Source organism: Bos indicus, chromosome 7 (assembly GCF_029378745.1).
Source record: "Bos indicus isolate NIAB-ARS_2022 breed Sahiwal x Tharparkar chromosome 7, NIAB-ARS_B.indTharparkar_mat_pri_1.0, whole genome shotgun sequence".
NCBI lineage: Eukaryota > Metazoa > Chordata > Mammalia > Artiodactyla > Bovidae > Bos > Bos indicus.
Window position 1 is genome coordinate 42305036 of NC_091766.1, and position 144179 is coordinate 42449214.

The 144179-nt window shown below is 44.1% G+C and overlaps 3 protein-coding genes and 2 non-coding genes across 19 annotated transcripts; 3 read left to right on the forward strand and 2 right to left on the reverse strand.

Annotated features, from left to right (window-relative positions):
* Positions 1 to 45306: 45306 nt before the first annotated feature.
* Positions 45307 to 59386, reverse strand: SH3BP5L (SH3 binding domain protein 5 like). 3 transcript variants are annotated; one of them, XM_070793399.1, is made up of 7 exons: positions 59367 to 59386; positions 58056 to 58664; positions 51658 to 51720; positions 51360 to 51488; positions 49690 to 49851; positions 47718 to 47891; positions 45307 to 47194 (listed from the first exon to the last, which is right to left on the reverse strand). In XM_070793399.1, exons 2-7 carry the CDS (start codon positions 58236 to 58238, stop codon positions 46748 to 46750), a joined length of 1158 nt encoding a protein of 385 aa, XP_070649500.1. In that variant the 5' UTR covers positions 58239 to 58664; positions 59367 to 59386; the 3' UTR covers positions 45307 to 46747. The 3 variants fall into 3 exon arrangements, with proteins under 3 accessions (XP_070649500.1, XP_070649498.1, XP_070649499.1); XM_070793397.1 differs by lacking the exon at positions 59367 to 59386 and adding an exon at positions 59107 to 59232; XM_070793398.1 differs by lacking the exon at positions 59367 to 59386 and adding an exon at positions 59117 to 59215.
* On the forward strand, positions 59299 to 77238 carry ZNF672 (zinc finger protein 672). Of its 5 annotated transcripts, none has more exons than XM_019964815.2 (4): positions 68313 to 68611; positions 72231 to 72281; positions 73097 to 73203; positions 74690 to 77238. In XM_019964815.2, the coding sequence occupies exon 4, from the start codon at positions 74917 to 74919 to the stop codon at positions 76312 to 76314; it is 1398 nt and encodes a 465-aa protein (XP_019820374.2). In that variant the 5' UTR covers positions 68313 to 68611; positions 72231 to 72281; positions 73097 to 73203; positions 74690 to 74916; the 3' UTR covers positions 76315 to 77238. The 5 variants fall into 5 exon arrangements, with proteins under 5 accessions (XP_070649496.1, XP_019820374.2, XP_019820375.2 ...); XM_019964816.2 differs by lacking the exon at positions 68313 to 68611 and adding an exon at positions 68632 to 69147 and having other exon boundaries at positions 72231 to 72388; XM_019964814.2 differs by lacking the exon at positions 68313 to 68611 and adding an exon at positions 68632 to 69147.
* A 494-nt stretch (positions 77239 to 77732) lies between these two features.
* ZNF692 (zinc finger protein 692) lies at positions 77733 to 86045 on the reverse strand. Of its 9 annotated transcripts, none has more exons than XM_070793387.1 (12): positions 85909 to 86045; positions 85046 to 85233; positions 84731 to 84762; positions 84188 to 84451; positions 83597 to 83645; positions 83374 to 83496; positions 82872 to 83093; positions 82707 to 82784; positions 82532 to 82610; positions 81001 to 81115; positions 78361 to 78460; positions 77733 to 78218 (listed from the first exon to the last, which is right to left on the reverse strand). In XM_070793387.1, exons 2-12 carry the CDS (start codon positions 85219 to 85221, stop codon positions 77921 to 77923), a joined length of 1536 nt encoding a protein of 511 aa, XP_070649488.1. In that variant the 5' UTR covers positions 85222 to 85233; positions 85909 to 86045; the 3' UTR covers positions 77733 to 77920. The 9 variants fall into 9 exon arrangements, with proteins under 9 accessions (XP_070649488.1, XP_019820367.2, XP_019820366.2 ...); XM_019964808.2 differs by lacking the exon at positions 85909 to 86045 and adding an exon at positions 85733 to 85794; XM_019964807.2 differs by lacking the exon at positions 85909 to 86045 and adding an exon at positions 85387 to 85654.
* Positions 86046 to 107315: 21270 nt separating this feature from the next.
* Positions 107316 to 107421, forward strand: TRNAL-CAA (transfer RNA leucine (anticodon CAA)). The gene is made up of 2 exons: positions 107316 to 107353; positions 107376 to 107421. It is a non-coding gene; the product is annotated as a tRNA-Leu (tRNA).
* Positions 107422 to 107701: 280 nt separating this feature from the next.
* TRNAE-CUC (transfer RNA glutamic acid (anticodon CUC)) lies at positions 107702 to 107773 on the forward strand. The gene has a single exon. It is a non-coding gene; the product is annotated as a tRNA-Glu (tRNA).
* Positions 107774 to 144179: the final 36406 nt, after the last annotated feature.

Below are 144179 nucleotides of genomic sequence, written 5' to 3' on the forward strand. Positions count from 1 at the left end.
TTGGTTCCTTCTGGAGGCTCTGAGAAAGAGTCTGCCCCTGCATGTCTTGACAGCTAGTGGCTGCAGCAGCCCTTGGTTTGTAAATGCCTCACTCCAATCTTTACCTTCATCTTCACATGGAGTTCTTCCTGTGTATGTCTCTCTCCTCTTCTTATAAGGATGCTGCTGCTGCTAAGTCACTCCAGTCGTGTCCAACTCTGTGCGACCCCATAGACAGCAGCCTACCAGGCTCCTCTGTCCCTGGGATTCTCCAGGCAAGAATACTGGAGTGGGTTGCCATTTCCTTCTCCAAAGCATGAAAGTGAAAAGTGAAAGTAAAGTCGCTCAGTCGTGCCCAACTCTTAGCGACCCCATGGACTACAGCCCACCAGGCTCCTCCATCCATGGGATTCTCCAGGCAAGAGCACTGGAGTGGGTTGCCATTGCCTTCTTCTATAAGGATGCTAGTCATATTTAATTGTGGTTCACCCCAATCCAGTATGACCTCATCTTAGCTAAACTAGTAATATCAGCAATGAGCCTGTTTCCAAATGAGAGCACATTCTGAGGTATCAAAGGTTAGAACATCAATATATCTTTCATGGAAGGCATAATTCAACCCTTAACAGGAGCATAAGTTCCGGGGTTTTCCACTCTGTGCTCTAGGACCCTTCCCCAGATTCCTCCAGTTCTGTCCTTTCTGGTGCCGATTCAGGAAGAAAGCACTGCTCCCCTGGGGACACATTCATTCCTGTATGAACGTGCTCTCTCTGGGAATATAACTTGGTTGAGCTATTATGAAAAACAGAATGGAGGCTCCTCAAAAAAATTAAAGAGATAACTACCATATGATCCAGCAATTCAACTTTGGAGTATATATCTGAAGGAAATGAAATCAGTATCTCAAAGAGATATGTGCACTCTCATGTTCACTGGAGCGTGATTCACAATAGCCAAGACACGAAAACAACCTAAGTGTCCATGGATGGATGAATGAATAAGGAAGATTAGGCATGCAACATAATATCAAAAAGCCAAATAACTTGATTTAAAAATGGGCAGAGGCTAGTGGTTGGGAAGGAGAAGGCGATGGCACCCCACTCCAGTACTCTTGCCTGGAAAATCCCATGGATAGAGGAGCCTGGTAGGCTTCAGTCCATGGGGTCACGAAGAGTCGGACATGACTGAGCGACTTTACTTTCACTTTTCACTTTCCTGCATTGGAGAAGGAAATAGCAACCCACTCCAGTGTTCTTGCCTGGAGAATCCCAGGGATGGCAGAGCCTGGTGGGCTGCCGTCTATAGGGTCACACAGAGTTGGACACGACTGAAGCAACTTAGCAGCAGCAGCAGCAGCAGCAGTGGTTGGGATTCTGGGTTTTTGCTGCTGTGACCCAGGTTCAATCCCTGGTCAGGGAACTGTGATCCCATAAGCCACATAGCACGGTCAAAGAAAAAATTTTTTAATTGGGCAGAGGAACTGAATAGACATTTCTGCAAAGAAAACCTACAGATGGCCAACATACACATGAAAAGATGATCAGTATCTCTCATTATCAGGTAAAGGCAAATTGAAACCACAATGAGATATAACTTCATACCTTCAGTGTCAGAATGACTACCATCAAAAAGAACAAATAACAAGTGTTGATGAGGGTCTGGAGAAAGGGGAATCCTCTTCTCAACACTGTAGCATTGGTAGGAATGTAAATTAGTAAGCCACTGTGAAAATAGTATGAAAGTTCTTTTAAAAATTAAAAATAAAACTACCATATAATCCAGCAATCCCACTTCTGTGTATTTACTCAAAAAAAAAAATGAAGACACTAATTTTAAAAGCTACATACACCAAAATGTTTGTAGTAGCATTATTTATAATAGCCAAGATATGAAACAACTTGAATCTCCATCAACATATGGATGGATAAAAAAGATGTGGTGCATAGATATACAGTGGAATACTACTTATTGATGAAAAGAATGAAATCTTGCCATTTGTAACAACATGGTTGGACCTACAAGGTATACTAAGTTAAATGAGTAAGACTGAGAAAGCAAATACTATATGATCACACTTAAAATGAAACAAACAAAACAGAAACAGGAAGAGAGAGAAAACTGGTGGTTACCAGAGGGGAATTGGGTAGAGATTAGGCAAAATAGGTGAAGGGGATTGAGAGATAAAAGATTCCAGTTATAAAATAAATAAGTGATTGATATGTGAAGTACAACATAAGGAGCATATTTGATAATACTGTAATAATTTTGTATGGTGAGAGATGGTTATTGGACTAGTGGTGGTGATCATTTCATACCATATTTGATTGCTGGATCACAATATTGTACAACTGAACTTATTATAACATTGTATATCAAGAGACACATATTTTATTGCAGTGTAGTTGATGTACAATGTTATGCTAGGTTCAGTTGTACAATAATGTGATCCAGCAATCAAATATGGTATGAAATGATCACCACCACTAGTCCAATAACCATCTCTCACCATACAAAGTTATTACAGTATTATCAAATATGCTCCTTATGTTGTACTTCACATATCAATCACTTATTTATTTTATAACTGGAATCTTTTATCTCTCAATCCCCTTCACCTATTTTGCCTAATCTCTACCCAATTCCCCTCTGGTAACAACCAGTTCTCTCTATCTGGCCGAGAAGAGCTGACCCACATCCAAGGAGTGGCAGCTGCACGGGCATAGGAGGGCCGAGAGGAGCCACTCCAAGTCCAAGGTCAGGAGGGACAACATCGTCCCAGGTAAGGAGCAGCGGTTGTGCCTTGCTGGAGCAGCCATAAAGAGATAACCCACGTCCAAGGTAAGAGAAACCCAAGTAAGACGGTAGGCGCTGAGACAGGTCATCAGAGGGCAGACGGACTGAAACCATAATCACAAACAACTAGCCAATCTGATCACACAGGCCACAGCCTTGTCTAATTCCGTGAAACAAAGCCATTCTGTGTGGGGCCACGCAAGACGGATGGGTTATGGTGGAGAGGTCTGACAGAATGTGGTCCACTGGAGAAGGGAATGGCAAACCACTTCAGTATTCTTGCCTTGAGAACCCCATGAACAGTATGAAAAGGCAAAATGACAGGATACTGAAAGAGGAACTCCCCAGGTTGGTAGGTGCCCAATATGGTACAGGAGATCAGTGAAGAAGGGATGGAGCCAAAGCAAGAACAATACCCAGTTGTGGACGGGAGTGGTGATAGAAGAAAGGTCTGATGCTGTAAAGAGCAATATTGCATAGGAACCTGGAATGTTAGGTCCATGAATCAAGGCAAATTGGAAGTGCTCAAACAGGAGATGGCAAGAGTGAATGTCAACATTCTAGGAATCAGTGAACTAAGATGGGCTGGAATGGGTGAATTTAACTCAAATGACCATTATATCTACTACTGTGGGCAGGAATCCCTTAGAAGAAATGGAGTAGCCATCATAGTCAACAAAAGAGTCCGAAATGCAGTACTTGGATGCAATCTCAAAAATGACAGAATGATCTCTGTTCGTTTCCAAGGCAAACCATTCAATATCATGGTGATTCAAGCCTATGCCCCAACCAGTAACATTGAAGAAGCTAAACAGTTCTATGAAGACCTACAAGACCTTCTACAACTAACACCCAAAAAAAGATGTCCTTTTCATTATAGGGGACTGGAATGCAAAAGTAGGAAGTCAAGAAACACCTGGAGTAACAGGCAAATTTGGCCTTGGAGTACAGAAGAAGCAGGGAAAACGCTAATAGAGTTTTGCCAAGAGAACGCACTGGTCATAGCAAACACCCGCTTCCAACAACATAAGAGAAGACTACACATGGACATCACCAGATGGACAATACTGAAATCAGATTGATTATATCCTTTGCAGCCAAAGATGGAGAAGCTCTATACAGTCAGCAAAAACAAGACCAGGAGCTGACTGTGGCTCAGATCATGAACTCCTTATTGCCAAATTCAGACTTAAATTGAAGAAAGTAGGGAAAACCACTAGACCATTCAGGTATGACCTAAATCAAATCCCTTATGATTATACAGTGGAAGTGAGAAATAGATTTAAGGGACTAGATCTGATAGACAGAGTATCTGATGAACTATGGACGGAGGTTCGTGACATTGTACAGGAGACAGGGATCAAGACCATCCCCATGGAAAAGAAATGCAAAAAAGCAAAATGGCTGTCTGAGGAAGCCTTATAAATAGCTGTGAAAAGAAGAGAAGCAAAAGCAAAAGGAGGAAAGGAAAGATATTCCCATTTGAATGCAGAGTTCCAAAGACTAGCAAGGAGATATAAGAAAGCCTTCCTCAGCGATCAATGGAAAGAAATAGAGGAAAACAACAAAATGGGAAAGACTAGAGATCTCTTCAAGAAAATTAGAGATACCAAGGGAACATTTCATGCAAAGATGGGCTCGATAAAGGACAGAAATGGTATGGACCTAACAGAAGCAGAAGATATTAAGAAGAGGTGGCATGAATACACAGAAGAACTGTACAAAAAAGATCTTCATGACCAAGATAATCACGATGGTGTGATCACTCACCTAGAGCCAGACATCCTGGAATGTGAAGTCAAGTGGGCCTTAGAAAGCATCACTATGAACAAAGCTAGTGGAGGTGATGGAATTCCAGCTGAGCTATTTCAAATCCTCAAAGACGATGCTGTGAAAGTACTGCACTCAATATGCCAGCAAGTTTGGAAAACTCAGCAGTGGCCCCAGGACTGAAAAAGGTCAGTTTTCATTCCAATCCCAAAGAAAGGCAATGCCAAAGAATGCTCAAACTACTGCACAATTGCACTCATCTTACATGCTAGTAAAGTGATGCTCAAAATTCTCCAAGCCAGGCTTCAGCAACGTGAACTGTGAACTTCCAGATGTTCAAGCTGGTTTTAGAAAAGGCAGAGGAACCAGAGATAAAATCGCCAACATCTGCTGGATCATGGAAAAAGCAAGAGAGTTCCAGAAAAACTTTATTGACTATGCCAAAGCCTTTGACTGTGTGGATCACAGTAAACTGTGGAAAATTCTGGAAGAGATGGGAATACCAGACCACCTGACCTGCCTCTTGAGAAACCTATATGCAGGTCAGGAAGCAACAGTTAGAACTGGACATGGAACAACAGATTGGTTCCAAATAGGAAAAGGAGTACATCAAGGCTGTATATTGTCACCCTGCTTATTTAACTTACATGCAGAGTACATCATGAGAAACGCTGGGCTGGAAGAAGCACAAACTGGAATCAAGATTGCCAGGAGAAATATCAATAACCTCAGATATGCAGATGACACCACCCTTATGGCAGAAAGTGAAGAGGAACTAAAAAGCCTCTTGATGAAAGTGAAAGAGGAGAGGGAAAAAGTTGGCTTAGAGCTCAACATTCAGAAAATTAAGATCATGGCATCCAGTCCCATCACTTCATGGCAAATAGATGGGGAAACAGTGGAAACAGTGTCAGACTTTATTTTGGGGGGCTCCAAAATGACTGCAGATGGTGATTGCAGCCATGAAATTAAAAGACGCTTACTCTTTGGAAGGAAAGTTGTGACCAACCTAGATAGCATATTCAAAAGCAGAGACATTACTTTGCCAACAAAGGTCCATCTAGTCAAGGCTATGGTTTTTCCAGTGGTCATGTATGGATGTGAGAGTTGGAGTGTGAAGAAAGCTGAGCACCAAAGTACTGATGCTTTTGAACTGTGGTGCTGGAGAAGACTCTTGAGAGTCCCTTGGACTGCAAGGAGATCCAATCAGTCCATCCTAAACGAGACCAGTCCTGGGTGTTCATTGGAAGGACTGATGCTGAGGCTGAAACTCCAATACTTTGGCCACCTCATGCAAAGAGTTGACTCATTGGAAAAGACCCTGATGCTGGGAGGGATTGGGGGCAGGAGGAGAAGGGGACAACAGAGGATGAGACGGCTGGATGGCATCACTGACTCGATGCACATGAGTTTGGGTGAACTCCAGGAGTTGGTGATGAACAGGGAGGCCTGGTGTGCTGCGATTCATGGGGTCACAAAGAGTCGGACATGACTGAGCGACTGAACTGACTGTACTGATATATAATTATATATATTATCATATAATATATTATATGTTATAATATAACATATATTTTCATATAATATATATGATATGTTGATATATATTTATATAACATATTATATAACATATATATGTTATATATATATTATAATATATAATTATATGTGTATATATATATATATATAATTCTACTCAGCCATTAAAAGAAGGAAATCCTGGCATTTGTGTTGACATGAATAGACATTGAGGGCATTGTGTAACTTTATTTGGTGTCGAGGACCACACACTTTTGAGGAGAAGGAGCTTACCCCTCCACCTTCTGACCTTGGACACAGTCTTTATCTGACACACCATAAAGCCCGGACACATCCCTGTCACAAAAGCTGTTTATATGTAGAGCTGAACAGGATGTAAAAGTCTCTGATGAGAGTGTTCCTGACTCAGGGTCTGTGCACTGTAAGGGGAGTATTCTCAACTGGTACTGACAGATGATCTAAGACTCAGACTGGATTCTCTGGACAGAAATGAATAAAGGAGGTTTGGTCCCTGCTCACCCTCTAAAGTGTCCAGAGTAGAAGAATATCTGAGTTCAAAGAAACTACATGCTCCATTCCTGATCACTCAAGGATCCTTATCTCCAGATACGTCTCCCCACTGGGAGATGGGGAACCCAGGTCCCTCTCTGCCCTGGTAGCAGCCAGTAAAATGGGCCACAGCCAGAGAAGTATCCCTGGGACCTGTAACCCTTTCCACAACTCCACCCGGCCAACAGTGGGAGAGGTTCAGGATGGAGAATGAGGGGGCTCAGCCAACTGAGGCCTCTCCTGCAGTCCAAGGTTAGGCTCCTCACTGGAGCCTCTTACACTTGACCATCCTCTATGGCCAACACAGAACAGATGTCTGGGATGACAAGCGTGGATTGGGTGACAGGGTAAGGTAGGATTGCCATGAGTTGGTATGGCTGGATGAGTCATTGTGAATACGTGAGTGGGAAGAAGGAAGACGGGAGGGAGGGAGGAGGATGTGTTGCACGTGTGTCTGAGTCACCTTCTGTATCTGGGTCCGGTAAGTATTTGGAAGACTCTCCCTACACCACCCTTTCCCACATATGTAAACACAAACAGGAAATAGTGGTTTAATTCTGAACTCACATGTAATCAGCATGCCCTGGGTCCAACAGGCTCTGGGTATTCCTGACACCAAATTAAAGTGGCATGTGGGTAAGAATTTCACTAATAACACAACAGTGTGAAAAAAAAAAAAAAAAGCCCTGCAGACCAGTCAACTACTGAAAATTTTAAATGCCTCTGCAAATGGTCCTAAGGGCATAGAGTCAATGCAGAAACAGTTATTCTAGAAAATATACTAAAATTCAGTAAAACCAGTTGAAACATTTTTGAATCAAAATCCATGTTCGTCCCCTCTCCCAGCTCAGTGAGATGGAAATTTTATTCATCTGTTACAGCCAAGAACACAGAGCTCCTTCTCACCCCTGCTTCAGTCAGAGGACTGTCCTCCTGGAGGAGGCAGAAGTCAGCATTTCTCATCCTCCCTTGGCCTATTTTTGGCTGAGCACTGAAGAATTGATGCTTTTGAATTGTGGTGCTGGAGAAGACTCCTAAGAATCCCTTGGACTGCAAGGAGATGGCATGAATCAATCCTAAAGGAAATCAACCCTGAATATTCATTGGAAGGACTGATGCTGAAGCTCCAATACTTTGGCCACCTAATGTGAAGAGCTGACTCACTGGAAAAGAACCTGATGCTGGGAAAGATTGAGGGCAGGAAGAGAAAGTGGTGACAGAGGATGAGATGGATGACATCACCAACTCAATGGACAATGAGTTTGAGCAAACTCCAGGAGATAGTGAAGGACAAGGAAGCCTGGAGTGCTGCAATCCATGGAGTTGCAAAGAACCAGACACGACTGAGCAACTGAACAACAACAAAGTTCTAGCAGAGTGTGGCCGAAAAGTAGATGCTTCTTCTTCACAACCAACACTCCTGTGATGGAGGCCTACCTTGAGGATACTCCAATACTGGGGCTCTGATCACTTCTTCCCCAACTTGTCGGGCAGGTTTCCATGGCAAGAGGGGTAAATTGAGAAGTTCTGAGACTGATGCCTACCACTTCACTGAATGCTCAGCTCCTAATGCAGGAGTGTCACTCAGAGAGAAGCTTGACATTGTCCCCATCCCACGCACCAGAGTCATGGCTCAAAGATTTTTCCCAGTGGGGAGAATCATATCAGAGAACAAAGAAAGAAGCAGACCACAGAACAGATATCTCCAAACGTCTCCCCAAAGAACTGATGAAGTGACTTTGTTTGCAACAGAGTGAGAAATGTTTAAACCTAAGTATGTTCCAAACAGTGAAGGTTGTGACGAAAGGCAACAGGAAAGCAACTGATGTATGTATTCATTGGAGATACAGGCTAAACTATAGATCCACTAGTTGACAGAGAGAACAGGAAAAGAGAAAACTGTGAAGAACCCTTCTGGAGTCAGAATAAATTTGAGACTTTGAGAACTGTTTCTTCAAAGGAGACAGAATTTGGTTTGAAGGAAGAGATATTTTGGGGGGGTTGGGTTTTTTAGGGGCATGAACCATCTCAAAGAATTTTAGTATTTCTAAGGGTTATTTCTAAGGACAATGATCTATAATGACTCACATTAAGAGTATCCTAAAGTATATAGGGACGTGCCTTAATTAAATAAACAAGAACTCTGTGTAACTTGAATATTATTTAACAGCTGAGTGGCCCTTGAGTGCTCTAAAACAGAGAAAAACCTCTTGTTCTCTTGAATAATCTAATTTCTAATATTTGCTTAGCAAATCTTTAAAGATTCTAAATTGTAATGAAACTAATAAATATACATGTTTAACATAAAAAAATAGTACAGAAAGTCTGATGAGAGAGAGAGTTTTTTAAAAAGATAGAGAGGGAGGGGTATAAGGACAGAGGGAGGAAGTGGTGGGGGAGACGGGAGGAAGAGGAAATGAGGGCCTCTAGAGATCTTTCCCACCTTTTAGGCTTGTCCTTGGAGGTAGCCACTTTTAACTGGTTCTGATTTCAATTCTTTCATGGTCACTTCTATATCTTTTGGCTAAGTTAAGTCACTATTTTTAATTAATTTTAGAATTGGTTATTTTTCTACTATAATAGATAAGAATGTAGGTCCTTTCACTGCTACTACCTCTGACATAGTTACACTGATATTTTAGCTGGGTTTTCAATTATATCTGACTGCAACAATAATCAACAAACAGCTTTCCACTAGCCATAGACAAATCCTCTAGCTCCTCTCTAAGCAAGTGAAGGTATCTAAATCTTGGCCCTTGTCTCTCCACCTCTACTCTCTGTTCTCTCACAAAAGGAGCCTGAATTTGGTTGGATCAATCCATGAGGCAATGTATTCCCAAGACATTATTCAAGATAATAGAGTAATCAGCCTGCAGAGTGTAATAGCTGGGCATAGTCATGAAAAAAGATAGTCACATAAAAACCACTATCATCCCAGGGAGACTATGGCCATGCATAAGGGGTATACTTTATGCTCCCTGAGGAGCATCCTTAGAGGCCTCCCCCTGTAGGGGTGGGGAAAAAAGAGGGGCAGCAGAAGTCATGAAAATAATCCAGCCAGTCACTACACAAGTAAGCAGGCAAATAAAAATAGCAAACCCCTGGGATCAGAGGGTGAGTGCTCAGAGTTGCTACTGTACATTATCTAAAATGTGCAATTTCAAAAAGAAATATGAGACTTGAAGAAACAGAAAAGTATGATCCATGCGTTGAAGAAAAAGCAGGTAACAAACTGCCTGTATATACGTCAGTCAGGGTTCTCCAGCAAAGCAAAACCAATAGATTCAGTTCAGTTCAGTTCAGTCGCTCAGTCATGTCTGACTCTTTGCAACCCCATGAACCGCAGCACGCTAGGCCTCCCTGTCCATCAACAACTCCCAGGGTCCACCCAAACCCATGTATATTGTGTCAGTGATGCCATCCAACCATCTCATCCTCTGTTGTCCCCTTCTCCTCCTGCCCTCAATCTTTCCCAGTATCCAGGTCTTTTCAAATGAGTCAGCTCTCCACATCAGGTGGCCAAAGTATTGGAGTTTCAGCTTCAACATCAGTCCCTCCAATGAACACCCAGGACTGATCTCCTTTAGGATGGACTTGTTGGATCTCCTTGCAGTCCAAGGGACTCTCAAGAGTCTTCTCCAACACCACAGTTCAAAAGCATCAACTCTTTGGCACTCAGCTTTCTTTACAGTCCAACTCTCACATCCATACATGACCACAGGAAAAACCATAGCCTTGACTAGATGGCCATTCATTGGCAGAGTAATGTCTCTGCTTTTTAATATGCTGTCTAGGTTGGTCATAACTTTCCTTCCAAGGAGTAAGTGTCTTTTAATTTCACGGCTGCAATCACCATCTGCAGTGATTTTGGAGCACCAAAAAATAAAGTCTGACTCTGTTTCCACTGTTTCCCCATCTATTTGCCATGAAATGATGGGACCGGATGCCATGATCTTAAGTTTTCTAAATGTCGAGCTCCAAGCCAACTTTTTCACTCTCCACTTTCAGTTTCATCAAGAGGCTTTTTAGTTCCTTTTCACTTTCTGCCATAAGGGTGGTGTCATCTGCATATCTGAGGTTATTGATATTTCTCCTGGAAATCTTGATTCCAGCTTTTGCTTCTTCCAGCCCAGCGTTTCTCATGAGGTACTCTGCATATAAGTTAAATAAGCAGGGTGACAATATACAGCCTTGACGTACTCCTTTTCCTATTTGGAACCAGCCTGTTGTTCCATGTCCAGTTCTAACTGTTGCTTCCTGACCTGCATACAGGTTTCTCAAGAGGCAGGTCAGGTGGTCTGGTATTCCCATCTCTTCCAGAATTTTCCACAGTTTATTGTGATCCACACAGTCAAAGGCTTTGGCATAGTCAATAAAGCAGAAATAGATGTTTTTCTGGAACTCTCTTGCTTTTTCGATGATGGATCAGATGTTGGCAATTTGATCTCTGGTTCCTCTGCCTTTTCTAAAACCAGCTTGAACATCTGGAAGTTCACAGTTCACATATTGTTGAAGCCTAGCTTGGAGAATTTTGAGCATTACTTTACTAGTGTGTGAGATGAGTGCAATTGTGCAGTAGTTTGAGCATTCTTTGGCATTGCCTTTCTTTGGGATTGGAATGAAAACTGACCTTTTCCAGTTCATCAGGCACTCTGTCTACCAGATCTAGTCCCTTAAATCTATTTCTCACTTCCACTGTATAATCATAAGGGATTTGATTTAGGTCATACCTGAATGGTCTAGTGGTTTTCCCCACTTTCTTCAATTTAAGTCTGAATTTGGCAATAAGGAGTCCATAATCTGAGCCACAGTCAGCTCCCAGTCTTGTTTTTGCTGACTGTATAGAGCTACTCCATCTTTGGCTGCAAAGAATATAATCAATCTGATTTTGGTGTTGACCATCTGGTGATGTCCATGTGTAGAGTCTTCTCTCGTGTTGTTGGAAGAGGGTGTTTGCTATGACAAGTGCATTTTCTTGGCAGAACTCTGTTAGCCTTTGCCCTGCTTCATTCTGTACTCCAAGGCCAAATTTGCCTGTTACTCCAGATGTTTCTTGACTTCCCACTTTTGCATTCCAGTCCCCTATAATGAAAAGGACATTTTTGGGGGGTGTTAGTTCTAGAAGGTCTTGTAGGTCTTCATAGAACTGTTCAACTTCAGCTTCTTCAGCGTTACTGGTCAGGGCATAGACTTGGATTACCGTGATATTGAATGGTTTGCCTTGGAAATGAACAGACATCATTCTGTCATTTTTGAGATTGCATCCAAGTACTGCATTTCGGACTCTTTTGTTGACTATGATGGCTACTTCATTTCTTCTAAGGGATTCCTGCCCACAGTAGTAGATATAATGGTCATCTGAGTTAAATTCACCCATTCCAGTCCATCTTAGTTCGCTGATTCCTAGAATGTCGATGTTCACTCTTGCCATCTCCTGTTTGACCACTTCCAATTTGCCTTGATTCATGGACCTAACATTCCAGGTTCCTATGCAATATTGCTCTTTACAGCATCAGACCTTGCTTCTATCACCAGTCCCATCCACAACTGGATATTGTTCTTGCTTTGGCTCCATCCCTTCATTCTTTCTGGAGTTATTTCTCCACTGATATCCTGTAGCACATTGGGTACCTTCCAACCTGGGGAGTTCCTCTTTCAGTATCCTATCTTATTGCCTTTTCACACTGTTCATGGGGTTCTCAAGGCAAGAATACTGAAGTGGTTTGCCATTCCCTTCTCCAGTGGACCACATTCTGTCAGACCTCTCCACCATGACCCATCCATCTTGGGTGGCCCCACATGGAATGGCTTTGTTTCATTGAGTTAGACAAGGCTGTGGCCCATGAGATCAGATTGGCTAGTTGTCTGTGATTGTGGTTTCAGTCCATCTGCCCTCTGATGCCCTCTCTTAGCGCCTACCGTCTTACTTGGGTTTCTCTTACCTTGGACATGGGGTATCTCTTACCTTGGACATGGGGTATCTCTTCACGGCTGCTCCAGCAAAGCACAGCCGCTGCTCCTTACCTTGGACGTGGGATAGCTCCTCTCGGCCACACTCATGCGCCATCACATTCGCAACCAATAGGTTGTATATATATAAAGATTTATTTTAAAGAATTGGCTCATGATTGTGGAGGTTTGACAAATCCAAAATCTTCAGAGAAGGCCACCAGCTGGAGGCCTAAGTTATAGTTGCAGTTCAGAATTCCCTCATCTTCTGAGAGGTTGTTTTTTCTTAAAAGGCCTTCAACTATGGGATGAGATTCATCCACTTCGTGGTAGGTAATCTGTTTTACTCAGTCTGAAACTGAGCAGACACTGTGGGACTCTCCCAGGTACAAAAGCCTTTCTGTGTTACCTGTTTCTTGTTTGTAGGGGAAAGGCTTCAGCTTCCTAGACCTTCTGTGAGTTACAGTGGACATCTGCTAATCAGGGAAGGGAGGGGATGCAGAAAGGAGGAGCAGTCAAGGAACAATAGTACAGCAATAAAACAGGGTCCTGGTTCCTCCTAAAGAGATATCGTAACAATATATCTTTGAATTCTTCTACAGGTGCTAAAGCCCCCACCCAGGTTGAAGATGATAACTTCATACTGAGCATAGGATTCCTGGAACACTAGCCCTCACTCCAAATTCCACCTGTAAAAACACTTCCCTGAAAATCATCAGGAAGTTTGGATTTTTTGAGCATGAGCCACCTTGTTCTTCTTGCTTGGTCCTGCCATAAACTTTTCTCTTCTCCAGGCTGCAATATTTCAGTTTGTTTGGCTGCACTGTGCATCAAGCCCACAAATGTGCATTAGACAACAAATTTACTGATTTAAATGGTAGTGTTAGTCACTCAGTCGTGTCCGACTCTTTGCACCCTCATGGACTGTAGTCTGCCAGGCTCCTCTGTCCATGACATTCTCCAGGCAGGAATACTGAAGTGGGTTGCCATTTCCTACTCCAGGGTTAAATGGTAATCTTACCCAAAAAAAATACCTTCACAAAAACACCTAGAATGTTTGACCAAATATCTAGGTGGTCCAGGCAAGGTGACACATAAAAATCAGACAGGGGCCTGATTCTTGAACAATAGCCTGGTAACAATAGGACAAGTGTTATTTCCCAGTGTTATTCAATAGATAATAATAAACTGCTTCAAAGATTGTAAAATATGAACTCTATAAGAAGTCTATGATAAGTCATAATGACCAATTTTATCATCCTGATTTAACATTATATATATTTATTTTATTTTTAAAATTAATTTTTATCAGAGTATAGTTGATTTACAATGTTGTTGCACTAGTTTATGCTGTATAACAAAGTGTATCAGTTACACACATATATATATTTGCTCTTTCTTACATTCTTTTCCCATGTAGATCATTACAGAGTATTGAGAAGAGGTATCTGTGCTCTACAGTAGGTCTTTATTATTTACGTATTTTATATAGAGTGGTGCATATTTGTCAATCCCAGTCTCCCAATTTATCCCTCCTCCAGCCTGACACATAAAATTAACCATCACATATCTCCCTATGGAAAGTGAAGTGAAAGCGAAAGTCACTCGGTCATGTCCAAATCTTTGCAACCCCATGGACTATACAGTCCATGAAATTCTCCAAGCCAGAATACTGGAGTGGGTAGCTGTTCCCTTCTCCAGGGGAATCTTACCAACCCAGGGATTGAACCCAGGTCTCCTGCATTGCAGGAGGATTCTTTACCAGCTGAGCCACCAAGGAAGCCCAAGAATACTGGAGTGGGTAGCTGTGGGAGAGAGCAAATTAGCCAAGATGGCTCAGGCTCTCTCACCCCACGTTTTGTAAGTAATAATCATGTAACAATTGAAGGCATTTATAGCACTGCACATGCACATCACAAGGTACGCACTTGGTAAGGAGTTACTTTGTGCTGTAGAGATATTTGAGCTCCACCTAGAAAGTGGCAGCATTACTGCTGTGTCACAGCTGTCTCTGTCGGGTCAGCTACAAGAGGAGGGAATACAGGTGTCTGCTGCTACAGCTGCTGCACCAGCCAAGAGAGAATAAACATGTCTGCAGTTCCTATGGTTCCTTGAGTCTTCTTCCAGCCTCTTGGCTCACGCCTTCCTACCCTGGGTTCAGTGAACAGTGTGAACAGCAAGACAATTGGTGTCACAAACAGGACCAGCAACACACTACCCCTTGACAACCTGGTACCCATACACATCTCCTTAAACCATACTACATCTCCAAATCAAGACAAACAAGGTCATACTTTGACCTAATACAACCATCTTACATACAACCAAAATCACCCTAACCCATTCTTCAGAAGAGGATGCAAAGTCCTTGGGCTATGTTTACTCTTCCCCTTGATATTCCATAATTTAAATACTATGATGTAATGTTAGCAATACTTAAATACTATTATATAAAGCCAATACATCCTATCTTATAAGAGGATAAGAAAGATAGGGAAGGAAACAAAGATATTTGTTTTATGTAAATATGTAGAGAGTCACACACACAAATTTATAACAAAATAAGGAAGAAATACTGATGACAATTACAGTCCTTGATTCTGTAACTGGTCAGTTAGTTACAGCTGGTATTTATAATTACCTTCTTCTATCACCCATTCAGTGTTCCCTTTGCCTTCATTGGGCACTTCAGCTGGTTGTAACTCTTTACCTGGTAGAGTGACCCAAACTTGCATTTCTGAATGGTCTGGACCATTAGTATTCCTGCCTGGTTTGACCTCTTGGATCTTCCACTGATACAAGGAAGAACTTAACCAAGGACATGTTAATACTAAGAGATGCCCCAAGGGATTCCAGACATATTCTTTGCTATAGACTGAATATGTTCCCCCGAAGTGCATAGGTTAAAACCCTAATGTTACCCAAAGACTGGGTTCATCTTTTGGCAGGTGTTATGCCAAATAACAGAACCAAGACAAAGCATGGGACAAGGAAGGATTTATGGTTACTTGAAGCTGGAGAAAGCATGGCAACCCACTCCAGTGTTCTTGCCTGGAGAATCCCATGGACAGAGAAGTTTGGCAGTCAACAGTCCATAGGATCACAAAGAGTCAGATATGAGTGAAGTGATTTAACATGCATGCACACAGCAAATAAGGAGAACACTAAGACTCTCGCAAAGCAGAATCTCCCCAAAGAGCATAATTGGGGAAGTTTTAAGCTAAGGATACGTGCATATTTATGAAGGTACTTAAGAGAGAATACAACATAGAATTGGGGCAAAGGTCAACTGAGTCCAAGCTTTAGTTGATTGAAGTCTAGAGAATCAATGTCATTATCCTATCCTTCACCTGGATGAGGGCCTTAGTTCCTGCAGAACTCAAAGATATATTATTATGTATACCCCTTAAAGAGGAACTAGGACTCTATCATTGCACTGTTGTTTGACTGCCTTTTCTGTGTCCCTGCATTCTTTTGTCCCCTTAAGATTGCTAATTACTGAGACCTGTTCACAGGCAAGCATTAGGCTTAAAACAAAATGGCTTAGGCCAAATTAGGTCCTCTTATGTCAAATTTGCTGGCATATTAGGTTCTCAATATGCCAGAAAATTTGGAAACCTCAGCAGTGGCCACAGGACTGGAAAAGGTCAATTTTCATTCCAATTCCAAAGAAGTGCAATGCCAAAGAATGTTCAAACTACCACACAATTGCACACATCTCACATGCTAGCAAAATAATGCTCAAAATTCTCCAAGTGAGGCTTCAACAGTATGTGAACCAAGAACTTCCAGATGTTCAAGCTGGATTTAGCAAAGGCAAAGTAGTCAGAGATCAAATTGCCAACATCCGTTGGATCATCGAAAAAGCAAGAGAATTCCAGAAGAACATTTACTTCTGCTTCATTGAACTATGCCAAAGCCTTTGACTGTGTGGATCACAACAAACTGCGGAAAATTCTGAAAGAGATGGGAATACCAAACCACCTTACCTGCCTCCTGAGAAATCTGTATGCAGATGAAGAAGCAACAGTTAGAAATGGAAATGGAACAATGGACTGGTTCCAAATTGGGAAAGGAGAACATCAAGGCTGTATATTGTCACCCTGCTTATTTAACTTATATGCAGAGTACATCATGAGAAATGCCAAGCTGGATGAAGCACAAGCTGGAATCAAGGTTGCAGGGAGAAATACCAATAATCTCAGATATGCAGATGACACCACCCTTATGGCAGAAAGCAAAGAGTAACTAAAGAGCCTCTTGAAGAAAGTGAAAGAGGAGAGTGAAAAAGTTGGCTTAAAACTCAATATTTAAAAAAATGAAGATCATGGCATATGGTCCCATCACTTCGTGTCAAACAGATGGGGAAACAATGGAAACAGTGACAGACTATTTTCTTGGGCTTCAAAATCACTGCAGATGGTGACTGCAGCCATGAAATCAAAAGATGCTTGCTCCTTGGAAGAAAATCTAAGACAAACCTAGACATCATGTTAAAAAGCAGAGACATTACTTTGCTGACAAAGGTCCATATAGTCAAAGTTATGGTTTTTCCAGTAGTCATGTATGGATGTGAGAGTTGGACTATAAAGAGCTGAGCCCTGAAGAATTGATGTTTTTGAACTGTGGTGTTGGAGAAGACTCTTGAGAGTCCCTTGGACTGCAAGGAGATCCAACAAGTCTATCCTAAAGGAGATCAGTCCTGAGTGTTCATTGGAAGGGCTGATGTTGAAGCTGAAACTCCAATACTTTGGCCACATGATGCGAAGAGCTGACTCATTTGAAAAGACCCTGATGCTGGGAAAGTGTGAAGGCAGGAGGAGAAGGGGACGACAGAGGATGAGATGGTTGGATGGCATCACCAATGCGATGGACATGAGTTTGAGTAAGCTTCAGGAGTTGGTGATGGACAGGGAGGCCTCACGTGCTGCAGTCCATAGGGTAGCAAAGAGTCGGACACGACTGATTGACTGAACTGAACTGAACTGAGGGAAGGAAATCAGTAACCTACATTCTCTCATAGCAATAAGAGGATAAAGCTTATGGCTGTTTCACCGGGTTCCCAGCCTCAGGGCACAGACTTGGATTGCTTTACATCATGGTATCTATTCCCCTCCTTGGTAGACAAACCAGCAATGAGTTAAGATTACAACCCCTTAATCATGGGCTTCCCTGATAGCTCAGTTGGTAAAGAATCTGCCTGCAAGGCAGGACCCAGTTCGATTCCTGGGTTAGGAAGATTCCCTGGAGAAGGGAAAGACTACCCACTCCAGTATTCTGGCCTGGAGAATTCCATGGACTGTATAGTCCATGGGGTCACAAAGAGTCGGACACAACTGAGCAACTTTCACTTAATCCTACCCAGCACTGGTCATGCTGGAGGCCTTGGGGACGCCCAACTCCAGCCTGGGGTCCCAGGAGGTCAACCTGCCTCAACCTGCCTAGGGATCTGGTCCTCGGAAGGTTGTCATGCCTCAACCTACTCAGGGAGCCGCCAGTCCAGGGGTCCTAGGAGGCCAACATGCCTCGACCTGCCCACGGATTCGATCTCCAGGAGGCTGTCATGTCTCAGCCTGCCTGGGAATCTCCATCCTGACCCAGGGACACCCGGCTCTTAGGTTGCAACAGTACTGGTAGGATAATCTTCAGAAAGACTCACCCCTAAGGAAGTCCACTCATGGAAACAGAAGGAAGCCTATTACTTGTGGGACCATGCCCAGTCTCAGTAATAACTCAGGAGTCCAACGAGAACCCCACTGACTTTCTGGAAAGTCTAAAAGAGGCCCTCCAAAAGTGTGATTTTGAAGGACAAATTCCTGTCCCAATGTGCATCAGACATCAGGATAAAGTTACAACAGTTACAGCAGCAGGATTCTGCTGCGTCTTTAGATGAGATGATCCAGACAGCCACTGATACATTTTATAACAGAGAACAGGAGAGGGAGGCCAAGGCCCAGGAAAGGTAGGAAAGGAAAGAGACAAGCCATGCCCAGATGCTGGCCACCCTTTAGGGAAGCACTATGGCAAACCCCGAGTCCTTGAAGGACAAGGCATGAAGCAAATGCCTAATCTGTAGACAGGTGGGACATTGGGCCAAAGAGTGTCCAAACCATGGCAAGTCTCCTAAAATGGCTTGCTACAAATGCCATCAATTGGGACATTTGGCTGCACTCTGCCCTCGGGACCAAGAGCCTCAAGGTCAAGTGCCAAGCCTTCCCTCATGATGGTTCAACAGGACTGAAGCAGCCCACTCCAGCCAGCCCGCCTCTCACAGATAACCATCACAGAGCTGGAGCCAAGGGTACAACTGGATGTGGCAGGTAGGTCCCAGAATTTCTTGGCTGACACAGGGGATACCTACTCTGTCCTGACCTCCTACTCCGGAGCCTTCTCCTCCCAAGCCTGTACAATTCAGGGTGCTACAGGAAAAACAATTACAAAAAGATTCACCCAAGCACTTCTTTGTTGCTGGAATGGACAAATATTTTCCCACAAGTTTCTGGTGGTCCCTGACTGTCCGACTCCCTTATTGGGAAGAGATCTCTCCCTGCCTTTGAAATCTTGCAGCTATTGACATACTGATAGAAGATGCTTTAAAACTCTCTTTTGGGGGCAAACTATTTTTAGTGAAATAACTCCTAAATGGGAGAGGCCATTTATGGATGTCTGATCAAAGAATCCTCAGGTATCAAGTAGTGCTGGTGGAAAATCCAGGTCTAACTATATCCCCTTATGAGGTTCTTAACCCTGCCACTCTCCTGCCTACCCCCGAGGGCTCTCTCCCCTTTCACTCTTGCCTAGAAACTTTGGACCACTGGACAAAATCCCAAGAGGGATTGTCAGAAGATCCTCTGACCAATCCTGAGGAAATCTGGTACACTGATGGAAACAGCTTTGTCTTTGATGGAAAAAGAAGAGCCAGATATGCAGTAGTCTCCAATTTTGAGACCACGAGGCTAAAAGTTTGCCACCAGGTACTTCAGTCCAATTAGTTGAGCTCATAGCTCTGATTTGATCTTCAGAGCTGGGAAAAGGAAAAAGAGTAGCCATTTACACTGACTCCAAGCATGCCTTTCTGATGCTACATGCACATGCTGCTATTTGGAAAGAAAGAGGCCACTTGACCACCCAAGGGTTCCCAATCAAATATGGTGATCAAATCCTTAGGCTCTTGGAGGCAGTCCATCCGCCCACTGAGGTTTCAGTCTCCCATTGTAAAGGACACCAAAAAGGGAACACAGAAGTGGCATGAGGGAACCAAGCAGCTGATCAGGCAGCTAAGAGAGCAGCCTTACAGAACATGCTGCAGTGCATGGGGTCACAAAGAGTCAGACATGACTGAGTGACTGAACAACATTGTGGCTGCATTTTTTATTTCAAATTCCAATTGTTCATTGTTAGTATACAAGAATGTAATTCTTTTGGGGGTTTCCCTGGTGGCTCAGATGGTAAAGAATCCACCTGCAATACAGGAGACCTGAGTTCGATCCCAGGGTCAGGAAGATCCCCTGGAGGAGGGCATGCAACCCACTCCCGTATTCTTGCCTGGAGAATCCCCATGGGCAGAAGAGCCTGCCAGGCTACAGTCCATGGGGTTGCAAAGAGTCAGACATGACTGAGTGACTAAGCACACACACAATTCTTTTTCATATGCTTTGTCTTCATTATGTTTTGATTATGGTAAAATATATAACATAACATAAAACTTACCAACTTAATCATTTTCAAGTGTTAAATACATTCTCATTATTGTGCAGCCAACCTCAAAAATTTTTTCATCTTGAGAAACAAGCTCTGTACACTTAAGCAATACCCTCTCAATTTACTTTCTTCCAAGTCCTTAGTAACAGCCATTCTATTTGCTGTTTTTATGATTTGACTGTCTAAGTACCGCATATAAGTGGAATCACAGAATATTTGTCTTGTTATGATTGATTTATTTCATTTAACATAATATCCTCTACATTAGTAGTTGACTTTTGTGTATTAACTTTAGTATCCTGTGATCTTGCGATATTTGCTTGGCTCCATGAATTGTTTTGTATCATTATATTTTTTTTGGTATGTCAATTCTTTGGAATTTTATTTATAGACAATTATATCTTCTGCAAGTAGTTTTATTTCTTTCTTTCTAATCCTTAACCTTTTATTTCTTTTTATTTTGTTATTGCACTAGCTAGGATTTCCAGTACAATTTTGAAAAGGCATGCTAAGAGAGGACACTCTTGCTTTCTTCCAAGTCTTAGAGTATTCAATTTTCACCATTGTGTATGTTATTAGCTGTAAGTTTTTTGTATATTCTTTGTCAAACAAAAAAGTTTTACTCTATTACTAATTTGCTGAGAATTTTTATCAAGAATGAGTGCTGGATTTTATCTGGTTTTCTGCATCAATTAATATGATCATATGATTTTTCCTTCTTTAGTACGTTAATGTGAATAATTACACTGATTGATTTTAAGATGTTGACTAAGACTTGCATATCTGGAATAAAGGGCTTCCTAGGTGGTACTAGTGGTAAAGAACCTGCCTGCCAATGCAGGAGATGCCTGAGACCAGGTTCAATCCCTGGGTCGGGAAGATCCCCTGCAGGAGGATCCTGCAGGAGGGCAGGGCAATCCTCTCCAGTATTCTTGCCTAGAGAATCCCGTGGACAAAGGAGCCTGGTGGGCTACAATCCATAGGGTTGTAAGAGTCAGACACTGAAGTGACATAGCATTCTCACATGCACCTGGAATAAATCTAATGTGGTTGTGGTGTATAATTTACATTGTTGGATTTGATTGGCTAATATTTTATTGAGGATTTTTTGAATTTATGTTCATGAGAAATATTGGTCAATTATTTTCCTTTCTTGTGGTGTCTTTATTTGGTTTTAATATTAGGATAAAGTTGGCCTCATAGAATATGTTTGGAAGTGTTCACAGTGCTGCTATTTTCTGGAAGTGTATATGGAGAATTGTTACATATTCTTTCTTAAATGTTTTTTAGAATTCACCAATGAAACCACCTGGGCCTGGTGCTTTCTTTTTTTTGAAGTTTAATAATCATTGTTCCACTTCTTCAATAGATACAGAACTATTAGTCTTATCAATCTCTCCTCTGTGAGATTTAGTAATTTGTATCTTTCAAGAAATTGGTTCTTTTCATTAAAATCATCTAATTTGTGAGCATGGAGTTGTTCATAGTATCTCTTTATTATCCTTCCAATGTCCATGGGATCATCAGTAATGTATGGCTCCTCCCTCCTCTTCTTGGTTAACCTGATTTATCAGTGTTACTGATCTTTTCCAACAACCAGGTTTGGTTTCATTGATTTTTTTCTACTGGTTTCCCATTTTAAAGTTTATAGTTTTTACACTAATGTTTATTATTCTTTTTGTTATGCTTGATTTAGGCTATTGCTTCTCTGTCCCAGTTTCTTAAGGGAAAATCTTGAGTTAATGATTTTTTCTAATATATACATTATATGCTGTAAATTTCCCTCCATGCACTACTTTCACTACATCTCACAAAACTTGACAAATTGTATCTTCATTTATTTCAAAATAATATTTTTGCTTTCCCTTTAGACTTCTGAATGTTGTACCCTGATTATTTAAGTGCTTTATGGAAATGATAAAAAAAAGTTGGCAGACCCCTACCTTATTACCATAGCTTTTTATTTTTTGATTTTTTTAAATTGGAGGATAGTTGTTTTACAACACTGTGTTGGTTTCTGCCATACATCAAGATGAATCAGCCACAGGTATACATATGTCCCCTCCCTCCTGGGCCCCCCACCCATCTCCCTCCCCATCTCACCCCTCTAGGTTGTCACAGAACACTGGGTTGATCTCCCTGTGTTATACACTGATACAGCCACTATGGAGAACAGTATGGAGATCCCCTAAAAGACTAAAAATAGAACTACAGTATGACCCAACAATCCCACTACTGGGCATATACCCTGAATAAACCATAATTGAAAGACAGCCATGTACCCCAATGTTTATTGCAGCACTTTTTAGCTAGGACATGGAAGCAACCTAGATGTCCATTGACAGATGAATGAATACAAAAACTGTGGTATATATATACAATGAAATATTACTCACCTATAAAAAAGAATGCATTTGAGTCAGTCTTAATGAGGTAGATGAACCTAGTGCATGACATAAAAGTTACCATCTTAATGATTTGTGTGCAGTACAGTTCTGTTAAGCATATCCACATTGCTGTGCAACCAATCACCAAAATTATTTCATACTGCAAAACTGAAACTCTGTACCTATTCAATAATAACTCCCTTTTTTGTCCTTTCTCCATCTCCTAGAAACTACCATTCTACTTTTTTTTTTTTTTAATCTGTCTACTCTAGGTAACTCATATAAGCAGAATCATACAGTACTTGTCTTTTTGTGACTGGCTTATTTTACTAACACAGTGTTCTGAAAGTTAATCTTTGTTGAAGCATGTGTCAGAATGTCCTTTTCAAGGTAGAATAATATTCCATTGTATGTATATACCACATTTCATCTGTTCATCTGTAAATGGACATTTGTGTTGGTTCTACCTCTTAGCTATTGTGAAGAGTGCTGTTTCGAAAATAGATGTGCAAATATCTCCAAGATTCTACTTTCAGTTATTCTGGTCATATATCCAGTAGTAGAGTTGCTATTAATCAGTTGCTAAGTCATGTCCAACTCTTTGCAACCCCATGGACTGCAGGACACCAGGATTCCCTGTCTTTCACTATCTCCAAGAGTTTGCTCAAACTCATGTCCATTGAATCAGTGATGCTATCCAATCATCTCATCTTCTGTCACCCCCTTCTCCTCCTGTCCTCCATCTTTCCCAGCATCAGGGTCTTTTCCAAGGAGTTGGCTCTTTGCATCAGGTGGTCAAAGTATTGGAGCTTCAGCTTCAGCATCAGTCCTTCCAATGAATACTCAGTGTTGATTTCCTTTAGAATTGACTGTTTTGATCTCCTTGTTGTTGAAGGGACTCAAGAGTCTTCTCCAGCACAATTCCAAAACATCAATTCTTTGATGCTCAGCCTTATGGTCCAACATCCATATATGACTACTAAGAAAGTCACAGTTTTGACTATATGAATGTCAGCAAAGTGATGTCTTTGTTTTTTTTTTAAGTTTGAAAAAAAAATTTTTATTATTATTTTTTTTTACTTTACAATATTGTATTGGTTTTTAGTACAGTGTCTATGTTTGTTATAGCTTTTCTTCCAAGGAGGAAGTGTATTTTAATTTCATGGAGTGGAGTTATGAGACAAGTAACTTTTATGACCCAGAAATGGTCTTTTTCACTGAATATTCCACCTAGGTTTGACATGCTATTGGATGGAGTATTTTAAAAGTACCAATCAGATCTAGCTACTTCATAGTGCTATTCAAGTCAAATATATCTTTATTAATTTCCTGCTTGGTTGATCTGTTACTTACTGAGAGCAGGTATTGGGATCTCAACCATAACAGTGAATTTGTCTATTTATTTTAATTCTATAAGTTTTTGTTTCACATATCTTTATACTACTTTGTAATATACATGTTTAAGACTGCTGTCTTCTTGAAGTACTGACTCCACTATCATTTTGTAGGAATCTTTTTTTATTCTTGAAAAATTTAATTATTCTTTGTCTAAAATGAATATAACTACCCCAGCTTTCATTTGATTAGTGTTAGCATCCTATATCTCTCCCTCTTTCATTACTTTTAACTTATCAGGGTCTTTATATTTAAAGGGGTTTCTTGTAAGGGCATAATTGGTTTTGGTTTTTTTTTAACCCAAAAGACAATTTTGTCTTTTAATTAGTATACTAAGATCAGGGCTTCCCAGGTGGCACAGTGGTAAAGAAATCACCTGCCAATGCAATAGACACAAGAGATACAGTTTTGACCCCTGGGTCAGAAAGATCCCCTGGAGAAGGAAATGCAATCCACTCCAGTATTTTTGCCTGGAAAATTCCATGGACAGAGATGCCTGGTGGGCTACAGTCCATGGGGTTGTAAAAGAATAGGACACAACTGAGCACACATACACACACACAAGAGCATTCACATTTAAAGTGATTACTGATAAAATTGAATTAATGTCAACCATGTTTATAACTGTTTTCTATTCATTGTCAGAGGCTTCTTTATCTGTCCTCTCTGGTGTAAATAGAGTATTCGAAATAATTATATTTCATCTCCTCTCTCTCATTTCTACTTCCTAAAAAAATTAACTATAGAACTTACAATACACATTTTTAAATAATTTAACTCTACCTTCAATAACACTATTCCACTTTATGCCTATTTCAGGAACATGGTGGAGAAGGAAATGGCAACCCACTCCAGTGTTCTTGCCTGGAGAATCCCAGGGACGGGGGAGCCTGGTGGGCTGCCGTCTATGGGGTCGCACAGAGTCGGACACGACTGAAGTGACTTAGCAGCAGCAGCAGCAGCAGGAACATGGATGACAGAGTTATCCACTTGCTAAATCATCTGATATACTGTTATTACTTTATTATTTTAATATTTATTTTATTTATTTATTTTTGGCTGTGTCGAGTCAGTTGCAGCACATGGGATCTTTGGTGCAGCACGCAGGCTTCTCTCTACCTGTGGTGCATGGGCTCCAGGCATGTGGGGTTTATAGCTGGCAGCACATGGGCTCTCTAGTTGAGGCACACAGGCTCAGTAGTTGCAGCATACACAAGCTTAGTTGCCTTATGGCATGTGGGATCTTAACTCCCCAAGGAAGGATCAAACCCATGTCCCTTGCATTGGAAAGCAGATTCTTAACCACTGAACCACCATGAAAGTCCCCTTATTTTATTATATTAAACAAATTAGCTTTTAGAAAAATTACTACAAAAGATTTCTTTTTTAAAATATTTACTTATTTACATATTTTGCTGTGCTGGGTCTTGGTTGCGGCACACCAGACCTTCTAGTGTGGCATGCAAACTCTTGGTTGTGGCAAGGGAGACTGACCAGGGATTGAACCCCAGACCCCTGTGCTGGGAGCAGAGTCCTAGCCACTGACCTGCCAAGGAAGTCCCAAGTTTCTTTTCATTTAATATATTTCTCCTGCAGTGTTCTTGTTTTCTTCATGTAGATCCAAGTGTCATTATCCTTCATTATGCTTTATCATTTTCCTTCTACCTCAAGAAAATGCTTTTAACATGTCTGTTAGTGAATCCTCTCAGTTTTCAGTTGTCTGAGAAAGTCTTCATCTGTCCTTCACTTTTTAAAAATAATTCTGTTGATATAGAATTCTAGTGTGTTTTTTTTTTCTTTCACCACTTTAAATATTTCACTTCACTCTTGTTTGCATGCTTTCTGATGAGAAGTCTGCTGTAATTCTTTACCTTGTTTCGCTATAGTCAAGGTAGGTTGGTATGGCTTTTGTTTTCTTTTTTCCTGACTTCTTTCAAGATTTTCTCCTCTTTGATTTCTGCAGTTTGAATATGATGCCTAAGTGTACTTAATTTTGGTATTTACTCTGCTTAATGTTCTCTAAGATCCTTGGCCTTATGACTTAAGGTCTGCCATTAACTTTGAAACATTTTTCATCATTACTACTTCAAATACTTATTTTGTTCTGGTCTATTTTTCTTCTCTTTCTTCTGGTATTCCAAATATGCATATATTAAATACTTTGAAATTGTCCCACAGTTCTTTGGTGTTGGGTATATTTTCCAATTCTTTTTCCCTGTTGCATTTCAATTTGGGAAGTTCCTAATGATCTTTCTTCAAGATCATATTTCCTCAACCCTGTCAAGACTACTGATGAGCCATCTTCATTTCTGCTTGATCATTTTCCCTTTTTATTCCTTCTGATATATTTTCTGTTTCATCTAGCCTTTCTTTTTTATCCTTTCTTAAGTTCCGCTCTTTTTTCTGAGTGATTCATCTGTTCCTGCATGATGTCTACCTTTTGCATGAGAACCCTTAACATGTTAATAACTGTTACTTTAAATTCTCTGATAATTTCAATGTATAGATCAGGTTTTGATGTTCACTTTACCCCTTTAGACTACATTTTTCTCTTTTTGCATGAATGTGTAATATTTTTGTAGAAATCTTAAAATGCTTTACCTAGGAATAGGAACTGAGGTAAATCTTTTAATATGAGAATTTATATTAACCTGACTAGAATTTGGGCTTTGGAGTTGGGTTTTGTTTAATGCATTCTAAATTTATAGGTACTAGAGACTTCAAATTCCACTAGTTTCCTTGATTTTGTAACCTTTGTTAGTTTGAGCTTCCCTAAGTATTCCTCCTCAGAGAGAGAGAGCCTTTGTCTTGTAGTTCTCTCAACTGTAATTCATGATTAGTACATTAGAGCCACATTGGTGTCGTTGCAAGGTGTGAGAAGGAGAAGCATTCTGTAATCTTCCAATCAAGTTTTAGTCTTTTAGTGAGCCTGTGGTCTTTACAAACATTTCTTTTAAATCTTCAAAACCCTCCCTCCTTAGGTGAGTTAGGAAAACTACACAGGGCTGGGGTGGGAAAAATGCCCTTTCCTCTGTTAGGGAAATTAAATAGTCTTGTTTAGGCTTCAGAGACAAAGCAGAGCAGGCCTCTGACCTTGCTTTTAACCTGCCTGGACACCACCCTGTGAATGGCTGCGAGTGACTGCCTGCTGTGAGGGCAAGCCTTGCAGTACCCTAGATAAGATGGGGGAGGAACTTTGAGATTGTTGAGCCCCTGGAGGGTGTCTGGCCAACCAAAGTCCAAGTTTAACAACATTCCAAGTTTTCCACAACAAAACAAACAATATTAACATGAAACCAGAGCTCCAATTTGCTCACAGAGTAATGTAGCTTGCTTGCATCCTGGGATGATAAACAGGAACCTTGAACTGCAATCTTTGAAGTCTCACTCATGGAGTGGAAACACTGCCTGGGACCTTTTCCCAACTGAGACTCCAGATGTACTGTGTCACTGGACTTTCCACCACCGCTTAAGTCCTGATGTTGGTCAAAACCCAATTTGGTGATGTGTCCTCTGCTGTTTCTATTTCTCTTTTCTTTTAATGCTAGTGCATTGAAAGTAAGATAAGTAATTTTTAATAAATATTGGTATTGTTTATTTGTATATAATGAGTGGCTTATTTTGTTAACAAATCCTTCGAACCTGAGACAAAAGTGAAAACTTTCTGCAAAACACCCCCTGGTGGAAGAAACTCTGGTAATGTCTTTTCCCTAGATAGTAGCCTGTTATGTAGAATTCCCTGGGCAAACCTCTTGGGATTTCTGGAGGTGACACCTGCAAGAGTAAGGGGTCACCTAAGATTGTGACCCCAGGAGTTTCTCAGTCTCATACTGATCCACACTCAAATTCCAGCAATTCGTCAAAATGACCGTATAAGTATTCCTACCAGGATATGGCTTCAGTGCCTTCTAGATTAACAGATCTTGGCTATGTTCTCTGTTTGCCTGTCTCTCCAGATTCCAGGTTGGAAATTTTCTCTGACGAGTCTAAGAAGAGACACTGATTTTCAGTTTGTCCAGCTTTTTCTTGATATATGGGTAAGAGTGTAAGGACTCCAAGTTCTGTACAAGTCTGAATTAACATTAAAAGTCTTCTAGGATAGAGATCTTAATAACAGTACATTACTATATGTTCAAGAAATTGGTTTTTTACTTATTTAATGACTCAATATGGTTTTAAGAATTTTATTAGTATATCAATTTGTTTTGCAATATTTTAGGCTTCTAAATCAAAATAGAATTACTAGAAGAACATACCTCTGATATGTATTTTCTTCAACACCACTAAGGAGTTAACTCAGTTCTGACACTATCGACCTGAAGATAGCATCAGATCCCACAGGTTAAGGGCTCAGTCCTACAAAACTGCCCTCACCTCCTCTTCAGACACCAATCCTAAGTCCAGGTTGTCACCCATGCTTTTGAACTACCAGCTGTAGATGGGTTTCCATGGTCCTCCTTGGGCTCAATTAGTTTGTTAGAGTAGCTCACAGAACTCAGATAAATACTTTATGTACTGGATCAGAAAAGGATGTAATTCAGGAAATGTCATATGGAAGAGATGCATGGGACAAGACATGTGGGAAGGGGTGCAGAGCTCCCATGCTCTCTGGAATCTTCATTCTCTCCCAAACTCCACATGTCCACCAACTTGGAAGTTCTCCAAACGTTGTTTGCTTTTTATGGAAGCTTCATTATGTAGGCATGGTTGGCCACTGATGGTTGAATTCAATCTCCAGACCCTTGAACTCAATCTCCAGACACTTTCTCACAGGTTTGGCGGGGGGGGGGGGGGGGGGGGGGGGGGGGGGGGGGGGGGGGGGTTGGTTCGGTGTGGACCAAAATTTCCAATTCTCTAATCACATGGTTGGTTACCCGGGCAAACAGTCTCCAGCCTTAGGTTACCTAGGGGCTTTCCAAGAGTCACCTCATCAATATAACAAAAGACACCTTTATAGTTCATATCATTTAGGAAATTCCAAGAGCTTTAGGAGCTCTGTGCTAGGAATAGGAGGAAGACCAATGTATAGGTAGATAGATAGATATCACAATATCACAAAAACCAAAATCAATGTCAACTGAAAAAAATGCACAACCTAAAAGCTGAGAATTATGATTTATTCAGTAGACTTACTGAAGACTTTAAGTTCAAGATATAGCCCCTCAGATAGCTCTGAGGAGCTGTTCCAAAGAGGTAAGAAAGGAGCCAGGATACATAGGAGTTTTTGCTGGGGGAAAAAAAAAATGTAGGTTGAAATCCAAAAATTACTGCTAATGGCAAAAATACAGACATCTCAAGTTAATGATTTTACTGCTTTTCTATGTATGGGAAGATGCAAGAGCCTGGGCTCATTGAAATTATTCCTTTGATATGCACCTTAACTACCTGGGGTCATTATCCTGTTTTTCTCCAGTTCCCTTCAGTGTGCATCTTTGGGGCAACTGTGCTAGCTGATGGCTTTGTGGCCACAACATCTTTTGTTTATTGTTGTTCAGTTGCTCAGTTGTGTCTGACTCTTCGTGACCCCATGGACTGCAGCATGCCAGCCTTCCCTGTCCTTCACTGTCTCCTGGAGTTTGCTCAAACTTACGTTTGAGTCAAGGATGTCCATTGAGTTAATGATGCCATCCAACCATCTCATCCTCTGTCACCCTCTTCTCCTCCTGCCCTCAACCTCGCCCTGAAAAGCATCAGGGTCTTTTCCAATGAGTTGGCTCTTCGCATGAGGTGGCCAAAGTATTGGAGCTTCAGCTTCAGCATCAGTCCTTCCAAAGAATATTCGGGACCGATTTCCTTTAGGATTCACTGGTTTGATCTCCTTACTGTCCAAGGGACTCTCTGAAATGGTATTCTTTGTCCACAAATATATTTCCCAGATCTGGGTCTTTTAAATAACATAAACCATGCAGTACAGTTAGGTGGAAGTACCTCGCTAGCAGCAGTTTTGTTGCACACATTGCAGTGGGGTTCTGGAGAGGATGTAGGACTCACTCCTCCAAGTGTGCACAGATGCTCAGGGACCCTGGCTCCAGATCTACTAAGTCAGAATCTCTGTTGTTGACAAAAAGTTAATCAATCTACAAAAGAATGTAGCAACAGCATCTCAAAAAGTTCCAAGAACTGTTCTGCCCAATAGAAGTCAAAGCACATTTATTTAAGTTTTTTGAGACAGGGCTGTACATCAAATGATGTATTACTGACAATTTACACAATTCAAATCCACAAGTATAAAGTAGTGGGCCATGTGACCCCTTACAAAATCGACAAGTTAGTCTTTTTAAAAAAATAATATTTAGGTGTTTTTTTTTTTTGCTCTACTGGGTCTTTGTTGCTGCATGGGCCTTTCTCTAGTTGCAGTTACTGCTAAGTCACTTCAGCTGTGTCCAACTCCATGCGACCCCATAGACGGCAGCCCACCAGGCTCCCCTGTCCCTGGGATTCTCCAGGCAAGAACACTGGAGTGGGTTGCCACCTCCTTCTCCAATGCATGAAAGTGAAAAGTGAAAGCGAAGTCGCTCAGTCATGTCCGACCCTCAGCGATCCCGTGGACCGCAGCCTTCCAGGTTCCTCCGTCCATGGGATTTTCCAGGCAAGAGTTGCAGCAAGCAGGGGCTACTCTCTAGTTGTGGTGCACCAACTTCTCATTGCAGTGGCTTTTCTTGTTGTGGAGCACAGGCTCTAGGATGTGAGGGCTTCAGGAGTTGTGACACATTGGGTCAGTAGTCGTGGCTCCCGGGCTCTAGAGCACAGGCTCAATAGTTGTGGCTCATGGGCTTAGTTGCTCCGTGGTGAGTAGAAGCTTCCCAGACAGAGGATCAAACCTGTGTCTCCTTCATTGGCAGGCAGATTCTCTAACACTGAGCCACCAAGGAAGCCTGGTAGTTTATCTTTTAAGTAGTTGTCTTGTTGATGCTAAGAGAATGGTTGCTGTTTAGGGTTGAGCAGGTATTTCTGTGGATGGGAGAGTTTGGTTGATGTATAAGTCAGATACACAATGCACAGTGACAGGAGCCATAAAATACAAATTTTATTTCACAGTGTGTTAATACTGTCCCCCACTTGATCCTTGGAAATGACAACCTCAGAGACATAGACCACACTAAAGCCACTTAACATCCCCAATGCAATGTTTGGACCCTGAAGACCACCCACTAATTTGGCCTAATTAGTGTTTCCCTAACTGCCTCATAAATGCCCCACTTAAAATAAATGCCTCTGCAGTTTTTTCTTAATAAATTGATCTCTGTCTTCTCCCACTTTCTCACTCAGTGCTTCCAGAACACCTTCTAGGTGGAAGATACTGCAGCAATCCTGAGGATCCAGTGATGGGTGACAAACGGCTTTGCCCAGAGGAGAGACAGACATGATAAGACATAATGTTTCAGGCATAGCATATGGCAGAAGGGATGGTGGGAGCACTTTGGAGGAGTTCAGTTGGAGAAGTCTGCAGAGAAGGAAAACAATTTGCCCTGCGTCTTGCAAGATAAATGAGTGGGACTACACCAGCCAGGTGAGTGGTGAAGGCCATTCCCAGGGGAGGAAACACCTTCTCTACTTGTCTCTGATGGTATCGTAAGACATACGGCTATATACGTGCTTTGTAAAACAGCAAATGCAGAAGGTTACTGACAAGCTAACCAGGGTGCCTCTGAATTTGCAAGAACCCTCTGAACCCTGCTTTGGGACTCACCACCATATCTGAGCTATTCTATTAACAATACTATCCTGAAGCTTTATGCCTAGGACTAGGCAGCCTTCCCTGGCTGAGGGATGCCAGTCAAGGGGATCTGTTTGCTTTTGTTTGTTTATTTTTTTAAATTGAAGTATGTTTTTGTTGTTCAGTTGCTAAGTCATGTCCAACTCTTTGGACTCCCATGGACTGGAGCACACCAGGCTTCCCTGTCCTTTACTATCTCCCAGAGTTTGTTCAGATTCATGTCCATTGAGTTCCTGATGCCATTCAACCATCTGATCCTCTGTTGCCCCTTTCTCCTCTCGCCCTCAGTCTTTCCCAGCATCAGGGTCTTTTCCAATGAGTCGACTCTCTGCATCAGGTGGCCAAAGTATTGGAACTTCAGCTTTAGCATCAGTTCTTCCAGCGAATATTCAGGGTTGATTTCTTTTAGAATTGACTGGTTTGCTCTCCAGGGGATACTCAAGAGTCTTCAACAGCACCACAATTCCAAAGCATCAATTCTTTGGTGTTCAATCTTCTTTATTGTCCAACTCTCAACACTACTTGCTCCCATGGCTTGGTCAGTGGGCTCAGAGGTGTTGGGAATGACACTTAGGGCTCACTGGTTCCCAGCATGGGCTCCTCCATGACAACCGAGGTTTCTGGAATGGCTGTAACAGGAGCTGAAAACTCTTTCTCAAGTGTGGAGACAATCATACCCTGACTCAGGAGCCCTCCTAGAGCACTCAGCATCAACCAATTTTTCTCTGGTTGTCACTGTGTCCATTCTGTAAGGCAGCTCCCAGGGACTCAGTCCCATCAGAAGCCCCAGCATCCATTTTCCTGTATTTTGATGACTGAAATCACCCAGTTAAATGTGAGCTGGGATTCAAGCTAGATGTGTCTGTCTTTGTGGCATCTATGGGGTCACATTTCCCAGAAGCTTCAGGAGAGACGGCGTCCCTGAAAGCCCACCAAAGTGAGGTGGAGGTATTTCAGCTTGTTTGGCCAGGATGGGGAGGAGGTGGGAGGGAGGAGCCAGCCAGATGTCACTTAGGCTGGCTTTGACATCTTTTGACATCTTTTACATCTTTTAACATCTTTTCACATCTCAGGTCAAATGAAGCCCAATTCCTTCTCAGCTTGATTTCACCTAGAACTGGAAAACAGATGGGTCCAAGCCGCCTGAAGGTCTGAGGGCCAGGCTGCAACCCTTCTGTTCTGAGGGCCTGGGGCTGGAGTCTGTGTGAAAGTGAAAGTGAAGTCACTCAGTCATGTCCAACTCTTTGCGACCCCATGGACTGTAGCCTACCACACTCCTGGGATTTTCCATGGGATTTTCCTGGATTTTCCAGGCAAGAGTACTGGAGTGAGTTGCCATTTCCTTCTCCAGGGGATCTTCCTGACCCAGGGATCAAACCCGGGTCTCCCACATTGTAGGCAGATGCTTTACCATCTGAGCCACCAGGGAAGTCCAGGGAACACCAAAGCTCTAGCATGGACGTTTTGACTTAGAAAAGAATTCAACTGTGGGGCTAAAGGGCTCATCCTTTTGGAGGGCAGCAGACCCAGGGAGACCCAGGGCAAATCCAGGAAGATAAGGCAGATGTCAACAGATACCTTGTAAACAGTGTAGCTACTTGCCAGAAGAGATAGCCAGGAAGATAAACAAGGGCCAAGGAAAGGTGCCTAATGGACTTAATGCTCATTCAACAGGGAAGACTCATCCTTTTTGCAATGTTGAGTGGTGGGGCTGTTTGGAAGAGATGCTGGGCTCTGTAGAAATGAATCCATTTACCACAAACCTGCCCCTTCCCCTCCTGTTACAGAAATGCCCTGCAGAGGGACGAGCATGGGCTCAGTTCACTGAGTCTTACAATAAGTATGTTGAGTGACTTGGGCATTTATTCATTCACTACCACACTAACAGGGGGACAAACAGTCCTGGTTTGCCCAGGACTGGGCTATTTCTGGGACGTGGGACTTCCAGTGCTTCCAGGACTGTCTTGGGCACACTAGGGTTAGCTTGTCCCCTACTTCCTGAGAACCCATGATGGACTGGGCCCTGGGCCCCCATGGAGCTCTGTTCTTTTTTTAATATTTTTAAAATGTATTTCATTTATAGTTGACTTACAATGTTGTGTTACGTTTCTGGCATACTGCAAAGTGATTCAGTAATACATGCATGTATAATAGTTTGTACCTGCTAATCCCAAATTCCTAAGCCATCCCTTCCCCTCCTCCCCTCCCCCTTGGAAATCACAAGTCTGTTTTGTATGTCTGTGAACCTGTTTCTGCTTCGTCAATAAGTTCATTTGTCCCATGATTCCACATGTAAATGATATCATATGGTATCTGTCTTTCTGACTGACTTCACTTAGTGTAATTAATCTCTAGGTTGCTGCAAGTGGCATTATTTAAAACATTTTTTATAGCTAAGTAGTATTCCATTATATATACATATATATACACACACACCACGTCTTCTTTATCCATTCATCTGTCAGTGGACACTTACGTTGTTTCCATGTCTTGGTTACTGTAAATACTACTACTGTGAACATAGTGGTGCACGTATCTTTTTGAATTATAGTTTTATCTGGGTATATGCCCAGGAGTGGGACTGATGAATGATATAACTCTATTTTTAGTTTTTTGAGGAATCGCCATACTGCATTCCATAGTGGCTGAACCCATTTATATTCCCACCAACAGTGTAGGAAGGTTCCTTTTTCTCCACACACTCTCCAGCATTTGTTACTTATAGACTTTTTAATAATGGCCATTCTGGCTAGTGTTAGGTGGTAACTCATAGTTTTGATTTGCCTTTTTTCTTTTTTTTTTTAAGAATTAGCAATGTTGAGCATCTTTTCATGTGCCTATTGGTCATCTGTATATCTTCTTTGGGATTCCCTGGTAACTCAGCTGGTAAAGAATCTGCCTGCAATGCAGGAGACCCCAGTTCAACTCCTGGGTTGGGAAGTTCCCCTGGAGAAGGGATATATACTTAGTTGTTCTATTTTTTGCTTGCATTTGTTGTTGTTGTTGTTGCTGCTGTTGAGTTGTGTGAGTTATTTGTATATTTTGGAAATTAAGCCCTTGTCAATCTCATCATTTGCAAATATTTTCTCCTAGTCCATAGGTTGACTTTTCCTTTTATTTATGACTTCCTTTCCTTTATTAGGTCCCATTTGTTTATTTTTTGCTTTTATTTCTATTGCCTTGGGAGACTGACCTAAGAAAACATTGCTACAATTTATGTCTAGAGAATGTTTTGCCTATGTTCTCTTCTAGTTTTATGGTGTTGTGTCTTTTATTTAATTCTTTAAGCCATTTTGTGTTACTTTTGGGTATGGTGTGATAGTATGCTCTAACTTCATTGATTTGCATCCCACTGTCCAGCTTTCCCAACACCACTTGCTAAAAAGACAGTCTTTTCTCCATTGTATATTCTTGCCTTCTTTGTCAAAGATTAATTATCCATAGATGTGTGGGGTTATTTATGGGCTCTCTGTCCTGTTTCATTGATCCATATGTCTGCTCTTATGTCAATACCACACTGTTGTTTTTAAATTTTTATTTATCTATTTATTATTTTTGGCTGTGCTGGATCTATATTGCTGCATGCAGGCCTTCTCTAGTTGCAGTGAGCAGGGGCTACTCTTCATTGCAGCACACAGGTCTCTCGTTGCAGTGGCTTCTCTTGTTGCAGAGCACAGGGTCTAGGTGTGCAGACATCAGTGGTTGTGGTGCATGGACTTAGTTGCTCCGAGCCATGTGGGATCTTCCCAGACTAGGAATCAAACCCATGTCCCCTGCATTGGCAGGTGGATTCTTAACCACTGAACCACAAGGGAAATCCCAATACCACATTGTTTTGATTACTGTAACTTTGTTGTATTATCTGAAGTCTGGGAGGGTTATGCCTCCTATTTTGTTCTTTTTCTTCAGGATTCTATTGGAAATTCTGGGTCTTTTATGGTTCCATATAAGTTTTAGGATTATTTGTTCTAGTTCTGTGAAAAATGTCATGGGTAATTTGACAAAGATCACATCAAATTTGTAGATTGCTTTGGGTCAGTTCAGTCACTCAGTCATATCTGACTCTTTTCAACCCCATGGACTGCAGCACACCAGGCCTCCCTGTCCATCACCAACTCCGGGAGCTTACTCAAACTCATGTCCATCACGTCAGTGATGCCATCCAACCATCTCATCCTCTGTCATCCCCTTCTCCTCCCACCTTCAATCTTTCCCAGCATCAGGCTCTTTTCCAATGAATCAGTTCTTTCCATCAAGTGGCCATAAAGCTTCAGCTTCAGCATCAGTCCTTCCAATGAATATTCAGGACTGATCTCCTTTAGGATTGACTGGTTGGATCTCCCTGCAGTCCAAGGGACTCTCAAGAGTCTTCTCCAACACCAGTTCAAAAGCATCAGTTCTTTGGGGCTCAACTTTCTTTATAGTTCAACTCTCACATCCATACATGACTACTGGAAAAACCACAGCTTTGACTAGATGGATCTTTGTTGCTTTGGGTAGTATGACCATTTTAAGAATATTAATTCTTCCAATCTTGGGGCCCCTTGCTGCCTGCTAGATGAGATGCTGAGTGATTCACGAATCGTTCAATAAAGCCAATTAGATCTTGGAAATTTACCCAGTTGAATTTTTGCTATTTAACACTGTCTATGGCCTAAAATTGGAGAAGGAAATGGCAACCCACTCCAATATTCTTGCCTGGAGAATCCCATGGACAGATGAACCTTGTGGGCTTCAGTTCATGGGGTCGCAAGAGTCGGACACAACTGAGTGACTTTGACTTGACTTGATGGCCTAAAATGGGCTTCCCAGTTGGTGCCAGTGGTAAAGAATTCACCTGCCAATGCAGGTAGACATGAGACACAGGTTTGATCCCTGGGTCGGGAAGATCCACTGGAGGAGGGCATGGCAACCCATTCCAGTATTCTTGCCTGGAGAATCCCATGAACAGAGGAGCCTGGCAGACTATGGCCCATATCACAAAGATTAGGATACAACTGAAGCAACTTAGCATGCACTCACACACATGGCCTAAAACACCCAGAACTCCCACTTCCAGGGCACATTGTAAGTTGTACTTCCCATGCCTTTAAAGTTAGGCCAAGTTACTCATTTTGGCAAATAAAAGGTAAGTGAAGTGCAAATCTTAGGGCCCCCATATGCATTTACCACATCCCCAATACCCGCCTATTCTCAGGCTCCAGTGAGCACCAGAATCATGTGGAGGGCTTGTTTAGCAGGTCCTGGTGCCACCCCCAGAATTTCTGATTCAGTACGTCTGGAATGCTGGGGCCTGAGAACATGCATTTCTAACAAGTTCCAGTTGATATTTATGCTACTGGTCTGACAAATCTACTTTAGGAACCAGGGTTCTAGAAGAATCCTCTTTGGGCCAGAGTCTCTGGGTGATATCTCCCTACTGAGGTATGTTTAAGATGAAGGACAGGTGAGAAGAGAATATTTTTTCTGTTCTCAGTGCACTGACATTTTCATGCACAAAATTCTTAAATCCCACAAGAACTCAAGAAAACAACACTGTTTTGATTAAAAAGTGGCTTGTTCAGCTTTGGCTGGGTTCCAGCATACAAATCCTCAGGCAATTAAATCCTCTTGGTGCAGAACTGCCAAGAGGTCCTTGGGCATGTCCTAAGGAACATCCCCCTTGGTCCTCTTCTGGTAATAGGATAGCTACTTCCAAGAAAGAATTCAAGAATTTCCTGGGATGGCAGCCTCTCTCCTCTACGTCTTCCATGGGCTCTGCCTATGTCTTGAATTCATCCTTGGATAGCAAGAAAACAGGCCCAAAATGTAGTCACTTATGCTAAGCCCCATGGACTCAATGTTTAATGTAATTATAGTTTCAGCCTCTCCCAGGAATGGAATTTTAAACCAGTCAACCAGGAATTATCTGGTCATTAGTGAAGTAATCTGCACGATGAACTTCCACAGCCCCCTAAGGAAGGTGATCTTGCTACAACCAGTCCATTTTTGCCAGTATGTCTTCCCTTTTCCCGCTCCCTCCTGCCTATAAATGTCTTTCATTTGTACAGCTCCTTGGAGCTCCTTTTCATCTACTAGGTAGAATACTACCTGATTCATGAATCATTGAATAAAGCCAGTAAGATCTGTTGCTTTTTCACAGCTCACAGGATCTGCTTTTCCATTACTGGATATCAAACACTGCTGGAGCCAATGGAGGGCAGGGCATGTCTGAGACAAGATTTATCAGTGATTTCCCTGACATCAGAGTCATAAATCTGGCTGCAGTAAATGTACAGAGCTCCAGGAATGGTCCCACCCCTATAAAACTTAAGCCAAGTCAAGATAAGGGAGGGCTATAAATCTGACTTGGCTCAATTAGTGTCCAGGCACCTCTGAGCACCATCTCTGCTACCAGCTCTGTCACCTGGGGGTGTTGCCCTCTTCTTATCTCTGAGGTCCCTCCCTCCAGCTGAGTGCACACATATATCTTTGTCTTGCTTCCTCTGTTCTATTCCACTTCTTTCACTTTCTCCAATTCTTGTGGTTTCTCTAGTTGCAGTGTTTCCTCTTACCTCTCTCCATGTATGTGTTCAGATCAGTTTGCTATCTTTCAGATTCTGCCTTTTTACCTGTCATAGTCTCTCTGCATGTATCTTTAAAATATGTGTGTGTGTGTATATATATATATAAACCAATTCAGAAAAAAAATAAATAGTATACTGAAGATGACAAGTTAACTAAATACCTGGCTGCAATTTTAACCTTGAGTTTGGTTTTTGTTGGTGCTGTGAATACACAGCCTTGCTCTCTAAGGGTGACCATCCTAAGGCCTCATGCCTTTCTTGACAGGTCCCTTCCAACTGGATAGCCACAGTCTATGCTAAGTGCAACCGTTTGAGAGAGAAGCACTAGCTTGTACTTAGAAGTTTGGGAAATCCTATCCAACATGAAAGCAGGGGTTTCGTAAGGATCAGCTGGAAGAAGGCCAAATGGGAGGAGAGCAGGAGTGCACACTCCCACCCAGGAGTTTGGTCTTCCCAGGTGGCGCTAGTGGAAAGAACCCACCTGCCAATGCAGGAGATGCTGAAGACAAGGGTTTGATCCCTGTGTCAGGAAGATCCCCTGGAGGAGGGCATGACAACCCACTCCAGTACTCTTGCCTAAAGAATCCCATGGACAGAGAAGCCTGGTGGGCTATGGTCCATAGCAATGAAAAGAGTCAAACACAACTGAAGCAACTCAGCATGCATATGCACACCCAGGGGTAAAGGGGCAGGTGGGCTTCTGGCTTCTCTCTCCAAGAGTGGGAGGCTAAAACCACAGCAGCAACACTGAGGTTAGAAGGAGGGAGAGGTGATGTTAGGTGAGGGCCTCTCATTTTCCCCCTAAATAGCAGCAAGTCCTAAAAGCCAGGAAGCCTTTCAGGCCAGGAGCTTCCACAATCACTCCTCCCACAGAATTCCTGCACCACCTCTGGAGAAGGCAAGAATGAAATTCCCTCCTGTTGGATATGGAGCAGACCCTGCCCTTCTAATGTTATCATGGAAATCATAAGGAGGGACAGGATGGCACAGAAAACATGTGAGATGAAGCAGCAGCTGAGGAAAGAAGAGTTTGCCTTGTCTTGCCAAACTCCACAGCTCTGACCTTTATTCCATCCTAGATCACAATGTTCCTCTGTCCTAAATGGGGGAAAAAACTCATTTTTAAACCCTCTCTTCTGAACTATATCAATGAATAAGCGGATTCATCCCTTTTGGGCTGCAACCACCACCTGCCTCACACGGGGAAGGAGAAGCCACTGCCCACCATTCCAAGTTCCTTGACCACAGTGGACAGTCATCACCTCAAACCCAAAACAGAAATGTCCGGCATCTTTCCACTAACTCTGGGTTAGGCCCTAATCAACCCTAGTCTTGCGTTCTCATGCTGACCCCAACACATTCACTGTATCACATTCTCCACCAAAATATCTCTGACAGGCCCAATCTCCTTCACTGGCCATATAATTTCATTGTTTTTGATAACCTCAGAGATTATCTACCCAGTTCAGACCCACTTCTTGCAGACTGGAACACCAAATCCCAGAGAAGCTAAGTTGCTCATGCAATGTGCACACAGCCCCTTCTGGCAAAGGCAAGTCAATGACCGCCCTCTGTGGACAGTGTGGTCAGTGCCTCTCAGTATTGGGTTACATCTTCCCCCCTTTCACACTCAAGTCTCCTTTTTTTGGGGGGGGGGGGGGGCGGCATGTGGCTTTCAGGATCTTAGTTCTCTAACTGGGAATGAAACCCGTGCCCCTTGCAGTGGAATCATGGAGTTCCAGCCACTGGACTGCAGGGAATTCCCTCAAGTATCCCACTTTAGACCATACATGACATAGAATCACTGTATTGAGTAACATATAATCACAATGTCTATTGTACTGTTACATACTGAGTAAGACGGAGTCAGGAAAGACCCCAGGGGTGACACTGGACCAGTCCTGCATTAAGTCATAAGAGTCTTGCAGAACTTGGGTGGTGGGATTAATTCAGACCTGGCTGGAAAGCTGGGAAATCAGAAAGGCCTTTGGTCAAAATTCCACATGAGCTGGGCCTCAAGCCACAGGCAGAAGTCTAATAAGTTAAGCAGGGTGGAAATGTATGCAGAGAATAGCAGGAGTATAAGCAAGCCTGTGGGGCAAACGTCTGGGGAAGAAGGCCATGAGCCAGGCCCTGAGAACACCAACATGGGGGTGACACAGGCCCTGGCTAGAAGAGCTCAGGCCAGATTCCAGAAGACTGAAGCATAGGGACAGGAGGACTGGAAGGTGGGGGCATGGGGGTGCGGTGGGTCTTCCTGCTACCACCTCCAGCCAAAGGCCAGAGGCTGTTTCAGAACTTGAGTATCCTCAGCTCGAATAACCTCCCAGAGCCTTCTTGACTGCATCCCTCTTTAATGACCTATTTTTTACTGCCCTGCACCACCTATTAGCTAAGTGCACCCCTGTCTTCCTTACCTGGATGTCTGACCCATGGTATATTTTCTGTGTTCCTAACAAGCCCTACCAGTGTTTGGCAATCTGAAAGATCCTGGTAAATATTTATTGTGCTAAGTTGCTTTACTCGTGTCTGACTCTTTGCAATCCTATGGACTGTAGCCCACCAGACTCTTCTGTCCATGGGATTCTCCAGGCAAGAATACTGGAGTGGGTTGCCATGCTCTTCTCCAGGGGATCTTCCCAACCCAGGAATTGAACTTCCGTTTCTTACATATCCTGCATTGGCAGGTGGGTTCTTTACCACCAATGCCACCTGGAAAGCCCAAATATTTCTTAATAAACCACATGTACTTTCGCCAACCAGTGAAATGGTCCCCTTGTTCCCTTAGTTCAGGCTATGGCACAGTGTGGGGGGAGAAGTCAATGGGATTTCCCAAGAGGGTAATATGGAAAGAGGGTAAGGGAGGGAAAGGGACAGGACACTAGAAAGGAAAATAAAAGAAGAGAGCTCTGAGCAGAAACACTAGTATTTCAATAGGCGCAGAACATGTGGTCTCAAACGACAGGCCCATAGCAGACTTGGCCCAGCTTTCACCCAGTTGCTGATTCCAAGACAAGCCAGAAGGCAAGAGGCCCATGTGGGGACAGCCAGGGTTCAACTCGTGGGTATGGACCCAAACCCACACCCCACTGCTCCCAGTCCCTGCTGCCCAGTGCCCAGGAGGCGAACGTCATAAAGCTGCAGGACTAAATATAGTAATGCTGACAGAGCTGGAGACCCAAGAGCTCACTTTGCTGGCTTCCTGGTGGTTGCTGCCCCCTACTGACAGAGAAGGACCATAACAGCCCAAGAAGCCCATCTCCCCTCCACATGCAAGGCAGAGTAAGGAAGACTACGAAAATTATATCCAAATAGGGAAATCCAAACTTCAGTGGGATCTTTATAAAGGGCCTCCTGGTTTAGCACAAGATGGGAAGAGGGTTCCTTTGAGAATTTCATTGCATTATGAAGCTTCAGAGAACTGCTAACATGGATCACTGACCTGGCATTGTGCTGAACACATTTGATTTTCTCATCATACAGGTCATAAAATTGAAGCATAAATTTGAAAACTACCCCCTGGAGATGTGGAGTTTTTAGGACTATAGATACAGATCCCTATCTCCTAACTGAAGTATTAACAAAGAATAGATCTTCCTAGACCTACAGTGGAGGGTACATCCTGACAAACCCATCGTAAGTAGAAAATATCCTAAGTCAAAAAAGCACTTAATATGCTTAGTGCATTGAACATCATAGCTTAGACTAAACTACCTTAAATGTGCTCAAAACACTAACATTAGCCTACAATTGGGCAAAAATATCTAACACAAGACTATTTTATAATAAAATAGTCCATGTAGTTTACAAGACTATTTTATAATAAGATAGTCCATGTAGTTTATTGAACACTGCTGTTGTTTAGCCACTAAGTCATGTCCAACTCTTTCCAACCCCATGGACTGCAGTCTGCCACTCTTCTATCCATGGACTACCCAGGCAAGGATACTGGAGTGGATTTCCTTATCCAGGGGATCTTCCCGACCTAGGGACTGGACCCACATCTCCTGCATTGCAGACGGATTCCTTACCGCTGAGCCACCAGGGAAGCCCCTACTGTGTACTGAAAGTGGAAAACAGAACGGCCGTATGAGTATAGAATGGCTCTGTGTGTATCCGTCATCTACCCTCACGATCATGCAGCTGACTGGGAACTACAGCTTGTGGTCGCTGCCCAGCATCACAAGAATATTGTAACTCACACCACTAACCCCAGGGAAAAAAGTCAACAAAATTCAAATTTTGAAGTGCAGTTTCTACTGAATGTGTATAGCTTTCTCATCATTGTAGTCAAAAAATCAAATGAAATTATTGTAGGTCAGGGACCACCTATAACCTGGTATAGATTTGGATCACGGCTGCTGCTGCTGCTGCTGCTAAGTTGCTTCAGTCATGTCTGACTCTGTGAGACCCCATAGATGGCAGCCCATGAGGCTCCGCCGTCCCTGGGATTCTCCAGGCAAGAACACTGGAGTGGATTGCCATTTCCTTCTCCAATGCATGAAAGTGAAAAATGAAAGTCAAGTCGCTCGGTCCTGTCTGACTCTTAGCGACCCCATGGACTGTAGCCCACCAGGCTCCTCCATCCATGGGATTTTCCAGGCAAGAGTACTGGAGTGAGGTGCCATTGCCTTCTCCGTTGGATCACGGCAGGGAGACACAAAAGCACATTTATTAGGTGCTGGGTGCCAGGGAGACTGAGGCCCCATTGCCCACTTGAGAAGGCCAGAACTCCAAAGTCATTATCACTATGACCATGATGTAACATGGTACAAAAATGGAGAAGACTCCAGATCCCCATAACTTCATCTCTTGCTTACTTTAATATTCTTTGACCATCCTGATAGTTCTCAGCTTTTTCTTTTCACAGTAAAACTTCCTAAGAGTTGACTACACCTACACCCTCCACTTTCTCACCTCTAGTTCCTTTTGGCACCTTCAAAGGCTGAAGAGTTTGGACTTGAGAGCAATGATCCCCCAACCTTTTTGGCACCAGGGGACCAGTTTCATGGAAGACAATTTTTCCACGGACTGTTGGAGAGGTGGATGGTTTGGGAATGATTCTCATAAGGAGTACGCAGCCTAGATCCCTCACAGGCACAGTTCACACTAGGGTTTGTGCTCCTATGAGAATCTAATGCCACCACTGATCTGACAGGAGGTGGAACTCAAGCAGTAATGTGAGTGATGGGGAGCAACTGTAACTACAGATGAAGCTTTGCTCATTCACCTTCTGCTCACTTCCTGCTGTGTGGCCTGGTTCCTAACAGACCACAGACGGGTACTGGTCCATGGCCCAGGGGTTGGGGACCCCCACTCTAGAGTCCAACTGCCTCCATTACCTTCTATAAGGCTAAGGGCAGACTGGGCACCTCTCCTATGCCTGTATTCTCATCTATGAAAAGGCAATAGTGGTGATGTCTACCCCTTAATGTGGTCGTGGTGCTAAATGGGTCAGTGCATATCCCTGGTACGTGGGATACACAGTGCACTCCACTACTGTTACCATAGGGCTGGGGGCACATTTGCCCTGCTCAACCGTTAGCGTTAACCTTCCTGTTCTCTTTCCACTATTGCCTCATCTGGTAGGTGATCTTGCACAAGAAAACTGGTAGGCAAGGCCAGCCCTTCTTTTGGGGGCTCCTTTGAATGAGGAGCCTTACAGGTCCCACACTGCCATAGACTGCACAGGGAAGCATGACCCTGGACCCACACAGGCCATATACTCAGAGCAGCTTTTCCAGTGATAAACAAGTGTTTGGCACCCAACTACCTTATCGAATTTATTTCTCAATTAAGTCAGGTCAGGAAAGGCAATCTTATCAAAGGGTACATGGAGGCCCCTAATGGCCCATCTACCATCTGAGAGCACCAGGGTCACTCCTCTGCCCTCCTGTCCCTTTAACTGCTGGCCTTCATCTTGCCACTTAAAGGTCAAGATACCCATTTCCCAGTCTCTCCCCTTCCTCCTCCCTGTTAGCATCTTCTCCATCCCTCAGTTGACTTGCTCCTCAGCTGGCTATGCAGGCTCACTTCTGGTAGGGCTCAGTTGAAAGCCTTCATTCACTCCACCTCCGCAGCTTTTGAAGTTCTTGTCTTTTCTCCAACCTGATTCCACTCGATATTTCACAGGCTGCCGGTCCAAATGTACTCAAACTCCTCCTGACCACAACAGGTCAAGCCCTGACTTGAGAGTCACCTTTTACCTATGTTAAATTTTAATTTCAGACAAATGACAATGTATATGTCCTAAACACTGCAGGGAGGCAAAAATACTGTTTTATCTGGAATTCAAGTTTAACTGGGCATCCTGTGCCACTACTGCTAAGTAGTTTCAGTCGTGTCCGACTCTGTGCGACCCCATAGACGGCAGCCCACCAGGCTCCCCCGTCCCTGGGATTCTCCAGGCAAGAACACTGGAGTGGGTTGCCATTTCCTTCTCCAATGCATGAAAGTGAAAAGTGAAAGTGAAGTCGCTCCGTCATGTCCGACTCTTAGCGACCCCATGGACTGCAGCCTACCAGGCTCCTCTGTCCGTGGGATGTTCCGGGCAATAGTACTGGAGTGGGGCATCCTGTATATTTGCTTAATGCCACAACCCTACTTGTCCCTCCCCTTTATGCTCATGTTCAGGATTGGCACCATCATCTCATCTACACCATCAGTGGCTGACACACCCACACCACCCTGCAGAGAGCCCTGTCTGGCTAGCAGATTGGTGGTTGTGGGGGTGGGGGAGAGTGTTGCCAGACACCACTGACCTGGTGTGCATTCACCCCAGCCCTGTGGCCATAAACCTTCCCTCCTCTCATGGCTGGAAGTTTGATCCACCTCATCCTTCACCTCCCAAGAGATCTTCCCTGACTACTCCATCAAAATGCACCTCGCTTCACCCTGCTCCTCCCTTCTCTTCATCTTCACCCCTTTCTCCTCTTCCCTCCCCTGAAAGGGACAATAAACATTACTGTTACATAAACTATTTTATTTAAATAAAATCAGGGGCAGATCCTTTCCCCCCATACACACAGGCACATGCATGCACGCACGCACGCACGCCCACGTCCTCCTCCATTTTCCCTCCACCCATGGCCACCTCAAACCTGGCAGTTCTCATCATGACCATCCTGTTTTAACCCTGGGACAGAGACACAACCTCTATTTGAAGGCCCTGCCCCACCCCACCCCTGCCCTCCTAGTTGATGGCAGCAGCACACAGGCCTAGGCACAAATTCTCCTGTCCAGAGTCCAGCTCTCAGCCCTCCTGGGGTGGGACAGGAGGATCGGTTCCCCAAGGCACCCAGATCCAGTGTAGCTTCTCTGCCTTTCCCCCACACAGCATGGGAGTGCCATCAGACACCTGAAACTGCTCCCTATGGAGGGTGGGTTCCCTCACTGCAGGCCAACCCTGCCCTGTATCAGCAGAGGCTCTCCAGCCAAACCTGAGCATACCCCAAGGGATTCTGGACTAGGTATGGTTTGGTTTCGGGAAGAGTGAGGGAGAGGAATTGAGCACCAAATTCCCTAACTCCACCCGATAGAAGAATGCCAAGATTTGGTTCAGCATCCTCTACCCAGAAAAAGTAAACAGACCTAACTCCACAGCAGAAATGGGAAGAGCTTCAGCCATCAGAACCTCACTATATCTCCACCCCCTAACACGGACCCACTAGCACCTTGGCAATGTTGGACACAGCCCAGCTGGGAAACACAATGCACACGGGAGCCTGTTTGGAGTTGGTAGTGTTGGTTGACAGTGGGATTGGCCTTCACCTTCCCTGACACCAGTATCCCTAAAGTCCTGCTTTGAGGCACAGGTGGCTTCGGTCATGAGGAGGGAGCACTAAAGGGATGGGTGGTGTCTTCCAGAGGCACACAGTCCCGCAGCACTTCTTACGTGTTACCCATGAGCAGGCTGGGACAGAGGATGGGCTGCTGGGCTGCTGGAGGGTTCCGCAACATCCCAGGAACCACCTGGGAGATGAGTAGGTGGGAGGGGGACCCATCCATTCACTCAAGCTGGGGGAACCAAGATGCTGGGACCCAGATCCAGTGCCCATCTTCTCTGATGGCTTCCCTGTGCTGCCCAGACAAATTTCCCTGAGGGGAAAAACCAGACAGAAGTCAGAAAGAGGGCAGCAGACAGACAGACTGTGAAGGACCAACACGGGGAAAGGAGATGTCAGAGCCAAAGACAAGCCTTCTGAAAGGGTAAGGCAAAGAGAGCTGCCACCTATGGGGGGCAGGGCAAGGTGAGAAAGCCAGGACATATACAACAGACTCAAGACACAGCCAACCTGACCTCTCTGAGGGAAGCAAGGACCCGAGGAGAGGGAGCTAGGAACCTGCAGGGCCCTCCTTGGGCCAGTGGTGGTATGAATGCATCAGCCACCCTGAGTACCGGGCTACAGGCTGATACTGCGCTGGTGGCGACCTCCACGACCCCCACTCCGGGGACCTAGCTCCTGGCCATCGAGACTGGTGTGGTCCGAGAGACCCCGCAGGTGCTCCACGGAATCACACTTCTGCAGGTCCGAAGCCACAGTGCGCAGGCTCAGCAGGCTCAGCGTGTCGGTGTCCGGGGCAGCGCCAGGCCCCAGGCTGACGCCTTCCTCCAGCCCTCCACCCTCCGCCCCCTCGATGATCCCGCTGTCCGCATCCTCGCCACCATCAGGCCCAGCCTCCGCCCCTACTGGAGAGGAGCGCCTCTGGCCCGGGGTATGAGCAGGCTGGCCCCGGCGCCGCGCATGAATCTGCTCGCTGATCTGCTCCAGGTTGCGCAGGGCGACTGAGTAACGGGTCTTGGCCTGGGCCACCTGCTGCTCCAGCTCTGTCACCTTGGCCTTGTGCTCCTGCAGAGGGAGGGTCAGAGTCAGGTGACCCTTTGGGCAACTGTCTGAGGCCCCTGGAGCTACCAAGTCCTCTCAGACCCACTGAGATGTTCCTTCTCCAATCTTGGCTCTGCTCATCCCCAACCACTAATCTGCAGTGCGGAACCAACGCTACCCAGCCCCTCTCCACTCTTCTTCCTGGGATCCTCCTTCCCCAGCAACCTGCCCTGGTCCTACCTGGCATTCCAGGGTCTTTCTCCCAGGTCTTCTTTCCCACCCACTGCTCCCGTTCCCTATCTGGCCAATTCCTCTCCCCTTTCTCTCTGGTTTCCCCCAATTCTCACTTCTCCCTTACGTCCCTTCTCTGTCAGCATCCATTCCCCACCCCCACCTCCCATTCCTGTGGAGTCATTCTGAGCATACCTGCCCCTCAACACCGGCCTGGTGGATAGCCCAGAGAAACAGACTAGTGTCCCCTCTACCGGCCCTCCCTTTCTATGCCTGCCCCCTCCCATCCTCCGCCCCTCCCCCCACACTCAGCTACCTCCAGGATCTGGCTGAACTGGGCCTTGAGCTCAAAGTAGGGCCGGCTCTTGCCAATGGCGCGGCGGAGGGTCTTCTGCAGGGCCTGAACCCGAGCCTCAGCCTGCTGGCACAGCCGTGTCACGCGCTGGTGCTCCCGCTCACCACGAAGCCGCTCTTCCTCTGCCTCGTTCACCTGGGCCAGGTGGGGCGGAGCACACACACCACTGAACACGGACCCACACTCCTGCCCCTATAGCCTGCCCAGTCTGTCACTCCAAATGGTAAACTGTCTACAGAGCCCGGAGAGGGCACTGAGCTCCCAAGGCACAAGAGAACTGTGGGTCCTCGCGCCTGCCTGTTGTTACCTGCACCACCCACCACCTCTCAACTGTGTTGCTGCCAGGAAGTGCTGAGGTCCTTAGCCCACTCACAAGCGTGCAGGAAATGTCCATCCATCTGTGACACATCTGCCACATCGTGGTCCTCAGAGCTCACCCTTGGGGGTTGGGGGGAGGGAGGAACCTCACTGGGAGAGCCACAGCTCTGCACTGGGTTCTCCAGGTTTCCATGTCCAAGCAGATAACAGGCAAGGGCTCCAGCCACCGCATCCACCAAGACCAAGGAGTCGACCTCACACACACACAGCTTCAGCAACCCCTCCCCCAGTGCTGTGTGAGTTCCAGAGAAGTGGAACTCCTGCTCTCATGTGACCCATAGGCCTGGACTAAGGAGCACACAAAAAAGCTTGAGAAATGACCACTCCCCAGGAGCTGACACTTACTCCTACAGAATAAATGAATGTGTCCCCTCAAACTTTTTTTTTTAGGTTTTTTTTTTCAATGTGGACCATATTTAAAGTCTTTATTGAATTTGTTACATTGTTTTATCTTTTGGTTTTTTTTGGCTACCAGCCATGTGGGATCTTAGGTCCCCCCACCAGGGATCAAACCCACACCTTCTGCACTAGAAGGTGAAGTCTTAACCATCAGAGAAGCCCACCCCCACCCCCCGCCCAGGCCCCACAAAAAAAATTCTTGTGTTGAAACCCTAACCTTAATGTGGGCCCTCTAAGAAGTGATTAGCTCAAGAGCGGAGAGCCCTCACGAATGAAATTATCTGCCTTATAAAACAGGCTTCAGAGAGCTCCCCAGGTCCTTCAGCCATGTAATAAAATAGTGAAGACAGCTGGCCATATGGGAAGCAAGAAGCAGGCCCTCAGCAAACACCAAATCCGCCTGTGCCTTGATCTTGAGATGTCCTAGCCTCCAGAATATAAACTTTTGACGTTTAAGCCACCCAGTCTGTTATTTTGTAGTAAAGCCAATGGACTAAAACACTTGTTCTTTACAAGGTGAAGGTGGGAGACTAGAGCTGATGCCAGGGATCCTCCCACTCCCCAACCCCCACAGAAGCAAAGCGAAAGTCTCTCAGTCACATCCGACTCCAGGCCAGAATACTGGAGTGAGTAGCCCTTCCCTTTTCCAGAGGATCTTCCCAACCCAGATATAGAACCCAGGTCTCCCACATTGCGGGTGGATTCTTTACCACCTGAGCCACAAGGGAATCCCCATAGGAAAGACTGGAAATAATACACAAATTATACTTTGAAAACCAAGGTACGCTGGCAGAGCTTAAAAGCAAGAAAGGAAGAACATTCAGAAAATAGAAACAAAGGGTCACAGCTAAACATAACAAAGGAGAGTTGAATCCAGAGCATTCAGGAATGAACTTGAGTCACTCCCACATCTGGAGGCAAAGATTCAAGAAGAGCCAAGAAGGACCTTCTAAGTCAAAAGGAAGTATATATGGGACACACAGGAGGCCAAACAGAGCAGAGAGCTAGGACCAGACTTTTCCTAAAACAGAATCAAAACTGAGGGAAGGCAGGAGCAGGAGAGAGACAGAAAGGAGTGAGGAAGGTGACAGGATTCAGGGAAAGCAAACGAAGTACCAGAACTGGCAGAAGGGACCAGCGGCACTTCCTGGCTCACCTTGCAGGTGGCGTGGTTGAGCATCTCCTGCCATGTGGGGTCCAGCCGGTTCTTGTCAGCCATGACGCCCTGCTCAGCCACAAACACCATCTCCCGGGCAGCGTTGTGCATGCTCACAGCCCGCTCATACCGCAGTGCTGCCTTCTGTGTCTCCTGCTGGGCCTGGGAGGGGGCGTGGGGAAGGACCATCAGGAGACTGAGCTGCAAAAGACCCCTGGCTGCCCATGGAGACCCTCCCTGGGCAAGGACAAGAGAAGGAAAAAGGCCCACTGTAATGCTGGCTTCACCTCCCAAACTGCACTGAGGATAAGTGCTGAGGAAGCAAAATTCTACAAAGAATATGTTCCAAGGGTAAGTAAGAGAAGAAATATATGTAGAAATAGAAGGAAACTGCCAGTGGAGGGCAAAGCATATAAAATCCAGCACTCTCCAAGGCTGCTGGTCTTTTGCCCTAAGAAGAACAAAGAAAAATCCACATCTTTTAGTTGGAAGGTGGTTAGTTGATGGTTGAGACCATCAGCTCCAGTCCAGCAGATAAGCTGAATGAAATAACCAGACAACTGCTTGGAGATATTCATCATAACCATAGTTACCAAACAAAATACTAGAAACAAACCTAAGTTTTCAGTTACAGGAAACTGGTTAAACAAATAGTACATCTAACATAAGAAAATCTTAAGTTCCTAAAAGCAATGGCATGGATGGGTAATTCTTGGCATGGAATCATGTCCTCAAAAAATAAAGAGATAAAAACAATACATGTGTGATCCCATTTTGGCAGGATATATTTTTTTTTTTAATTTTTTTAGAGATTATCTGTGCTGTATTAATTGCATTTTTATTTTCTATGTTTCATGGTGTTTTGATATCTTGGAGGCCTTGCTGGCCCTCCTAGGGCTGCCTAACTTCGAGAGACAGTGAACTACTCTGTGAGCATACTTTTTATATGCAAATCCACCAATCTGAAGCCCATCACCTCCTTTATCTAACTCTCTTAAGCTAGTATTTCCCCTGCTCTAAATCACTGAAAGGCTAGGTACCAGAAAACTAGAGACCTTCCCCATACTCCAGAGCCTGCCTCTGTTATTCAAACTGGCCAATCCTAAATTTGCTCAAAGCTGCTTACACTGTCTTACCCACTCCTTCCCGTGAAAACAATAATAAAGGCTCTACAATAAAAGCTCTGAGATAAGCTTTCCCCTCACATTTTCTGCCTCCTCACCCATTTAGGTGCTTCCCCATGTAGTCCTGAATAATCTGACAGGCTCTATTCTCTTAGGAACTAAGTAATAAACTTTTTTAAGGCAGTTGTCTCTGTGTCTGTCACCTTACCACATTGACTAAAACAACTTTCAGGTACAAAAATCACAAAACATGCATGTGGTTGGATCTGGGGAGATTCTGGTTCTCTTATCTTGTTTTATAGTTACAAGGTATACTTATAGCCTTCCAATAGTGACCCCATATTATTTATATAAAGAAAAATTTAAAAAGAAGGAAATGGGGTAAATGAGTGGAGAAGCAAGCAAAGAGAGCATGAACCAAAGGGGATACAAGAGGAAAAGATAACTAGAAGGTGCTCTGTCTCACACCCTGTACAGAGACAGGAGACTTCAGGGCCAGGCTCTGCATGCAGCCCCCACCCCAGAATGTGGGTCAGCTGGCCGCACCTCCTTAGCCAGCCGCCGAGCTTCATAGTAGGGCCGGGCCTTCTCGATGCAGCTCCCTAAGTGGGAGCCCTGCGTGTTAAGCTTCCTTGCTGACTCCTGCAGGATCCTCCGGTAGGTGGTCCTGGCCTCCTGGCAAAAGGACAGAGACACAGGCAGAGGGAGGCATGTGCGTGGGTCCTAACCCCTCTCGTTTTTCATACATGCCCCTTCCCCTGCCACTGTACTGAAAGAGGACAGAAAATGATGAAAGCACCTCTGGAACCAGCCCAAGAGTGTGAGGAAAAGGAGCATCACTCACATCCAGCTGCAGCTCCACTTGGTTGATTTCCTCACTGGCCTGGTTCAGATGCTCCAGCTCCTCCTGCCACAGAGAGAGGCAGAAAGTTAGAGCAGCAGAGGAAAGCAGCCTCAGATGAACCACACAGGGCAGTAACATGGGTACAGAGGGAAAGCCCAGCTAAGTAGGGAAGGGAAGAAATGGAACAGGTCATTGTCAAATGCCTTCTTGTCAGAGATCTAATAACATACTGCCTCTTGTAATCCTCACAATTCCACCTCTATATCATGCAATAAATCCCCATTTTAAGGACAAGAGAATTGAGGTTCAGTATGGAAAACTCCTACACACACAACACAGTGGCAACAAGTCTGCGGCCATCAGACTGCACCACCACCTCCTCCTCGTACTCCAGCCAGGAGTCTCCTCAGAGCTAATGGTCTCTGTCCCAGGCAAGGAGAAACCCCTGGGCCCTACTCACCCAGCACATTTTTACTACACACTTATACACTCAGCACCATGAAACCTAGAATTTAGAGCACAAAGCAGCAGCAGCTCACAGCCCAAGAGTAAGCAACAGGCCCTTGGTCATGTGAGGAGCCACAGGAAAGGAGGGCATGGTAAGGGCTGGGAATCAACAGGAGAGCAGGTGACCAGGGCAGGCAGGTTGTCAGGAGAAGCCAGAGAGGCTGGGGCACAGGGACAGGATACTCGGACTTCTCCCAATGGCAGGGACAACCCCTCAGAGCTTGATGCCCCCAGTGGTTTAGGAAGGCAGACTTGGGCAATGTAGGGAAAGCCTGGAGGGGCCAGAGAGACAAAAGTGGAGGCTGTCTGTAGTACTCCAGGTGGGAAAGGAGACGGCAGATCCCTGGGAAATCCGGGATGCAAAAATCATTAGGACATCGTGAACAATTAAGGTCACGGGAAGAATACATGGTTCAAGAGACCTCTAACTGCTTGGGCGGTGGTGACAGGACCCCAGGTCCCCACATAGTAGATCCTATGGCAAGGAGGGAGAGCCTCAGGAAGAAGTTCACCAGACACACTGGCCTGAACTCCTCACTGGCCCCAAGCGCTGGCAAAAGAAGCAAAAACCACCCATGCATTTCAGTGGCAGGGAGGGTGCTGGCCTTGAGTATCCTCCCCTCCCCTTGGTCAAGTTCCTGGGGCCCAGGGAGCCAATGACACTCCCGAGGAGGAGCAGTGCCTAGAGAGATACCTGGTGCTCAGCTACAGCTTCCTCCTCCAGGCCCTGGGCAGGCCAGCAGTGGCCAGCCTGCTGTCTGCCTGCTGCCCATGGCCATGCCCTACACTCCACCTGCACCTGGAAGTGAGGAACGCCGCCATCACTGCTCCTGCATACTTCATTTGGCCCTTTCAAAAGCCCATTGTGTGATCTCCCTTTAGTCCTTTTATTTCTGTACCTCACCTCAAGCTCTGAAAGATTTGAGTCAGCAAGTAAGAACGCAAGAAATCAAGTTATGTGCTCTAATTACAGTATAAGATAGAACACAAAGGAGGAAACATACAACGAAACCAAGAACAATGATATGAAAATACGCATACTCACAACAATGTAGACTCTGCCTCAGAGAGGACCACAAACTTGTTGTCTCTCAACTTTTCAGAACAGAGATATCTGACAGAAATATAGTATGAGCCTTATCCGGAATTTTTAGTTTTATAAAAGCCACATTTGTAAAAGAAAGAAAACCACCAAGATAAAATTTTAACAGTACATTTCATTTAATTCAATATATCTAAAATAATAACACAATTTCAACCTGTTATCAACATAAAATAATAACTACCAATATTGTAACTTTTTTTTTAAACCATGGCTTTGAAATCCACATGCATCTGACCTTAGAGCACACCTTACGTGGATAGTTGGATGTAGCTCCTGTACTGGTCTGGGTAGAGCTAGAAGTGCACAAGATCCACTGATTAGTCACACAACTCAGTGCTCATAAGGTAACAACTGGCCACTGTGGAAAAGAGGCCGCCGGCATGGCTCAGAGGACCCCAGAGGAAGCCTGGGGCAGTGCCAACACCACCCTACATGCACACAGCTTTGAGTTTCACAGTGCCTTCCTGACAGGGATGTCCCCTTCGGCTAATGAGATCACCACAAAGAAACTGTCAGAAAAGACAATTCCTGTCTGGGTGAGAGGAACCAGGCCCTCTTTGGGCTCTGCTTTCTGTGGCTGAACTTGGTCCACAGGGAGTTTCAGATAATCTAAGGGAGGAGGTGACCAGTCCTTTCAGCAGTTCCCACTGGAATATTCTCTATCTCAACCCATTCACATTTGATAGACAAGAAACAATGGGGCAGGGAATCAGAAATGGAGTTAGGACCCAGGACCTGACCTATGATCTGGCTTTCCTGCTACTATTGATTACATTCCTAGGACTAATGATGTCCTTAGATGGATGCCTCAAAGACAGGAGTACCACCACCTAAGAAAACCTACAGTCTTGGTAAGATAATAATAATTTGGGGGCAGAGGAGAAAGAGGTTAATAAAAGGCACCCTGTAATGTTCCTCTGAGAGAACCAAGGTCTAAGACAGGATGCCATTTGGTTCCACAGCCCAAAGCACTCCCAGACCCTGACAAGATCATCAGAGGAGTGAATGGCAAGTCATCGTCACTGAAAAGAAAACGGAAGACTTTGATTCTTGGTCTACAGAAGCAGGCATGTATGTCTTTCTATATCGAAACTTGTACCCACAAAGCACCTCCAGCAATTTAAAAAGGCTTCCTATTGACTCTGAGGTCTGCTCCTCAAAGTCACAAGGCTCTAACAGGACAAGAAGACTGGGGAGAGAGCAGGCTGGAGGGCAAAGGGTTAGGGGATGGGGGTAGCCAGGCTGAGGCAGACCCAGGGCAAAGCACAGCAGGAAGCCAACAAGCACCCAGGGCTCTGCTTTGGGTCACTGGCAACACATTCCATTTGGCCTGCTGCACCAGGGACTCCTGGCCCTGACTGAAATCGAATTCGAGGAGGATGAAGTCTGAGTCAGCATTCACCATCCATCAGTGAGCCTGCAGCCCGCAGGGAGGGTGACCTTCCCGGAGCACACCAGGCTGATGCCCAGGACGCCAGGCCACTCAATCAAAGGCAGTTAGGAGACAGATGCTCTTCCCCAACTTGTGCAAGCCATTAAAACACTCAAGCTCAAAATGAAGTATAATCTTATAAACTGTGTTGTACACCCGAAATTTACAAAATATCCTAAATCGAATATTGATATTTCTTGATTTAAAAAAAAAAAACCAAATCCACAGTCAGTCAGGAGGATTAGGGTGATGCAGGACCTAAAGACTTGGAAATAAAGTAAAAATGACCTCCAGAGCAAGCTAAACTAAACATTTCAGACAATCCAGAGATTGCAAAGTCACTCTGAGGAGGAAGAGGTGAATGAAAGCATCTACTTACCTGAGAAAAGAAATGTGTCCATCACAAAGAGGGCTGAGAAAGGTCATAGGAGAGAAGACCCAGGCCCATCCCAGTACTACCCTCCTCTATTCGTTCCTGCCACTGGGACCCTGCCTCTCAGAAAGCTAAGGCCCAGCCTGGATGCCTCAGAAAAACTGTGCTGAGGTCAAGGCACAGAGAGACATCCAGTGGACTTCCCTGGGATCAGCACACTTCAGGTAGGCCTACAGCTGGCAACCACCTGGTTTCCCTCCAACTTCCAGAGGATTCTAGACAACTTCCAGACAAGAAGGCACAAGCTGTCTGTTTGCCAAGAATCCCCATTCCCCACACCAGAAAGAGCCTAGCCCTAAGGGACCATTTCTGGGAATTCCAGAAAATACCTGAATAGGGTCTCCATCTTTGGGCTATCCTTGGATCCGTGGATTCGCCCAGGCCACCAGTCATAACTTCTCACCCCAGACAAGAGGGGAATATACACATCTGGCCAAAGCTCAGGAACGAGTGTTTCAAAACTTCCCTGGTAGGTACTGATGGACTTGTGGGTAGACAACCACTGAACGCACCAATCTATTTAAAGTGCTAAAATACAGGATCAGGATAACATGATCTTGCACACTGTCAACACTACAAAGAAACTCAAAAGACGCATACCCAATGTCTTTCTCATCTAGAAGAGCCCAAACCCAGATCTGAAGGCTACCAGCCTTCACTATGAAAGGCGCTCCTTACATCAAGCTGCCTCTCCCACACAGCAAGAAGATGCTGCATCTCTGCTGAGGCCAGAGCACTAGACCAGTCTCATCAGCGAGGGAGGCCTCTACAATAAGACCTTGCCTCCCTACATAACCTACAACATTCCGCAACGTGCCTCCTGGTTTAGCAACAGAGACTAGGGTCCTCCTGCCCCTCTTGCTTCATTAACACTGCAAGCTCACTCAAGGCAAAGTGAATCTTACTCTTGCTCAGTATTCTCTGATCCTCACAGAGTTCACCCAATACAACTGTCGATGATGATGGAAATGTTCTACATCTGCCCTGCCAGCAACACCTGAGGAACTGCAATTTTTTTTTTATTGATTCTTAACTGAATTTAAGTATCCACATGCAGCTAGGGGCTACTTTATTGGACAGTGCAGCATGAAAGTTGCCCTTTAACACCACCACCTTTGCCTGTGTAGGCAATGGAAAAATACACAGGAGCAGAAGCGACTGAGCAAAGAAACCACAACTTATTCTCCTCTGCAGTTGAGCAAGGAATGATGCAAAGGGGAATATGAAGAATATCAACAGGCCCTCCTCCCTGACAAACAGAGATCTCTTTCTCAAAGCAAGACCTACAAACTTTCATCAAAGATAGGCAAGAGAGTTTGTGAAAGAAAAGAATCACAGGACAGGGTCAGAGCAGAGCGGCAAAGAGCTGTGCAAATAAGCTAGACCAAGCTTTCATCTTACAAATGAAGAAAAGGAGGCTCAAAAAGGTTATGTAACTTACATGAAAATCACAAATCATAGGGCTAGAGGATGCTTGAATCTCAGCCCAAGGCTTTTTTCACTACGACTTGTTTCCTAGGTGGACAATAAATCTATATAGAACTAGCAGGAGAAATTGAGTTCTTTTCAATGCAATGCCCATGAAACAGAGCAGAAATAAATTACTGACTCATGCCAGTAAACAAATGGCTCACCACTGCTACACTATCAGCACAGACAGTTTCCCCACACATGTCCCAGGAAACTCCACCAAGAGAAAGAAGGAAGGATGCTAGGACTAGCTTTGAAACCTTCCTGACTCACTAAAGTAACCTAATAAAGGTCTGTTGACAGAGAAGCCCAGGAATGAGAGCGCTGGGAGGCTCTTGCTCACCTGCAGAGGTGTGAATCACTGCCACATCAGAATCTGGGGGATGCTACCATACCAAACAGCAGACTCAGGCCCCAAACATACAAGAGCACCCTGGCTCTCACCTGCCTAAACAGCTTCTCCAGGGAACTCTTCCCTGCCACTGTCCAGAAACACCACAATCCAGCCTCAGCCAGTCACGCATCTACCACGTGTGCTGCCTGTCCTCCTCCTCCTCCACTGCCTCCTTCACAAAGTTCTGCCCCTCTACCAACGAGTAAATGCCCCAAGGCAACAGATCAGCTCTTCCACTCATTTGATTGACCCAGCATCCTCAAAGCAAGAAATTTGTGTTATGAAGGATTGACCGTACCTGATATAACTCTCTGCATACATCAGATTTCCTTACAGGTCTAAGCCTGGTGCCACCTTTATAGGACATGAAAAGTCTCACCTTTCACAAATAAGAATGTCCCTGGGAGGCACTGATAAGAAAGCAGGAGAGGAAAAAAGATTCAAAATTGCCTCCAATCTCAAAGCCATCTTCTTTCACATCCCATTGACGCTGCATCTCTGAGTCAACAGCCCCTTGGCATATTTGGAAAAGAAACAACAGTTCTACTTTCTTCTGACCTAAAGTGTGCGTCCTACACCTGCTGCCCAATTTATCAGTAAAGCCAGAAGCAACACATCCCAGGCACTCAGGCCCAGCCTCTCTCTGTACTCCCACCGTACACAACTCTTTTAGCACTTGTGACAGTACACTGCAATGATTTGTTGACAATCCTTTCCTGCCCCAGTGCACTGGGAAAAGAGTAAGTCTAACTCCTCATTTATCTGACAGTTCTTCAGAAAAGCTAGAATCTAATTTCCCTATCCTCCCCCAACTCAGTCTTCTCACCTGTATTCTTTTTTTTTTTTTTAACTTTACAATATTGTATTGGTTTTGCCATATATCAAAATGAATCCGCCACAGGTATACATGTGTTCCCCATCCTGAACCCTCCTCCCTCCTCCCTCCCCATACCCTCCCTCTGGGTCGTCCCAGTGCACCAGCCCCAAGCATCCAGTATCGTGCATCGAACCTGGACTGGCGACTCGTTTCATATATGATATTATACATGTTTCTCACCTGTATTCTAGGATCCAGTTCTTCTTCTTCTCTTGGGGACAATTTGGCTTCACTGCTGTTGCTTCCACCTCCTCCAGGCTCCTCTGCAACTGGGCTCCGAGGGACTTCATCCTCTACAACCTCAGGCCGAAGCTCCCCCTGTGGGGTCTCCCGCCCCCCTGGAATCTGCCTGAGTTCAGCCATACTGGCAGGGAGAAGGCACAGCCCTAAGCATAAAAGAGGACTGACATGCTGGGACCAGGGCCCCAGCTTGGGGCTTCTTGGGCTCTGGGTGGCAAGAAGGGATTCTCTTCTCAGGGTGGAAAACGAGGGCACAGGAAGAACCTCAGACTCGGTTAGAGGCCGAGATTCAAGCGGCCAGCGGGGTCCCAAGAGCTATAGCTTTGTATATGCAAAAGTCCTTCCCTGACCGTCACAGGGAGTCCACCAGGAGAGACCCGGAGCAATAGCTCCGAGGCGGGGGGCAAAGGGGGCCTGGATCCTGGGCCGAGGCCTGCGAGGAGGAGCACCATTCGGGAGGGCGGAGGCAGGCGCCTCCAGGCTGTGGTGGCAACTGGAGAGAGAAGGCTGGGCCTGAGCAGAGGCTGCTGGCTAAGAGTCTCTGAGGAGCTGCAGGGGAAACAATGGCCAAGTACATGGTCAGAATTAGAACGTCGGCTACCAGCCTCTTTCCACCCCTCAGCCTCCAAAGGACTTTACTACCTTCCTCCCACACCTCCACATTCCGACCAACCCCCTCAACTTCTTTCCCGCGTCCCAGCATCTCTGGCCTAAGCCCCTCCCCCACCAGCGCCTTCCAGACTTCCCTCCGCATCCTAATCCTCTCCATCGTTTCCCCCAACCCTTCCCCAGCCCCGCGTCATTCCACCCCAGTCTGGCTTTGCAAATCACCTTTTAACCCCCAGCCCCACCCCACCTCCTCTTCTCTCTCCAATTCTGCGGACAACCCGAGCCTCGCATCTCCAACCCCCGCTCTTCCTAAATCACAAGGACCCTGGCCGCAAGCCTCCTACACGGCCAGGCGCAAAGCCCGCCCTCTGTTCGACTTTACCTCAGTTTACCTTCCCGTGCGCGGATCTCCGCTGCAAACAATCTTCCCCCGCCCTCCCCGCAACAAGCTGGTCCAACCAAATACAACGAGGCCGAAAGGAAGCGGAAATACATCATCCTGTAAAACACTGCCCTTCTTCCCTTTCGCCCCTCCCTCTCACGCTCTCCTGCTAACCAGGTCACGTCTGGATTCCTCAACGCTCATCTCCGCCTGGCCTTCGGTTTCCGTACAAAATGGTGTCTCACAGCTCTGACTCTCACCTTACATTGCTTCCAGCCCATCCTCTACCACTGATAAATGAAACTTAAATATGGGAGGGTTGTGCCGAGAAAAACTACGGAGGATAATGAAAGTCGAGAGACCCTGGTGAATAGGGAAAGGTTGGAAATAAAACGGAGAGTAGACAATTGCCTCAAAAAGAGTGCTGCCATCTTGCTTTACGGCGACGGGTTCTGGCTGCACCCAAAACCGTTTCCGGCCTCTCCCAGGAAGTCGGAAGTGGGCTTGTGGGCATCCGGCAGCTGTGGTACTTGTCTGTGGGAGTCCGGCTTCAGCGGACTGCGCTCCGGGGGAGAGGGGTTGTTTTTTCAGAAATGACTCCCCTTATTCAAGTGAAGTCAGTGGTTCCCTCTCTTGCCGGCGTCCTCCCCATGGCTCCGGCGCTGCACTTCGCCATCACCTCCCCGAGCCAGGCTCTGTCCCGCTGAACATCGTTGCAGTGGTATCGCCGATTAATCCGTGAGCACTGATTAGAAGTTTAGTTATCTGAATTCAGTGCTCTCGTGCACTCTGTTCGAAAGCCCACGAGGAAGAGGAGTTTGTTACATGGTTTTGTGTATCAATGAAAGGACCTGACCTAAAGTCACCACTTCCCAGTGTCACCAGGAGAGACCTGAAATGAAGGCTTCAGATTGGAAGGTTTACTTTTACTAAAGACTTAACTTCCTCTGAGGTGAAGAAATCAAATGGGCTGAATTTTCCTTCTCACTTGTGCACCCCTCCCTCCATCCCCTCACCCCATGAATAACCATGTTAAAAAAAATTTTTTTTAAGTAGACCCAAATATATTTTTAAGTAAAAGTTATTTTCTTCCCCCCAAATTGGAAATATTATTTTTTAAATTCCAGAATTGACTTTTCTCCAGTGAATCAGCGAGACCCTAAGTAGCAATTCTAAGTAGATAAATCTGATAGATAATAATGTCTCATATCATACTCCTTTTTGTTATTAAGGTGCCATACAAAAACCATGAAAATTACATATAGAAATCAGGAATTATTGTCTGCTAGTTTCTTTAATTTTGTAAAACTGGAGTTTCACTGTAATAATTCAGTTTTACCTACCATCTTATGTGTGTGCTATCCTGAATTTTCTGAACCTTTACTATTCAGCACTGCTATAATATCTATAATCTTTATATCTTGTTCCACAACTTCTTTTCCCTGTGTGTTCATTCCTTAGCAGTCATGAGTTTCAAGTTGTCATATATCTCTTGCGTTTGGTGGGAAAACACCTTGAACACACATAGTACCCAGACTGTCCCTAGATCACATCCTGAAGTTCAGTTGCCTCCCTGATGTCTCCACTGGCCTACCCTTGGGTTAACTCTCACTCACCGGGAGCAAAAGTGATATATCATCATGTATATGTGGTTGGTAAATCACCTCTGACTCTTTGCTACCCTATGGACTATAGCACACCAGGCTCCTCAGTCAGTGGAATTCTCCAGGCAAGAATACTGGAGTGGGTTGTCATGCCCTCCAGAGGATCTTCCCAACCCAGGTATGGAACCGGTGCTCGTCTCCTACTTTGGCAGGCAGGTTCTTTACCATTAGTGCCACCTGGGAAGCCCCTCATCATGTATGGATTGTAGTGTAATCCGCAGAAGTTTTTCTGCTAGGTTTGGATAATGTTTCAGGTGGGAAGAGGTTAGGGAGTGCTGTGCACTGGCTTGTTTTATTGAGGCTGGTATAAACATTATGAGTTTTTTTTTTTTGTTTTTTTTTTTTTACAGCAGCACTATCCAATAGACCTACCTGCAGTGATGGAAATGTTTATATCAGCTCTGTGCCATATGTAAGCCACTGAGCATTTGAAATGGACCTAGTATTATTAAGTAAGTGCATTTTTAAGTTTAATTTAGATAGCTGTGTGTAGCTATTGATTCCATTATTAGACAGCACAGTTTTAGACCATGCCTTTCCTATGTAATCTTTTCCAGACAGGTGAACCTCTGTCTATAACAAAACAAATGTCTCTCAGTCTCCACTCTCATTTGTCTCATCTCTATTTCCTCACCTCTTGTTTACTTCTGTAGTCTGACTTCTGCTCCTGCCACAGAAATATCAGGGATAAGCTCTGAGTATAACCAAGTGACTGATGTCTGACAATGGGTTGTTACTTCTCTCTCATCCTTCTTTAGCTTCTGAGTCACCCTTGTCCTGAGTTTCCTCTTTCTCTCTGACCTATTGGTTAATTCCTTTGAATAGTATGTTTACTGAGTGTCTGCTACATGCCAGGAGTTTGTTTGTATGTAGCTTATAGTCTGTGGTGTCATTTAATAAATTGGTGATATTCAACCTAATCAACTCAGAAATATGTTTTACCTTGCAACTTGGTATATATATATATATATATATATATATATGTAAATATATTCATAACAAAAGTTTCAAAAGAATTTCAATTTTCAAAAGAAGATTTTTGTTTGTGGTTGCAATAGGTCTTTGTTGCTGTGCATAGGCTTTCTCTAGTTTCAGCAAGAGGGGGCTACTTTTCCTTGAAGTATGCAGGCTTCTCATTTCAGTGGCTTCTCTTGTTGCGGCGCATGGGCTCTGGGTGCATGGGCTTCAGTAGTTGCGTCATGCAGGTTCATTAGTTGTGGCACAGGGGCCCAGTTGCCCCATAGCGTGTGGAATCTTGCTAGAGGTGAAGTGAAGTCACTCAGTCGTGTCTGACTCTTTGCAACCCCATGGACTGTAGTCCACCAGGCTCCCCCATCCATGGGATTCTCCAGGCAAGAATACTGGAGTGGGTTGCCATTTCCTTCTCCAGGGGATCTTCCTGACCCAGGGATCGAACCCAGGTCTCCCGCATTGCAGGCAGACGCTTTAACCTCTGAGCCACCAGGGGATTCAAATCCATGTGCCCTGCATTTGCAGGTGGACTTCAAACCACTGGACCACCCAGGAAAGCCCAGGAAAAGGTCTTTACTTAATATGCAAAGCGTATTAATATTTGTTTTACTGTTTTCTTTTTAAATGCTGGTGAAGACCTATTCTGTTAATTTCATGAGCCACTCACAGTTTGGAAATCCTGCCCTAAATGTCAGTTCTTCCCAGGCCCTGATACTAGCCTCTGACCTTCTTATGTAGCCTAATTTCTCTGAAAGCCCTCACCCAAGTACATGGCTCTCCTACCCATGACTACTGCTCCTTCCTTGCAACTCTGTCTCTACCTAGAATCCCCACAGATCAGATTCTGAGATCCAGCAGCTTCTCAAACCAATGGCCAGCCCATGGCTGCCTCTCACTCACTGCACACGAGTCTGATGCCATCCCCTTTTCCCAAATCCTGCTACTTCTCCTATATTTAGTTGGTTGGTGAATAATTTTAATCATCAACCTATTTACTCCAAACCTAGATTACATCCTAAATGAATCCCACTGTCTTCACTCAGCATCACATTAAGTATCTCAGTATCTGGAGAAGAGACACCTTCTCTCCATTTCATTGCCATTGCTTCAGCTTAGAACCTCCTCACCTCCCATATAGATAATATACTCAAGAATCTTCTAAATTAGCTCTATAGAGTAGAGCTTGGAGCAATGATAACTAATTTCTGTATCCACACTGTTCAGTATAGTAGCCACTAGCCAGGTGAGGGGTGCTTGAGAACTTAAAATGTGGCCAGTGCAACTGAGAAACTGAAATTTTAATTTAAATTTCGATAGCCATATGTGATTAATGACTACTACATTGGACAGCACAGTTTCAATGTTCTCCCCATTACAAGTGTACCCCCTTCCAGTCCCTGACACAAATAACTAACCCCTGTTGTCTAATGAATGAAATATAAAAATATGAAAGTCATATAAAGATGTCAGTAACACCACCAATTACTAGGTAGTATCACAAGTCATCTATTTCTCAATGAAGTAAAGTTTTCTCATAAATTACTTTTAATTTCTTCAAATACTGCTACCTTCATGTTTAAAAACTACCCTTTTTTAGTTTGTTTTTTTCACCAATAGAAACTACCTTCTATGTTGATTTTTTTCTTACTGTAAGTCAAATACTTAATAAATAACACCATCAATTGCTAATTGAATGTTTTAGTTGACTGATGTGTAGTGATAGAAAGCAGATCAGTAGTTGCCTAGGGGAGTGGTGGATTACAAAGTGGCACACAGAAACCTGTGGGTAGTGGATGTGTTCTCTATCTTGATTGTTGTGAGGATATAATTTGTGTGTCAGAAGTTTTCAAACCATACATTTCAATATCTGAAATTTTGTATGTCAATTATAAAGCAGTTTTATTTATTTTTTTTTAAATCTGGCTGAATACTTGCTGCTCTTAGAAATACATAGTGTAGAGGACCCGGAAGTGAGGGTGTGCGAGGCCTCTCTGGAAGTTGTCCCGGGTGTTCGCCGCCGGAGCTCCGGGTCGAGAGGACGGGGTCCCGCTGCCGGGAGAATCCTCCACTGCCGCCGGTGCCCGGAGCCCAGCCCTTTCCTATCCTAACCCAAAAAAAAAAAAAAGAAATACATAGTGTAGCGTCCACTAATACAGATAGATAAAAGGGAGAGCCTTAACTCAAATCCCAGAATTATTTCTACCCTTGTTAAATCTACTGGGTCTTCCAGAAGTAAATTATTTTCCCTGACTTGCTTATATCACTTGACAAAAAAAACATCAAACACTTATGCAATGTTTATTTTGTACCAGGCACCAAGTTCTGAGTAGTTTATGTCTATTCATTTGATCCTCATGACAACCAACTGAGGTATATTGTACCTCCATTTTTACAATTGAGGGACTAGAGGTTAAATAACTTGATTGAGTTTAGCAGAGAGTTGGAGAGAACAGATTGGAAAGCCAGGTTGGAACAGATAGGAAAGGGCATTAATGTCCTATCAGGAGAGTAAATTTTATGTAATGGTTAATACAAACCTTTGACAGTTTTTTATTAGGAGTATGACACAGCCAGAGATTATTTTAGGGAAATTCACCTGGCAGTTCACAGCTGTATTCCCCAGTGTTTAGAACACCACTTGGCATATGGTAGGCCCTCCATAAATATCTTGAATATTTATGGAACCATGTTGGGAGTTGTCCCATTTATTGATATAAATTTGTAGGGAAAGACAAACATTTGGATTCAATATTTTCAAACTGACAAATAATGCCCATAACTTCATTCTTGACCTTCTAACTTTCTCTCACTACATTCATTATTATGGTTCCAATTATCATTTCCATCTATAATGACTCCCATAAGAAACAAAAATATAGCTTCCTGTATTTCCCTTCATTGTTTGAGTTCTTCCCTCCATAGCTACACAAAAGAAAGTTATGTAATCCAACTCTCTTTCACATGACAGTGTGTCAAACCTGTGCACAGTCATCATGTACAGGTTTCTCTTTTCCAGGTTAAATAGTCTCAGCCCATTCAATCATGTATTGTATCTGTCACCATCTTAGTTACCCCTCTGGAACTGACCAGTGTCACTTAAACACATGACATCAATACTGACCAATGAGTCCAGAAATATCCTAATTAGTCCATTTCCTTGTCTTGAAAAGCTTTGGAATTATCCTCAGATGGTAAAGAATCTGTCTGCCTTGCAGGAGACCTGGGTTCAATCCCCGGGTGGGGAAGATCCCCTAGGGAAGAGCATGGCAACCCACTCCAGTTTCTTGCATGGAGAATCCCATGGACAGAGGAACCTGGGAGACCACAGCACGTGGACTCACACAGAGTCAGACACAAATGAAGTGACTTAGCATAGCACACAGTCATCCTCAACACAGTGCTACCTTAAAATGTATGGTACCTTACGTCAGGCACATTTTTCATTTCTGCATCTGCCGCCTCTGTTCCTTCTGGTTCAGGCTGTCATCACCCTAGGCCTGTGTCTGTTTTCCACTTCCTTGCATCCTGCTGCCAGACATGTACTCCCTAATCCATGCTGCTCTACATGTATCAGCAGACATTCATTGAGTATTTGTGATGAGCAGGCCCTGTGCTCATGCTTCAGGGCATTGTTTTCAGGGCAAAGCCTTTCTCTTAACGATGGGGAAGAAGGGCATTCCAGCATAGGCATCTCCAGGTATATGGAGATGGCATTTCACTAAACTTTTAAAAATGGGTGGAATTCAAAGTAGAGTTGAATAGCATTCCAAAACCACCAGAACCTAGGGGGAGATGCATGGAATAGATTCTTCTTCGTATCCTTCCAAAAGAACCAACCTTGCTGACACTTGATCTCAGACTTCTAGACTCCAGAACTGTGAGAAAATAAATTTCTGTTGCTTAATCCACTCGGTTTGTGGTACTTTGTTAGAACTACCCTAGAAAACTAATACAAGCCCCAAACTAGAAATAACCTAAATGTTAATCAACTTTATTTAGTGGAACAGGTAAATAAATATGGTATACTTACACAATGGAATACTATACAGCAACAAAAGTGAACTAACCACAACCACACTTAACAATATGAATAAACCTTACATGTAAAGTTAAGCAAAATGAATCAGATTCCAAAAGGGCACCTATAATATGATTCTATGTATCAATGAAAAGTGTAAGTGTTAGTTGCTCAGTTGTACAGGACTCTTTGTGACCCTATGGACTGTAGGCCACCAGACTTCTCTGTCCATGGAATTCTCCAGGAAAGAATACTGGAAGATTCCCTTCTCCAGGGGATCTTTCCCACCCAGGGAAAACCCCACCTGGGTCTCCTGCATTGCAGGCAGATTTTTACTGTCTGAGCCACCAGGGAAGTCCAAACTATAAATTAGCCAAAACTAATTTATGTTCTCAGAATTATGGTTACTCTTTACATGGGAGGAGAGACAAAAAATGAGCCAAAGGGTTTTGGGGGATTCTGGAAATATTCCATTTCTTTTTATTTTGAAATATTCCATTTCTTAATACGAATGCTGGTTGCATGGGTTTATTCAGTTGTTAACAAGCAATGGGAAGGGCTTGAAGGATCTAAGTGTACACAAACGACCGCACAGTTGCACTTTCTCACACACTAGCAAAGTAATTCTCAAAATTCTCCAAGCCAGGCTTCAACAGTATGTGAACCAAGAAATTCCAGATGTTCAAGCTGGATTTAGAAAAGGCAGAGAAACCAGAGATCAAATTGCCAACATTCACTGGATTGTAGAGAAAACAAGGACATTACAGAAAAACATCTGCTTTATTGACTACACCAAAGCCTTTGACTGTGTGGATCATTAACAAACTGTGCAAATTCTTCAAGAGATGGGAATACCAGACCACCTTACCTGCCTCCTGAGAAATCTGTGTGCAGGTCAAGAAGCAACAGTTAGAACCAGATATGGAACAATGGACTGGTTTCAAATTGGGAAAGGAATACGTCAAGCCTGTATATTGTCTCCCTGTCTTTTTAACTTACATGCAGAGTATATCATGTGAAATGCCAGGCTGGATGAAGCACAAGCTGGAATCAAGATCGCCAGGATCAATAACCACAGATACGCAGGTGACACCACCCTTATGGCAGAAAGCAAAGAACTAAAGAACCTCTTGATGAAACTGAAAGAGGAGAGTGAAAAAATTGGCTTAAAATTAAACATTCAAAAAACTAAGATCATGGCATCCAGTCCCATCACTTCATGGCAAATAGATGGGGAAACAATGGAAATGGTGACAGACTTTATTTTTGGGGGCTCCAAAATCACTGCAGATGGTGACTGCAGCCATGAAATTAAAAGACGCTTGCTCCTTGGAAGAAAAGCTTTGACAAACCTAGACAGCATATTAAAAAGTAGAGACGTTACTTTGCCGACAAAGGTCCATGTAGTCAAAGCTGTGGTTTTTCCAGTAGTCGTGTATGGATGTGAGAGTTGGAGTATAAAGAAAGCTGAGCACCGAAGAATTGATGCTTTTGAACTGGTGTTGGAGAAGACTCTTGAGTGTCCTTTGGACTGCAGGGAGATCAAACTAGTCAATCCTCAAGGAAATCAGTCCTGAATATTCATTGGAGAGACTGATGCTAAAGCTTCAATACTTTGGCCACCTGATACTAAGAACTGAATCGTTGGAAAAGACCCTGATGCTGGGAAAGATTGAAGGCAGGAGGAGAAGCAGACAAGAGAAGATAAGATGGTTGGATAGCATCACCGACGTGATTGACGTGAGTTTGAGCAAGCTCCAGGAGTTGGTGATGGACAGGGAAGCCTGGCGTGCTGCAGTCCATGAGGTCGCAAAGTGTTGGACACGACTAAGCGACTGAACTGAGCAGAGGAGAGGGGCAGAAGCTCTGGATGGGTGACAAGATATGTGGCACTAAGTGACCATGAAAGGAAGATTAGAACTGGTAAAGAATGATCCTGAGTGGCATCGTCCGGAGCCTGATAGGCAGCCCTGAGGGCAGAGGGTCACATTCCCAAATGCTTTTCTGGAAAACAACAATAACAGCACTTCTCAGTGGAACAAGACATTGAACAGAGAGCTCAGCCAGTATGCTTTTGTAGAGATAACTGGAAAGCCGTCTAGGAGTACCCCCCAATATTGGTAGTGCAATATTGGACGGGTCATCAATTCCTTGGCAGGGCTGTGGCAGGGATTAAGGTAACAGGTATCAAGTGTGGCCTCTTGGTAAGAAGTCATTAGCTAACTAACGGGACTTTCGGGCGGTGGCCCCCAAGGTCACTCCACCTCGGGGCACCCCTAGCCAGGCTGCGGCACCTGCGGGGATATCTTTCTGCGTCCACGCCTGCCCCTGTGAACCGCAGAAACACAAAAGTATACACCCGAACTCCGCCACTAGGCCCTGAGGCTGTGCACGGGGCTCAGAGCCCTTTCCTCTTGATTGGGCGGGAAGAGACCCCGGTGGGACGTAGGCAAAGAAGGAGGCAGGGATTGGTTGAGCCCAGGAAGAAGGTGGGGCCTTGACACGGAGGGAGGTGGACCGGGAGTCTCCTGGGGCTCCGTCTATTGGTCCCGCCCCCTTACTGGAATTCTGCCCCGTGCTGCTAAGGCCGAACCGTTAGTGGAGCCGTCTTACGTCTCGTAGTTTTCCCAGCAACCGGTGACGCACCGGCATGAGGCAGGCCACTGGCCAACCCGGGAGAGCGGGGCTGGAGCCTGATCCTCAATCCCGCGGCACCTCCCAGTTCCCCCCACTAGGCCGCCCCGCGCTCCTTCCCTCCTTTCCCCGCCCCAGTCCCGCAGTCCGGGAGGCGGGGGTCAGCGACCCAGCTGAGTGGGAGCCGCGCGGTGTCCGAGGAGCCAGTCGGCGACCGGTGAGGGGACCGAGGGGCGGGGGGGAGGGCTGGCGCGGGGCAGCGATCCCCAATTGTCGCCCGGCTTTTTCACTCAGCTTCGGGCGGCCAGCGTCTGCCGCCGTGAAGAACGCCTCCGTAGCAACTAGTGACGCAGAGGCCCAGCGGAGTAAGGGATTGGCCGGCCCGTGTCCGCTGCTGCCGCGCGGCCTGCTCCTCCCAGGCCTTCCCTCCATCTGTCCTCGCCAGTCTAACCGCTGTGACCTTCGTTGCTGGCGGCCACACGACGCAAATATCGCCAGGCTGAGTCCGAATAAAAGGGCAGCGGCAGCCTCCGGGTCCCGACCATATTAAACGCCCCCTACTCTACACTACGTTTTTGGTGCCCTGTCTTGCCCTTCGCGTGGGCTGGCTCCTAGGGCAAAGAGTTGAGGTGGGCCCAGGGATGGGAAATTTCGTCCAAGGAGAATCTGACCAGCAACTCATGAAGAAAACTAACTGAGGCGCCCGGGATTGGCTGCGCTGCGGAGAGGGGCCGGGGAAGGCGACCTGCTCAGGTGCGGCGTTCCTCATTCCTCGAATAGTTGTTTTCAGCTCCCGTTAAGTACTAGACACCAAGCCTTAAAATGAGTAATCAACGTCACTACTTACTCTAAGCCCACGGTGTTTGTCGAGGGTCTGCGAAAGCGCCACGCTTCTCTAATCCCATTAAGTAGGGTTCTTTGCGGGGTTGGGGAGCAGTCGGGGAGGGGAAGGACTTAAAGGTTTTGCAGAACGTTTAGGATGCTTACCAGGTAGGAGTCAAACCCCTTTTTCAGAGTTCCTCAAAACTGTCCTGGGAAGAGTAAATCCTAAAAACTCAGCAACTGCCGTTCTCAGACTTTACACCTACCTCTTTTCATAGGAGACGTTATAATAGTTTCCTCTACTGAGTTTTCTCAGGCAGGAGTGTTAGGCACACGACTTCCCTGTCCAAGGTCACACAGCCAGCCATGGAAGACCCAGAACTTGGATACTTGCCTCTCTAGTTCCCCTACAGAGGTTGCAGTTCCCACTTAGTAAACCAAGGCAGAGTATTTGCAGTGTATGCAGTGGATAGGGCTATGGAGGATAAGATGACTAGAGAGAGGCACTCTCCTCCAGGAACCTAATGCTTGAAAGAATAGCATTCCAGATTAATACATCATTTTTAAAAAGCATTAGGTGCCTTATGTGTGCCCAACTTCTTGCTAGGCCCAGGAAGAATGCGAACCACCTTATAGTCCTTCCCCTCATCCCGCTTCTGGGCTCCTCTGGCTCTTCTGAGCTGTAGTCTTGCCCGTGTGTCAAAGGAATATAGAGAATAAACTGTACTGCTGTGTTCTCTCCCTGTCAACATACATACCTTCTCCACACTTCCCAGATTTCACAGAAAAAATCTTTGTGGAAAAAAGTTGCAAATGAATCCGCTTGGATCATGATCAGGCTTGGGCAGTTGAGGGGAAGAGGGAACTGTCGTTTCTGTTTCCACCAGTTCTTTAAACATATCTGGATCTGAACGGACTGGATCTGAAGCTGGAAGAGACAAGGTCTTTTAAAATACTGGACCTTGTTTCTGTTAAGGGAAAGAGGGAAGTGAGGAGTGGCCACTTTGCTGCTCTGGATTTCATACCTCATCCTCACTTAGAAAAGAGACTGAAACCTTTCCGAGTGGACTGGGAATCAGTCTTTAATGTTACTTTTACTGACTATTCAGAGTAAAGCCAAGGAGGGGGCTGGAGGAGTGGAGGTGCTCAGTAGGATTTCTGCGGAGGGATTATTGGGGCTGAGTACTGAATGAAGAAGGGAAAGGGCTTTCAGGTAGAAAGACCTACAACTGGAAAAGACCCATATTAGGCTCCAGAGGGCAAGGGAAACTTTTCCATCCATCCAATTCCTCCCCCCTCCTCCTCCCAGCCGTGAAAAGTGTATCATTTGCCTCTTAATGGATGTAAAATTTCGTCTGCCTCTAGGGGTATCTCAGAGTCCTTGAGACTACACTTTCATTAAGCCTGGGGCAACAGAACAGACTTTAGAGCTGGGACTAGGGTGGAGTTTAAGTATATAGAGAGAGGCCAGCAGAAGAATCTTCTCTCCCAAATGCAGCTACCACTCTCCAAACCTCTTCTAAGGCCAACAGTTTCCTTTCTCATTACCAGGATTGCAAAGAATCGAATGCAAGGCACAAGTGAGCCCCAGTCCCATGGCAGCCTGTGAGGTCGCCTGGGACTTCCTGATCTGCTACCATCAACTGGCCGGGGCCAGAAGGGTTGGAGACTATCAGGGAGAATCAGACAAGCCTCCTGGCCTGCCATCCCTTCCCTGTCCCTGGACCCACTTGCCGCCCGAGTGGCTCTAGAAAAGCTCACACCGCAGGGGAACCTTAGGTCACACAGGGGTGCCCAGTAGTACCCACCTCAAAGGACTGGTAGGAGGAGGAAAGTGGTACATACACAGGAACATACGAGAGCCATTCCATATTGATGCTAGTAACAACTAGGAAAGTAGCAGTAACAACTAGGAGAGTAGCTTTGCACTAGTCACAACCCCAAGTCCCAAACAGATCTACATGGCACTATAGATATTCACTTTCCCAAAGAGCAGATGGACCCTCTGGAGCGTGTGACCAGAGCCCTTCATCTTAGGAGATGAGAAGAGTGGCCATCTTCTCTGGTTCTAAGGGTCCGGGAAGTTAGTGACCTTTCCATGCAGTCCCCTCCAGGGATTGTGAGGTGGGGTAGCCTCCCTTTGTATGTGTTCCAAGCCATTTGGCCACATTTGTAATCATCACTTGTCTTAAAAACAGGTGAAATAAATTATAAAATATATTTCATTATTTCACTTAACCCAATACATCTAAAATTTTATTTCAACATACAGTATTAAACATTATTCATGAGATATTTTGCATTCTTTTTCATACTAAGTCTTTGAAGTTAGGACCGTACTCGACCCTTATAGCACATCTCATTTGGAACCAACCATATTTCAAGTTTCAGTTGCCTCATGTCGCTTGTGGCACAGCTGAGGCAGCCCTCAAACCCACATCTGCATCCAACTCTGGTTGAAAGAGTCTTCACAATGCCCCAGAAATGTTGGCCTGGCAGAAAAGATAACCAGGGAGGAAAATCTTTATTCTGACTGAAGAGTACAACTCAGAAGAAAAAGAACTACACATCTCTCACAGAAGATTGTTAGTAAATGTACCAAATCCTGATTTAGTCCAACACTCATGTGAACCATTAGATATGACATGAAATGCTGGCAATATCTATTAAGAAACAAATACGTTTTGTGGTAAACGAAACTCAGAAATGTATTGTGATGTTAAGTTTTGCCATTAGCTTATCTTCTTAGTACTTGTCTTTTATTAGTTACATATAATAAATCTGTACGTATTAAATGCTTAAAAGCTACTAAAATTGAACAACTATGATTTTTTGTAAATTCACACATAATTATCCCCTTCCCTCTTTAAAGCCTCCCTCATACTTATTTTTTTCCCGAAAGTCAAAGAAATTTGGTGGTATAACACTTCAAAATTCAATCAGGAAAATGATGGTTAGGACAGTCTGGAAATTGTTCTGTTGGCAGGGTAATACTTTTTTTTTTTTTTTTCCAGATTTTCTTCCAGGCATAGACCCTTTCCTTCAAGGGCAAGCTCCAGTATGGGGTAAGGTGAACAGAAGTGAAACTTGAAGGATACACCCTGACACTCAAGCACCAAACCTGCACCCTAGACCGGGGTCTCTTATTCCATGTCTATAATGGGGGAAAATGGTATCTTTGTTTATGTCATTTATGTGTGTGTGTTTATGTTTGTGCATTTGTCTTACTTTCCTTGGACATGTACCCTTGAAAGTGGTAGCCTGGTAGAGGGTTCAATCCCAGAAATTTGGCCTGAGAGGTGCCAGGGTCTCCAGAGATACTCAGGTGAGGGGGAACACTCACTAGGACATAAGCCCTGCTTTCCTTGGCATTTGGGATCAACCACTGACCCTTGAGAGGTTTTATTCACATGAGAGCAAACATTCCTTTGATTTTGACCAGTTAGAATCAGCAACCCAAGCAAGTGTCTGGGCTGAAAACTCCTTCTGGAAGAACCAAGAGACTCCCTCTAAAGTTTGCTCTCAGGTCTGCAGAGGTCTCTTGCTCCTAATTACAGATTTTGTTTAAAACTCTTTGAATAAGATGACCAGGATTTAAAATATTCCAGTGCACCCCTCCCTGACCCCATCTCCAAAAACAAGTATGGGCTGGGGCAAGCTGGGGGGATGTCATAGATGAAACATAATTTAGAATGTAAATAAATGCTGAAGGTGAGTGAGTAATCTGTGATACTCTTCTTGTTAAGTTTTTTATACTTGAAAATATCTGTTTAAAAAATACTTCTCTTTCAGGAAATGTTCCCTTCTTCTTTCTTCCTGCATCTATCCTCTCTGCTCAGTTTAAAATCACATTGTTCCTCTTATTTTATCCCTCCTGCAGGGCTCAGCACACCCTGCTCCAGAGGCACAGAGAGAAAACATCCTACATCAGCCACTCCTGCCCAATAGTACGGAGGGGAGCAGAAGCTTCAGAGCCCACTCCTGCAGGTCTGTAGCTTTAAAGCCTTCTTTAAATTGAGTCCATTTGCATCCAGAAGATTAGAACCCCATCTGTGGGGTGTTTTAACCACAGCTCTGGAAATTTAGAGTTGCCATCTGCTGATAAGAAAATGACTGATGACTATTGTTTACTTCCTATCTCTGATCTGTTGGGTGACATGGCTGTAGTTGATAGTGACTACACCTGTCTCCCATGTCCCACTGAACTGAACTGGGGACAGAGCCGTGGGTCTTGAGGCAGTCAGTGGTGAGGCCAGCCAGGTTAGGAGAGCAGCCCCATTTGTGCTTTAGATAGAGGGCACAGGAAGTTCTGTGCACAAATGCTGATCCTGCTCATGGACAGCCAACTGGGCCAACTTGTCAGAAGGATTCAGGGATACCATTTGAGATAAAGAGAATAGCAGAGCAGATTTCATCCCCATAAAGGGGCTTCTTTGCTACTTCAGGTTCTCAGATCCTTGGAGCTGGGGTAATGAGGAAAGTCTCCAGAATGTTTGCAAACAACTTGGATGCCCTGACAATTAGAAAGGATTTTCCTTCTTCCTTCCTCGCCCTCCCTAGAAATTTGAAAGGCACTTCTTCAATAATGGGTTGCCCTTGTGGCTCAGCTGGTAAAGAATCTGCCTGCAATGTGAGAGACCTGGTTTGATCCCTGGGTTGGGAAGATCCCCTGGAGAAGGGAAAGGCTTCACACTCCAGTATTCTGGCCTGGAGAATTCCATGGACTACAGTCCATGGAGTCGCAAAGAGTCGTACATGACTGAGCGACTTTCACTTCACTTTCATTAATAATACCATCAACTTTTGATAATATTCTTTTACCCCTTTCCTGGGTCCTGAGTTGCTTCACTTTCTCAAAGTTAGGCCAGGGAACTTGAGACTGTGCCCTGGCGTGGAGTGACTGCTTATCAGGTGCTATCCAAAGCCAAGGAGCAAGACTTCAGTTTTCTCAAATACCTTCCTTTGCTCAGGTCCCAGCCATTCCTGAGCCTGTTGCCCTAGCTGCTGCTGCTTGAGGGGGTTATGCTTCACCACTTCCAGTCTAGGCCTGGCTCAGTTAACATTGGTTACTCAGGAAATCCTGAGTCTTTGGAAGAAGGCTTTGATTGGTTTAGGCCTAGGGGACTTCTCATTGCCCATCCCTCCTTGGTCATTTCCTAGTGCATCACCAGGCCAGGATCCCTGGTCCAAAGCTTTAAAACAAGCTGGACACTCTTCCTCTTCTGAGCACTGTACTGGAGGCAAACTTCCCTCTGAGTCCCTCCTGCCCTTCCTAGTGGCACAAGGACACACCCCTCCCTGGCCTATATTTCTCAGACTCCCGTGGTTTTGCCTCCTCTCTTGGAGAATGGAATTCAGGGATGACCTAACTGAGGGAGCTACAGAAAACAGGGAGCCTGTGCTTGACCCTCCATTCCCCAAGGTGTAGCTGTCATAGATGTTGCTGGAGCTCACAATTACCTTCTCTCTGCAGGGCTCATGATACATGGTAAACCTGGCTGCAGCCCACCTCTGAAACAGCCACAGCACCTGCCATGAGAGAAGGAACCCTGGAATCTACAAACCAATTTTCCAGGCCTCTCTCCCTTCCCTTTGCTACTGCTCCCTTTCTATGCCTTAAAAATAACTCAGATGGAGAAGGTGGACTCCAGAGTGTGAGTGGCACTCTGCACGCTGAGGGCTCCCGACTTGGCCCTCACCATGTCCGCTGCCTCAGAGGTGGCAGCGGGCAGACCTTATGGGTGCAGTGAGTGTGGCAAGAGCTTCCGCTACAGTTCAGTGCTGCTGCGGCATGAGCGCGTCCACAGTCGTGACAGCAGCTTCCGCTGCCTAGAGTGTGGCGAGCGATGCGCAGAGGCCTCTGACCTCCGTGCACATAGACGCGCTCACGCGGGCCAGACGCTCTACATCTGCAGTGAGTGTGGCCAGAGCTTCCGCCACAGCGGCCGCCTTGACCTGCACCAGAGCGTACACAGGCGGCGCATCCGCTCCTGCCGCTGCCGAGCTTGTGGCGGATGCTTTCCACACCTCCCGGCTCTGTTACTGCACCGGCGCCGCTGGCACCCTCCCGAGAGGCCCCACCGCTGTCCGCTGTGCCCTCGAGCCTTCCGCCAGAGCGCGCTGCGCTTCCACCTGGCACGGGCGCACCCATGGGGAACACCTACCGTGCCTGCTGACACCCTCCATCGCTGCACACAGTGCTCGCGGGCCTTCCGCAGCGTCGCTGGACTTCGGAGCCATTTGCGTGTTCATGCAGCCAGGAGCCCCAGTGACTCCACACTTCGGCAGCCAGGTGCTCCGGACACACACCAGTGTGGTGTGTGTGGCAAGAGCTTTGGCAAGAGTTCCACACTAACGCGACACCTGCAGACGCACTCGGGTGAGAAACCTTTCAAATGCCCGGAGTGCGGCAAGGGCTTCTTGGAGAGTGCCACACTGGTGCGCCATCAGCGCACACACACGGGCGAGAAGCCTTACGCCTGCAGCGACTGCGGGCGACGCTTCAGTGAGAGCTCCACGCTGCTGCGCCATCGACGCAGCCATCAGGGAGAGCGGCCACATGCCTGTGCCACATGTGGCAAGGGCTTTGGGCAGCGCTCTGACCTGGTGGTGCACCAGCGCATCCACACAGGTGAGAGGCCCTTCCCATGTACTGAGTGCGGCCGCTGCTTCAGCGACCGCTCAGACCTCACGAAGCACAGGCGCACACACACAGGTGAGAAACCCTACCGCTGTGAATTGTGCGGCAAGTGCTTCACATGCATCTCCAACCTCAATGTGCACCGGCGCAACCATGCTGGCCACAAGCCCCACAAGTGCCCTGAGTGTGGCAAGGCCTTCAGTGTGGGTTCCAAGCTGGCACTGCACCGCAAGACGCACCTGGGCGAGCGGCCAGCGGAATGTGCGGAGTGTGGCAAATGTTTTAGCCACAGCCGCTCCCTGTCACAGCACCAGCGAGCTCACAGGCGTGCTCGTGCCTCCACTGCTCCTGCTGCCGCTGCCACTCAGCCCAAGGCAGGCACTGCACTCATCGTTGCTGGGCAAGCAGGACAGGAAAAGCCAGGGCTTTTTTTGTCTCAGTTGAGAGAGACTTGTTGAGACTTCTCTGGGGTGGGCTAGACAAGCACTCATACAATGCCACAGGGACGGTGGGACAACTCGCAGACAGAGGTCTGTGGAAAGACAGCATGGCCTATCACCTTTCTCCATCTCTCTTGGTAGAACTAAACCTGGCTTCTCACCGCACCCCTACGTCTATGTCGCTTGTCAGCTCCTTGCCTGTCCTCAGCCCTTCCTTCTTCCCCTCTGAGGTGTAGGTTTAGGGAAAACCTCTCAGACCCCACGAGTAGAACAGCATCCAAGTATTGATGTTTCACATCCCTGCTGCTGTGCTCTCAGGTCTTGCCTGTCTTCCCATCATTGTTCTGTCTTCTCTTATTCCATCTCCTTTTTGCAGCCTGAGTCCCCTCTACCTTTTCTTTCTGGGTACTTTTGGTATCCTATCTCTTCAGGTAATGACTATAGATGTGGCTAGAGTCACATCCCACCAGTGGTCTTCTTGCCTCTTCCTTTCACTTGGCTGTTAGTCTCTTGCTGCTTTTTCCCTCAGCTTCTGAGAGATAGGAAATTTGCAGAGAAATAGTGGGAGACCTCACTTTTCTGAAAGATATCTCCACATCAGAAGCACTCAGAGAAGTGCTTCACAGCATGTAAAGGTGGGCATGAGCCCTCAGCATGGCTGCCCACCTGTCTCATGGGACAGACCTGTTGGTGTACAGATCAGGGTGCTTCTCAGGATAGTGTTCTCCAGGTAGGGGACAATAGCCTGGGACCTGAGTCAAGACCACATGGGTCCACAAAGCTAGGCACTGCCAAGTGGAGTGAGAATGCTATGTACAAATCACGCTTGGAACCATAGGAAAACAGCTCCACAGAGGCCACAGTGCAGGGCTGAAAATTCCCTGGAATTGGCCTTTTTTTTTTCTTGCAGGTGGTGAAATAAAGAATTGTTTGAGTTCTAGATGCCAAGAGCTCCCTTTGTTAAACCTGAGGCTGCTGTATTCACAGACACCAAGTCACCCAAGAAACAGGACCTTTCAAAAATCAAGGTCTCTGGTCCCTTCCCAGGCTACATCAGCAACCGTGGATGTATAGCCCCCTCATTTTTTTCACTGGAAGGCAAGACTCTTCAGGGGCCCCTATACATCTGGTTGTCTTGGTTAACAAAGAATAGAAATGTGGCCCCGAGTCACATACCTCTAATCCTTCTCCAGCCCATCCCTCTGGAATGACCTAGTGATCACACCCTGCCTTGCTTGAAGGCAAGAGTGTGTGTGACTCTCCACAGAAAAAAGGGAAGCCAAAGTGAATTGGAAAAGAAAGCTGGGTCCTCACAGTGAGGGCAAGTGGGGGACTGCACTTAGGGTACACTCAGGCACATTCCAGCAGAGCCTGTTTCTAAAAGAATCAAGATTTCTGTACCTCAGGTGCCAAAATACTCACTCTGCCCACACAGGTCTATGTAAAATACTGGGTTTATTCTGTCCTTTAGGAAGACTCAAGTAGCCTGGCTCCCCTAAAATCTGGTCTTGCCCCTGCCCTGCATTCCCCATCACCCTAGTTCCTGGACACCAGGCATCTTGCCCTTCTTGCTCCTTTCCAGTCCCTGGGACCTGGATCCCCAAATTCTGAGGAATGCTCACTGCTAAGGGAGCAGAATGGGAGCCTGAGGAGCCAGAGTGGACCTGGATCCTTCACTGGCCCCCAGGGATGCAGAGGCCAAGATGCTGGAACAGGACTCCACTGGACCGGATAGTTCTTGTGGGGCCAGGAGCAAGGCCGGGTGGCTTTTGCTGCGATGAGCTGCAACACTGTCGGGCTTCTCAAAGCGCTTGCCGCAGAACTCACAGGGGAATCGCAAGGCAGCCACCGTCTCTGCATGCTTGCGCCGGTGCCAATTCAGGGATGCCTTCTGGCGGCAGGTAAACCCGCAGATCTCACACCTAAACCAGGGGGAGAAGAGTGAGGGCAGGTGCCTCAGCCCATCTTGACCTCCCCAGGGGCTCCTCCTGGTCCCAGCTTCCCAGGTGTCCTTCCAGCACCTCCCCACTTCACCCCACACCAGGCTCCCTTCCCCACACTCACTGTAGGGGTTTCTCGCCAGTGTGGATGCGCCGGTGGATGACCAAGTTGCTGCTGGTGCGGAAAGACCGGGCGCAGAACTCACAAATGTAGTCTCGGGTGTCTGTGGGCACACAGGGGATAGCCAAGCATCCATCCCCAAACTGAGGCCCTCCTTGGCCCACCCCTTCCAGTCCTCCAAAGGAGTACTGTCCCTATTTAGTCTGCATGTCACTCCTCCCAGCCCCACAACAGTGCCCTGTGACCTGACAGACACCCTGTGGGTATCAAGAGCCAATCCCCTCTCCTTTCTCCCTGAACCTGACCGCCAGCCTGGTACATTTCTCCTACACTTCCTGCAGCAGCGGAGATAGCCATCCTTTTCAATGCATCCTGTAGTCTTCTGCCCAACCACTGCTCTGTATACCCTGCCATCAGACCACACACACATGTACCTACAGCCTTCATCCCCATCACTAACTTGCACTCCACACAACTCCTGCTCCAGGCTCTCTCCTCAGTCACTACAACTGGTGTCAATTTGTTCTCTACATGTCCAGCCCTCCACTCTCCTGGTTCCCAGACCCTCACTAACCTGGCCCCCCTACACTCCTCAGCCACCACTCCCAGGTTATGCACCATCACTGCCCCATGTAGAAATCACAATTTCAAGCATCCTAGTTCCAGTCACATCCTTTGTCCTGTTACAGTAATCCTACAACTCCAGGCTGCCAGTTCAGTGGCCCACTGTCTCCCTGCCTTCTCTGACCAGTCCATTTCCAAGGCATCTTCATGGCCTTCCTTCACTTTACCTGTCTCTCTCTTCCTTAGCTATATTTTCCTGGTTAAAACCCAACTCAGGATAAATACAACACTTGGTTGCTCCAGGCCTACACATACATGTGTGTTGAGCAGGGCAGACAACCTACAACTCCCCACTACCCCACCTTGGGCTCTACTTTCATACACAACTGCAAGCCTCGAGCCTCCCCACTGCCCTGCCACAGTACCTCTGCATCTCCTTAGTCAGTTCACTCCCACTTTCTAGAGTCCAGAAGGGCATTTTCCACATGACCTCCTCTTTCTACCAACCTCACTCAACAATGACCTCATTTTATAAGTCACCCAGAAGAAAAGAGCCAGGAAAGAAGGCCCACATCCTCCCCTCACCTAATCCACCAGGCAACTTGCTTTCTGTGCCCATATATGTGAATAGTCCCTGCTTCCCTGTGGCTGCCTTCCAACTGTGCCCAGACACACCCCCTCCTCACTGACTTGAGGTTGCCCAACCCTGGCATCAGCAAGCCTTTCCTCTCTGTGGGATCATCTCTGTACGATCCTGCCCTCCAGCTTATACCTACTCCTCTGCTTGCCTTCACAGCAAAACTCCAAAGAGTTGTCCGTACTTACTATCTTCACTTCCTCAGCTCCTCTCTGCTCCAGACCCACCCACTGCTGGCTGTTATCTCCCTTGTTACATGCCATTTTGTCATCTGGTCAAGGATAGCTTTCCACTACCCTGTCTGGTGGCCTGTCCACATCCTCATCTCACACAGTTCGGCAGCACTGGCATAGGTCACCCCTCCCTCCTCCCTAGAGCGCTTTCTCCACTTGGCTCCTCGGATACTGCTCTTCAGCTGCCTCCCTGGCCCCTCTGTAGCTGACCTTCCCACCTGCCCTGCTCAGACCTCTTCTCTACCTATGTTCAGTCTCTCCCTGTAGAAACACTCCACCCACAGCTCTAAACACCACCCAAGTGCTCATGATGAACAAGTTTTTCTTTTTTACCCAACATCTCTGAACTTCAGATTCATGTTTTCTGGGACACCTGATTAGCATGTCCCAAATAAAATGTCATGTCCCTTTCCTGAAACCTGCTTCTCTGTCATTTTCAGGGAATCACATCACCTTCTACCCAGTTGCTCAGGTTCAAATCTTTTTCCAAGTCTTCCCTGACTCTACAGTCCTACCCATGGACAATCTGTTCTACCCACAGTAGCCCTGGCTCCATCTTCACTCGTCAGTCTCCAGCCACTTCTCACCAACTCAACTGTCCAGGTCGTCATTACTGTGCAGCACATTTCTGCGGTCCCTCTATTCTTCACATGGCTGTCACAGTGCTCCTTTTAAAATCAGTTGTGTCCCTCCCTCCAACATACTGGTGCCCATCATATGTGGCCAGGAGCCAAGCCATCATGAAGATGGTCTTGGAGGCCTCTACCACCTATTTGACCTCTCTTCCTTCCTTTCTAACCTCGTGTCTTCCTCTCCATTCCTGGATCATGCTTGGAGATGCCAGTTTAGGGTCCTCTCATGAGCTGCTTGTGGGTGTGGCTAAGCCTCCATTCTCTCTTCACTTAGGTCTTTGCTCAAAGCACTTTTCACAGCTCTTGTGGCCCAGTGCCAGTAGAGTGGACATCTTACAAGGTGAGTACTGCCTGCTTTATTCACTGCCAAATCCCAGCACTTAGAACAGTTTAAAGCAGGCAAGATCTCAACAAAAAGAGAGGGCAGGATGAGTGTGTGAATGAAGAGTTATCCCAGAGCAATGTGACAAAACCTGCAGATAAGAGGTGATGGGCCTCGTGGGGAAGGTGAAAGTACCCACAGGGGGAGGTGACAGGACCCACAGTGGGGAGATGAGAAGGCATTTATACCACTCACCACTGTGCAGCTTCACATGCTCCTTCAGGTGTTTCTTAAAGTTGAAGGACTTCCCACAGGCTGGCTCTGGGCAGGAGAAGGACTTTTGGTGGATGTGCTGGTATTTCTTGTGGTGCTAGGGAAGGAAGCACATGGCTTTCTCAGGGAGACCACCAGAGCTGACCCAGCAGGCAGGCTCTTCTGCCCTCTTCCTTAACAATTCTTGTCACTGCCTCACCTATAGTCCAGTCCTCACCTATACGTGAGCACCCCAATCCCATCCCTTCCTGATCCCACCCTGTCCTTACTCTGCCCTGCCCTCAAGTTCTATTATCTCACCTCCTTGTCACCTCACCCTGCAATGCCCAGTTCCCTGAACAAAATGCAGTTCTGCTGACATTCCTGGTTCCCTAACTATATATTTGCCATCTGCCAGGGATGGGAACACATTTTAGGTGGTTATGATTATTCTCCTTGATATCAATATCAATGCCCAACAGTGTCTCTCAGATGGCCTACATTTTACTAATAGCTCACCATGGGGTTATATAATTTTCTCCTAAATGTGCTTTGGAAACACGCACTCTCTCAATTTGGAACACTTTTAAGGGTAGTGTGTTCTTCAACCTTAACTCCCCAAGTATTTCTAGGAAATATTTCTCTTTTTATCTGGTCTAATTTTCACGTTCTGGCTCACTAAGCTGCATGAGCTCTTTCCCTTTCTCCATAATCCCATTTCCCCATATTTAAACTACTGCTGGGAGCTACTTCAGTTTCCTTCATTAACAGAATCAAATATGTCTGACCAGCCCTGCTGTTCTTATCAAAAGCCTAGAGCTTTGCAACCACATGGGGACCTTCCCCTTCTCCCAAATCCCATCCACCCAGGCCTCACCATCCCTCTGGTCTAGGGTCCCCCAGCCTCAGAACCCTGTGACAGCTCTCGCTGAGTGTGGGGCTTGGACTCTTCCCGCTCTGTGCCTCACCTCTCCTGTAGTAAGGCTGAGGACAAGACTGTCTCCTTAACCTTCTAGTGCAGGACCACCCACATAAGCCAGCAGAGCAAGGCAGTCCAATGGACTGAGGAACCCTAGCACCAGGACACACTAATGAGAAGCCTTGGGCAATGCTTAATCTTTCTGTGTTCCTTGTTTTCCTCATCAGAAAAGCAAGAATAGTATCAGCGCCCACTCCACAAGAATGTTGAGAACATCAAAAGACTCAACACATATCAAGTACTTAGAACAGTCACTAGCACCTCCAAAGCCTGAGGAATGCCACCATTATCTCCATGTGGTCAACAGAGGGCTTGTGCAACAAGCAGTAGTGGCAGCAGCTGTGCACCTGAGGCTTGGTGTCCTGCCTTATCTACCAGTCATCTGGATTAGTGATTATAACTGTAGGCAAGCTCTGCACATCCATCCCAACCCTTCTCTCCCTGGCTCTGAATTCCCCCCACACCCCAGGTTTCTTTACCTCAGTTTCTCCTTCAGCCCTCCTCCTCCACCCATGAGGCTACACAGAATCCAACCTGTACCCCTCACATCCTCACATTCAAATACTGCCGGTTCGAGAAGATCCTTCCGCAGCCAGGGAAGTCACAGGGCAGCAGCTCTCTTTTGGCAGCTTTCCTGAGGAAGGAGAACAGGAAGCGGGAGGACTTGTGCAGGCTCTCCTCCACCTCCCTCCTCACCCTTCCCTACCAGGGCCTCTTTCCCCAGTCCTACCTAATTCTCTTGGGGCCAATCTGAGCAGTGTCCTCATCCCATGCCGAGGCCAGAGCAGACTGAGCCTGACTCCCAGGGCTATGGGCAGCAAAGAGGGAGCAGAGGGCCTCGAGGGAGGGCCATGTCCCAGGATGCCCCTGCCCTCTGTCTCAGCCATCAGGTTACCTGGCCAGGGGCTCAGTCTGCTGGTCTGCTTGAGGGGTCCCCCTGAGCTCTGGCTGGATCCTGACTTCTACAGGCCCGGGAGCTCCAGAACCCAATGAGGATGCTGATGAGGATGGCGAAGCAAGAGGAGCTGGGACAGCTGCAGGGGCCGGGGCTATCTCCCCATCCTTAAGTGCATGGGTGACAGGGGAAGGGGGTGGTTTGGGGACATCTGGCTCACTGCTGAAAGGAGAATGAAGAGGAGGGCATTATCTCATGGATCCTCAGCCAGCCCCAGCCCAATCCCAATCCCTAAATTGCAAAGATCCCAAACTCACTTTCCACCCAGTTCAAAATCTCTAATTCTTTCTGCCTTCCCCAAAGCCTACCCTGCCCTCTCCACCAACAAGCCACTCCCTGAAGTCTGCAAAGCAAAGCTCCAAGAGCCCCCTGCCCCAGCCACCCCCACCCTGCCCCGCAACTAGCCCACTCTGTTCAGAATCCTCCCTCAGCCCCAACTTGCTCATCTGGGGAGGAGCTGTAGGTCCAGGGACTAGCATCACTGAGCATTTCCTCTTCATCCTCCTCTTCCTCTTCCCCATCTTCTCCGAGGGATGGGAAGGTCTCCGGTGGGGGTCCCGCCCCCCTGCAGGTCCAAGGAAGGCAAGTGTGAAGTCCTGCTCCCTCACTTCCATTGTCCACCCAGGTCTATCTTGTCCCCCGCTGTTCCCCAACCCCAGACTCACCTGGGCATCCTGGCCTCCTGAGCCCTCTCATCACAGTTAGATTCCAAACCTGTGGGCATGGGTAGGGTCAAAAGGGAAGGAATTCTGTACTGGAGGGATGAGGACAGGTGAAGTTCTAAGGCCTGAAGTGGTGGGAAGACTCTTAGGAAGAAGGAAGAGGGGGAACAGGCTACTGGAGTGGGAGGGATTGTTTGATTTTAGACATGGTACATTTCACATGGCCCAAAAAAAGAAACAAGTATAAAAAGGTACACTGTGAAAAGTCTCCTTTCCAATCTGTATTCCAGCCACCTCAGTCTTCCTATAGGTAACCTGTTTTCCTATATGCCCTTCCAGAAATTTTTATACATTCATAAGTACATACAAATAAATTCCTTTTTTCTCTTATTTATCCACCAGTGGTAACATACAATACATCCAATTCTGTATTCTGCTTTTCATACCTAAAAATATATTGAGGATATATTTCCTTATCAGCAGAGTTTTTCCACTGAGAAAGGATAATTTTTGAAGAATGGGATTCTGAGTTACAGAATAGGGTTCTGAGTTCCCCTCTTTTTTCCTCCATAACTCTTTTTTCCCCCAGCCTACCTGCAGGCTCCTGCCCACTCTTGGCCTCTGGGCACCAGCTCCTCTCATCAGTACTTGGAAGAGGGGTCAGATTTGGCTCCTCTGGAGATTTGGGGCCTGAAGAGGGGCCCCAGGAGAAGGTGTGGCCAGCTGAACACTCCCACACAAGCCCCCCATCTTGGCCCCCAGGTCCCCGCAGCCCAGGAACCAGGCTGCACTCCCGGCTGTGAGCGTGAGATAGAAGCACCAGATACTGCAGTCCCTTGGGAGCCACAGGCTCAGGACCTAGAGCAGTAAAGGCAACAGTCAAGGGTGAGCTGGGAGGCCCTCTTGTCTCATCCTGGAAAGCCACATTCAGACAGCCCTGTACCCCAACCCCCTACTCCCTTCTCCACAGGTGGCCCCTCTCAGCTGTCCAACTCCCCCCATCTCTTCCCAAACTCACTCAAGGCTCCCTCTGATCCAGTCCCCATAGGGAGGGTATTTCTAGGTCACACCACTCCCTGTTGCCCCCTCTTCCCTCTCTGGCTCCTAATTCTCTACCCCAAGCCATTCCCTACCCACCTGCACAAAGCACACAGCCTGAAGAAGTGTACCTGCCAGGGGGACAAGAGGCAGGTCAAGTGAGGGCCCATGTGACCAACTGCCCTCAGCTCTAGCCACTCACACACTTAAGGGGTCCTCTATCCTCTGGGAACCAAGAGGTGGGGGAAGACCGTGGGAGGTCACAAACCACACTGGCCTTGCTTCTGAAATGAGAAATCTGCCAGTGGGAAGGAGCAGCAGGACTATACTTGGTGTCGGGGACAGGGGATGGGTAAGGTGCTGGGTGTCGTAGCCTGGGTCCCCTCCCTCAGAACCCCTGACCCGGGCCCTAACCGGTCCAACAGGAACTTGGCCAGCTGCGAGTGCAAGGAGAAGCCCAGCTGCTCCTTGAGGAGGCACCACTGTTCCATATGGCCACCCAGGCGGATGCGGCACTTGCTTCGGCGTGCATCCAGCTGCCGCCGCTTCTCCCGCCGCCTGCGGGACGCGTCCGCAGGGGAGGCCGCCATGAGTACCAGGGCCTGCGGGGTGGAGGAGATGCTGATCGGATACGGGTCCAGAGGCCCCAACTCCACCCTTTGCCGGGGCCTCAGTTTCCTCATCGGTGAACTGGGGCAGAACCAAACCACTGCAACAGCATTCGCCACCACCGGGTCCAAACCACATCTGCTTACCTGTCAGGGCGTGTAAACTAGTGCTAGGCGGTGGGTATCGTGGGGGTGGGAGGTAAGGGGACAGCATCAAAGTCAGAATGGCCTGATACCCGGCACACTGAAGTGCAGAACTGGAGCTATGGGGTAAGAAAATTTCAACTAGAGCGGGGTAAAGGGTAAGGTAACAGTTTTATATTGAAAAAGGCCTGAGTCTTTACTGGTAAATGAGGGAAGAAGTCGTTTGCACTGGAAGAGCTCCTCACAGTTGGGACGACTTGGGTAGAGCCGGGGCGGGGGGCGGGGGGAGGGGCGGGGGTCTGGAGGGCACCCCCCCACTCCGTTCTGGGCCGCCCCACTGAACACTCACACTGCGTCGGATGGACCAATTCCTAAGGCAGCTCCCCGGCCGCCCAGAGCTCCCGCCGCGAACCACCCCCACCCCGGCCTTACCTGAGCGCCCCCACCCGCCCTCATCCCGACTGCGCCTGCGCCTCCCCCGTGTCGCGCGCAGGCCCGGAGAGCGGCGGGAGGACAGGGGCCCACCTCGCGCGCGCCGCCGGTGTTTCTCTTTTAAGAGGAACCCGTCCCCCTTCGCGTCGGTGACTCCAGCCTGGACCTGGCGCCGGGGTTTGGGGGAAGGGGAGAGTCGAAGGCTGCCTGCGCGCGCCTGCGCATTGGCCACTCAGCGCAACGCCTGCTGGGAGCCGTGGTTCCCATACAAACTGCTCACGCTCCTGGCTGAACAGTGCAAAGGCTATAGAAGGGTCGCTGCCCCGGCGAGCTCCTGTGTTTGGTGGCCGAAGGCTTAGGGAAATGGAGTTCATAGGCCCTCCTCCCGTGCGCCGACCCCAGCCCCTTCAAACAGCCCAGGGATGTGGCCTCTGCAACTGTTCCTACTTCGTAGTTTATCTTTTATTCTCCCTCCCAATTCCCTGTTCTCCGACAGAAGTGACCTGGAGAAGGGAATGGCAACCCACTCCACTATTCTTGCCTGGAGAATCCCATGGACAGAGGAGCCTGGTAGCCTGCAATCCATGGGGTCGCACAGAGTCAGACATGACTGAAGTGACTGAACACGCACGCACTACAGAAGTCATCTGAAAAGTTGCCCAGATTTGCTGTGGACTGGAATCAAGATTGCCGGGAGAAATATCAATAACCTCAGATATGCAGATGACACCACCCTTATGGCAGAAAGTGAAGAGGAACTAAAAAGCCTCTTGATGAAAGTGAAAGAGGAGAGTGAAAAAGTTGGCTTAAAGCTCAACATTCAGAAAACGAAGATCATGGCATCCGACCCCATCACTTCATGGGAAATAGATGGGGAAACAGTGGAAACAGTGTCAGACTTTATTTTTTGGGGCTCCAAAATCACTGCAGATGGTGACTGCAGCCATGAAATTAAAAGGCGCTTACTCCTTGGAAGGAAAGTTATGACCAACCTAGATAGCATATTCAAAAGCAGAGACATTACTTTGCCAACAAAGGTCCATCTAGTCAAGGCTATGGTTTTTCCTGTGGTTATGTATAGATGTGAGAGTTGGACTGTGAAGAAGGCTGAGCACTGCAGAATTGATGCTTTTGAACTGTGGTGTTGGAGAAGACTCTTGAGAGTCCCTTGGACTGCAAGGAGATCCAACCAGTCCATTCTGAAGGAGATCAGCCCTGGGATTTATTTGGAAGGAATGATGCTAAAGCTGAAACTCCAGTACTTTGGGCACCTCATGCGAAGAGTTGACTCATTGGAAAAGACTGTGATGCTGGGAGGGATTGGGGGCAGGAGGAGAAGGGGACGCCAGAGGATGAGATGGCTGGATGGCATCACTAAGTCGATGGACGTGAGTCTGAGTGAACTCCGGGAGTTTGTGATGGACAGGGAGGCCTGGCCTGCTGCGATTCATGGGGTCACAAAGAGTCGGACACGACTGAGCGACTGAACTGAACTGATTCCGCACTTCCGTTCTCTCTTCAGTTGACTCCAATGGAGCTTTTCTGTCTTCCAAGCCACTGAACGGCTTATGTCAATGTCACCCGGGGCAGTCACTTTGTTAAAGGCAGTGGTCTGTTCTCTGCTTCTCTGCTGCTGCTGCTGCTGCTAAGTCGCTTCAGTCCTGTCCAATCTGTGCGACCCCACAGACGGCAGCCCACCAGGTTCCTCTGTCCCTGGGATTCTCCATGCAAGAATACTGGAGTGGGTTGCCATTTCCTTCTCCATCTCTGCTTCTCTACCCTTAAAGCAATATCTGACAATGTAGATATTTCCCTCCATGACCCCTGTCCCCTCACAGAAGTTTAGCTTCTGTGACTTCACACACACCTGGTTTTCCTCCCTCCTCACTGGCTCTTCCCTTCCTTTGTTGGATCCTCTTCAGAGAATCAGCTTGGGGTCTTTCCGTGGACCAAGTCCTCTCTCTTCTGGACTTTTTTCTTCTTGTTTGATTTATTTGGCCCCTTGGCTTTAAAGGGCTTCCCTGGTGGCTCAAACGGTAAAAAAGTCCACTTGCAATGCAAGAGACCCAGGTTCCCAGTAAATGTTACCATCGTTCACCCACTTGTTCAGAACAAAAACCTCAGAATCATCCTTAACTACATCATCTAGTCCTGCTGATACTATCTGCAAAAATTTGTTGTGAATCCGATCATTTCCAGCTTTTTTCACTGCTAAAACCTTACTCCAGGTCACCTGTATTAGTTTTCTGTAGTTGCTGTAACATCTCCACAAACTTGGTGGTTAAAAACAACAGACATTTTTTTTACTCATAGTTATGAAGGCCTCAAGTTAGTATGAGGCTGTCATCAGAGCAATATTTCTGCTACAAGGATTCTAGGGGAAAATCCTTTCCTTGCCTCTTGTAGCTTCTGGTAATGAACTGGCAATCCCAAGCCTGTGGCCACATCATTCCAATTTCTCTCTAGTCATGTTGCTACCTTTCCTTTTGTCTGCATCAAATCTCCCTGTACTTCTCTTTTATAGGGACATTTGTGAAACTGTTTGGACCCACCTAGAAAATCCCCAAAAAATAAAATCTTAAGACTCGATATTAAAAAAACTAAGATCATCTGGGCCCATCACTTCATGGCATATAGAATGGGGAAAAGTGGAAGCAGTGACAGATTTTCTCTTCTTGGGCTCAAAAATCACTGCAGATGGTGACTGCAGCCATGAAATCAGAAGATGCTTTCTTCTTGGAAGGAAAGCTAAGACAAACCTAGACAGCATATTAAAATGCCAAGACATCACTTTCCTGACAAAGGTTCGTATAGTCAAGGCTATGGTCTTTCCAGTAGTCATGTAAGGATGTAAGAGTAGGACCATAAAGAAGGATATGTGCAGATGAATTGATGCTTTCAAACTGTGGTGTTGGAGAAGACTCTTGAGAGTCCCTCGGACTGTAAGGAAATCAAACCAGTCAATCCTAAAAGAAATCAACCCTGAATACCCATTGGAAGCACTGATGCTAAAGCTCCAATACTTTGGCCACCTGATGTGAAGAGACAACTCATTGGAAAAGACCCTGATGCTGGGAAAGATTGAAGGCAGAAGGAGAAGAAGGCACAGAGGATGAGATGGTTGGATGGCATCACCAATTCAATGGACATGAACTTGGGCAAACTCCAGGAGATAGTGAAGGACAGGGAGGCCTGGCATGCTGCAGTCCAGCAAAGAGCTGGAATCGACTTAGCAACTGAACAAAAATAACAAAGATAATCCAAATAATCTCTCCATCTCAATATCCTAAAACAATCACATCTACAGAGTGTTTGCTAGATTGATCTGCTTCCTTCTGCTCTCACCCACACAAGGCAGGAAGGAGGAAATCTTCTGCTTAAAACATTTCATGGTCACCAGTGCAATCCAAAACCCTTACTATGACATCAAGGCCTGTGTGGTCTGACCTTTAGCTGTTTCTCTGGCCTCCCCGACCTTTCCTTACTTTGTCCACTCTGTCCTACTAGTCCCACTTTTTTTTGTTTGTTTTTACTATTTTTCTAATGTACCAAACACGCTGGAGAGAGTCCCTTCTCTCTGGAATACCCACTCTCCATCTCTTCATGTGGTTGTTTTCCTTCTTATTATGTAAATCTCAGCTCCAAGTTCACCTATTCAGATCCTTTTTGTCGTTCTCTGCCCGCTGTGTCTATTTCCTTCACAGCACTTCTAGTTCTCTGAAATTATTTGCTTGTGTGTTTGTTGTCGGTATATGATGATTGTTGGCTATCTCAGGCTTCTCCTGTGCGGCCTAGACAGTCAAAATAACATGGTATCCAATCATAAACTACCCCTTAGGATGAATCCAGTATGTCCTGCCTATATCATACTCTTGAATTATGATACCAATGACTCAAAATGGTATTTGTCTGCCTAATATAAGATTGGAGGAAAGATCACTCACATATTCCAGATACTTTACTAATTAAAAAAGATCCTTCATTAATCCAAAGAATAGGACTCCACAGGGGACAAACAGAAAAAAAAATATTTTCTTTCCCTTCATGGTCCCTTAGTAGACATCTGTAAAATCCTATTTTCTCTTTCCCATGGATGAAATTACAAACAAGTTTAATAATTCTTGGTTACTCTTAGATAATAATAATAATAATAAAAAGTCCCTTACTTGATTTGAGACTCAAGCACACTCTTGGTTCTCTCAATCTGACATGGTTCAAAATTACAAAGCTCTAAACCCCTTAATCCTCCAATAACCCTCTCCAAACAAATCCCCCTTTTTTTTTTTCCCTCTCAATCTCTCTTCAATTTCTTACATCACTGAAGTAAGGGATGAACCAAGCCTCTCAATAGTCACCTTCCTTTGTAGGTACTGAAGACAAGCACTAACTTCTTTGGCATGGATGGGAAGAGGAAAAGTGAAAGTGAAGTCGCTCAGTCGTGTCCAACTCTTTGCGATCTCTTTGTCCAACTCTCCTCTTTGGGAAGAGGAGATTCTCTATATTTCTTTTCTGCCTTTAGTTCTTAGCCCAAACTGCCTTCGGTATTTAGCCCAATCTAAGAATTCCATTTTACCACCCCATTTCAAAAGTTATTATTAAATTTGAGCTTTTTGTTGCTTTAGCTCTGTTGAGTTACACAGACTTTACAGCCTCTTGAAATTGCCAATTGCTTTTTTCATGTTAAGTTCCTAAGTCTCCCCATGAAGAACTTGTGAGGAGGCTTAGGGGTTCATGTTGGGGGACATTTCATTTATCCTCATGACATTTATTTTTTCTGGATTCTAGATGGCACCATAGCTTCCTTTTTATCTCCTGCTTTGGGAAAAGCTCTATCTGATAGTATTACTGTACCCTCTGAGTTCTCAATATCTTCTTCTTTCTAAATAGAAAAATCACCTTCCACTCCCCTGGTTCAAAGAGAGACAAATTGCTACAGCTTTGATCTGAAATCCTGACTCAAAGTGGAGAAGGGGGACTTCCCTGGTGGTCCAGTGGTTAAGAATCCGCCTTCCATTGTAGGGAATGTGGGTTCCATCCCTGGTCAGGGAACTAGGATCCCACATGTCTCAGAGCAACTGAGCCCACATCCTTCAACCAGAGAGAAGCCTGCACACGCAACTAAGACCCAACGCAGTTTTAAATAAATAAACTTTAAAAAATAATAATAATAAAGTGGAGAAGGAGCACTCCACAGGAAGTTTATGCCCTAAATTCCAGGAAACCCACCGACACTATTAGCTCTATTCAGGCCCCAAGTCTATGCAAGAGTTTTACACCCCACCCTTTGTCTCTCACCCAATCAGCGTCTGTCATCTGTTTTCTTCAGCCAATTAGCTTCTCTGGGAGCTCTGTTTGTCTTCTCCTTGATCATCAGTGGGCGGTGCCTTTGTTCTGAGCCCAATCACACCAGAGAGTGGCCCGCCACTATCTTCTGTGCCGGCAAGTGGGCGGGGCGGAACGATTTATAAGAAACCAACCGGTTGTCTGGAAACCTAGGTCACAGCCCAAGAGGGCTGAGGACATGTACGGGAAGCAAGCTGGCACCCGGGAGACTTATCCTCCGGAATGTTGCAGCAGCACGGGTGCTTTCCGCCGCTGTGACAGGGGGTGCGGCAGAACACACAACGCCGGTAGCGGGGAGACATTGTGTTGCAGATACTGAAGAAGCCCCTGTCCAGGGACGCCGTGGTGATACTGCACGTGGTGGAGCGGGATCTTTTCAACCAGATCGCGTGCAAGGTGACCCGACTAAGTCAGGAGGGTGCGGACCTACGAGGCGATCGCCGGGCAACCGGGACTGCTGAGATCGGCTCCACCCTCCGGTCGCTCCTGTCCTCGAGAGTTACGCTTCGTGCCCACACCACCTCCTTCCTGACGCGTGGCCGGCAAGTGGCCCGCGCGCTGCCAGCGCTAGTCCGAAGGAGTGGGCTCCTCTTGGGGTCCCCCTAGGACAGGCCCCGTTGCCAAATGCTTGCGGAAAATCGTGGATTTACAGACATAGCTAGCTTATCATCCAGGCTGTAGCTTTGGTGTGTTGCTGAAGAAATGAAAGTGTTTCCAGAGTAAATACCAGGAAAGGAAGAAACATTGGAAAATCAGGCAAAAATGTCATGGACTCGGGAAAAGTTCCAAGCAAACGTGAGGTTAGAACACCGGCACCTGGACCAACCTTATACCTCACCCCCCGATGAAGATGGAAATAAAGGGAAAATCTGAACTTGGCGTCTTACATGCTGCTTTGTGGGGTGGATGTGATGGATGAGGAAAACTCAGATAAAGATAGGGTTCCTCTAATAAAGGAAATGTCCTGTCTCCTCCTCTCCATCCCTAGAGGGGCTCCCTCTAGTTATCTTCATCCCTCTTAGTTATCTTCATCCTCTGTACCAGGATGAGCTGTTGCACTTGTGTATTCAAATGTAGATGAGAGATGAAGAGCCAGAATGGCAAGTAGAGGGTACTGATAAAACACTAGCCATCCAAGTCAAGCATACTAGCGGAAGAGGAGCCTAAAATTAGAGGGTAAGGAAGAGTCTTTCCCCACCCCTAGACAGGCCCCCTGCATGTTTCTACTGTTTCCTGGCAAGGTAGGACTCAGCATTTAGAATTCCCTTTTGCTTTTCTCTTATCCTACTTCACGTCATGGGTTTATTCTTTCTCATCTCTGTCCTCTTATTCCTATTTTTTCTCTCCACTCACTGTCACTCCTGTTTTACTTCTAATTACCCATTTTCCTTCCTTTCTGGCCCTCAGCTTATTCTTGCCCCGTTTTTCTTTGTCTTTTCACCTTTTCCTTGTCTGTCTTTCATCTATTTTCTCTGTACCTAGAAAGTTTTACATTTGGGCTGAAAATGTAAAGCCCTATTTATCTAAAAGTCCTGGTAAATGAGGAAGAGAGGTAACTTGCTAATCACCCCAGGAGTAAAATAATGTGAGAAGTGTGTTTGGTAGGTGAGGATATGTGTTGAGAAAAAATTTAGTTGTAAGGCCTGTCTCTGTTTATTCCAACCCTTTCCCTGGGGTATACAGACACCCAGCATGATGTCTAAAACAAAATGCTTGATCCTCAGCCCTCTCCACCAGGAAAACCCAAGTCTGGCTACAACATTTGTTGAGATGACTAATTCAAGATAATTAGTTAAAGTCTTGATATTCTGAAGACATTAATTTCAGGAAGGCAAAACTGAGCTCCTGGTGAACACTGGAAAAAGCAGATAGGATCCCAAAGCTGCTTGGCAGCAAGAAGTGAATGGTGTTCAAGGAACATACATGAAAATTTTTGGAAACAAATGAGGTGGTTCACATCTCCACTGAGACTTAAAAATAAGTCTATATTTTCTTGGTACACTTTAAGATCATGACAACAGAATGAACAATGACATGGGGGTGCTGTTGCTCATGGGGAATGGCTTGTAGCAAACATGCCCTTGCCATGTACCCCACACTAGTACAACATGGAGAGAGCAAGAGAGATGGCAGAGCACTGTGAAAGGCTTTTTAGAAGTTATTATAAGACTCTCTTCGTAACCTGAGCATCTAGACCTACTGAGTCCCCTTTGTTTTTCCATTGCTAAGTCATGTCCAACACTTTGTGACCCTATGGACAGTAGCCTGCCAGGCTTCTCTGTCCATGGGGTTTTCCAGGCAAGAATACTGGAGTGGGTTGCTATTTCCTTCTCCAGGGGATCATCCCGACTCAGAGATCAAACATGCGTCTCCCTCATCTCCTGCATTAGCAGGTGGATTCTTTACCATTGAACCACCAGGGAAGCCCACTGAGTCTCCTACTCCCTGCCTACACCATATACTGGGGCCTATAGCAGATGTGATAGTGGTGAGTCCTCCAGGATCTCCAAAGCCATTACTAGCTGAAGGTCTGGGCCTTGCTGATATATTAAAGCTTAGTTTATCTGGGAAGAATCTTGTCTAAGGGGTGGGCAGGATACGGGAAAGAAATGTCAAAGGAGAGCAGAGCAACAACAGGGAAGCTTGAGGGAAGGACCCTAAGGCATTAAGGAGACAAAGTTCCAAGATCAGGAAGAAAAGACTCCCTCTAAATCAGATGACTCTGACCCTTCATTACTGTTCCATCCTCCACCCCATAAATCCTACCCTGACCTATGCTGGCACCACCTCCTCCTTAGCCTGGCCCCAATTCTTGCTCTGCCAATCAGCTCCACTTAACCCAGCTCCCTAAAACAAGGTAAGAAGACCCCATAAGTCCCATGGCATCGTTATCTTGTATTTGTGTATCTACTTCTAGGAGGTCAAACAGCAAGAATGCAGCCAAGTGAAGCTAGAACCAGAGCCATAAAAAATTTAAATACAAAAATAAAACCAAATAAATCAGTGCTTTTTATTTACAATTATACCCTGTCAATGATAAACAATGTCAGTGATAAAACACTTCTCCAAGGTAAAATCTCCTAGTAGTCTAAATTCTAAATAACTGTAGATTTACAGTTCAGTTTGTCTATCTCAAGATCCTTATGCATCAAGCTTTTGAGTTTCTCAGTCATGTCTGACTCTTTTGTGATGCCATGGACTGTAGCCTGCCAGTCTCCTCTGTCCATGGGATTTCCCAGGCAAGGATACTGGAGTGCGTTGCCATTTCCTTCTCCAGGGGATCTTCCTGACCTGTGTCTCCTGTATTGGCAGGCAGATTCCTTACCACTGAGCCTCCAGGACTTCAAGTAGCACATTCTTATTTGTCCTTTAATAAACATATTGGGCTTCCCAGGTGGTGCTAGTGGTTATGAACCCACTTGCCAATGCAGAATTTAGCCAAATAACTTTAAAGCTTTTCTTAGTCCTGCCCAGACAGTCTTTAAAAATGTGTCTTCTTGCTACCTGGTAACATTTCAGCTCCTCTCAGAAGGTATTCTAGGTATTTTAAGTATCTTTCTCTAACACCACCTCTCTTTCTAGTTCACTCCTGATCCACTCTTGACCCTACTGGAACTCCAACCAACACCTTGTCACTGACCCACTCCACTTCTATCCTCCCTTTTCTCTTTGCCCAGCTTCCAGTCCAGGTCCTACCATTGTAGCCATTCCCTGGGCACACACACTTATTTATGTCCCTGTCCCCTTTCTTTCAGACTTAATCATTTGGCAAGAAGCCTTTGCTACTGTCCTTGTAGCATTTATATGGAAATGTGAGACCAACCCTTTCCTGAGCACAACAGCTTGCCACTTCCCTACACCTCCATCCCAGCCATGTCCATCTTTTTTATCACCAATTTTCTCACAACTTTAGGGATTCTTAAGCTGAGATTAAGGGGCGGCGGCCGAGAGGAGCAACCCCACATCCAAGGAGTGGTGGCTGCGTGGGTGTAGGAGGGCCAAGAGGAGCCACTCCATGTTCAAGGTCAGGAGGGGCGGTGGTGAGGAGATACCCCTAGTCCAAGGTAAGGAGCAGTGGCTGCCCTTTGCTGGAGCAGCCGTGAAGAGATACCCTATGCCCAAGGTAAGCGAAACCTAAGTAAGATGGTAGGTGTTGCGAGAGAGCATCAGACGGCAGACACACTGAAACCATGATCACAGAAAACTAGTCAATCTAATCACATGGACCACAGCCATGTCTAACTCAATGAAACAAAGCCATTCTGTGTGGGGTCACCCAAGACTGATGGGTCATGGTGGAGAGATCTGACAGAATGTGGTCCACTAGAGAAGGGAATGGCAAACCACTTCAGTATTCTTGCCTTGAGAACCCCATCAACTGTATGAAAAGGCAAAATGATAGGACCATGAAAGAGGAACTCCCCAGGTCGGTAGGTGCCCAATATGCTACTGGAGATAAGTGGAGAAATTAACTCCAGAAAGAATGAAGGGATGGAGCCAAGGCAAAAACAAGACCCAGTTGTGGATGTGACTGGTGATAGAAGCAAGGTCCGATGCTGTAAAGAGCAATAATGCATAGGAACCTGGAATGTTAGGTCCACGAATCAAGGCAAATTGGAAGTGGTCAAACGGGAGATGGCAAGAGTGAACGTCGACATTCTAGGAATCAGCGAACTAAAATGGACTGGAATGGGTGAATTTAACTCAGATGACCACTATATCTACTACTGTGGGCAGGAATCCCTTAGAAAAAATGGAGTAGCCATCATAGTCAACAAAAGAGTCTGAAATGCAGTACTTGGATGCAATCTCAAAAATGACAGAATGATCTCTGTTCGTTTCCAAGGCAAACCATTCACTATCACGGTAATCCAAGCCTATGCCCTGACCAGTAATGCTGAAGAAGCTGAAGCTGAACGGGTCTATGAAGACCTACAAGACCTTTTAGAAATAATACCCAAAAAAGACGTCCTTTTCATTATAGGGGACTGGAATGCAAAAGTAAGAAGTCAAGAAACACCTGGGGTACAGGCAAATTTGGCCTTGGAATACGGAATGAAGCAGGGCAAAGGCTAACAGAGTTCTGCCAAGAACGCACTGGTCATAGCAAACACCCTCTTCCAACAACACAAGAGAAGACTCTACACATGGACATCACCAGATGGTCAACACCGAAATCAGATTGATTATATTCTTTGCAGCCAAAGATGGAGAAGCTCTATATAGTCAGCAAAAACAAGACTGGGAGCTGACTGTGGCTCAGATAATGAACTCCTTATTGCCAAATTCAGACTTAAATTGAAGAAAGTGGGGAAAATAACTAGACTATTCAGGTATGACCTAAATCAAATCCCTTATGTTTATACAGTGTAAGTGAGAAATAAATTTAAGGGCCTGGATCTGATAGAGTGCCTGATGAACTATGGACAGAGGTTCATGACATTGTACAGGAGACAGGGATCAAGACCATACCCATGGAAAACAAATGCAAAAAAGCAAAATGACTCTCTGAGGAGGCCTACAAATATCTGCGAAAAGAGAAGCGAAAAGCAAAGAAGAAAAGGAAAGATATAAGCATCTGAATGTAGAGTTTCAAAGAATAGCAAGGACAGATAAGAAAGCCTTCTTCAGCGATCAATGCAAAGAAATAGAGGAAAACAACAGAATGGGAAAGACTAGGGATCTCTTCAAGAAAATTAGAGATACCAAGGGAACATTTCATGCAAAGATGGGCTCGATAAAGGACAGACATGGTATAGACCTAACAGAAGCAGAAGATATTAAGAAGAGGTGGCAAGAATACACAGAAGAACTGTACAAAAAAGATCTTCATGATCAAGATAATCACGATGGTGTGATCACTCACCTAGAGCCAGACATCCCGGAATGTGAAGTCAAATGGGCCTTAGACAGCATCACTACGAACAAAGCTAGTGCAGGTAAGGGAATTCCAGTTGAGCTATTCCAAATCCTGAAAGATGATGCTGTGAAAGTGCTGCACTCAATATGCCAGCACATTTGGAAAACTCAGCAGTGGCCACAGGACTGGAAAAGGTCAGTTTTCACTTCAATCCCAAAGAAAGGCAATGCCAAAGAGTGCTCAAGCTACCGCACAATTTCATTTATCTCACATGCTGGTAAAGTAATGCTCAAAATTCTCCAAGCCAGGCTTCAGCAATACGTGAACCGCGAACTTCCAGATGTTCAAGCTGGTTTTAGAAAAAGCAGAGGAACCAGAGATCAAATTGCCAACATCCGCTGGATCATTGAAAAAGCAAGAGAGTTCCAGAAAAACATCTATTTCTGCTTTATTGACTATGCCAAAGCCTTTGACTGTGTGGATCACAATAAACTGTGGAAAATTCTGAAAGAGATGGGAATACCAGACCACCTGACCTGCCTCTTGAGACACCTATATGCAGGTCAGGAAGCAACAGTTAGAACTGGACATGGAACAACAAACTGGTTCCAAATAGGAAAAGGAGTACGTCAAGGCTGTATATTGTCACCCTGCTTATTTAACTTATATGCAGAGTACATCATGAGAAACGCTGGGCTGGAAGAAGCACAATCTGGGATCAAGATTGCTGGGAGAAATATCAATAACCTCAGATATGCAGATGACACCACTCTTATGGCAGAAAGTGAAGAGGAACTCAAAAGCCTTTTGATGAAAGTGAAAGAGGAGAGTGAAAAAGTTGGCTTAAAGCTCAACATTCAGAAAACGAAGACCATGGCATCTGGTCCCATCACTTCATGGGAAATAGATGGGGAAACAGTGGAAACAGTGTCAGACTTGAATTTTGGGGGCTCCAAAATCACTACAGATGGTGACTGCACCCATGAAATTAAAAGACACTTACTCCTTGGAAGGAAGGTTATGACCAACCTAGATAGCATATTCAAAAGCAGAGACATTACTTTGCCAACAAAGGTCCATCTAGTCAAGGCTATGGTTTTTCCTGTGGTCATGTATGGATGTGAGAGTTGGACTGTGAAGAAGGCTGAGCGCCAAAGAATTGATGCTTTTGAACTGTGGTGTTGGAGAAGACTCTTGAGAGTCCCTTGGACTGCAAGGAGATCCAACCAGTCCATCCTAAAGGAAATCAGTCCTGGGTTTCTTTGGAAGGACTGATGCTAAAGCTGAAACTCCAATACTTTGGCCACCTCATGCGAAGAGTTGACTCATTGGAAAAGACTCTGATCTGGGAGGGATTGGGGGCAGGAGGAAAAGGGGACTACAGAGGATGAGATGGCGGGATGGCATCACCGGCTCGATGGACATGAGTTTGAGTGAACTCCAGGAGTTGGTGATGGACAGAACTGGCGTGCTGCAATTCATGGGCTTGCAAAGAGTCAGACATGACTGAGCGACTGAATTGAACTGAACTGAACTGAAAGCTGAGATTCCAGTGGAGGGAATTCAGATACCTATGAGTTTTAAAGGGAAACATTCCATTTATCTGTCTTCCAAAAACTCTGACTAAAATCGAGCCTCTCCTTCCATCAATAAAGGAGACAGCAAACCACAGTAGTATTAGTAGGACCTATGTCATGAGAAAAAAATCATAGATACTTTCATACCACATTACAGTTGCAGGTATTTCAGAATGTCATTTATACTTATCACTAATTCAAAATGCTCTGTATCTTGTTATTTAATGTGTTAATAAATAAGCACACATAGTACTATAGCACAAATTAATTTTAGTATTTTTATAACAATTTCAACATAATTAGTTTCCTTTGTAAACCCATGTATTTTGTCTTATGTATTTAAAAACAATGTGAGGGATCTTTCTTGACGTGATCAAAGGCACATATGAAAATCCCACAACTAAGAACATAGCCAATGCGGAAAGACTGAAAACCTTCCCAGTTAAATCAGAAACAAGACGAAATGTCCATTCTCACCATTAGTATTCAATATTGCACTAAAAATTCTTGCAAAAACTCTTAGGCAAGACAGAGAAATAGAAGGCATCCAAATTGGAAAGGAAAAAGTAAAACTTGCTCTCATTACATATGACATGATCCTGTAGGTTAAAAATCCCAAATACACACACACACACAGAGAGACACTACTAGAGCTAATAAAAAATTGTAATTGTTTAGCAAAATTGTAGAATACAAGATCAAAACACACAAAATTCAGTTGCATTTCTATATACCAGCAATACCATTTACAATAACCCCAAAAGAATAAAATATCTGTACATAAATTTAACTAGAAAGGTCAAAGACTTTTTAACATTGAAAACTATAAAACATTGCTGAAATAAACTAAAGGCTTAAATAAATGGAATGATACCCCATATTCATTGCCTGGAACACAATATTGTTAAGAGTCAAAACCACCCATAGTGATGTAATCTGTAAGAAAATTTCATTTTTTTTTTTTTCAGAAATAGAAAAGCCAGTTCTCAAATGCATCTATAATTACAAGGGCCCTCGAATAGCCTCAACATTCTTGAATAAAAAGAACAAAATTGAAGGACTCATACTCCCTGATTTCAAAACTTATTACAAAAATATAATAAAGGTCATCAAAAGAGGAGTGGTACTAGAATAAAGGAAGACATATAGACTGCTGGAATGGAACTGAGACACCAGAAATAAGCCCATCTACCTAGGGTCAATGAATTTTGAGCCATGGGGAAAGAATAGTCTCTTTTTTTTTTTTAATTTTATTTTATTTTTAAACTTTACATAATTGTATTAGTTTTGCCAAATATCAAAATGAATCCATCACAGATATACATGTGTTCCCCATCCTGAACCCTCCTCCCTCCTCCCTACCCACACCATCCCTCTGGGTCGTCCCCGTGCACTAGCCCCAAGCATCCAGTATCGTGCATTGAACCTGGACTGGCATCTCGTTTCATACATGATATTGAAACATGTAAAATATCATGTATGAAAAGAATAGTCTCTTAAACAAATGGTGTTAATACAGCTAGACATCCACATACAGAGAATGAAGTTGGATCCCCTACCGCATACACACCAAAATTAATTTAAAATAGATCAACAACATAAATATGAGATAAAATAATGAAACTATTGGAAAAAACTAGGGATAAATCTTTATGACCTTAGATTTGGCAGTGGATTCTCAGGGTACCAAAAGCATGAGCAAAAAAAGAACAGAAAAATTACATATAATCAAAATGAAAAAATTTGTGCATCAGGGACGTTATGAAGAATGAAAAGACACGGCTTCCCTGGTGGTCCATTGGTTAAGAATCCACCTTGTAATTCAGGGGACACTAGTTTGATTCTTGGTCTAGAAAGATCCTATGCCATGTAACAACTAGGCCCATGTGCCACAACTGCTGAGCCCACACTCTGGAGACTGTGAACTGCAACTTCTGAGCTCACACACTGCAGCTATTGAAACCTACCTAGAGCCTGTGCTCAGCGACAACAGAAGCCATGACAACGAGAAGTCCACGAACCACAATGAAGAATAGTTCTTGCTCACCACAAGTAGAGAAAGCCCATGTGCAGAAAATAAACAAATCTTTTTTTAAAAATGAAAAGACAACCTATAGAATGGAAAAAAAAAAACTTGCAAATCATATAAATAATAAAGGTCTAGTATCCAGGAAAGACAAAGTACTCTTACAACTGAATAATAAAAGACAAACAACTCAATTCTTTAAATGGACAAAGGAATACACATTTCTCCAAAGAAGACATACTAGTGAAAAACAAGCACATGAAAATATATTATTCTTTGAAAGTCACTCAGTGGTATCTGCCTCTTTGCAACCTGACTACACTCGGTGGAATTCTCCAGGCCAGAATGTTAGAGTAGGTAGCCTTTCTTTTTTCCAGGGGATCTTCCCAACCCAGGGGTTGAACCCAGGTCTTCCACACTGCAGGTGGGTTCTTTACCAGCTGAGCCACCAGGGAAGCCTGAAAATATCGGAGTGGGTAGCCTATCCCTTCTCCAGCAGATCTTCCCAACCCAGGAATCAAATCAGGGCCTCCTGCATCACAGGCAGATTCTTTACCATCTGAGTTACCAGGGAGGCCTATATTAAGCTTTATGGAAATGCAAATCAAAACCATAGGAAGAACCACTTCATACCCAGTAAGAGTGGCCATACTTTTTTAAAAAGGCAAGGGGGAAATAGGAGAAATTGGAACTCTCATACATGGCCAGTGGGAATGTAAATTGTTCAACAACTGTGGAAAATAGATTCCAATGACCCAAACAGAATTACCAGTGACTCAGCAATTCTATTCCTAGTTATTTAGCCAAAGAGTTGAAAATAAGTACTTAAGCACATGTACACACAAGTTTATGGGAGCACATTCACAAAGGCAAACATTGCTCAAATGTCTGTCAATGGACAAATTGTGATATTTCCATACAATGAAATATTATTCAGCCATAAAAAGGGAATGAAGTACTGATATATGCTACAATATGGGTGCATACTTCCTTGGTGTTTGTGCTCAGTGAAAGAAGCCCTGCATAAAAGATCATATATAATATGATCGTATATAAATTCCATTTATATGAAATAGAAGAGGCAAATTCACAGAGATATAAAGCAGATTGGTGATTGCCAGGGGCGAGAAGAAGGGAAGAATAGGAAATGCTGAGGACTGAATTGCACAATCCCAAATTTACATGTTGAACCCCTACTGCCCAGTGTGATGATATTTTAAGATGGGGCCTTTGGGAGCTAATTAGATTTAGATAAGACCATAAGAGTGGGCCCTCAGAAGCATAAGAACATAAATTTTTATTATGCCACCCAGTCTTCAGTGTTTTATTACAGGAGCCCAAGCTGACTAAAACAGGGAGCAACTGCTTAACAGGTACAAGGTGTCCTTTTGGAATGATGAAAATATTTTGGAACTTAAACAGAGATCGTGGTTGTACAACATTGTGAATGTATTAAATGCTACTTTGAATAGTTAATTTTATGTTATTTCTATTTCTTTTCAGTTGTTTTAAAAAACCAAACCCACGGGAAGTAGACCTCACCACATGGCCAGAGAGGTCCAAAGAAATGCTGAGGAGAGAAACAACACTGGATCATTGCCATCAATACAACACACCATGTAATGTCTGTTTTCAAATAAATCGAAACCTTGATTCTGTGGTCTCCTGCAGCCAGCATTCCATATTGCTGATCCCCGTTAAGGCAGAACACCTCCCACAGGGCATCAGTATGTCCTGTCACCATCTCCAGTCTCTCCTCCAACCTCACCAGAAGCCTGACCCTCTGGGTTCTCGACTTACTCCCCTTGGCAGCATTGGACTTCCGATCACTGCTTTTGTCCTCTACCTTCTGCAAATCACAGTCTCTTCTTTTTCTTTCTTTCTCAGTGGCCATTCTTTCTCAGCCTTCCGTGCAGCTTCCTCTTCTTTCTCAGCTTACTGGAATGATCCAGGGCTCAGTCCTTGGCCTCACTTTCCAAGTGACCTCATTCTATTTTATGGGTTTTTTTTTTGCCCTTTGCATATGCAGTATCTTGGTTCCCTGACCAGGGATCCAACCCATGTTCCCTGAAGTGGGATCACATAGTCCTAACCGCTGGACTGCCAGAGAATTCCCTGTTTTATGGCAGGGATACAGATAAGTACAATTTATTGGCTAATGAGTTTCCACTTTTATATCTCCCACAGTACTTCAGATGCTTGTATTTATTTGCTACTTGACATCTCTAATAGACATCTTAAACTTGAAGATCGAAAACCATACTCTCTCTCCACAATCTGCCTCCTCCCTGGCTTCCCTACTGGCCAGTTAATGGCAACCCACTCCAGCATTCTTGCCTGGAGAATCACAGGGACAGATGAGCCTGGTGGGCTGCCGTCTATGGGGTTGCACAGAGTCTGGACATGACTGAAGCGACTTGGCAGCAGCAGCAGCAGCAAACACCTCTTATTACATGCCACTTCTTTCTTTCTTGTGCATCAACAAATCTTATTGACTCCAGCTTCAAAATAGATCCAGAATTTGACTGTCTATCTCCATCTGGCCTGCTGCCCCATGGTCTGTCCAAGGGAGCTTGCAGTAGCCTCTCGACTGTTCTCTCTACTTCATTCTTGTGCTCTCCCATCTACTCTCCATGCAGGCCATATCTTACCAACCTCAGCTCTCCTCTTCACTCAGTGTCAATATACAGGCTGGAACCAAGCCAAGCAGTCCCTGCCACGCTGTTTTGCATTCTTTGCTGGACTTTGCATCTGCTCTTCTCTCTCCCCACAGATATTCTATCTGGTCATTCACTGACAGTCTACTCAAAAGCCACATCCTGAAAGACCTTCTGAACCACCTACCTCTCCCTCTATCCTTCTTTCTCTATTTTTCTTCATAGCACTTATTACTCCCCCACATAGAATTATTTTGTTTACTTTCCATCTTTCTTTGCTGGAACATGAGCTTCTAAAGTACAGATAAGTATTTTGTGTTCTTCTCTGCTACATCCACGGTCCTTACCCCCCAGGCTCTCAGGACTTTCTGGGTGAGCTAGAAGGAATGAAGGCTGATTAAGCATGTTGAGGAAAATTCAGCTAGCTCACTGGGGTACATGAGAGACTTGCGGTAAGGTCAGACTGGCCAGAAGTTCCTAAAGGCCAAGTAGACCACCAGAGAAATTAGAATATTATTGTCAGGGTTGTGGAAAACGCCTCTCCCCTTCTCCCAGTGCTTATGTCCTCCCTTCAGTGAAGGCTCCAATGTGAAAGAAAAGATTATCTAAAACTTGGAAATAGAAAAGAGATTATTAGTGACAAAAATTCCCACTTTGACCAAAATTTAGTCAGGCTCCTCTGAGCCCTCTTTTCAACTAAACCTTGATCTTGGGCTTCCATGCTCTGCCTTGTACGGTCTAATTTTCATAAGAATCCTGCTAGGGTTCTAGTGAGAATCCCCTTACCTTTAATATCTGCTCACCCCCCACAGCTAAACAAATTCCTCATCCCCCTCCCCATCTTCCAGGTAAAATAGGATGACCCTGGCCTGCCTTCAGCAGAAATTTTATTATATCAGTTTAGCAAGAATCTCAGGAGAAGGTAATGGCACCCCACTCCAGTACTCTTGCCTGGAAAATCCCACGGACGGAGGAGCCTGGTGGGCTGCAGTCCATGGGGTCGCTAAGAGTCGGACTCGACTGAGCAACTTCACTTTCATGCGTTGGAGAAGGAAATGGCAACCCGCTCCAGTGTTCTTGCCTGGAGACTCCCAGGGACGGCGGAGCCTGGTGGGCTGCCGTGTATGGGGTCGCACAGAGTCAGACACAACTGAAGCGACTTAGCAGCAGCAGCAGCAAGAATCTCTCTACTCTTGATGTCTCCTCATAGCCATTTTCCATCCACCAACCGCACCCTGCTCCTTAGCTATAAATCCCCACTTTTCCTTGCTGTATTTGGAACTGAGCCCAGTTCTATTCGCAGAACGCAATGGCTCCCCACTCCAGTACTCTTGCCTGGAAAATCCCATGGACGGAGGAGCCTGGTAGGCTGCAGTCCATGGGGTCGCTAGGAGTCGGACACGACTGAGCGACTTCACTTTCACTTTTCACTTTCATGCATTGGAGAAGGAAATGGCAACCCAGTCCAGTGTTCTTGCCTGGAGAATCCCAGGGACGGCGGAGCCTCATGGGCTGCCGTCTATGGGGTCGCAGAGTCGGACACGACTGAAGCGACTTGGCAGCAGCTATTATATAAGGTCTCTTTTCTCCTACTACAATAGTTCTTGGATAAAATGTGTTCTTACAGCTTTCACTGCTGTTCGGTTTGATTCTCTTGGACACAAGGTATCCTTACAGTGGAGTACTTGGCATTGTCTAGCACTTCTTTGGGGGATTATCTGATTCCATTTGCACCTTTGCCTGGCTTCTTTTGACTATTTTAGAGTTCTGTATGGGTAGAAATTAACCTGTAGAAAATCGACAGTGATGCAAAGGGCTTCTGTGTGGGAGCAAGGCCAAAAGATTCCTATGTATCACAATACAAGGTGCACAATACAGGTGAAGAGAGGCACCTGATTTATTTCTGGTAGAAAAAAAGAGCCCCAAGGTAGAAAGCATACCTTAAATATCATACTCTTGATAAATTAACCCATCGCACATCTGTTAGCAATCTCTTTTCAAATCCCCTTGTCTATTTAAAAAAAAAAAAAAAGAAAAAACCCTTCAAAATCTCCTTTGAATTGGTTATAACATCGTACAGGGACCCTCATTAATGAGTTGAGTAAAATCTTGATACGTGCATCACTTATATATTTGCATGGGAATCATGTGTTTTACTTTTTGAAAATTATTTTTAGAAAAAGGCAGTGAGATCTTACTTGCCAATCACAGTCTAAAAATAGACCTCCACCATGTCATTGCTCTGTTTTTGTTTTGTCCTCACAGCCTGTATGTTCCTCTGGGCTGACTATCCCCTTCACTAGCAGTCAGTTTGCCAGGGTACAGACCTCCTCCTTGTTCACTGTTGTATCAATTTCCAACAAAGGATTGTCTAGTCAAAGCTATGGTTTTTCCAGTAGTCATGTATGGATGTGAGGGTTGGACCATAAGGAAAGCTAAGTGCAGAAGAATTCATGCTTCTGAACCGTGATGTTGGAGAAGACTCTTGAGAGCCCCTTGACTGCAAGGAGATCAAACCTAAAGGAAGTCAATCCTGAATATTCACTGGAAGGACTGATGCTGAAGCTGAAGCTCCAATACTTTGGCCACCTGATGCAAAGAACTGACTTATTAGAAAAGACCCAGATGCTAGGAAATATTGAAGGCAGGAGGAGAAGGGGGATGACAGAGGACAAGATGGTTGGATGGCATTACCAACTCAATGTACACGAGTTCGACCAAGCTGCAGGAGATAGTGAAGGACAGGGAGGAAGCCTGGCCGTGCTGCAGTCCACGGGGCCACAAAGAGTGGGACAAGACTAATCAACTGAACAACAAAAACGTATCGATTAAGACTCAGTGAATAAATGAATGAATGAATGATTGAATGCATGTGGTCTGGAGCACAAGAAGCAGGACTTTCCGGTTGATGCTAAAGCACACTTGCTATCTTTGCACTCTTTTGTTAAAACTTCCCCCCCTACCCCGAAATCTTTTTCAACGAGGCCTGACTTTGGACTTTCATGCTTGTCTCTATAACGTTCAATTTTAGCAAAAATCCTGCTAAGTATGTTTAACCAGAATGCCCCATCCTTGATACATTATCACTCTGAATATATAATGGGGTTCCTGGTCCTTTACCAGGCGATATCTAATATCCTGGTCCACCTTCAGCAAGAGCCCTGTTAGATATCCTTTCGGACAGAATCCTCCCCGCTCCCCCGGCCCCGCGCCCTCAGTAATTTTTCATCCACTGAATGCACCCTACCTCTGTCTTTGGCTATAAATTTCCAGTCTCACTTGTACTCAGAGTTAAATCCAATCTCACCTCTCCCACTGCAAGACCCTGGTGCAGTAATAAACCATACATATCTTGATTCCCATCCCCCACACCACCCATTTAATAAAGTCTTCCTTACAGTGCTTTAAGGGGTGTCATGAATGAGCAATGTTTTTCTTTAACACTGATAGCCCCCCATTATCTCTAGCCAGGACTGGGTGACTTGGCAGAGGAAGAGGTGTGGGTCTTAAAAGGATGGGTATGCCAAAGACAATAAGGCAGAAGCCCTAATAATTTTGAAACAACAGCAGCAATCACTGTTGCTTCCTCTGTGGCAAGCTATTTCCATATGATTTCCTTGTATTCACTCAACTAGCCAGTTTTCCCCAGCTAGGGCCAGGCACTTGTGGCAGGAGCCCGGGATCTGGCAGTAGCGGGTCGCCCGGTGGGCAGACACCTGGCACTTTCTTTTTGCTTTTGCTACTGTAGTTTCCTTCCTTTGCTGGGTCGGATGGTCACTAAACCCTCTGGTTTTCTAGCGGGATTGTCCTTGCTTCTTGACTCGATTTTCCTGCCAACCTGAGAGCCTAGGCAGTCGGCAGGAACTGCAAACCCGGCATTCTCCAAGAGCTCCTCCGCATCCAGCCGCAGGCGCCCAGCGCAAGGTTCTCCTCCGCCCGGACCTGGTGGATCCGCCGACAGCCTGCCCAGGAAGGCGGGACAGCGCATCAGCCTGTCGCAGAAAGCAGGCCGTTCAGGAACATACTTCCTTCAGCGTGTCAGGATGGCCGAGTGGTCTAAGGCGCCAGACTCAAGGTGTTTACCTTCCCCTAGGGCATTCTGGTCTCCGAATGGAGGCGTGGGTTCGAATCCCACTTCTGACAGGCGCGTTTTTGCAACCTTTCGCGAACATACCCAAGAACATTTCCCGTTAGTGCTGGTGGTTTTGTTTTCTGTTTCTGAGACGGCGGCCATATTTAGACTTCACAGTTGCTTCGGTTCTCCATTATGTTTTCTTCGGTTTTGCAGCGGCCGAGAGACCGGTCAGGTGGAAGAGGGAGGCGGTTTGAATACCGGAGGTTCAAGCAACCGCATTCAGGAACCCAGTTTACGTCACCTCTTTTACAGTTTGTCTAGCTTACTGTAGAGGGCTCTCTTATGTGTTCCCTGGTGGTCTAGTGGTTAGGATTCGGCGCTCTCACCGCCGCGGCCCGGGTTCGATTCCCGGTCAGGGAAAGCATTTTTTTGTTTCGTTTTTCTTTCAACTTGACGCCAAAAATACAATATTGGCTACCTTTCTGTTTAGGAGAACCAGAGGGGAGGAGTATTCTGGTTAACGAGTGCCGGCTGTCTGTGAATCACTGTCCTATACCTGCTGCTTCTGCTACTGCTGCGAAGTCTCTTCAGTCGTGTCCGACTCTGTGCGACCCGATAGACGGCAGCCCACCAGGCTCCCCCGTCCCTGGGATTCTCCAGGCAAGAACACTGGAATGGGTGGCCATTGCCTTACGAAACCTTAATTAAGAAAGGAAGAACAAGGCAGACAGCATTAAATGATCCCAAAAGAAAACTGGTGCTGCTGCAAGTGCCAGGTCTTCCAATGCCCAGGGTAAAAAAAAAAAACAAAAACAAAAACTCCCCGAATACTCAAAATGATTAGAATGACCTATGTCACCTAGAGGGGGCTCACTGCTCACAATGACTCAGGCAAGTTTTACTATAAAAAGGAGTCAGGAAATTCTTCCCACCCGAACACGTAACTTTTATTTTGAAAGTAAACTGAAATGAGTAAAATAATGACACAACGAACACCGGTGTTCTTTCTACCTCCATACGACATAGGTTAATATTTTGCCACATTTTCTCTTTCTCTCCAGACATAATCAGAGCTTCCTCAGTCTCCCACCCGTTTGAAAGTTGCATACATTATTACACTACTCCATGTCACACCTGAGAAAATCAACATTAACTTGTCATCAGATGCCAGTCCACATTTGAATTTCCCGTAATTGTTCCCAAAATATCTTTTATAGCTGCTTTTTAAACTTTTTTATTCTAGAAATTTCCACTGCTCATTTTTCTGTTGTGACTCCTGTGGAAAATAATCTATTTTAATAATAAAAACTCTTCAGCCACATTTAAGTTCTATCTTCTTAGTATTTGTATAATATTCTGACCCTCTATGCTTAATTTGTTGTTTTTGAAAGTATTCATTTCTCCCTGGGTATCTTTTCTAGACCTCCAGGCCAGGCTGTTAGGGTATAGCCTACCTCCATATTAGTTACAGCTTGGCTCACCAAACTACCCTTGAACAAATCATTTTGCCTCTGCTTTTCTCTTTCCTAGCTGTTGGCTTTTTTTTTTTTTTTCCTTTGGTAATTCAGCCTTGTGTGGAGTATAGTATAGCAAGAGATGATTGGTGGTCAGGTTGAGCTGAGTGCAAGTCCTGACTGGACTTTTCAGAAGGCAAGCTGTCTATTCTGTCTAAGCTTTAGTTTTCTCATCTGTAAAGCTGGCCGATCAAAGGATGAATAAGAAAGAGAATGAAATTTCATCTAACCTTTAAGTTTCATTTTGAAATTTTCCCTCATCTTCAAAAGGAATTGGAAGGAACCTAAGTGTACATATGTATGTTATGTGTGTGTGTGTGTGTGTGTGTGTGTGTGTAAAGAATAAAAAACAGCTGGGAAGACATATACTAAATGTAATGATTTTCTATAAGTGGTAGGATTATGAAAATTTTAAATTTTCTTTGTCCTAATGTCAGGCGTTTGCTTATTTTTCTACCATGAGTATATACAATTTATTAGTAGAAGAATAATACAATTTATTTGAAAAATTGCTCACACGTTACACAAAAATCAATTTAAAATGAGTCATAGATTTAAATGTAACGCTTAAAACTATAAAACTTTATAAGAAAACATAGAAAACCTTTAAGACCTAGTCCTTAGTGACAAGTTCTTAATAATGACATGTAGGAAAATATTAAATTGAACCTCATCAAAATTAAAAACTTATTCTGCAAAAGGCCTTGTTAAGATGATGTAGCTTGTTAAGACAAGCTACAAACAGAAAAAAAATATTTGCAAACCACATCTCTGACAAAGGGCTCGTATCTAGGACTTATAGAGAACTCTCAAAACTCAGTGATAAAAAAGCAAACAATCCAATTATATAATGAGCCAGTGGCATGACAAGACATTGATGTTCAATGTTGTTGAAGTGCAAATTAAAATCACAATGAGATATCACCAGAAGCTTTTCAGAATAGCTAAAATAAAAAGCAGTGGTAACAGCAAATGCTAGTGAGGATGACGAGAAACTAGATCACTTGTTCATTGCTAGCAGAAATGTAAATGGTATAGCCATTTAAGAAAGAGTCTAGCAATTTTTTTTACAGAACTAAACATGCAGTTACTATATGACCCAACAATTACATTCTTAGGCATTTATCCCAGAGCAATGAAAACTTATATTTACACAAAAACCTGTACACAAATGTTTAAAGCACTCTTAACAGCCAAAAAACAGGGAACAACTGAAACGGCCTTTAACAGGTGAATGGTTAAACAGGTGGTAGTACCACCATACCATAGAATGCTGCTCAGCACTAAAAATAAATGAACTACTGATGCAGGATATAACTTGGATATACCTCAGGGAGTTATGCTGAGTGAAAAAGTCAATATCAAAAGGTCACATACTTCATGATTTCATTCACATAAAAATTATAGTGAATGAGAAATTATAGTGATAGAAAACAGATTACTGATTGATAGGGCTTGGAGATGTTGGGAGGTAGGGAGTGGGGCAGAAGTGACTGAAGAGGCATAGCAAGAGGGAAATCTTTATGTTGATGAAATAGTTCTGTATCTTGTTGTGGTTGTAGTTAGAAGAATATGCACATGTGAAATAATAAAATACTTAGGAATAAACCTACCTAAGGCGACTCAATGGACATGGGTTTGGGTGAACTCCAGGACATGGTTTGGACAGGGAGGCCTGGCATGCTGCAGTTCATGGGGTCTCAAAGAGTCGGACACGACTGAGTAACTGAACTGAAAACTGAAGGAGGCAAAAGAGGTGTATACAGAAAACTATAAGACACTGATGAAAAAAAACTAAAAGACAACATTAACAGATGGAAGATATATCATGTTCTTGGATTGGAAGAACCAATATTGTGATATGACAGTATTACTCAAAGCAATCTACACATTTAAGGCAATCCTTATCAAATTGTCAATGGCATTTTTTCACAGAACTAGAACAAAAAAATTCACAATTCGTATGGTAAAATAAAAGACCCCAGAATAGCCAAAGCAGTCTTAAGAAAGAAGAATGAAGCTAGAGGAATCAACCTTCCTTGTTTCAGACTGTACTACAAAATTACCACACTTCCCTTGTGGCTCAGCTGGTAAAAAATGCGCCTGCAATGCGGGAGACCGGAGTTCCCACTCCAGTATTCTGGCCTGGAGAATTCCATGGACTACAGTCAATGGGGTCGCAAAGAGTCAGACACAACTGAGCGACTTTCACTTTCACAAAACTACAGTCATCAAGACAGTATGGTACTAACAAAAAAAAAAAACAGAAATATAAACCAACGGAACAAGACAGAAAGCCCAGAGATAAACCTACACACCTATGAGCACCTTATCTTTGGCAAAGGAGGCAAGAATAGAAAATGGAGAAAAGACAGCCTCTTCAAGAAGTGGTGCTAGGAAAACTGGACAGCTACATGAAAAAGAATGAAATGAGAATACTCCCTAACACCATACAAAGATAAACTCAAAATTGATTAAAGACCTAAATGGCTTCCCAGGTGGCTCAGTGAGTAAAGAATCTGCCTGCAGTTCAGAGGATACAGGAGGTGTGGGTTTGATCCCTGGGTTGGGAAGATTCCCTGGAGAAGGGCATGGCAACTTACTCCAGTATTCTTGCCTGGAGAATCTTACAGACAGAGGAGCCTGGTGAGGTGCAGTCCATAAAGTCACAGAGAGTTAGACATGACTGAAGCGACTGAGCACACAAGGATACTGTAAAACTTAGAGGAAAACATAGGCAGAACACATTTTGACATAAGTGGCAGGAAGATCCTCTATGACCCACCTTCTAGAGTGATGGAAATAAACGATATGTAACTAACTAAACTCAAAAGCTTTCAGATAGCAAAGGAAACCATAAACAAGATGAAAAGAACCCTCAGAATGGGAGAAAATAATTGCAAATGAGCAACTGACAAAGGATTAATCTCCAAAATATGTAAGGAGTTCATGCAGCTCAACATGAGAAAAACAAACAACCCAAAAAAAAATGGGCAGAAGGCCTTAATAGATATTTCTCCAAAGAAGACATCCAGGTGGCTAATAAACACATGGAAAAATGATCAACATAGCTTATTATTCAGTTCAGTTCAGTTCAGTTGCTAAGTCGTGTCCAACTCTTTGTGACCCCATGAATCGCAGCACGCCAGGCCTCCCTGTCAATCACAAACTCCCGGAGTTCACTCAGACTCACGTCCATCGACTCAGTGATGCCATCCAGCCATCTCATCCTCTGTCATCCCCTTCTCCTCCTGCCCCCAATCCCTCCCAGCATCAGAGTCTTTTCCAATGAGTCAACTTTTCACATGAGGTGCCCAAAGTACTGGAGTTTCAGCTTTAGCATCATTCCCTCCAAAGAAATCCCAGGGCTGATCTCCTTCAGAATGGACTGGTTGGATCTCCTTGCAGTCCAAGGGACTCTCAAGAGTCTTCTCCAACACCACAGTTCAAAAGCATCAATTCTCCGGCGCTCAACCTTCTTCACAGTCCAACTCTCACATCCATACATGACCACTGGAAAAACCATAGTCTTGACTAGACGAACCTTTGTTGGCAAAGTAATGTCTCTGCTTTTTAATATGCTGTCTAGGTTGGTCATAACTTTCCTTCCAAGGAGTAAGCGTTTTTTAATTTCATGGCTGCAGTCACCATCTGCAGTGATTTTGGAGCCCCAGAAAATAAAGTCTGACACTGTTTCCACTGTTTCCCCTGTTTCCCCATCTATTTCCCATGAAGTGATGGGACCAGATGCCATGATCTTCGTTTTCTGAATGTTGAGCTTTAAGCCAACTTTTTCACTCTCCTCTTTCACTTTCATCAAGAGGCTTTTTAGTTCCTTTTCACTTTATGCCATAAGAGTGGTGTCATCTGCATATCTGAGGTTATTGATATTTCTCCCGGGAATCTTGATTCCAGCTTGTGCTTCTTCCAGCCCAGCGTTTCTCATGATGTACTCTGCATATAAGTTAAATAAGAAAAAAAAAAAAAAAAAGTTAAATAAGCAGGGTGACAATATACAGCCTTGACATACTCCTTTTCCTATTTGGAACCAGTCGTTGTTCCATGATCAGTTCTAACTGTTGCTTCCTGACCTGCATATAGGTTTCTCAAGAGGCAGGTCAGGTGGTCTGGTATTCCCATCTCTTTCAGAATTTTCCACAGTTTATTGTGATCCACACAGTCAAAGGCTTTGGCATAGTCAATAAAGCAGAAATAGATGTTTTTCTGGAACCCTCTTGCTTTTTCAATGATCCAGCGGATGTTGGCAATTTGATCTCTGGTTCCTCTGCCTTTTCTAAAACCAGCTTGAACATCAGGAAGTTCACAGTTCACATATTGCTGAAGCCTGGCTTGGAGAATTTTGAGCATTACTTTACTAGCGTGTGAGATGAGTGCAATTGTGCAGTAGTTTGAGCATTCTTTGGCATTGCCTTTCTTTGGGATTGGAATGAAAACTGACCTTTTCCAGTCCTGTGGCCACTGCTGAGTTTTCCAAATTTGCTGCCATATTGAGTGCAGCACTTTAGGATTTGCTGGCATATTGATTAGCATATTTTACGATATGAAACTGCTCAACTGGAATTCCATCACCTCCACTAGCTTTGTTCATAGTGATGTTTCCTAAGGCCCACTTGACTTTGCAGTCCAGGATGTCTGGTTCTAGGTGAGTGATCACACCATCATGGTTATTTGGGTCTTTAAGATCCTGTATAGTTCTTCTATGTATTCTTGGCACCTCTTCTTATTATCTTCTGCTTCTGTTAGGTCCATACCGTTTCTGTCCTTTATTGTCCCCATCTTTGCATGAAATGTTCCCTTGGTATCTCTAATTTTCTTGAAGAAATCTCTAGTCTTTCCCATTCTAGAAAGGAGGAGGCAATCATCTCCATTGCTTCCCTGCAAATAGGTTCATCAATACCATCTTTCTAGATTCCATATATATATGTGCTAATATGTGATATTTGTTTTTCTCTTTATGACTTACTTCACTCTGTATAACAGGCTCCAGCTTCATCCATCTCACTAGGACTGACTCAAATTTATTCCTTTTTATGTAAAACATGTATAATATACATTGTATATATGTACTGCAGCTTCTTTATCCATTCATGTCTCAATGGATATCTAGGTTGCTTCCATGTCCTAGCTATTATAAATAGAGCTGCAGTGAACATTGGAGTGTGTGTGTCATTTTCAATTATGGTTTTCTCAGGATATATGCCCAGTAGTGGAATTATTAGGTCATATGGCACCCCACTCCAGTACTCTTGCCTGGAAAATCCCATGGATGGAGGAGCCTGGTGGGCTGCAGTCCTTGGAGTCGCAAAGAGTCGGACACGACTGAGTGACTTCACTTTCACTTTTCACTTTCCTGCACTGGAGAAGGAAACCCACTCCAGTGTTCTTGCCTGGAGAATCCCAGAGACGGGGGAACCTGGTGGGCTGCCATCTATGGGGTTGCACAGAGTCGGACACGACTGAAGTGACTTAGTAGCAGCAGCAGCATGGTAGTTTTATTCCAAGTTTTTTAAGGAATCTTCATACTATCCTCCATAGTAGCTGTCTGAATTTGCATTCCCACCAACAGTGTAAAAGATTTTCCTTTTCTCCACAGCCTCTCCAGCATTTATTGTTTGTAGATTTTTTAATGACGGCCATTCTGACTGGTGTAAGGTGATACTTCATTGTAGTTTTGATTTGTATTTCTCTAATAATGAGTGATGTTGAGCATTTTTTCATGAGTTTGTTAGCCATCTGTATGTCTTCTTCAGAGAAATGTCTGAACAACAATAATGTTCTCCAAAACCCTGTACTAAGTACCAACTGGGAAGTTTTCTCAGTCTAGTTGTTTATTGCTAGAACTGGATTACAAATTTTTCTCTTATGGTCAAGCCTCAAGAGGCTTAAAATGTAAGCCTCTAATGTTTTACTAAAGAATAAGAACCCGCCCCAATTTTATGAAAAGAACCTGACAAAATAGCTTTCAAGGCTCTACATCAAGCAGAGTTTGATGAACTTACCTGCCCCTTGGGTATCACAGTTATCAGATTCCCTTTTACCATTTGTCTCTGAAAAGGAAGGGAATGCCCTTGGGGTACTCATCCAAAACAGGGGACTACCATCAGCCTTTAGGGTATTAATGTCAGCAACTGAACCAATGGCACACAGATACGAGTGCCATTATGGGTACTACCTTTTTGGTTAAGACCTCTGAGAAAATCATTGTGGGATCCTCTTTAACCATTTTTGCATCTCATTCAGTAAAAGTTCTCTAAAATTCTCATCACACTCAACATTCCTCAATCAGCTACCTCACCTCATATGAAGTCCTATTGTTAACCCTCTTTACATAACTACTTTATGTTCTGATATCCTTAACCCTGATACTCTCCTCCCTCTATCTGATGCCCTTCATGATTGTTTAATGCTGATGGATCACTTTCTGATTCCCCATGGTGATGTTTAGATATTTCTTTGAGTAACACTGACTTCTCATGGTTCACCAATGGTTTGTATTTGAAAGGTGACAAAGGTAAATATTGTGCTGGGTATACAGGAACTCCCATGGACAGAGGAGTCTGGTGGGCTACAGTCCATGGGGTTGCAAAGAGTTGGACATGACTTAGCGATTATACAACAGATCCTCTTGCAACTCCTTTTGATGTCGTTAAGACAGCATGTTTACTATGGCTGCTTCTATTCAAGTGGCTGAAGTATATGTTCTTACACAGGCTTGTACTTTAGCCAAGGACAAAGCTGCCAATGTTTATACTGATAGTAGGCTTGCTTTCTGCATAGCTCATGATTTTGGAATGTTGTGAAAGCAGTATGGTTTCTTTTCTTCTAGTGGAAATAAAATTTTAAATTGTCCCCATCTTCAGAAAGTATTAGATGCAATACTTTAACCTGCCACTTTCACAATTATTAAGATTCTGGGGCATTTTAAACTCGACATATTGGAAGCTAAGGGAAATTACTTTGCTAACATTTTGGCAAGGAATGCTGCCCTTAAAGGGACCAGCAGTAGTCAAACCTCTGTCACAGGCCAAAGAAAAGTGATAGTCACTCAGTCATGTCCAACTCTTTTCAACCCTATGGGCTGGAGTTCACCAGGCTCCTCTGTCCATGGAATTCTCCAGGCAAGAATACTGGCGTGGGTTTCTGTTTTCTTCTCCAGGGGATCCTCCCAACCCAGGAATTGAACCCAGGTCTCCTGCATTGCAGGTGGAGTCTTTACCATCTGAGCCACCAGGAAAGCCCTATTTCCCCAAATGACAACTTAGAAAAACTGACTAGAGGGACTTCCCAGATGGTCCAGTGGTTAAGAATTCACCTTGCAATGCAGGGGATTTGGGTTTGATCCCTGGTCAGGGAACTAAGATTCCATATGCCTCAGAGCAACTAAGCCCACACACCACAACTAGAGAGTCGACATGCAGCAACTACAGAATCCTGCAGAATCTGGAGCCATGGAACACACCTCCTGAGCCTGAGCACCACAGCTAGAGAGTCTATATGCAACAGTGAAATCCCACATGTCACAGCAAAGATCTCATATGCTACAACTAAGACCCAAGACAGTCAAATAAATATTAAAAAAGAAACACTGGTTAGAGAACCTCAACAAACGGGCCCAAGGAAGGGAAAAACAAGACTGGAAATTGAACAAATTTTGACCTGATCAAATTTTCTCACTTGAGGTCAAATAATAACTCAGTCTTAACCAGAGATTCTAAAATCCCCAATGTTCACCACTGTACACGCATTAAGCCATTGGTCTATGGACAACATGATATCACTCAAGAGTCAATGTTGATGAGGGGAAATGAACAAGGCCACAGAAAATGCATACCTCACTTGCCCCACTTATACAAAGTACAACCCAGGGAAACATGTTCATACTGCTCCAGGACATTTTAATTGGCCCAATGGACAATTCAAGTTCTGGCAAATGGATTCCATTCAACTTCCTTCATCTCATGAATATAAATGTGATTTAGTCATGGTCTGTGTGTTTTCACATTGGACCGAAGTCTTCTCTTGGAGACAGGCTATGGCCTCTTCTGTGGCTAAAGTCCTTTGGGAAAATTTGTTTACCTGGGAAACTCCTCTCAAACTGCATAGTGATTGAGGAGTAAAACCTAATTTTCTGGTTAAGTACTTCAACAAACTGTGCTATTTGGCAGGTTTTCCCCACTTCCACTGTGCTTATCATCCTCAGTTATCTGGCTTAGTTGGATGCACTAATGGCATTATTAAAATTCAGTCAGCAAAAATTCACAGAGACCTTCCCAATACCCTTGCTAAAAGCATTAACATTGGTCCTTCTAAATGTCAACATCACTCTTCTTATAATCTATAAATTCTCATCCTTTGAGATAGTCATAGGATGCCCAATGCAATTGGATCATGCTTCTTTTGACTGACAGATGATGAAAGGAGAGATACTTCAATACTGCAAATGCCTAATTGCTTCTATTAAACCATTTTTTGGTGACATGAAATTGTTAGTCACTCGGTTGTGTTTGACTTATTGCTACCTCATGGACTGTACCTTCTGTCCATGGAATTCTCCAAGCAAGAATATTGGAATGGGTAGCCAACCTCTCTCAAGGGCATCTTCCTGACCCAGGGATCAAACCTGGGTCTCCTGCATTGCAGGTAGATTTTTTACAATCTGAGCCACCAGGGAAGCCCATTCTTTGGTAGAGCATTTTCTTCACAGTGAGCTCTTGAGAAATGAAGGCCTTAAGCATCATATTATACTTTGCAACCTAGATAATTCATATTGCAAAAGTCCCCACCAGAAGAACTCTACTTAACCTCACTGGAAAGACTCCAATCAGGTACTACTAATCAACCCTTGTGCTGCCAAACTCCAAGGAATAGACTCTTGGATTCATGTGATATACCTTAAAAAAGTGCCAAACTCTGAATGAATCTACACATTGTCTGGTGACCTAAAAGTATAGATTTCCTCAAACTGAAGTAGATGACATCAGATGAGACTACTTTTCTAAAATATCTGGACCAGGCCTGTTGGAAGTTTGTTGCCCAACCTCTGATGATACATAACACTTCATATGATCTTCAATATCTGTGATCTTGATAACAGATAATGGGCTTTAGGTAAAACCTTCTTGAGACTTCTCTCTCCTACCCCTCCTTGTTATTTGAATGTGACCTTAATAGATCTCCAAAACATGCCATTTCCCTCCAATTTGAGACACTAAACCCAGTAAAGGTCCTTCTTGATGTTGAGACGAAAAGTCACTGAAACCAAAAAAAAAAAAAAACCTAATTCTTGACCAAGTTCTGCTTTCAGAGAAACTTCTTGCTTCAAAGGGGGAAATACAAAAAAATTAATCAACAGAAACCTCATTTAAATAGGATTGGGAGACCAGAAGAGGGAGCTCTCATACCTTGCAATGATAGCAGATCCCAGGTGAGATGAAGAGATGGTTTTTCTGGTAAAGACTCAGCCAACAACCCCGGAATTCTTGGCTTATGATAACCCTCCCAGCTTCCTTTTTCACTCTATAAGAGTGTTCTCCTTCCTTTGCTGTGCAAGAAACTTGTATGTGGCTTGCCATGGTTGCAGACCCTGAATTGTAATTCTTTGCTGAACCCAAATAGACCCATCTTAGCTGGAGAAATAAATGGCAGTCTATTTATTCCAGGTCAACAAACCTCACGTTTGTTGTCAAAACTCCAGCCTCTAGCCTGGTGTCTGGCTCAGAAAAAGCATGTGAGAAATGTTGGATTGAATTCTGAATCAAGATGTGAAGATAGTTTTCTGCGGTCTGCATTGCTGAAGACTGAGGCATGTGGCAGAAGCTGGGTTTGAAATGGAAGTTCTAAGGTCTGTTCTCACCCTCCTGAGATTTGGGTCCTCAGGACCTTCAGGTCCTCCCTGACTTGCAGATAGCCACCTACCTGACAGGTCCTCACACAGTGAAAGAAGAGAGGGATCTGTTTTCTTCCTCTTCTTCTACAGGCACTATTCCCATCCAGAGGCTCCTCCCTCATGCTCTCATCTAAACCTACTATCTTCTGAAGGCTCCAGCTCTGAACATCACATTGTGGGTCAAGGCGTAAATCATACCTCTTGCCTCTCCAATCATCCTCATAATTAAGCTCATTTTCCTTCTGTATGCAGGAGTTTCTGAGGGAGAAGAAATTTCCGCACAGAGTGGTGCTGGGCAGTGGAAAAGAGGGAAAGTAAGGTGGAGCCTGGGTCAGGGAGGGGCGGAACTGGCTCACAGTTGTGAAAGAGCAAGTGAATTGGAAGCCCAAGGTTTTGGCTCCAGTGTGAGTAGTCACAGGGGTTAGGCCCTCTTTTTGAGCCAGTTCTGTACGTTACATATTATAATTCATCTAACAGTAGAGTGCTATTGCTTCAGTTTTACAGATGATCAAAGCAAAGATTAGAGATGCCAAGTCAACCTCCAAGGCCACACCATAGAGCTAGAAATGGTGGAGACAGCGGAGCCTGGCTCCTGGCCTTTCTGAATGTCATCCTTGCTTCCAGCATCAGAAGCATCATGTGAGAGGAGATGACCCACAGTGACTCACAAGTTAGGGGCAGCTTACATTTCAGTGTGAGTTTTTGTCAGTCTTAGAGTCTCTGGGTTACTCTTGGTTCTGTGAGAAGAAGAGGGTGAGGGAGGAGAGACCCCAGTGAAGTGGGAGAGTGGACCAACCTGCTTACTTATCTTGGGGCTCCAGCCACACAACCCAGAACTGAGGCAATTCTCGCAGCAGTACACTCCTTGGCTGGGCTGCTTCTTTGACTTCTTGTTTGGTCAGTGCTATTTACCACCAGACCTCAGACAGCAAAGGGGCTGTTTTCCCCACTGTGTGCCCTGTGGGCCTTTCTCAGTGGCACTCAGGATTCTTGTGGGTCTTCCCCGCCCACTTCTTCCTCACCCCTCCTACCTCTGCTGAAGAATGTTTGCAGCTTTTGGGTCCCCAGCACTGAGTTTGGAGACTCTGGGCAAGAAGATTGCTGAGGTCCCTTTCCAGCTCTGTACTCTGTGATCAGTATCATCACTCTCACTGGCCTCAGTATAGGGAGAATGATGCACTGGCCACTCTGGCCCTGCCCAGAGCTTCATCTGTGAGCCTTGGGCTTCTTTTATACTTAGCTGAGAACTACTAAACCGGCATCAAATATTTCCTATGCTTAATGCTTTACCTAGATGTCCTACTTCCTCCTGACCTTTCTACCTATTTTCCCTTGCTACTTACTTTTTAAATTTAAATATTAAGTGTATTTTAAATTTAATGCATTAAATACAGTTATTATGACCTGTTCTTGAACTTCATTTAGACAGCATCACCATTCTCTCAGCTCTGTGTTTGTAGGATCTATTCGTATTTGTTTAAAATAATTTTATTTATTTATTTATTTTTGTCTGCACTGGGTCTTCATTGCTGTGCTGGGTCTTCTCTAGTTGCTGCAAGTGGAGCTACTCTTGGTTGCAGTGTGTGGGCTTCTCATTAAGGTAGCTTCTCTTGTTGTGGAGCACCGGCTCTGTGGCCCCCAGGTTCAGAGTTTGGCTTCAGGGCTCTAGAGCACAGACTCAATAGTTGCCGTTCACCAGCTTAGCTGCTGTTCTGCATGTGAGATCTTTCTGGACTAAGGATGGAACCTATGTCTCTTGCACTGGCAGGTGAATTCTTCTCTGTTGAGCCATCGGGGAATCCTGCATCTATTTATGCTGTTGCTGTAGTAAGTTGGTATCATTTTTGACGCTCATGATATGCCACAATTAATTACTCATCCCACTGTTGATGAACATTTGGGTGGTTTCCAGCTTTTGGCTTTTGAGACTAAAGTTGTGAGAGCATTTTAGCACATGACTTTTGGTAGTGATAAGTACTTATTTCCCTTGGGCATATGTCCATTCTACCTGAGTTTTAAACCTACATCATGAAGGCCTTTTCTCTATGTCCAACTTCATTAACAATTAAGAAAAAGTAATTATAATACATTACTTTTACAAAAAAGTAAAAGTAATATTTAGAAGTATAAATATTGTCTTTTGAATGTATTTTGAAGGTATTATATGAGTTGTCACTTGGGTCTGTAAAAAGATACTAACCATTTGGGAAAAATAAATAAAATTAGATTACTACTCAATGCCAAAGCAAAATAAATCCAGATAGACTAAATTTTTGCAACTACTTTTATTGTTAAATGAAGCACAAATTCAGGAAACCAACAAATGACATAATACCTTTTACGAATTGCCACCGTATAACCACCATCCTGGCAAAAAAATCAGTCATCCAATGGCCCCCTCCTTGTGCCCACCTCAGTCACACTGGCCTCAACCAGGAAAGCAAACTCCAACTGATTTCGTAACAGTTTCATCTGCGTTTCTCTATAGCTTTACCACTCAAAGAACATCCCTGACATTATGATTTAGTCTCATCCTTCCTTCATTTTACAATTCACAATCTGCTAAAGGTGTTGGGTGTTTGACTTGTAGTTTCTCCTAGTCTGCACATAGCTGTTTGCAGACTTGTGGTGCTGTTTAACCTGCTTCTCTGTTCTCAGAGCTTTGGGTTAACTGGTTGAGAGGCTTGGGCAGATCCAGGTTTGTCCCCTTTGTCAGGAGATAGTGGCATATTCCTTCATCAAGAGGAACCTCATGTCTAATTTGTCTTTTGCGATATTAGCAGCTGTTGATGCTCAATGCCCGAATCCATTAAGTTCATTACTTCATTGGGAGTTACAAATGTGATATTCTAAAACAATCTTTTTTTTTTTATTAGTTGGAATACTTTTTATAAAGAGGAATTTCCACTTCTATACCTATTGGTATGAATCATACAAGAAAGATAAAATTTTCTCTTTAATTCACTACTTTTCAAGATAATATTCTATGCTATATAATTCTCCAAGTGTAACCAAAAAAATTTTTGGTATCATTATGAAATTGCGATTTTTAAGCATATAGGATACATTTTAACCCTTTGCAATTATTATCATTATTGAAGTTCAGATTGTCCCATCTTAAAAAATAATTGTCCCATCTTTGACTGGTGGTAGCCCTTTCAAGTTGACCTTTAAGTGCTTTAGTCATGACCCTTATAGTTCTTCTAGATTCTTGGCTTTCTAGCATTACAAGATGTTCTAGGCTTGTCTTGTGTATTTCTTGTTCTGGACCTGGAATCAACCATTTGTCCAAGTCTCTTTGGTTTCTTTAACAAGGAAATGGTATTTCAAAACCATGATCTGTTCTGGGGGTGAGGAATACTCAATGCTACTTAGCTGGTTATTATTTATAAGCCTTTTCAGTGGACAGAATGGAAACATTAGACACTTCATACATTCATACTTACAAATTAAATGCAGCTTCAAAGATTTTTAAAACTAAATCTCTTCTATAATACATCTTTACCTCATTTCTTAAACCCTGAGAATCCTGGATCTCAAGAAAAGAGGAAATAATGGAATTAGCATGATTTAGTATTATGTTTGTTTTTCCCTGTATCACATATGCAACAGTTTCAGTAAAGGTAATACTAATACTGACATCAATTTTATAATTACTGAAACCAGATTAACATTTTTTCTGTTCATTCTCTCCCATTTAAAATACATTTGTACTATATTTGCATGAGTGAACATATAGACACTACAAACTATTTTCTGTCTTTCACCCTTTATTTAGTACTAGTTTTACAAATAACTCTGTATTTAATGTCCACTTATATTCTTTACATCAGTTTTCTCCTGTCATTTTCTTTGTCTAAAGCCCATTCTCTAGCAGATACATACAAAAGTGCTCATAGGAACAATTGTCTTTGAGCTCTTGCATGATAACCACCTTTTGTCTATTCCCTTTGGTCACAATGAGTATCAATTTTGTTGGTGATAAAATCATTAATCATAAAATCATTAATTTCCTTGAGTATTTTAATGTCAATTTTTTTTGGTATGAGTGCTGCCAAAAGTTTGATGATAACCTAATTTCTTTCTTGTCAAGTCACTTATTCTTTTTGTGAACACTCTCAACTGATTTCTTTTTCTTTTTCTCTCAAATCCAATAATTTTACTAGTTTATATCTCAGTATAACTCATTCTAGGTTGGTATATCTAGACTTATGGTGTACTCTTTCAAATATAGGTTCAAATATTTTTTTGTCTCTTTCTTGAAAGTTTTTTAAATTCTAGCTTTCAGAATTTTTTCTGTTATTTTGCTTTATTTTTCTTTATAATGCATTCACATTATCCATATTGTGGATTTTCTTTATTATGTTAAATTTTTAAAATTATCTTGAATCATTTTCATTTTTTTATTTATTGATTTTAAATTGTTTTCTTCCTTTTCATCTTCTATTTGTATTAAGACATTTTTTGATATGGTCTTTTATTTTTGTATTCCTTCTAGTTTAGTTTTTGATTATGATATCAATTTTTCTTATTCTAATTCTTTCCTAAACAAAAACTCCAATGTTTTTCTATTTTTGATTTTTGTTGTTTTTTCACATCTTATGTTATTTTCTAAATGTATTTTAGTTCTTTTTGAACTCTTGGGTGATTTGTGTCATTGGCATGTCTTTCTAGCTTATTTCCATTGTTTGTAGAGACTTTATTTCACTCTTATTCTCTCTTTTTTCTTATAATAGCATTGTATGAACTGAAAACTTCCGGATGTACAAGTTATGTTTAGAAAAGGCAGAGGAACCATCAATCAAATTGCCAACATTTGTTGGATCATGGAGAAAGCAAAAGAATTTCAGAAAAACATCTACTTCTGCCTCATTGACTATGCTAAAGCCTTTTACTATGTGGATCACAACAAACTGTGGAAAATTATTAAAGAGATGGGAATACCAGGCCACTTTACCTGTCTCCTGAGAAACCTGTATGCAGGTCAAGAAGCAACAGTTAGAATCTTAAACATGAAACAACTGATTGATTCATAATTGGAAAAGTTGTATGACAAAGCTTTATAATGTCACCCTGTTTATTTAACTTATATGTAGAATACATCATGCGGAATGTTGGGTTGGAGGAATCATAAGCTGGAATCAAGACTTCTGGGAGAAATATCAACAACCTTTGATATGCAGAAGATACCATTGTAATGGCAGAAAGTGAAGAGGAACTAAAGAGCCTCTTCATAAGGGTGAAAGAGGAGAGTGAAAAAGCTGGCTTAAAACTCAACATTCAAAAAACTAAGACCATGGCATCCAATCCCATCACTTCATAGCAAATAGAAGTAGAAAAACTGGAAGCAGTGATAGATTTTATTTCCTTACATTCCCAAGTCAGTGCTGAAGAATTGATTCTTTTGAATTATGCTGGAGAAGACTCTTCAGAGTCCGTTGTACTACAAGGAGATCAAACCAGTCAATCCTGAAGGAAATCAACACTGAATAGTCATTGGAATGACTGATGCTGTAACTGAAGCTCAAATACATTGGCCATTTGATGTGAAGAATTGACTCATTGGAAAAGACCTTGATGCTGGGAAAAATTGAAAGCAAATGGAGAATAGGGCAGCAGAGAATGAGATGGTTGGATAGCATTACCAACTGAATAGATGTGAATTTGAGCAAACTCCAGGAGACAGTGAAGGTCAGAGAAGCCTGGCCTGATGCAGTCCATGAGGTCACAAAGAGTTGGATATGACATTGCAACTGAGCAACAAAAATAAATCCAAGGAGAACTCTGTGGGGCCTTTCTGAGACAGACAACTCCAGCCCCTTATTGTGCCATGCCTCATGTTTGTAGAAAAACTTTAGCCTCCTAAGCCTTCCCTGAGTTCCAAAGAACAGATATAATAGAGGAAGTGAGAAAATGCAGAAACAAAGGAAAACAGTCAAGCAAGACAAAATAATAATAGTTTAGCCATTAAACCTAACATCTTTAGTTCTTTTTCTCCGGGGCCAAAGATGATATTCTAAGCCATGTCCTTGAGGTACTTTGCAGATACTGAAACCCCCATCTGGTAGAGGAAGTTAACTGCATGCTACCACAAACACATAGGCTCCAGACCAATTTGAACCATGAGGCTGATGATGTTCATTCCTGATTACCTCACCACCAACCAATCAGAAAAATGTCTATGAAGTGATCATGCACTCTACAACTCTCTCCTTTACCCTGTCTTTAAAAACCTTTCCCTGAAAGCCATTGATGAGTTCAGGTCTTTTGAGCATTAGCAGTCCCTATTCCTTGTTTGGGCTTTTAATAAATATTGTACTTTACTTCACCACAACCTGTATCAATCAATTGGCTATATTGTGGACAAGTGAGAGGACCTTATTTAGTTCAGTAACAATTTGACCTTGATTTTTTTTCTGCTGTTCACTTCCCTGTGAAATTTGTTGTCCTACACATTAGGAGCCATGGTTCAGGATAGCTTTTCTAACTTCATGGAGCTATCTCTTCTATTGCTTCTGAAAAGTGGTTGCTCACTCTCTGACATTTCCTGGTCTATCCCTGTTTTTTCAGAGCACAGTCACTATTGGATTGGGCAAAATCCCTTCTAATTTCATCTGCTGTTCTCAAATTGGCTTGCTAAATTTTCCAATAAGTATCTATTGACAATTTTGTTGTTCTCCTGTTTTCAGGTTGTCAGATACCTTCTTGTTTTGCTTTGCTTCCCCTACACAGACTCCAATAGCGTGCTGGTGTTGTGACCCACTATTTTGTCCTCACCCTACTGGTACTTTGGATTTATATGGATATGTGCAGGCATGTGTGCTAAGTTGCTTCAGTAGTGTCCAACTCTGTGTAACCCTATGGACCATAGACCGCCAGGCTCCTCTGTCCACAGGATTCTCCAGGCAAGAATACTGGAGTGGGTTGTCATGCCCTTCTCCAGGGGATCTTCCCAACCCAGGAATTGAACCCTCATCTCTTAGTTTCCCGAAAAGTGGCAAGCCAGTTCTTTACCACTGCACCACCTGGGAAGCCCTCATAGAGATAGCTTGTCACTTAATGTTGTTATAAACACTGTTGGTGAGATTTTGCAATCTAGTTTCTCTGGTTGTTTCTAGGACTGAATACAATAAAAACTCTACCACCAAGACTAACTTTCCAGAATCCTCAACTAAGGCTTTAAATCCAAAAAAAAAGGGGGGAGGATTGTAAAAGTATTAGTTAAAAATACAGATGAATTATTTCATCTGCTCTAAGTGCAGAAGGTCTTTCTAAACATAGTATTAACCAAACATTATGGAAACCAAAGTGAAAAACATATGTATTTGACTACATAAAAAAATCTGTGTACAAACACCAGCATAAGCAAAATAAAAGACAAAACATAAACATGAGTACAATTCATGACAAAAGAGTAGTGTTCTTAACATATGCTATCTTATAAATTAATTTTAAAAATTCATTGGAAGCTGCCAATTTATAAGAAGTAAGATGGACAAGAAATTGCAAAAAAAAAAATTAAGATGACAATCTTTTTAAGAGTATGGGATTTGTAGAGTTTTAAATAAAATAATTGACATAACTTTCCTGGAGGAAAGTTTGGTAATATATATGTAAAACCCTTAAAAAAATACATTCCCTCCTACACAGCAATAATACTTTTAGGAATTTATTCTGAGGAAATAATTACTAAAATGTTGCAAAGATGTGTAAAGGAGGTTCACGAAAGTATTATTTTTATATGAGAAACATTGAAAAAATCTAAATCGAATTCATTCACTGAGGGATTTTTAAAACAATCATTGTTAAATGAATAATGGGATACCTCTCAGTCATTACAAATGTTGTTGTGTTTGCTGCTGCAACTCCATGGACTGTACCCCGCCAGACTCCTCTATCTGTGGAATTCTCCAGGCAAGAATACTGGAGTGGGTTGCCATTCCCTTCTCCAGGGGATCTTCCTGATCCAGGGATCAAATCTGAGTCTCCCACATTGCAGGCAGATTCTTTACCATCTGAGCCACCAGGGAAGCCCTACAAATGATGATGTAGTGCTAAGTTTATTGACATGGAAAGCAGTCAATGATTTATCGAGTGACAAGCCAAAAGCTTTAAAACAGCCATCATAATGTGGTAAGTAGGATGACTTCCTCAAACCTCAATGTGTAAAAATTTCTTCCAGCATAATCAATCACCATTTGTGGAAAGGTTAAACACAATTTTACATGTCTACTACAGTTCATTAAAAATGTGTTCAGAAGGATAGTCAATTCCTGTTTACAGGAGAAAATTTGGAGAGGGCCAGGCCACTTATGGGCTTTCCAGGTGGTCCTAGTGGTAAAGAACTCAGCTGCCAATGCAGGAGACATGAGAGATGTGGATTCAATTCCTGTGTTGAAGAGCCCCTGGAGGAGGGCATGGCAACCCACTCCAGAACCTTGCCTAGGGAATCCCAGGACAGAGGAGCCTGGAGGGCTATAGTCCATAGAGTCACAAAAAGTCGGACACAACTGAAGCAACTTAGCATGCACACATGCACATACTCAGGCCACTTATACTCACTCTTAGGCACCTGTGTGGAGAAGGCGATGGCACCCCACTCCAGTACTCTTGCCTGGAAAATCCTATGGACAAAGGAGCCTGGAAGGCTTCAGTCCATGGGGTCACAAAGAGTAGGACATGACTGAGTGACTTCACTTTCACTTTTCACTTCCATGCATTGGAGAAGGAAATAGCAACCAGTGTTCTTGCCTGGAGAATCCCAGGGATGGCAGAGCCTGGTGGGCTGCCGTCTATGGGGTCGCACAGAGTCGGACACAACTGAAGCAATTTAGCAGCAGCAGCAGCAGCAGGCACCTGTGATGGGCATAGCAATGATCTCCCCCCAAATCCACATTCTAATCCCCAGAATGTATGAATATATTATGTAATATAGTAAAAGAGAATTAAGGTTGCACATGTAGTATATAGAATACTAGTTTGCTAATCGATGGACTTTGCAATGGAGAGATTATCCTAGATTATCTAGGTGGGCCAAATATAATCACAAGGTCCCTTAAATGTGGAAGATAGAAGCAGAAGAGCAGCTCAGAGTGAAGTGACATGGAACGGACTTAGCTCGACAATGATCCTTTGAAGAGAGAAGAAGGGGCCATAAGCAAAGGAATGCAGACAGCTTCCAGAAGCTGGAAAATCAAGGAAACATACTGCCCCTAGAGTCTCCAAAAGGAACACAGTCCTGCCAACATTTTGACTTTAGCCTAGCAAGCCCTGTGTCAGACTTCTGATTTTCAGAACAGTAAGACCAAAAAATTGCATTGTGTTAATCCAATAGAGTATGGATCACAATAAACTGTGGAAAATTCTGAAAGAGATGGGAATACCAGACACCGGACCTGCCTCTTGAGAAACCTATATGCAGGTCAGGAAGCAACAGTTAGAACTGGACATGGAACAACAGACTGGTTCCAAATAGGAAAAGGAATATGTCAAGGCTGTATATTGTCACCCTGCATATTTAACTTATATGCAGAGTACATCATGAGAAATGCTGGGCTAGAAGAAGCACAAGCTGGAATCAAGATTGCCAGGAGAAATATCAATATTTCTCAAATATGCAGATGACACCAACCTTATGGCAGAAAGTGAAGAGGAACTAAAAAGCCTCTTGATGAAAGTGAAAGAGGAGAGTGAAATATCAATATTTCTCAGATATGCAGATGACACCAACCTTATGGCAGAAAGTGAAGAGGAGCTAAAGAGCCTCTTGATGAAAGTGAAAGAGGAGAGTGAAAAAGTTGGCTTAAAGCTCAACATTCAGAAAACGAAGCTCATGGCATCTGGTCCCATCTCTTCATGGCAAATAGATGGGAAACAGTGGAAACAGTGTCAGACTTTATTTTCTGGGGCTCCCAAATCACTGCAGATGGTGACTGCAGCCATGAAATTAAAAGACACTTACTCCTTGGAAGGAAAGTTATGACCATAGATAGCATATTCAAAAGCAGAGACATTACTTTGCCAACAAAGTTCCATCTAGTCAAGGCTATAGTTTTTCCAGTGGTCATGTATGGATGTGAGAGTTGGACTGTGAAGAAAGCTGAGCATCAAAGAATTGATGCTTTTGAAATGCGATGTTGGAGAAGACTCTTGAGAGTCCCTTGGACTGCAAGGAGATCCAACCAGTCCATCCTAAAGGAAATCAGTCCTGGGTGTTTATTGGAAGGACTGATGCTGAGGCTGAAACTCCAATACTTTGGCCACCTGATGTGAAGAATTGACTCATTGGAAAAGACCCTGATGCTGGGAGGGATTGGGGGCAGGAGGAGAAGGGGACGACAGAGGATGAGATGGCTGGATGGTATCACTGACTCGATGGACGTGAGTCTGAGTGAACTCCGGGAGTTGGTGATGGACAGGGAGGCTTGGTGTGCTGCAGTTCACGGGGTCGCAAAGAGTCAGACACGATTGAGTGACTGAACTGAACTGAAGCCAATAGATTTGCATTTAATTTGTTATAGCAGCAAAAGAAAATTGCTATTTTACAGATTTACCATCATTTGAATTTTCAAACCTAGTCTCAGTTCAGAAACAACACCCCTTCACATTATTAGACTCAAGACTAGCAAAAGGATCCCACCCCATTTCTCATCATCAACAGGGCTTGACAAAGATAATCTCATCAGTCCTGTTGATCTCCATCACCAGCCCCATCTATCTACATTGATAAAAAGAGAAAAGGGTCAGGGACTGGTTCCCCAATTGCTTCTTTCCTAAATTCTGCATCCAGAGATCTGTCTTACGGTGTGGTATCTGATGTCCCTCAGATTGGTGACTCAGTTTATTTCTTTGTTTTGGCCACACTGTGTTTGTGATCTTAGTTACCCAACCAGGAATTGAACCTGGACATGGACCATGGCAGGAAATGGCAACCCACTCCAGTGTTCTTGCCTGGAGAATTCTAGGGACAGAGGAGCCTGGTGGGCTGCCATCTATGGGGTCACACAGAATCGGACACGACTGAAGTGACTTAGCAGCAGTGAAAGCACTGAGAACTAACCATGGACCACCAGGGAACTCCCGGTGACTCAGTTTAAACTGAAGCAGAAAGAATCCTATTTTAATATCCTGCTACACAATCAAATACATAGTAATTGCTAAATAAATACATGCAGCCCTTGAGACCAGCCTATATATTAAATTTGATGTTAGAACAAAATTTCTTGTACAAAGTCCTTGCTGGGTGAACATTTTTCACAAATTCATCTTGTCAAGTCCCCATCAAGCTTCTGCTCTTAACTAGCTTGGAAATTGATCTCTTCCTAGCAAGCTTTCCTATCCTGCATGCATACATCAAAGTACGATGTGTTCCCTTTAATAATCCGTTTTAAGATAGTTTGTACAGACAGTGGTTGCCAAAGGCTTTGCTGAGATTATACCTGGTTTGCAAAACTTGCCCCACATCCAAACTGGCAAAGTGGTGAAGACAGAGCTCTCAGCTCCTGCCAGGTTTCTATGGGGAATGCTTATAGTTTATTGGCATAAAGGTAGAAATTAGAATTGTCAATGATATGCATTGTTAATAATAATGCAATAATAAATTCTTGTTAACGATGTTATTAGTATCAATATCATCAGCCTGATACTTAAGGGTACATCCATTAATAGAAATAGTGTTGTCTATACCCACTCCAGTGTTCTTGCCTGGAGAATCCCAGGGATGCGGGAGCCTGGTGGGTTGCCGTCTATGGGGTCGCACAGAGTCGTACACAACTGAAGCGACTTAGCAGCAGCGGCATATCCATCCTAATGTGATCAACTAAATGAGTTCTATCCTCTGGGACTAATTATTCTTTTGAGCTGAGAAATGAAGGTGATTGTTAATTTGGTACCAAGAGATTCATCACTTTCAGGACTCCTTCAGGGATTGTTTCTGCTCCATCTAAAAGTTTGATCTCTTTGAATTAAAATTATACAGACTCAGGTTTTGAACAAACATTACAACTGAAAAGTATCTTCCCAGGTGTTGGGATGGGAAGTGGGGGTTGGAGGATCTGGTTTTCATGTGTGGTTCAGGTCTGACAGCACATGCAACCTGGCCTTCTTGGGACAGGGAATGTTGGTGGGGCCTAGGGACTTAGCATAATAAGTACTCCCTAACCAGTGCCACACGAGTCCTCCATGGAGTGTTTAATAGGAAACTTAAAAAAAAAATAGATGCTTACTTTTTAATAATGCAAGCAGTCAACAGGGAACTTGCAGTGGAAGAATCACGCTTTCTCAAAGAGCAGGCTAATCAGAAAAACTCAACAGAGTAAAACCCTATGGCTTGCTGGCAGCCAACTCACTCAACGTGGATCATATATATATATGTGTGTGTGTGTGTGTGTGTATGTATATATACACACATACACGTATGCATATATGCATATATATGTTTATATGCATACATACATATATGTCTATGTGTGTATACATTCATAGACACGTCTGCTATTTATTTAGAAAGAGTTTTAAACTTACAGAGAAGTTACAAAAATAGTAAAAAAGAGAATCCCTTTCAGTCAGGTTCTCCTAATGCTAACCATAGTACAGTTATCAAAAGCAGAGAGTTAACTAAACTACAGGCTTTACTTAAATTTCACAAGCTCTTTCACTAATGTCCAAACAGTATCTCATATTGCATTTTTTGGTGTTGTGTCCAATCAAGGATACTGTGATTTTTAAAAAATTTTTTGTTTTGTGTTGAGGTATAGCCAATTAACAACATTGTAATTGTTTCTGGTGAACAGGGAATGGACTCAGCCATATATATACACATGTACCCATTCTCCCCCAAACCCTTCTTCCATTCAGGCTGTCACATAACACTGAGCAGATGTCTATGTGCTATACAGTAAGTCCTTGTTTGTTATCCATTTTGAATAGAGCAGTGTGCATATGTCCATCCCAAACTCCTTAGCTATCCCTTCCTCCTGGCAACCATAAGTTTATTCTCTAAGTTTGTGAATGGCTCTCAGATTGGTTTGATTTTTTTTTTTTTTTTTGGCTTTTTACTCATTGTTAAATAAGGACTTGCATTCTCGTCAAGTGTCACAGAAAGGATGTTGTGTCGTTCCCAAAGCATTGTATCAGGAGATACCTGATGTCAGTCTGTCTTGTTAGTGATGATGTTAAACTTGATTAGCAAAGACAAGTTTTGAGTTAAGAGGTGGTGGGAGGAACATGTGTTACAAAAAGCAGAATGTTCCAGCCTGGGCAAGTGTCCAGCCATTGCTTTGGGAAGTATGTCTGTCCACTCACTGCCCACAGGGGAACTTAAACCTAAAGTGAACGTCTATCCCTCAGGCTTGGGCTATACAAAACCACCATCCCTTCTTCAGGTGTTAAAAAATCAGGCTGGCTTGATGGAAGGCACTGACTTTGGCTTTGTCAATCATATCCTCTAGGTTACTATTTCTCAAACACTTTCTCATGTTTGACCATGATCTATAATAATAGCAACAGTAATAAGAATGATGAAAATAAAATAAATAGTACTTACTGAGCAAGGCATGGTACTAGATGCTTTACATTTTTTTTTATTCAGTCCTTATGATAACCTTGAGGTAGTTACTTTTTTTTTTTTTTTTTAAGAAATTGAGACTCAATGAGTTCAAGAAAATTATCCAAAGTCACAAAATCCCTAAGATGCAGGGCCGGGACTCAAGGCCAGGCCTCTGGGCCCTTGACTGTTACCCTTCACCATAACACCATGGTTATGCTGTTTCCAACCAGCCAAAGGGCCTTAGGAGTTCAATTCAGTTCAGTTTAGTCGCTTAGTCGCATCCAACCCTTTGCGACCCCATGAATTGCAGCACGCCAGGCCTCCCTGTCCATCACCAACTCCTGGAGTTCACCCAAACTTATGTCCATGGAGTTGGTGATGCCATCCAGCCATCTCATCCTCTGTCATCCCCTTCTCCTCCTGCACCCAATCCCTCCCAGCATCAGAGTCTTTTCCAATGAGTCAACTCTTCGCATGAGGTGGCCAAAGTACTGGAGTTTCAGCTTCAGCATCAGTCCTTCCAATGAACACCCAGGACTAATCTCCTTTAGAATGGCCTGGTTGGATCTCCTTGCAGTCCAAGGGACTCTCAAGAGTCTTCTCCAACACCACAGTTCAAAAGCATCAACTCTTCAGCGCTCAGCTTTCTTCACAGTCCAACTTTCACATCCATACATGACCACTGGAAAAACCATAGCCTTGACTAGACGAAACTTTGTTGGCAAAGTAATGTCTCTGCTTTTCAATATGCTATCTAGGTTGGTCATAACTTTCCTTCCAAGGAGTAAGCATCTTTTAATTTCATGGCTGCAATCACCATCTGCAGTGATTTGGGAGCCCCCAAAAATAAAGTCTGACCCTGTTTCCACTGTTTCCCCATCTGTTTACCATGAAGAGATGGGACCAGATGCCATGATCTTAGTTTTCTGAATGTTGAGCTTTAAGCCAGCTTTTTCACTCTCCTTTCACTTTCATCAAGAGGCTCTTTAGCTCCTCTTCACTTTCTGCCATAAGGTTGATGTCATCTGCATATCTGAGGTTATTGATATTTCTCCTGGAAATCTTGATTTCAGCTTGTGCTTCTTCCAGCCCAGCGTTTCTCATGATGTACTCTGCATATACGGTCTCTTATGCTTCACCACTTAACCATGCTGCCTCCAACCAGCCAAAGGGCCATAGGAGTAATATACGTCAAGAAAGGACCCAGCCCACTCATGAACACATACCACCTCACACACTCTCCTATACTTACACAGTCACACACACAGATACTCATACTTACAGTTAACATAACTGAAATAAAAGGTATACAGAATCTGCCTCTACCAGGTGTGATGCCTGAATTTCATCTTGTCTTCCATTTCATTTTTCAAAATGTTGGACATCAATGATTCTCTGAAGGATGGGGAATCCCTGCCTGCAACCCACTAGCCTGAGAGATGCTCACACTGTACTTTCTTCCAGGTGTCGACCCTGGGGCCAGATATCAGTGGGACCCAGAGGGTAAGGACTATGTGGATTGGCTGTGTCACAGATATTTCTGGGAAAATCTGTAATTATGACAGTGGAATATGGGTTAAACTTTTTGAGTTTCCTCATGTACATTTTGAAGATTTTGATTCAGTACTTATCATTCTTTTTAAAATATTAATTATATATTTTGGCTGCTCTGCATCTTTGTTGCTGTGTGCAGGCTTTCTCTAGTTCAGCAGTTGCAGGGCATGGGCTTAATTGCCTCGAGGCATGTGGAATCTTCCTAGACCCGTGTCCCCTGCATTGGCAGGTGAATTCTTAACTACTTGTCCACCAGGAAAGCCCCATCATTCCTTTTGCTTAATAAGAATTATGTACTTTGATGGAAAGTCACAAGAAAATCATCAAAGATACTTTTAAAATATGTTTTGAAGAAAAGTCCAACCCCTTGTAGCCAAAGTCTTTACAGCTAATTTCTTCTTTTCTAGGCAATGACCAATGAAATGAAAGTTTCTAAGCCCTTTATGAGGTCTAGGCAGTAAAGACTAAGGAGATCTGCAGCTTCCAAACCTTGCACATTCCAAAGAAGGCTTTGCCTGGCTCTTGGGAAGTAACTTATAAGACCTTGGAATAACTTGTCTGATAAGAGTCTTTGTTTGCCTGGGGCTTGGGCCACCTCATATAGTCTACAACGATAACTTGAGTTATATTGGATACCTTGGACCATGCAGTGTTGACTTGACCTCTGCAAGGGCTGGAGACTAGATCAACCATAAAAACTTCCATAAAACTCTGAACACCAAGGCTCAGGTGAGCTTTTCTGGATGATAGTATTTTGTGTTGTCATCACTGGAGAACTAAGCACTGTTTGTATGACTCCACCAGGAGAGAACACCTGGAAGCCTGCTCCTGGTCTTTTCTGGCCCCTGTATGTTTTGGGGGGAACCTGGACCCTGTTACTTATTTTACTCTTTATCCTTCCACTGTAATAAACCATAGAAATTAATATAAAAGATTTTCTCAGTTCTGTGACTCCTTCTATTGAAGCTGAGAATCATCTTGGGGGTCCCCAACAACAGGCTGGTGATTGGGAGTTTAAACAGAAAGCAGCCAGAGGGGTGTGACTGTGGCTGCTATCTAGTTTTGCTCTGACTTCATGGAGACTAGTCCCAACCCTGCAGTGTTAGTTCTTTTGGTGTGAGTGGCCCCCATACATGCAGAGGCCATATTGCCAGCCCAACTGAACACACACTTGGGTATAAAATATAAAGGGGAGGATGTGAGCAGCGAGGGGTCTGCTGCTCAAGGGAGCAAATCTGTGGCAAGACTGTCTTTGAGAATGTTGTGACTGATGGACTCTGACCCTGAGAAAGCTGCTGAAGGAGAAGCAGCAGCATGGGTATGAGGGTGGAGAAAGACTCCTGTCTGTCTTTGGTGGACCAGGAAAAACAAAGTCAACCCTTGCTTTATTCAGAACGCTGTTAATCAGCTCCCTCATTTAACTGGAAATGTGACTTTCTGATATCCCTTTTGGGGTGGGGTGGGAGGAGCTAAATTACAGGGAAATGAGCAAACTCAGAGATTTGAGAACTATAGCCTGGGCGGGGCCTGGCTTCTGTTGGGGAGGTCCAAGTTCAAGAGCCTTATTCTAATAAAAATTAATGATTTGTGAGTGACTCAGTGGTTGTTGCCAGACTATGAGCAGATCAGTGTGTTTCAGGAAGAGTTCAACCCCGTTTCTGTTTTATCTTCACATAACAGAAACTTGAATTGAATACAGAACCCTGAGCTCCTTCTTTGAGATTTGTCTGAATTGTCTGGGCTCCCAGGCCACATCAGAGACCAGCACCCTGTTCTTTCCAGGTTGGCAGCTGAGATCTGGCCTGCATGCACAGGTAGGCATTGAGGCCACTGAGATATTGAAGTTCACTCAGCTCAGCCTCCCTGATTGGGAGGACAGGTGGCCTGGAAGGAGCTCCACTCATACTCTGCAATCCAATCCACTTACCCTCATGGCTTGTGCTTTCCTTGAGGCTGGCAGCTTTCAGTACCATTTATATTCTGCCTACCCCAGTCTATCTGTCTAGCCAGGAGATCTACAGTAGTCTATTGGGATATTTAATAAGCACCTCACATGGGTCAAACTGATCTGCTAATTTCTGTCCATCCCAGCCCAAACTTGCTATCTTCCCAGTTTAAATAAAAATATCCCCACACTTCCAGCTGCTCGAGACAAAATCCAGGGGATCGTTCTGGATTCCTCTCACACTCACATCAGCAGATTCCATCAACTCTACTTTCAACTTCTCAGCACTTCCCCTGCTCCTATCCTGGTCCCAACCACCATCTTCTGTCTGGATATCTCTGTAGCCTCCCAGCTTCTCTCCTTGCATCTGCTGGCCCCTACTTGTCTATTGTCAACATGGCAGTTAGAGACCATGTCTCCTTCAAGTGTTTAAATGAAGGAAAGGGTATTATACATGGATTCAGACTCTGTATTAAATTCAGATAAATAATACTTTTAAAATATAAGGACATATATTTAAAAAATAAAGAAATGAATTCTTTGTATTCAAAACTCTTTTCATGTGCTATATCTATATAGAAGATGTGAAAAAGAGTAACATATTCCTCTGTATGCCAAGTTTCCGTGCTTTCCCCACTAATATTTCTATTAATGCTATGTATGTTTAATTTTGTATAGTATATACTATATGTTGTCATACATAAGTATCATGGAATTAATACTATATAATATGAATATAATATTACCCTAAGCGTGTACATTGTATTCTTGGTGTTACATAATACATATTATGTTTAATTGTGCATATATTTATCATCTCCATGGATATTCTTTACCAATAGTAATTTTAGATTTTACATAGGACATTAACTCCTTAATCATACAGAGTGTATTCAATCAGTTCTATTCTTATCAGCATGCATATCACAGTCAGTATCATCCCTTAACAAGCAAGTTTGGGGAAACAGCAGCCTCTTGGTTAATGCCATTTTCATTGCCCTGGGCCTGTTAATAGCAAGAGATTCCAGCTTGACTCTATACTTGGCATCTGATTCTTTCTTCAGAGCCATCTTGCCTAAAAACTTCATGCACTCCCCTAAATAAGACACCTTGATGAACAGATGACTAACCTGCTAGTGGTCCCATAGAACTGTGATGTCATGCATGTGGCATACTTAATTGTTGAGTAGCCTGTGATTCTTCTCATGGCTAATGAAGGCCTTGACACTTAAGTTCAGGTAGCTGAGCTATAATTGAATGTTATTTATCAACATCATCAACCGTAAAGTGTTATTTAGTTCATGCTTGGCAGACATGATAATTTTAATATGTAAAAATTTATCCCACACATACACATGTAGATGTATACGCATACACGTGAAATAAACTCAGTGATCACTTACATAAAGATAGAAGTTTAATTCCTCCTGTTCCTTTTCCTCCTTAAATATGTCTTACAGCATTTTTACAAACACCCTAAAAAAATCATCAACCCCCTGAAGCTCATTTATAAATGAGCTACGACAGATTTATTTGAAATTTGCTTTTAAGATAATAAATTTAAAACTTTTTTTCCCAAATTTGTTTCTTTAAAACATCCTATTTCTCAATTAAAGACAATTTCAAAATTTATATTTTAGAAAGAATTCTGGTTTAAAGGCCTGATTTTTCTAATTCCTATAATGTAGGTTTTTTCCTCCTTTTCATCCCCAATTTTTTGCATCATTCTTCATTTGTTAATATGGTGTATCACGTTGATTGATTTGTATATATATACACTTTGCACCTCTGGTGTAAACCTCACTCAATTGTAGTGTATGATCCTTTTAATGTATTATTGGATTCTATTTCCTAGTTTTCCATCAAGGATTTTTGCATTTATGTTCTTAAGTGATACTGGACTGTAATTTTCCTTTTTGTGTAATATTATGTCTGGTTTTGACATCAGAGTGACGGTGGCCTAATAGAATGAGTTTGAGGATATTCCTCCCTCTGCAATTTTTGGAAGAGTTTGAGAAGGATAAGTGTTAACTAACTTGTATCTAAATGCTTGATAGAATTCACCTGTGAAGCCATCTGGCCCTGGGCTTTTGTTTGTTGGAAGATTTTTTATTACAGTTTCAATTTCAGTGCTTGTGAATGGTCTGTTCATATTTTCTATTGCTTCCTGGTTCAGGCTTGGAAGGCTGTACTTTTCTAAACATTTGTCCATTTCTTTGAGGTTGTCCATTTTATTGGCATATAGTTGCTTGTAGTAGTCTCTTGTGATCCTTTGTATTTTTGTGGTGTCAATGGTAATTTCCCCTTTCTTCATTTCTAATTTTATTGATTTGAGCCTTCTCACTTTTTTTCTGAATGAGTCTGGCTAGTGTGGCACTAATGGCAAAGAACCCACCTACAAATGCAGGAGATATAAGAGACGTGGATTCCATCCTTGGGTTGGGAAGATCCCCTGGAGATCTTGGGGCAACTCATTCCAGGGTTCTTGCCTGGAGAATCCCATGGACAAAAGAGCCTGGCAGGCTACAGTCCATAGGGTAGCAAAGAGTCAGACACAACTGAAGTGATTTAACACAATGGTTAATCTATTTTGTTTATCTTCTCGAAGAAGCAGCTTGTAGTTTTATTGCTCTTTGCTACTGTTTTCTTCATTTCTTCTTCATTTATTTCTATAATTTCTTTGCTTCTACTAACTTTGAGGATTTTTGGGGAGCGGGGAGGGGTTGTTGTTCTTTCTCTAATTGCTTTAGGTGTAAGGTTAGGTTGTTTGAATCTTTTTCATGTTTCTTGAGGTAGGATTGTATTGCCATTAACTTCCCTCTTAGCACTGCTTTTGCTGCATCTCATAGGTTTTGGGTTGTGTTTTCATTCTTTTGTTTCCAGGTACTTTTTATTTTCTCTTTGATTTCTTAAGTGACCTCTTGGCTATTTAGTGGCATATTGTTTAGTCTCCAACTCAAATTTTAAAAATTGTTAATGTAGCTTAATTCCAAGCAAGGCACTGAAAATGTCTACATGGGCTCTTCAAATCTCTGTAATTAATTTTTCATAAAGTTACATGTGCTAGCATTCACGTGTAACATTAACAAAATGCTCCATAGGTGACAAACGCTCTCTAGATGCGAATGCTCTCAGAATCCTCTCTACATTATAAAAAGCTGAAGGGAGCAAGCTCTGAGCACACTGTCTATGTACTGTTTATGTATCTCATTACTCCTTGCTCAATTCACTTTCATGGGACACAGCAATAATAAAAATTCTGCAATAAATGAAAGTTTGACTGAGTTATACTCAGAAGCATATATAAGGGTTGATAAATTTCATACCAGTCACTGTGAGCATATGCTAACTCAACAAAATTTGTCACAACGTGTATTTAACAGAAATAAGAAAGTTAAACTTTAACCAAAGCCATTAAAAAGCTCTAGCTGAAATAAAAATAATCTACAAAAGTGATTTTAACATTTTAAAATACATGAAAACCAAGATTCCACCATGCTGAGCCCTAAACCTAAACAACTAACAAAACACATTTTTTGTTTGTTTGTTTTGCCAGAATACTATGAGCAACAGCTTAAAACACAAAAGTGAGATGATGGATGTCCTTATAGAAGACAGAAAAGCAGAAGGCACACACAAACACATGTTGAAGAGGCAGAGATTGAATTGATGAAGCCACAAGCCAAAAACACCAAGGACACTCATCATTGGATTTAAGCCCCACCATAATCTATGATGATTTCACTTCACCTTTATCATATCTGCAAAGACTCTTATCCCAAATAAGGTCATATTCTGAGGTTCTGGGTGGATATAGCTTTTGAGGGAGCATCAATCAATATGCTACAGTGCTGGTTAAAACATCCAATACCACTAGCAAAGGAATTGTTTATATAAAAAAATTCCTTCAGTGTACTCTGAGAAGGCAGCTGAGTGTCAAAATTAATAAAAGGAACTATATTAGAGTTGGGAGGCCAGAATGGGAAGCTTCACACACATACCACTCCATGGCAATACAAATCTTAATAGGAAGACACCTGCTTTGCATCTCTGGCTGAAAATGACCCTACTTTACCCACTGCCAGCATGAGGAAGAAAGATGTTTTTCTCCTTGTTTGGCAACAGCACAACAAACGTGACATTGTCACAACTCAGCCAATGAAAAGTCACTATACTTCAGTGGACTTATTGTAACAGCCCATCCCAACATCTTTTTTTCTGTAAAAGGTTTCCTCTCCTTTTATAGGACTTGCATGTGGTTCACCATAATTGCAGTTCTTTGCTGCCCCCCCCCACAATAAACTCATTTTTGCTGGTAAAATAATTGGTTGTTTTATTGTTTTAAGGTAACATCAGTCAAGGAGAGAGCACCTGCATTACTAGATGGGCTCACTTGGAGAACCCTGGCACTATCCCATCATTCTCCTCTTTCTTCTCTTTTCTACCTCAGTCCATCTTTTCATGATTATTTTCTTCTCCATTTTGATCTATGTTTATTTCTCCCTGTATCTTAGACCCCCCTCTCCCCCAAATCTCTATGATCCTAGTATCCCAAAATAGGGATCTGATATTTCTAGTGGTTTGTATGCAGGTTTATTCTGGAACAGTGTTGGCCTCTCATTCTCAGAGTCCTCCATCCTCTATTTGAGGTGATTTGTGAATGAAGAGCCACAGTTGCCAGCACATGTACTGCTGTATGAATAGTGAAATCCTTTCGCATACCCCTTCTGTTATCTGAAGAGGAAGGAATTGGGGATCCAGAATGGAGGGGGATGGTTCAGTGTAATCCTTCCCAGGCTAAACTCTATGAATCACCCAGGGATTGTGAATATTTTCATTATTTATATGAAGAAGCTAAAGTTTGAGTGTAACAAACCAGTCATCCAGGCAAAAATCTCAGATTTTTACTGAGCATTTATGCAGGAGAAAATGACTTAGCTAAGGATCCTAACCATCAATTTAGACAGAGGTGGGTATGAGTTGAGTAAGTATTTCTCCATCTAGAAAAGAAAGCCAGTCAGTCACCTCCACTAACTTGTGAAGCAAGGTCCCAAAAGAATGAGGATTATGTTGTTGTTTTTTGGTCGCTCAGTCATGTCTGATTTTTGCAACCCCATGGATTGCAGCACGCCAGGCTTCCCTGTCCTTCACTATCTTACAGAGTTTGTTCAAACTCAAGTCCATTGAGTCAGTGATACCATCCAGTCATTTCATCCTCTGTCTCCCTCTTCTCCTCCTGGTCTCAATCTTTCCCAGCATCAGCGTTTCCAATTAGTTGACTCTTCCCATCAGGTGGCCAAAGTATCAGAGCTTCAACTTCAGCATCGGTCCTTCCAATGAATACTCAGAGTTGATTTCCTTTAGGATTGACTGGTTTGATCTCCTTGCTGTCCAAGGGACTCTCAAGCATCTTCTCCAGCACCACAATTCAAAAGCATTAATTCTTTGGTGCTCAGCCTTCTTTATGGGCCAAACCTCACACGTGTACACGACTACTGGAAAAAACCATAGCTTTGAGTATGCAGACCTTTGTCGGCAAAGTGATGTCTTTGGTTTTTCATACGTGTCTAGTTTTGTCGTGTCTTTTCTTCCAAGGAGCAAGCGTCTTTTAATTTCATGGCTGCAGTCACTGTTCACAGTGATTTTGGAGCCCATGAAAATTAAGTCTGTCACTGTTTTCATTTTTTCCCCCATCTGTTTGCCATGAAGTGATGGGGCTTCAGCAATATGTGAACCATGAACTTCCTGATGTTCAAGCTGGTTTTAGAAAAGGCAGAGGAAGCAGAGATCAAATTGCCAACATCCGCTGGATCACGGAAAAAGCAAGAGAGTTCCAGAAAAACATCTATTTCTGCTTTATTGACTATGCCAAAGCCTTTGACTGTGTGGATCACAATAAACTGTGGAAAATTCTGAAAGAGATGGGAAGACCAGAGCACCTGACCTGCCTCTTGAGAAATCTATATGCAGGTCAGGAAGCAACAGTTAGAACTGGACATGGAACAACAGACTGGTTCCAAATAGGAAAAGGAGTTCGTCGAGGCTGTATGTTATCACCCTGTTTATTTAACTTATATTCAGAGTACATCGTGAGAAATCCTGGGCTGGAAGAAGCACAAGCTGAAATCAAGATTGCCAGGAGAAATATCAATAACCTCAGATATGCAGATGACACCACCCTTATGGCAGAAAGTGAAGAGGAACTAAAAAGCCTCTTGATGAAAGTGAAAGTGGAGAGTGAAAAAGTTGGCTTAAAGCTCAACATTCAGAAAACGAAGATCATGGCATCTGGTCCCACCACTTCATGGGGAATAGATGGGGAAACAGTGGAAACAGTGTCAGACTTTATTTTTCTGGGCTCCAAAATCACTGCAGATGGTGACTGCAGCCATGAAAATAAAAGACACTTACTCCTTGGAAGGAAGGTTATGACCAACCTAGATAGCATATTCAAAAGCAGAGACATTACTTTGCCAACAAAGGTCCATCTAGTCAAGGCTATGGTTTTTCCTGTGGTCATGTATGGATGTGAGAGTTGGACTGTGAAGAAGGCTGAGCACCGAAGAATTGATGCTTTTGAACTGTGGTGTTGGAGAAGACTCTTGAGAGTCCCTTGGACTGCAAGGAGATCCAACCAGTCCATTCTGAAGGAGATCAGCCCTGGGATTTCTTTGGAAGGAATGATGCTAAAGCCGAAACTCCAGTACTTTGGGCACCTCATGCGAAGAGTTGACTCATTGGAAAAGACTCTGATGCTGGGAGGGATTGGGGGCAGGAGGAGAAGGGGATGACAGAGGATGAGATGGCTGGATGGCATCACTGACTCGATGGACGTGAGTCTCAGTGAACTCCGGGAGTTGGTGATAGACAGTGAGGCCTGGCGTGCAGCGATTCATGGGGTTGCAAAGAGTTGGACACGACTGAGCGACTGATCTGATCTGATGGGACTGGATGCCATGATCTTATTTTTTTGAATTTTGAGGATTATGTATCTAACACCACACTCCTCATCTCCCACCAAACCTGCTCCTTGTGCCATCTTGCCCTTCTCAGTCAATGACAACCCTATTCTTCCACTTGTGAAGGCCCCAAACCTGGAGTGTTCCCTGACTCCTTATTCTCATGTTCTACATCCAATCTATAAGCAAACTTTGACTCTACCTGCAAAATACTTTCAGAACACTACTATTTCTCTGTGGCTCCACCATTCGCACCTTGGAAGTCACTATCGTCTTTCTTCTGAACCACTGCAATAGCCTCCTGTGCGGTTCTTTGCTCTTGCTTCACCTCAGAGGGCACTTACAAAAGCTTCATCAGACTGCGTTCTTCCTCCACTAGGACCCTAAATGCATGCAGAGGCTGGCCACATATCTGGCATATAACTTATCATCTCTCCAACTTCATTGTTTTGATTCCCCTTCTTTACTCAGCTGCAGCTATTCCATTCCTCTAAAGTGTTGGGGTTCATCCCACCTCAAGGTCTTTGGACATGCTATTCTCCCCATCTCAAGTATTTCCCTGCTTGAATTCTGCATGGCTTATTCTTCATAACTTTTGGCTTTCCCCTCAAATATAATTTTTTTCAGGGATACTTTCCATGACCACACTATTTAAAACAGGATACAACATCCCCCTTTTCTGATTTCATTTTCTCCATAGAACTTTCCACTTATAATAAATACCACATATTTTACTAGTTTGTTTATTGTCTGTTTCTCTCACTGGGATGTAAGCAGTGACTGTCACAGAGTGGGCACTCAGTAGCTGTGTTGCCAAAATCTTGGCTCCTTGTCTGCCAATGCGAAATAGAAATACAGAGACAGAGTTTGGGGTAAACAGAAAAGAGTAGCTTTATTATTTTTGCCAGGCAAAAGGGAAACACAGTCGGCTAGCTCCTCAAGAACTGTGCCCCCCTTGCTCAGGAATAGGGAAAGGTTTTATATCCTCTTAAAGGTCTTGCATTTTTTTTTTTCCTTCTGTAGTCTCAAAATGGCCACAGCTGCCATCAGGCAACTCAGCAACTGGGTCTAGTGACCCTGCAGTTATTGGCCCATGACCTTCTTTTTGAAATGCAGACTGCTACAAGAGTGTAGGGTCAAAGAATGCCAGGTGCAGAGTATAATCTATGTCTCAGTCAGAGAATGATTAGCTTTGTAAAGGACAAGTTCAGCTACAAGTGTTTGCTAATAGCAACAGCTGCTGCTGCTAAGTTGCTTCAGTCGTGTCTGACTCTGTGCGACCCCATAGACAGCAGCCCACCAGGCTCCCCCATCCCTGGGATTCTCCAGGCAAGAATACTGGAGTGGGTTGCCATTTCCTTCTTCAGTGCATGAAAGTGAAAAGTAAAAGTGAAGTCACTC

Coding starts and splice junctions, on each gene's coding strand:
- ZNF672 (XM_070793395.1), top strand. CDS start 74,917: ATGTCCGCTGCCTCAGAGGTGGCAGCGGGCAGACCTTATGGGTGCAGT.
- SH3BP5L (XM_070793399.1), bottom strand. CDS start 58,238: ATGGCTGAACTCAGGCAGATTCCAGGGGGGCGGGAGACCCCACAGGGG. Junction 51,721..58,055: donor AACTGGATCCTAGAATACAG/GTGAGAAACATG, acceptor TCTCTGTGGCAG/GAGGAGCTGGAGCATCTGAA. Junction 47,195..47,717: donor AGTTCAGCCAGATCCTGGAG/GTAGCTGAGTGT, acceptor CTCCCTCTGCAG/GAGCACAAGGCCAAGGTGAC.
- ZNF692 (XM_070793387.1), bottom strand. CDS start 85,221: ATGGCGGCCTCCCCTGCGGACGCGTCCCGCAGGCGGCGGGAGAAGCGG. Junction 83,497..83,596: donor CAGGAGGCCAGGATGCCCAG/GTGAGTCTGGGG, acceptor TTGGACCTGCAG/GGGGGCGGGACCCCCACCGG. Junction 83,094..83,373: donor TACAGCTCCTCCCCAGATGA/GCAAGTTGGGGC, acceptor TTCTCCTTTCAG/CAGTGAGCCAGATGTCCCCA.